At 43.2% G+C, this 144,179-nt stretch overlaps 2 long non-coding RNA genes across 3 annotated transcripts; one reads left to right on the top strand and one right to left on the bottom strand.

The window, feature by feature from the left end:
• The first annotated feature begins 37,096 nt into the window (after positions 1 to 37,096).
• On the top strand, positions 37,097 to 111,384 carry LOC309868619. Of its 2 annotated transcripts, none has more exons than XR_014313752.1 (4): positions 37,097 to 37,192; positions 57,018 to 57,072; positions 60,296 to 60,327; positions 110,752 to 111,384. It is a non-coding gene; the product is annotated as an uncharacterized lncRNA (long non-coding RNA). The 2 variants fall into 2 exon arrangements; XR_014313753.1 differs by lacking the exon at positions 110,752 to 111,384 and adding an exon at positions 62,326 to 62,862.
• Positions 43,200 to 55,379, bottom strand: LOC309868620. Its single transcript, XR_014313754.1, has 3 exons — positions 55,262 to 55,379; positions 47,208 to 47,340; positions 43,200 to 43,287 (listed from the first exon to the last, which is right to left on the bottom strand). It is a non-coding gene; the product is annotated as an uncharacterized lncRNA (long non-coding RNA).
• Positions 111,385 to 144,179: the final 32,795 nt, after the last annotated feature.

Here is a 144,179-nt window from a genome sequence, read left to right as displayed (position 1 = left end):
CACAAGAAGACACAGTGAAGGAGAAGGAGGAAAAGAGGAGGAAGAAGAAAGGGAGTCAATTGAATTTCCTCCCATATTCCCAAGATTAAGCATGATTTCTATGGAAAACCACCTTAGATAACAAAGGTGGCCTTGTCCAGGAGGTATGAATGGGGCTTATTGTGTCATTGTAATTTCTTTTCATCTTAACATCTGTGGCATTAAAATGCAGATAATGAATAAAGTAGTTACCAATAAATTTTTAGCACCAAGTCAAGTGTTGCACCTAATACATTGAAAATATTTATTACTTAATGAATTATATTTGTTTGTTTATTTGTTTATTTATTTATTTATTTTAAAGTAGACTCTACATCCAGCACTGAGCCCGATGTGGGGCTTGAACCATGACCCTGAGGTCAAAACCTGAGCTGAATTCAGGAGTTGAACACTTAACCCACTGAACCACCTAGGTTCCCCTAATGAATTATGTTTGTTAAATAGTTACATTTAATAAACAATAAGTCATTTTTATGTGAAAAGTTTGTAATACCTGCTTTTTCCTTGATTCTATCCAAAGTATGCTATCTGAAATGATTTCAAGTAGTGTAATTATGTTGGAGAAGTTTGCGGTCTCAGGGAAATATTGATAGACTGTTCCTTTAACAAAATGAAATACACAAATCCATACAGAAGCATGGGCAGAACTTATTTCACTAATAATTTAAAACAAGATGGCAGTTGTAACCAACTGGTTAGAACTTATTAATTGCCCATAATTTGTTTTAAAAAATCATCAGCCATCTCTTTACATATTTAAAGAGACGTGAAGGGCTTATTGGGAGGATATATTGGTACAAAGGTTTTCTGATTAGGTAGACTCCTTAATGCAATATTTTTGGTGTTGTGGTAATGAATTGGCAAATACACACTGTGCTTTAGTCGAATTATTTGAAATCCTCTAAACCAGACCTGAGAAGGATATAACCCTAAAGACATTTGACAACGTGGTTTAAAGGCCTAATGATGAAATTTTGTTCTCAGAGTGTTATTTGTCATATTTCCTGTTTGTTTTATGCATAGCTACTTTCTGATCTTCCTAATACCCTTGCAGTAAGACAACTGGTTACGCCTATCTGTAAGTATGATGTGCAATAGAATGTCACAAGCCATATGTAATGGCCAACTTCGTGTGAAGTGTGCTGATATTATTTGAAATTTGAAATCAGTGTTCCAGGTTGTTCTGTTATGATTAAAAAGAGCATTAGTTGCCATGGTCAGGAACAAACAGCCATGCATTTTACAAAACCATGGAGAGTAAGAATCAGTTTCTTAATATTCAACCGAAGAGTCAATTGCCCTAGGAAAGTTCAACCTTTCTCTTGGATGATTTCAAAGACAGACACTTCCACCCTATAATCCCAAATTGTGAGAGTATATTTTGTACTATATACTGTAGATTTAGTGTAGCTCAAATATCTTTGGGGAGGGATCAATAGAAGGAATATCTCTCTTGGTCTTTGTATATTTCCCTACCATTTTGCACGCAGTAGGTTCTCAATCATTGTTCATTTGTTGTGACTTAATCTGCCACATTAGTAAGATTCCTCTATGCTTTTTTACTACTCATCAAACTGATGAAATATAAAATCACAAAGAAAGAAAATAGACTTAAGAAATATTAGGGTGTGTCGACTAACACTGAAAAACTTAACTAGAATGTATATATCAGTGGTTCTCAAACATTTTGGTGTCAAGACTCATTGACCCTCTTAAAAATTACGAAGGATCCCCAAATCCTTTTTTTTTTCTTTAATGTGTTGTATCTGTGATATTTATTTGACTAGAAACTAAGAATGGAGTATTAAAAATGAATCAATGATATGTTAAAAAATGTTTTATGAAAAATAATTATTTTCCAAGGCAAAATTAGTGAGAAGAGAGATCTTTTTTTATATTTTTACATACCTCTTTAAGGAAACTATGTAGCTTCTCATGTTTGCTTCTGAGTTCAGCACACACATGTGGTGGGCGAAAGGGAAAATCTCTGATCTCCCCAAAAGGATCTTGGGGACTCTGGAGTTCATCAGACCCCACTTGGACAACTGCAGGCATACATAATGACAGAATTAGAAGTGTGAACTCTGTATTGAGAAATTATTCAAAACTTGCTCTACCTGTCCACAGAAGTGTTACTGGCTTCATAGGACAATAGACTTTTGTACAATTAGTTATATGATTTTGATTCTCCTGGTTAGCTCCTGGAAGTTTTGTCTTTACCTAGAGTTGCATTCCAAAAACATAGGTTCATTTGCCAATCACCTGTCTTCCAGCTAAGGAAACAGAGTGACCCTTACAGGATACTGAGATCTCTACTTACCGTTGGGTTAATTATCGCCCTGCAATCTCCAGAAATGTTTGTTGGTTTATCATTCAAGCAAATAACACAACTATGTTGTCTCCACAGCTAGGGATTTCCTCCTCACTAAGACTGACATCTCTGCCCTGATGAACTGGAGAAGATTTGTCTCACTCTTCACCTAACTGTTGGGATCGACCGTGATGAGTGGGTTGATACATAGATGAGTCTGGTTACATGTGATGGAGATAGTGAAATCCCAGCGATAACTATCTAGTGTATAGACAGTTTTATGAAGATACTCTTCAGACTCCTGTCTATTGCCTTGAAATGGAAGCATCAAAAAATGTCAGCAGTGCATGTGGATTAAAAGTCCCAGGGCTTGCCACAGATGCATAGGTTGCCAATCTTATAATGATTTTGCCAACATTTACTGATGCAAATTATTCTCTTTAATTTGCCTACTTCTCAGCTTCCTATAATGCAAAAGTCCCTAGAGAACAGATATACATACATACAGTTTTTGGTATTGGAGATTCTAAAAAGGATTTGGAAAGCCTTAAAGTGTGAAAGAAAGAAGAGAAATGCTAGATCGTATATATCACATTTGGTCAACCGAATTTCTTTTATCCAGTAGAATTCAGAACTAAACTCAATTTTGAGTGGCAATCTGCTTTTTGAGATAAGGAGTTGAATCTTAGGTACTCAGTACATACTTCTTGAACAAATGAATGTATTAGTTAATTAGCTACAAAGTGAAATTTCCTTGTGCTCTGGAGTCCATAAAGGTGGAAATCAGACCCTAACTTGTGTAGTTCCCCGGGGAGATGTTTGTGTTTAGCCTACCATTTTTAAATCAGAAGATATTTAGTGGAGATTCTATGAAGAGCTATTGCTTTCTCTGAATATTTCATAATGGCAGTTGCATTATCTGTCAGACCTCTGCTGAATATCTACTCTACCTTTCATGTACCAGCCATGCCTTGGAGCTAGCAAAGCAAAGATGAGGGACAGTCCAGTCCCACGTTTTCTAGATTCCAGAGGCTCATGGGTCTATGAGAGAGGTCAGGAATGGGAGAAGAGCTGTGAAAGAGGCAGGCATAAAACAGATTGGGAAAATAAAGAAGAATATGCTTGTCTTCCCAGGAAGGTCAAGGAAGGCTTTCTAGAGGGAGAAACATGATAACTGAATCCTGGCCAGGAGAAGCCAGGCAATAAAACCCTAGATATATATAACCCTATACAAGGTTCACTCTTGGATCCATCTGTCAGAATAAACAATGGGCTTAGGGTGAAGAAATGTCCTCGGAGCATCAGTCAGAACTCAGCTGTAAATGGCATGAACCCAACACCACCTCGCTCATGCAAAAAGAGAATGTATTGGCTCATAGAGTGGGAAGTCTGGTTCCAGGGAAACTTCATTCAAAGACTTAAAGGTCTTCGGTGGGCTCTTCTTTCTCCTTTTGGCTCTCCTTTTGCTTTTTATTTTTTTCTACTTCAGATAGATTTTCTGCTCATAATAGAGGAGATAACCACCAACAGTCTCTAATTCACATATATCTACCTCTTGATCAGAAGGCTTCAGTTCAAACAATCTCAGAGATAGACCCCTACTGTCATCGGCCCATTCTCATGGTGGGGAGCTCTGAGCATTTGATTAGCAGTTTGAGCAAAGTTATATTAGAGCAGGGGAGGAGCAGTTCCCTGAGGAAAAGGCTGGGGTACATGTAGGGGTGCAGGAGGTGGGGGAGCTAACCACACAGACAGCAACTGTCCACAACGCTAAACAAATCTGACTCCATTGCCTTGAATTTGACAAGGCTCTTTCTTTGCATTAGGCCTGATTTTTCCCAAGGTTCATTTACACATCTACCTAAGTGGTTTTATACTTCTCCAGATTTTTTAGAAGCTTTTGTTTTATTTTGGGGAGTGTAGCCTTCTCAAGGAAAGTAAAAGCAAGGAAAGGACTTACACAGATCATGACTTAACTCAAAGATTTTCCTGCAGCTAAGGTCTGGTCGAGCAAACAAGAGGAAAAGAAAGGCCAGCAGGCAGGATATGTGTGAAAGAGAGAGCCAGTGGTTCTTCTCACTCCCTCTTCTGCCGTGGTGATGATGGCAAGGGCCATTCTTGTGGATATTTGATGATCAGATGTTGCGATCTCTTTACCCTTCGTCAGTAACTGTCCTGTCTCACACAAAGCCTGGTTGTGGGTCATTACCCAAGTGGTGGAATGTTCAGAGAGAGAGAGAGAGAGAGATCAAGGAACAGGCTGAGCTGGGAACCCAGGGTCTAACTAAAGAGGAAGTCGACAATCACTGGAAATGTGATCAGCTGGAGATGACTGGAGACGATAGAATTCTTCTCACGGAGAATGCGCTATTGGTTAGACGCTGCTTGAGGTGAGGGCAAGGCTTAGGTAGTGGCTCAACAAGGATCTGGTTAGCTGTAGAGCTTTGCACTTGCTGAATGGGGACGCAAGTTTGTCACAGTACTCCACTCTCACTTAAATAAGTACTGACTAAACGGGGGTGCCTGGGTGGCTCATTTGGTTAAGTGTTTGTCTTCCCCTCAGGTTATGATCCCAGGGTCCTGGGTTCGAGCCCTACACTGGGCTCCTTGTTCAGCGTGGAGCCTACTTCTCCCCCTCCCTCTCCCTTTGCCAGCCACTCCCCCTGCTTGTGCTCTCTCTCTCTCTGTCAAATAAATAAATAAAATCTTGAAAAAAAAATACCAACCAAATGTTTACAGAATATTGGTTTGAGACACCAGGTCATTACTCTTTCTGAAGCACTCACATGGCTCAGGTAAACCACGTAATTTGGATCAAGGGCCTCTTCCAGTTTGGGTGCCATTTGTAAAATTATCAGGACCACTGCTGGTCATGGAGCCCTTGTTTACTGGGCATTCATTCCCACAGTAAACTCCAGAAAACAAACCAAGCCTACCATTACCTGGCATTTGCATTAAAAGTTACTGACAATGTTCTTTAACTTGTGACTTTAGAAAACAACAAAAGTAATTACCTGCAAATAATAAAAACAACAGAGGGTTGGGACTGTTAATTTAGACCTATAAACACAACTAATTACATGTGACTTTTGCAAGCACAATCTTGTTTCACTGCTGATGCTTTCTCCCTAACGTGGCACCTTTCATCCATGGTTGGTCACAATCAGTCTTACTGCTTTATCTGAAGTCCTTTCAGATTGGTATCTTTCCCTTCTTGGGTGCCATCTGGTCTTTGTCCCTTGTTCCCAAGTGCAATGTCTTTTCTAACTCATCACAAGCTAAAATAACTGTAACAGGATAAAGATTTGCCACCCTTGGGGTGCCTGGGTGGCTAAGTGGATTAAGCTTCTGCCTTCAGCTCAGGTCATGACATGATCTCAGGGTGTTGGGATCGAGCCCCACACTGGGCTCTCTACTCAGGGGGAATCTGCTTCCCCCCTCTCTCTCTGCCTGCCTCTCTGCCAACTTGTGATCTCTCTCTCTGTGTCAAATAAAATCTTAAAAAAAAAAAAGGATTTGCTACTTTTTTTTTTTTTTTACAGATGCCCCCGTCACCCCCCCATCATTGCCATTCCTGCAGGTTTCTTTTAATGCATTCCACAGGTCTGGAGGTGGCATTACTCTACATTTGACTTTAATTTTCTTAGGTGCATTTCTTGTTTTGAGTTCTCGCGCTGTTTTTAAGGCTGTATTTTCTTTTTGGTGATCTGTTAATGGAGGCTCTTAGGTGTTCTGAAACTGCTAAGATAGTGGCTTTTCAAACTTGTTTGACCACAACCCACAGAAATTCGTTTTACATTGTGCCCAGTACACACATTCACATATGACTGAACCAGAAGTTTCTTGGAACAATACCACCCTTATTGCAAATGATGTAGTCTTCTATTATTCTGTTCTGTTCTGTTCTGTTCTATTCTATTCTATTCTACTCTATTTCATCCCATCTCTAAGGACACATCTCATAAAGCCCCAAGTTGAGTGACTGGATGGGTGATGTCATTTCCTCTTGGTAGGCTGACAATATTAGTGATCTCTCAGTGATTCAACAGACTCCTTTCTACTCTCCATACTGGAAGGGATTTTTTATATATTCCTTGGGAGAAGGTGGTTAATCAGTTAGAGATTCCATTTGGAAGACAGTTTTGCAGAAAAGTGGGACTCAAATAGGTTATTTCTCCTTACTCTTGTTTTCAAATTGTTTTCTTCACGGCTAAGCTCATAGGTGACCTTTTAGAGTCGAAGGCGCTATTTGCTCAGTATTATTCTGATAGCCATCGGGAGCAGCCCATTATTATTCAAATATAGTTGTACCAATGTACCTACTGTTTACAAAAACATCATTATAATAAACAAAAATTGGTTTCAAGTGGTTAGTCAACAAATAGTTCTCAGTCCTATTTGCCTCTGGTCAGATTTATAAACCTGATAGCTTCTTGAAAGTTTGTATGCTTTTCTTCAGCTTTTTCATGCTTGTCAAAGGTCAATGTTATCAGTTGTTTGAGTTTCATTATGTCTAAGGTGATGAGAGAAACTCCAGATCCCTCCGTGGCAGGGACTGCTAAATGCCCACCCAAAGCGCATCCCCCTTTTCCTTAGTAAAAGAATTTTGATTTTGTCCAGAATAGCAACGAGTCCAGCCAAAAACACTCACTTCCTCAGCCTCCCTTGCAACTGGGTTGGTCACGAGACCTACTTTTGTCCAATGAGACAAGACTGAGGGTTTCTGGGAAGGGTTTTTGCTTTCCTGAGACAGGAACTGCTGCCTCATGCTCTTCCTGTCCGGAAGAGCACGGAAATTCCCGGATGTTTAGCAGCCATCTTGCAACCACAAGGGAACAAATAGAAGGATGAGGATCTGAAGGCTAAATGTCATTGAGCAGATCTATAGATTGAGCAGTCTGGATCCCTAATGGCAGCACTGAGCTGTGATTTTATCTGTGAGTGGTCCTCTTGCAGATTTCTGGTTATGTGAGGAAAAGATTAAGGCCCTAATTTTTTATGAATGTAAAAAAGTTTCTTGGCTTTATTTTGTAGAGCAATTTTAAGTTCACAGCAGTTTCCCATATGCTGCCTACCCCTGCACATATACAGCCCCCGACACTATCAGCAGCCCCCACCAGGTGGTACATTTGTTGTAGCTGATGAACCTACCCTGATACAGTCGTCATCACCCAGTTTACATTAGGGTCACTCTCAGTGTCTGTCCTACGTTCTGCGGGTTTGCGCAGATTTACAATAACATGTATCCACCATTACAGTTTCCTACAAAGTGGTTTCACTGCCCTAAACTCCCAATCTTTTTGTGCCAGATTTTTCTGTGGCCTGTAATCAAGTGAATGCATAACCAGTTCTTTTTCTGAGTTTTAGATTTGATGGAAATTTGATAACTACAAATGACTATGATGACCATTTCAAATGTCACTAATTAGAGCCAAAGCTATTTTACAGATTTTCCAGAATAATTACTAGTGAAAGTGCATTGATGTCTTTCTCCATAACATTAAAGAGAGAGAAACTCCCTTTCCAAACTATTCCAAAAGGGTTAAAAGTGCTTTGAGAGTTATTAGTCTGTCATTTATTTGATGTACCTCCAAAGATTGAATAGCAATGACGACACAGAGAATAGCACTAAACTAAGTGATTCCCAGATCTAGAAATAGCATTTTCAATCTTTAGTGAGTCATTTTGGATAGACAGCCCAATGTCAAGTTCAGATAGTTGTTGGAATGTCCTGGATCTGAACAGGTAAGCTAATAATTCTCTAAGGGTTGAGGTTATCTCAAGATTTGGGGTTTTTATTCAGGGCAAGAGAAGCCATTTTGACAACAGCTTTCCTTAGAACACTCAAGAGGCTATTTCCCTTTGGGAGGAAAAATAAAAAAAAAGAATGGGTGAGTGCCAGTGAAAGAAACCTTAGTCAAACCTTTGTTTCTGCTGTTTGCCCTTTGGGACCTCTCAGTCAAGATAGAACTTTCCAGAGAAATGTGTCTTATTTTTTCTACTGCTCAGATGCATTAGCTTTGTTTTTAAGATGGGTAAGGATAAGCCAAGTTAAGTAGTCTGTAACAGTGATGTCCAAAAGAATTATAATGTGAGCCACACATGCAATTTAAATTTTCTAATAGTCACATTAAAAAGGCAACATAAAACAGGTGAAATTAATTTGAATAATATATTTTATTTAACAACATAACCAACATATCATTTTAACATGTAATACAATCACCATAAAAATTATTGATAGATACTTACATTTGTTTGGATATTGAACCCTGCATATATTTTATAGTTCCAGCACATCTTGTTTTGGACTAACCACATTCTGAAAACTCTGATCCATGTGGCTAGTGGCCACCATATTGGATGATGCAATCATCCAATTTTGCCCACCCTTCCACAAGGGCAGTCACCGTTCTCCTTTCAGCCTGGTCCTATCTGCTTTCCCCACCCTTCCAGAACTGTAGCTACCATCAGAAGAACAGTGCTCTTGGTAACTAGCTCCTCTGGGTGGATCTATATCTGTTCCCATGGCGGGAGATATTTCAACACAGTATCAAGATATCCTGAAGGTCTATTTGGATAGCCCTTTCCCTGCTCTGTCTCCATTCTTTTGTTTTGTTTGTATCAGAAAGATTGCAGTGAAAACAGGAGATGCTATGAATCAGATGTTGAAAGTCCTCGTGGCCAGAATCAGAAAGGGCACAAAAGTGTGAAGTGTACGTTCCACAATTACAAGTATAAGAGAAACTAGAGGCTATAAGCATGCCTTTAGAATGACCACACAATTGATAAGCAGGTCATTTTTTTTTTTCCCCCAAAAGGAATTCCCATTTAAGCTATAGGAAAGCTTATGCATTTGGGAGCCCCTGACTTGGGAAGGTAATTGTTCCCTCTTGAAAGTTCCTGTTTCTTAATGCATTCTTGTGACAGAGTAGCTTATAGGACATGGGGGTTCCCTTCCTGTTCCTGTAACCCTATCTCTATTTTCTTTGCAGTACAATTAAGATTGAGCCTATTAGTCTTACTCAAATTAATGAGATGTTCGCTTCACCTCTTGATTAGATATGAATCTTTTCTTGGACAATCATTTTGTGGCCAGATGAAAGAGCAAGTTGCTTCCTCCTCTCTCTCCACCACCTTAAAAATAAATATTTTGGGGCATATGACAATGGCTATCATACTTACCCTTGTGAGTAAATATTTGAAAGTCACATAAGGAATCAACGTCTGCAAGTAAGATAATGTCCACTGCCTATTAAAATCTACACAATTAAGGCGGAAACATGATTTTATTACATTTTCCTCCACATTCATGGTGGACCAAATCTTGAAAGAACTTTAAAACCTTTTACACTTAGCACACAGCTTACAGTGCCTTGAGCCTTACTGAAATTTGGAGCATAAACATGACAAACATTTTTTTTGTGGAAGAAACTTCCATTTTGCCAAATCTCTATTAAGTTACCACCTTTTTTAAAATAAAGATTTTATTTATTTATTTGTTTTTATTTATTTATTTATTTATGGGAAAGGGGAGAGAGAATCTCAAGCAGTCTCTGCGTGGAGTGTGGAACCAGAGGTCGGGTTCGATCTCATGACCCCGAGATCATGACCTGAGCCAAAATCAAGGATTGGGCACACAACTGACTGCAGCATGCAGGCACATCAGGTTCCTATCATTGTTTAGTCTAGATGCAAAAGGTCTCCATCAGAGAGAGGCAGAGAGAGTCCCTCCACTAAGGCAGTGTTCTAGAAGATAACATGGTACTGCTGAAGAAGTACCATGGACTGTTGCTTTCTAGCTCTGTGACTTCAGGCAAGGCCCTTCACCTCCTTGTGTAAAACAATGGATAGGATAACAATAGGCTATGTGCCACAAAGGTGAACTGTAAACACTTTGAAGACAGACACCACCTTTCTTTTTGGAATCCCCAGCGTCTGCACATATGTGAAAGTCACATAAGGAATCAATGTCTGCAAGTAAGATAATGTCCACTGCCTATTAAAATCTACACAATTAAGGCGGAAACATGATTTTATTACATTTTCCTCCAATGCAATGGTTGAGTAGATACTTTGTGCATGAACATGCCAAGTGACCTGTTCTGTGAAATGATAGTTGACTTTCAACAACACTAGTTTCAACTGTAGGGGCCTATTTATACAAGGATTTTTTGTTTTTGTTTTTTGATAACTAAAGTACATTACTGTAAATGCATTTTCTCTTCCTTATGATTGTTTTAACTGACGTTTTATTTTCTGTAGCTTACTCTATTGTGAGAATCTAGTGTGTAATACATATCACATTCCAGTTATGTGTCAATCAACTGTTTTTGTCATCAGTCATGCTTCTGGTGACCAGTAGGTTATTAATAGTTAAGCTTGGGGGAGTCAAAAGTTACTGGCAGATTTTTGACCGTGTGTGGGTGGATGGTGCCCCCAACCCCCACTTTGTTCAAGAATCAACTGTACCTGTAAACTTCAAAATGTTATACTATCCTAAAATATTTTCCTTTGTTTCTCTCTGACATTACACCAGTGAGGCAAGTTGAAAACAACAAATAGGGTTTTTTTCTTTTTCTCTTAAGAGAGAACAAAACTTCAAGGGAGGAACACAGAAAAAGAAAATGGGTTTGAAATTGGGGTTATTTTATTACCTAAGCCTTTGATAGTGATAGTGTGGAGAGAAATCTGGGGGAAGGAATATGGCTTACGGTCATATTTCATAGAGTGTGGCAAAATGGTTTGCTTCTTGCAGTATGTATGCTTTCATTTAAAACTATATGAAAAAGAGACTTATTGGAGTAAATGCCTTTTTATAACATTCATATAACAACTGAATTAGTAACCCAACCTAAGTTGGCAATATGGACTCTTAGAAATCCTTGGGGGACCCACATTAATGAGTAGATAAGAGTGATTTGTTGTTAGCACATTCATTGTTTCCATTCTACACTGGACATCAGTCATTTGGCCCATTTTTCAAAGACCCATTTGAATTGTCTGAACCTATGAACTTCCTGAAAGTCTAGCCACCCAACTCCATTAGGAGAGTCAATGACTGCTCAGCTAAACGGTATTTATTTTATTCCTTCCCTCAGTGCAAGTCTCCTCCAACCAAGACTAACAGATGTATTTCCTTTCAAGAGAACACGAACAAGAAAGTTTCATGCCACTTGTGAGATAATTATTCTAATTGGTGAAAATCACTTTGGAATTTGCTTGTCTTCTTCTTAGTACAGAGACCAGACTAGAGCTTCATTAAGAAAAATTGTGTTAAAATTCAGACAGGCATCAGGATGGACTGTGTCTTTGAAGAGCAAACTCCTTGCAGATAATGCAAATAATAGTGCACATGAGAAAACAGACTTGTTTCAAGAACCTGAAGTATTATGCAAGGGGACCCATACAGAGATGCAATGACAGATTAACTACACATCTCTCCCTTTATTGATCAAAAGGGGTTCCCTAAGAACTTGCAACAGAAATTATCCCAGCTTAGTTTGATTGCCTTGTGAACTTGAAATGAATAAAATGGCACTTCAAAAAAAAAAGTCACCCTTGGGGACATCCATAACTAATGACTTATTTCCCGACGTACTACAGAATTTATCCAGAGTAAGCCTTTATTGTGATGTTTTAGTGTAAAGTGCCAGGGATATAGGTCAGAGACAAAGAGCTCATCTTAACTTAATTGTATATATGGACCTTTTCTAGAAAGAAAGGTTGCCAACATAGGCTTCTCATTGTGTAAGCAGGAGTGCAACAGCTGCTGGCTAGGGTCTATTTTTGGCATGCTTGACAGTTTACTTGTCACTTTCAGTATGTGATGACGATGTAGATGAGGTAGTTATTGATTGACTATATTCCAGGTATCAGTATTTTACTAAAAACTACAGGAGCCATTTAAGGTAGGGATTATTATTCCCCTTTTACATATGAGGAGAGAGACTTAAAGAAAAATTCTCTGCTCGAGGTCAAAATCTAACGAATGATAGAACTGAAATTTGTATCAAAGTGAACCATCACACTGCAGAGATATCACACTAGGTCCATTTCTGTCCCCGAATTCATATTCCGTGTATATTACTTAAGTATAACTCCAATCCCTCATCTCCTTGTTCTCATTTTGAGATGAACTTGACTTTAACTTGGAAATGACACTGTATTTACAATGATAACTGGCTGCCTAAACGATGTTTGACCCACAGTAGATGCACAAGAAGTATTTGTGAAGTGAATATTTGGCCCCTTTTTGGGGAAGTGGCCAGCCATTGGTGGGAAAAATGTGGACTGAAGACTGTCAGGAACAAGTATCACAATTAAAAGTTAACTTTTTCCATTATTTTGAGTAATCCATTGCATTTCCTGGGGAAGGCCTGCTTAAGCAAGGGGCAAATTGCAAATATCATTAGGAAATTATTCATAGTAAGCAAAGGAATATACTTAAGGAATGAGACACTCTGTGTTTTTTCATTCGGTGATAGACAAAAATCAGTATTTACGCTTCTCATTTAGAATTCACTGAAATGAAAACATAATCCCAGTTAATTACTGTTCCCTAAGGTATCTGGTTCCACAATGTTTTATAAAATTAAAACCTGTTAAGCACACAAGAAAAAAACCCAAAACTTACTTTTGATGCAAAACATTAAAAAAAAATGAAAAGAAAATAACGAAGAAAAAAGAAAAAACCCAAACCAGTTAGTACCTTTCATTCTCATCGTGTATGCCTCAGTGATCTGGGATGACAGAGTGTAGGAGAGTTTTGGGCTATTGGAAGGTTTCTTTGGTCTGATTTCCACTTAAAAGACTGCATTGGACAGGAAGACCCCAAGAAGTGACTCTGAGGGTGAGTTTGCCCTTTTGACCTGTGAACTTTCCCTTTTTCAGGCTGATTCTGAAATTAGGAAGAGATACCCCACGGAGGCACAATCGAGTTTCACTCAGAACAGGTCGACCCTTGTAGGGCTTCTTATTTCATGGTTATTTCTCTGAGAAAGGAATGTATGTATTTTGGATTCATTAAGAGGTGGGTTAACGATCCTAACAGGAAGGACCTTCGAATCCTTAGGAAGTCAAACATTCAGTTCATCTTTTCAGGATGTGTATGTCCGCACACCAGTCTTTCTTATTTGTGTTCAGTCTATTTCAGGATGGAGTCCTAGGGGGATGAACACGGATTTGGGATGGGGATGTCTGATCCAAGTCTTGTCTGAGTAGTTCAGAAGCCGGCCAATTTGATTCATCTAGTCAAGAAGCAACTCAGTCCAGGGGAAGAAAATCAATGGAACAGAACAGGACTGGATTTTTTCTACATCTCTGTTGGACGTAGGTGACATTTTGAAGGTATCGCTCTAGGTTTGGTCTAGTTTATGCTCATCCTAAGAGGTGGCAGAGAGTTGTGGAGTCCCAGAGCCTAGATTTGTGCTACAGTTGTGCTATTGGCACAACTTTGCTGAAGCAAACTTTGGTTTGGTGCAACGTCACACAAAGCATGGGCTTTGTCACCTTGGGTGAGTCACTTGGCCTGTCTTAGCCAGTTTTCCCTTTTGTAGAGCATGTGGAGCTGGCTGAGCTCCAGGATCACTTCCCCCTTCCTGTGTGTAATGGCTCTGGGTGGCTGGAATTCTGTGGAAAGAAACTGAAAACTTGATAGGATCCCTGAGGTTCATGAAATGCCATGGTTCACTCGTGAGAAGTGAAGACAGAAGAGCTACCATTTATCTAAATTACCTCATTTGGGAGTATTTTGCTGTATATTTTCACTCATAGAACTGGGATCTGAAGAGGAACCGTATGTTGATGGAAGGAAACAGTTTCGGACATACGTGAAAACATACGTTTTCACCCAGAATTTGTGATGATTGGGAATTTTAACTCATTTAGCGTTTATACATGTGTGAATTTGGTAAGACTAAAACTCCACAGCTTCCTTGAGTTCATTCTGGAATGTGAAGACTCATACTAGGTGTTCCTCTTTCCACGGGCTGTAGAGCAAAGGCTCAAGGCTTTGTGGCCATGAACATTTGCTGGATTCCTGACTCCATCTTTTGTTAATGTTTGTTCTCATCTAAAATATGCATATGGCTAGGCCTCGCGGATTCAGTAGGAGGATCAAGTGAAATAAAGTATGTAAGCCCCCTATCAAGTGGAAGAGAGTGAACGCATTTCAGTTCTTGCCTTCATCTCCTCCCCAAGAAATCTTCCTTTTGGATTTTTCCAGTCTCCATGAGTTTTCAAGAGACAGTCTCGATCCCAGTTGAACAAATCTGTTTTCTCACCTCTGGATACCACGTACTATGCCCTCCCCAACGCTGTCCCATTCCCAGATGTTTTCCACACTTTTCTCTGTGAATCTCATAGAGTATATTTGATCACAAGTCTTTTGTTAAGAAGATTTCTGTGGTTTGAATCCTTTGGTAACCCCTTGGCCCAATATTTATAGCTATTACCATATCAATTGGCATTTGACTGTGTATCACTTTGCAATGCTTTCAGAGTAGTTTTTACCTACGTGTGTTCTGTATTCCTGATGATTTTGCAAGAAAATGCTCTGTGCTCTTATAGCCAGACTGAATAGGGAATGTTGAATTAGGTCAGGGCACTTTCACGGAGAAGAATATATATAGTGAGGTGCATTAGAAAGAGACCTGTTAAGATCATGAGGGACCTTGATATGATTTCCACATAGAAAATGTTGAAGAGCTGGAGCCACCTCTCCCGGAAAAGACAAAGTTTGATGGGAGGATGGGAGAAACTGTCTGTCTACAAAGAGTTAAACAATTACCACATAGAAGAGGTATTAAAATTTTTCCAAATTAAGGCCAATGATATCAAGTTATAAGAAAGAACTTTCTGGCAGGTGCAGCTATCCAAAGATGCATCCTCTGCCTTGGCAAGTATTCAGATATGGGCTGAGAAGTCATTTGTTTGGAATATTGTATAGAACACTGAAGCATCAGATGGGTGACAGGACTGGAGGGACGCGTTGGGGAATGTCAAAGTGCCCCCCAAGTCTGGTTTTGTTTTTCATTTCAGACAGAAAGTGCTTCTCAGCCACGTTGTCATGGTTGAGAAGATGTACCAATATTCCTCTCACTGTGAATGAGCACTTGGCAAATGTTCTCCATCTGACATGTCCTGGGAACCTTCAAGAAACATTCAATATTGCTGAAAATATTTTAAACAAATACGAATCCTTTTCATATATATGTAAAAAGCTATGCTGAACTGCTTGGTAAACAGGACCCTCGAGGACTACTTCTTATATACTCGAGAGACACTACCGGCATTCCTGAATGTGTCCTGGGGAAAAAAATTATACTCAACCCTAACCTCAACTTTCTTAGCAAGGTAAAAAACAGAAACTAGATTATATGGAAATCAAAGAAGCATACGAAGAGATGGGTTGAACTGGAATGCCAATTTCCTCTTAACATTCGTGTGACCCTCAGGGACATACTTATCCACATGAACTCCAGTTTCTTCGTTTGTGAACACAGAGATAGTAATAACAGCACCCTTGAAAGGTCATTCAGGGGCAGACCCATCAGAAATGATTTCTGACCAATTGTACTGGATACCAACCAGTATATTGTGTTGGGGGAGACCAGATGAATGTCAGCTCTGGTTGTGGGGATGAAGAACAAGTTAAAATGCCTGTACAGTGTTTAGGACATGTAAGATTCTGAATAAATGTTCATTTCCTCCCACCACTGAAGCCGTGATTGCTGGGATGTGTGATAGAATTATCCACAACTTCCCGTGGGATTCAGAATCAGTTTGAATAGCTATGAAAATATTATTCCTAGTCCCATTAGTTTAGGTTCAATTGGCCTTAAATTGTTATTCTGAAAACATATTTATTTTCCTACGGTATTCACTTGGCTTTGGGTGTGTAGGACAACAGAAGGCGGCACAGGTCTGAGATTCTCCTTCTGGTGAAAATAGGCCAATGTTTCCCTTTGCTCCCCTGATTTTCCAGATTAATCTGTTGAGTCAGATGAAGTTGAAATAGTTCAATTTAGAGGTGAGAATTTCACTAATCTGTAGGGGTAAAAAACACTGAGGAAGGATTACTTTAGGATGACTATTTTCTGGATACGATCTTTATGTTGAATGTGGCTATTGAGCACGACCTCTCTGACTCACATCCAGTTAGTGCGGTGATATAGCTCCTTCCACACCACATGCCTAGTGGGAATCCATGCCTGTCTTAGAACTAATTTGGGGGTCTATCCCGGGATTCTATCGCATGTAATTCAATTATCTAAGTAGCTTTGTTTCTTCAAAGAAAGGCAATCAATTTAAAGTAAGCAGTTCTGTAACACTATTAATCACCCAGGTTATGATTTCCTTTTTTTCTTTTAAAGATTTAATTTATTTGTTTGTCAGAAGGGGAAAGAGAGAGAACACAAGCAGGGTGAACATTGGGCAGAGGGAGAAGACTCCCTGCTGAACAGGGAGCTGATGTGGGGCTTGATCCCAGGACCCTGGGATCATGACCTGAGCCCAAAGCAGTTGCTTAACCAACTGAGCCACCCAGGCATCCTCAGGTTATGATTTCTTGAGGAATCACGTCCATGCTTGACTTCTGGGGGTGGGGGGAAGGCAGCAAGACCATGCAATTCAGCATGTCATGGTCAAGAACTTCACTCTTTTCTGCTTGAGAAGAGCTGCTATTTCTGCTTCTCATCAGCCCCACTGAAACGCTGGCATTCCCTAATGTTCTCTCTAAGTTGTCCCTCCTCAACTAAAAACAAAAACAGAAACAAGTTTTAACCTGTTGAGCTTGTAAGAAGTGAGATACTGAGACCTTTTCTCAAGAAATGCAAGAGTATTGAAGCCAGAGGGGGGAGTCCCACCGAAACCAGAATGTAGCCTCACAAATTAATAAAGTCTATTCCTAACTAGGTCTGTTGTGGCTTGCCAAAAATATGACCCAGGTGCTAGGATGAACACAGTCATCATTATTTTCTCTGAGCTGGTATACATTGGGCTTCTCCAAATGAGTGGGAGAGACATGATTTCTGATGCTCTTTTAATCTTTAGCGATAAGACACATCAGAGGTGCTCCCCAATCATCCAGGGGCCGGGCAACCAGCCCTGGAGAACTCTTCTCTGCTCCTGCAATTCTTGAGGAATGCGTCTTCAAGGACGTGCAAAGGCCATCTTTTAAATGTTTGCAAAACTCTGATGGAACCCCTGAGAGATAAGAGTCAGTTACCTCTTCTCGTGACCCTAAAATTCATGTGATTGGTTACTGTAATTTTTGTAAGTCCATTGCTCCATTCCTTGTGTGTGTGTCATCAGGAGTCCCGGCAGAACAACCACTGGGAAAGTTACCTCTGCTTCAGAGTTGTTAGTGGAGAATTCGCCTTTGGGAGAAGGGTTGGTGCTGACACTTTCACCAAAGCGACACACGCATGCACACAGACACACACACGCCTGCTCCCACAGGCGCGCACACTCCTTCCTTCCAGCCTTCGGTGCACTGCTTGGAGAGAACCTTTAATAAATCAACGTTTTAGGGCCGAATTCCTCAAAGGACTTCGGAAGAGCTTTGACCCTGCGTGTTGTGATAGTGTGTGAATGGCCTGGATTGAATCAATGGTATCTAGCCCACAAATCATGCCATCCTGCGAGTGTTTGGGGGCTTAAGCCAAAGGAATTGGTTTTTTATCATCTCACTAATTGCCATTCACAGAGAAAGCTGCAGGATTGTAAACGGGTTAGCAGATCTTCTGACCGAGGGTCTGTAAAGGGATTTCTGTAAGAAGAGTTAAGGTACAATAAGGGAACATAGGCTTAGCGTGTATCAAGCAGGCAGCCCGCAGACCAGGACACAACCCTTTCTTTGGCTGGTTCGATAGTGGGGCGAGGAAGAAAGAGGGCCCTGGAGGCCTTCGCTCTGCATTAAGGATACCCTGACCAAGCACACCTCGGGGAGGCCGACTCATCTGCCATCCCCAACCCAGGCAGGGAGCTGCTCGGGCCTTTCTAGCCCCGGCATTCGGTTGTTTACACTCCTCAGCTCCTGTCGGGGGTAGCAGCTGCTGAGCTCCAGGGTGCAGGCAGCAACGTGTAGTCAGTCACCCCGGGGCAGGGACAGAGGTCAGATCTGGTGGCCGGCAAGCCCCAAGCTGTTGTTTTCCAGTCCTCAGTGAGATGGTTCAGGCAGACGTGGGCTGGGGTCCTTCCCGCGGCTAGACCTCGGCTAAAGCAGAGCCCGTGGTTGACCTCTTAGGGTTCGCTCGCGCCCACTCCCTTGGGGTTCCCCTGCTCTGCTCACGGGGCCGTTCCGATTCCCTTTCAAAGGAATCCGCGGGTTGGTGTGAGTCCCCGCAGGGGCTGATGAATCACATAGGCCGAAACGAGGTGTCTACTCCCTTCAAAGGGTTTTGTCTGATGAAACGCGATGACAAACTGTTTACTGTATGCTGTTTTCCATCACCGTGAGTTCCTTGCAAGATCACTTACCTATTAATATGATGTATCTGTTTATCATTTATCCATCAGGCTATCTATCTGTTCCCAAAGGCCTCATCAGATAGGACCCGTGCGCTCTGAACTTGGGCCCACAGGCGTGCTGGAACTTGCCCTGGGCTCTGAGACTCGTTCTTGATCAAGTTTTATGGGGAGCAATTAGCATAGAGGGAACAGGTTTATAGGTAGCTCTCAAACTTTAAAATGTTTCATATGTATCATAATCAAGCTCTTAAATAAAACCCAAACAATTCTGGAGGAAGCTGTTAAATCTCTCTTCTTTTCTCAGCCTGCCCCTGTGTGAAGTAGGGGAGACCCTTTCTCCAGGAAAACGAAGACCTTCCCCCAATGGTGTACACACGACTGTCCCGTCGAATTGTGCCTCTCCCTGTCCCCCAGTCCCCCACGCCGCGGGTGTGTGCCAAGCGGCACGGGTGGTGTGATCTTAAACCACGGCCGGAACATGGTCGCAGGAAGCATTTTCCTGAAGCCAGTCCAACTCTACACATTGTGTTTCTCCCGTCTGCTGAAGCCAGTGAGCTGCAGAAAAGGGGCCGGGCGTGGAAGCCAGTCTGGGACAGAACAAACAGAGAGGCGAGGGCCAGCTTTCCCAAGCAGGGGAGAGTGCGTTTGTTGCTAAAAGCAAAGAACTGAATTTCCCTCATTTTCACATATGCTGAGCTCTCTGGGAAAATACTCATCTCCGAATCAGGAAGGAGCCCATCAAGAATGGTGCATGGGAACGAGGCACTTGGAAAAGTTGGCTCCATGGGATTTGGAGGCTTCTCTGCAGCATGAAATCCAGTCAGATGGGGTTCAGAACAATGTCCCCGGTTTGCTTGGCTTGGCTTTAGGAAAAGGCCAACATCTGGCATTCTCCTGCTGGACCCTTGCTCTGGGTCACCCAGACACACACTCACCTTTCTGCTTCACTGCCTCTTTGTCCCCATCAGCTGCTCCTTTGGCCGTGGCCCCTTGGAGGACCTGTCCCCTCCAGGAATTCCTCAGGGAGACCTTTCCTCGCTCTGAATTCCCTTGGTAATGACATGGATGTATGGAATAATTTTTCCAGTCTTGTGTTCATTCAACTATGTGTAACTTTCTTACCTATGGCTTTCAGAATGGTCTCACGTTTGTTCATAAAAACTTTTGTCATGGGTCCCTCCCACCTGGTGATAAGTTTGAGTTCCTGGTCTTCACGGCTTGATCACTGTCACTGTCACTGTTTCCAGCAGGGACGAATAATCCGGTCGGACAACGAATGACACCCCAAACTATGTTTTGCATCTCTGGTTGTCCCTCTTGAAATTCTCAATGTCCTTGGGACGTTATCAAACAAGGACGCCCCCAGAGTTTGTTGGAGAGGAGAAACGTGCCTTGCTATCGTGGAGGAATCTATTTTGTGGTGGGAAAGCAAGAGACTAAGGTGATGCCATTTCCTTTTCTTGGTATCTCTGGCTGGGGAGAATCAGAAGCCAGGGCTGCTTCCTGTAAGTTTCCTGCTTCTCCTTCTGCTTCAACTTTTCTCATTCTAAATCAGACTTTAAAATCACTTTTGAACTCTCTTTCCCTCTTGATGGGGTATTTTGGATCATTCGTCAAAGACCCAAATACAAAATCCTGCAGTGTTTAAACCCTTTCACATGAAATTGACATGACACCTACCTATCTTGTTATAACGCTTTGGTAACAGACCCTAGTGTTACAGTAATTGAGTTATAATAACTAAGGGAAATTGAGGCAAGGCTGGGAGATGTTGTTTTATGACACAGTAAATCACCGGTTAGGCCTGGTCATATTGGTTGAACTTCTCCCATTGAATAAAATTATTACTTTACTTTAGGAAATTGCTGTTGTACTTCTGGCAGAGCAATGAACAAGACGGCACAGGCTGGTAGTAATTTTTGACAGAGAGGTTAATTTTATTACGTGCTTTATATATTTTCAATAAAATATATAGGTAATTAAACATAGAACTGTGGTGCTTTTTTTGGATTTATAATAATTAGCACATACATCGCACTTTATATTTTCAAAAGCTTTACACATCGTTAATTAACTGTTCCATGCTACATGAGTGAGGTAGCATGATTATACCCATTTTACAGATGAACAAGCTGAACTATGGGGTGCTTAAGTTAATTGCCGCCGGGCTCCCAGCAAATCAGGGCAGGAGGATGGGTGGTTGAATTGGAGAGCCCATGAGACCAGCGTTGTCTGTCCCATAGCCACAAACAGGGTGTTGTGCCTTTACTCAGGGGTTGAAGACAGGTGTAGTAATGAAGTCTGATCTTCTTTTTTCCCTCTTGGGGGATTTTTTTGTTGTTGTTGTTACATTTTGTTTTAATGCCAAAACTTCATTGTTCTTAATTATATTGGGTTGTCACATCCCTTGGAGGAAGGGGAAGTATGTGTTATTTCATATCTTGCATAAGTGGGTGAATAGAAACAGAGAGACCGCTTAAGATGTCAGTGAATCAGTTGTATTCTACAGCCGGTAGATATTGAAAGAACCACAGACTGAAATCCCTGTCCTCTGAGCCCATCCCTCCTCTAATAGGAGGAGAAATTTAATTCTTGTTTTCTTCCTTGATTTTTTAATTTTTTAAGGTTTTATTTTTATTTATTTGAGAGAGAGAAAGAGAATGAGAGAGAGCGAGCATGACAAGGAGAAGGTCAGAAGGAGAAGCAGAACCGGGGCCCCGACACAGGACTCGATCCCAGGACTCCAGGATCATGACCCGAGCTGAAGGCAGACGTCCAACCAACTGAGCCACCCAGGCACCTGCTTCCTTGATTTTTGAGAGCACATGCATCTAGATTTCAGCATCCTCCATCCAGATCACCGTTGTGAAGGCTTCCAACATTGGAAGATAACCACAGTCCTACCCATTGTTCTTCCTTTGGCAAGAAGAATTAAGAAATATTATTTTCAGGCGCCTGGGTGGCTCAGTGGGTTAAGCCGCTGCCTTTGGCTCAGGTCATGATCTCAGGGTCCTGGGATCGAGTCCCGCATTGGGCTCTCTGCTCAACAGTGAGCCTGTTTCCTCCTCTCTCTCTGCTTGCCTCTCTGCCTACTTGTGATCTCTCTGTGACAGATACATAAATAAAATCTTAAAAAAAATAGAAATATTATTTTCTCTCCATGATAAATTCCCCTCACTACACTCTTCCCCCTTCCCTGCCTACATAGGAACACTGAATATATTAGTTTTATTCTCCTTTTAAGCACAACATGTGTCCACCAAGTTTTTACTCCTTCCTTTTGCTTTGAGTGTTCAACAGAGACCAAGAGCTCACTTTCATAGAATTCACATTTTTCTTTTTTTAAATTTAAATTCAATCAGCCAACATATAGTATATCAGTAGTTCCAGATGTAGTGTTCAATAATTTATCAGTTGCATATAATAGAAATCACATTTTTCTTTTTCTTTTTTTTTTTTTTTAAAGATTTTATTTATTTATTTGACAGAGATCACAAGTAGGCATAGAGGCAGGCAGAGAGAGAGAGGAGGAAGCAGGCTCCCCGCCAAGCAGAGAGCCCGATGCGGGACTCGATCCCAGGACCCTGAGATCATGACCTGAGTCAAAGGCAGCGGCCCAACCCACTGAGCCACCCAGGCGCCCAGAAATCACATTTTTCTATGCTTATTCCTCATGGAGGGGTACCAAGGAGTAGAAGTAAGTGGGAGACAACTAACAATTCCATAGGCCAATAGTCAACTTCTCCTGCTTCTAGGAAATGGGTTTAGTCACGGGCAGAATTCTAGAGAGAACCAAGTTATCAGCATGAACAACCCAACCTCGCTTGGTGTGTTTAGTCTTACCTATTCCTTGGATGATGGGGCCACCACCGTCTTTAGGGAATCTGAGACCACAGCCCAAGCCTGATGTGTTCACCAAGAGAATGCTTTCATTTTAATATTTAAAAATAGGAAAAGCAGCCCTTTCTGTGTCACTTTCTCGTTGAGGAGGCAGTCTTTGATTGGATTTAGGAAACACAATAACGTTTCAAGTGAAATTAAAAATGGCAATGAGCCCAGAACAAGGCTGTGTGGCCTCCGTTCTAACTGTGGGAATGTATCATGGAAGGTCAGCTCTTGGTACTTTGGAATAGCGAGGCAGTCACAATGGAAATAAGATGGTAATTCAGAGATTACATCATCAAGCCAAGGAAAGGACTTCTTGGCTGCCCCTTCTCTCTGGTATTTGGCAACAGGCATAAAGTAATCTGCCCACCAGCAGAAGTTTGAGCGTGAAAGGACCTGAAGAACCCACGGCTGGTAGGAGGGGTCCCTGCCATGGGCATGCACAGGGAGCTAAAGGAGTCACCTCGAGGAGTACCTGAGCTGAACTTGGGCTTGAGGAAGACAAGCCATTCCTTAGTCTTTCCTTTTGCTTCTCAGGAAAGCAGGAGGGCTTGTATGTATTTGACCAAAGGATTATTCTGTCTAACTCAGAAAGGTTCCTGGACAAAGAGCAAAACACTACCTGGGGCTAGTGAAGGAGGGAGACAACCTCTCCGTAGCCCAGCCAAGAAGCTGCACTCTCCCTGGTGATCCATAAGATGACAATTACACTCTTGAAGTTTCAATTTTTCAGGTAAAAAAGATCATACTTGCTGGAAAGATACTGTGCTCTCAGTGTTAATTTACTTCGTAAGCATAAGCCAGAAACAGCTACAAACAATAAAATCAAAAGTAAATGGCACTTAGACACCTTGTTCTTTCTACACATTGGTCCCCTTCATCCTGACACAATCTCTGTGAGGCATCCGCCATGATTATCTCTGCTTTTTGTGATGAGGTTGGTTACCCAACATCACACAACCGCTGAGTGAGGGAACCTCACCTGGATCCCCTGGTCCATTTGATTCTGATTCTTTTATTACCAAGCTTACAAAGTTTTGAGGGGGTGGATGATATCAGACAACGCACATCCACACATACTGCGGTGTCCGACACTGTATAAATGCTCAGTCACTGTGAGTTGTTACGGGTAGTCATTGTTGACTATTATGCTATAGTAGCTAGGATCTGGTGAGTTTGTTGCATTGATTAAGGCCAATTATATCATAAAAGCGGGTGATCCCAACTTTCTCTACACTCAGGATAAGCCACCCTGAGCATGATCTATCCATGCCATGATGACTTACCATTCCCTGATGATTTCTGTCGTGCGGGGAAGTTGTGACTTCCGTACACACTCACCCTTCTTTAACCAACCCCCCTGCCCACCCTCGATCTTGAGTCCACGACACAGGAAAGAACTCGGAGGTTCTGCCTCAGGCCAACGTTTCCAACCTCTTCACCGTGTTTTCCTCTGGCTTTTCTTCGGAGGGTTTAGCTGGGGCAGGTGACACAAGCAACATTTGTCACTAACCGGCCTGTGTTTTTTGTGCCCGAAGGCAGACTGTACCAAATGACATAAGCAAGGCAATTCTAAATTACTCATTTTGGAAATGCATATGCAAACAAACACAGATTTTAGGACTCCTCTGGGAGACAAGAACACCGAGATTCACATTCTCTTTGATTTTATCAGTAATTTATCAGATTGAGAAAATTAGTGAGGCTTATTTAGCAATGGATGAGAGAAGGTGAAGCTGGAGGTTCTTTAGGCTGAATAAATCATTTTACATCTTTCTGCCTAATTTTTCATATCTGTAAAGCCAGCCTGCCTTAGGACATGGTTTGTAAGGCTTGTCTTTGCCTGCTTCGCCTGCACGGTACCGGGTGATAAAGAGATCCCCGTCCTTCGCGTAAGTGAAAGGTGAGCTGTTAAACTTTGGATCAGTCTTTGGACTAGGTCCTTGACTAGCTGGTAGTGATGTCTCTGCTGCTTTCTAGTTTATAGGGTCTTGAGGCAGTGGATGGGAAGCTTTGGAAGGAACAACCCATATGTATCTGTCAAATAGCTTTTGCGTGCCCACAATTTCTCCACCAACAGCCACGCTCTACAACTCCCATTAGAGCAAGAAAGACAGGAAAGGAAGAAGAACCAATAATAGTAGGTCTGTAGAGTCTCATTATTTCAAAAAATGCATAACTCAGATTCTAGCCTGTGTGGTGCGCCTGGGGGGCTCAGTTGGTTAAACATTTGCCTTCTGCTCAGGTCATGATCCCAGGGTCCTGGGACTGAGTCCCACATCAGGTTCCTTGCTCAGCGGAGACCCTGCTTCTCCCTCTGCTGGCTGCTCCCCTGGCTTGTGATCTCTCTCTCTCTCTCTGACAAATATATGAATAAAATCTTAAAAAAAATATTCTAACCTGTGCACTTGCACCAATTTTGCTTCTGGAATTCAACTCCATGGACTGGGAATTACCTATCAAGACAAGTTTCAAATGAGGCTACAAGTATTTTCTTCCTATTAGTGCTCAAAATCAAAGGAGCTTCAAGGGCTGTGTTATCTGTGCATGAAGGGAGAGAGATTTGCTTCTTGGGGGTGGTGGTTTTTCTTGGGGGTGATAGATACGCATTTATGTACCGAAAGATCGTTATAAAAGCAAGATGATGCTTATTACACTGTAATGTGGGTTCTGTTATTTGATGGGAAGATATATAATGATCTGGGTTTAAAATCCCTGCCTGGCTCCAAAATCTAGGTCCCAAAGTGCTATTTGGAAACTGGCCAACCACTAACTGCACTGACTCCTAACTCTTGAGATCGAAATTGGGACGAAATCCAATGAAAAAGGCAAGAATGCTAAAAGAAAATCAAGGATGATAATAATGGACTTTCCCAAGCTAGAACAGGTGTTTCACTTCTTTGTGGTATAAAGTCTCAACTTGGGGTGTGATTTTTGAGTAAACAAGTCATCAGCCCATGGACCTTGTTTTGTTGGGCATCGTGGTCCGCTTCGTCATGGGGCATTTAATCAGCAGTGGCAAAGGATGTCTCACAGGAATAATGCATAAACAAAACTTTCTTGAGACTTGTACTCATTTCTCTTGATAACTTGGAATTGGACTCCAAGTCAAGCAAACTGTTCTAGAAGCCTAAGCACCATTGGAGAAAGAGAGCTGAGCACTGCGGGTCATGAAGTAAACCGGCAACAACACAGACTCAGAATTGAGAAAGTCAGGACGCACCCCCCCTCCCCCACCCGCAGCTTTTGGCCGAGCTTCTGGACTCTATTTTGAGCCAGACGTTGCAACACTTAGCATGGGAGAGCTTGTTTTTTTGCTGCATTGGAAGATCCCAGAGCAACCGGGAAGCTGTTGCCAGTCGTACGGGTAAACGCCTCTCCACTGCCTTGGTTGGAGGCTACCATAAAAAAAAAAAAAAAGAAGTGAAAAGTTAATTGTACCCGTTGAAGAGATTGTGCTGCGTCAGCAGCATTCAGAGCAGGTTTTGGCCAGGTTCCTGCGAACCATTAATTAATATCATGAGTTAGCTGTCAGTGGGTCAACATGGGTGCTTGATTTCCCCATTGCTCCCTAACGTTAACCCGTGGATTTAAAAGTATGTTCCCAATGAAGATCATTACGATGTGTCTTTCCTTTGGGGACGCGTAGCTGTCTGAGTGACACTGATGTCTAAGGCTATTTCTGGAACTTGGAAAGAATCTAAGTCCCTATCCAGGGGGGTCCTGAAGAGGTTGACTTGCTGGGCATCGGACTGAGGTGCTGCAAGGCTCATGTCTTTTAGTTTCTGGACCTAACCTCACTGTCTCCTGCCTTTGAGGGCTGCTTTAATGCTTGCTGGGATCTGCGTCAGGTGCATTGGGAAATCAGTAATTTCTTTTCATAAAGTCCCTATGACTTGCTTGAAATCCTCTGCTGGTGGAGAGTGTAAAAAAACTGTCAAAAACATGCAAAAAGCATTATTTTTTCCCCCTCCTAGGGAATTTCAAAGTCAAAGTTTCAAGACTACTCTCAAATCTAAATTCACATCCTAAATTCTTTCACTGATGCCTTTCCCTGCCTGGTGCATAAAACAGAGATGATTTTAGATTGGGGGGGAAATCAGGGTCCCCCCCCCCATTAAACTTTAGCACTGAAACCTCTATTGTTTCCTCTACGTCTCCCGTTTATGGGGCTGACATCACCCAGAGATGAGAGAGAAGCTTTCATGGCACCATTTCAAAAAGCCAAACACCTCTCAGTTAGTCACTAAGTTAATAACAACACGGGAACTGTTGATGCACCAGGCTCTCTGGAACTGGAATTACAACAGAGCAACTCTGGCTGTGCCCAGGGGGAAAAGCAGAACAAACAAGCACTTCCAGCCGGGTCAGAACTGGGGAGAGACACCACCTGCCGCAGCTGGAAACCGGCTTCGGGAGACCCGGACCCAAGGGCGCCCGCAGAAAGGATAGGACAGCCAACGTCTTTTGTGCTAACAAACCTGTCCCAGCTCAGCACCGCTCTGGGGGGCAGGGGCCTGCGTCTTACACCTGGCTTTGGAAGAACCCAGAATGTTCCACCTACTTCCAGCCCCATACCCTACCTCGCCACCAGCCCTCATCACGAGCTCCTCCCCCCTCCCTCCCCTCCTGGGGGGTTTGTAGTGTTCATCTGCGCCCCCGACGACGTCGGCTTGGCACCCAGAAAAGAAATACCCACGGTACCAAGTTGAAAACACTCTCATTTTTACCAGCAACACTTCAAAAAAGTCATTGTATTTAGACTCACTAACTGGTCTTTTTCTGAAGCCGGTGCCCGACAAACCCGAGATATATTTTATGTTTTTGCAGCTGTATGGCTTTAATATGGGCTCAAAATCATTTATTGGCATTTCTGACCCAACTTTTTGTTTTTATAGGTGTGTAAATATGTTATCGAAGATATTTTGGCATTTGCCAAAGACCCGAGTTTGTAGCTTCAGTTAAAGAGACCCGCTGCACTTTTTTTTTTTTTCCCCCTTTTGCTTTCTTGAAAGAAAAGAAACGGTTTATTTGACAGGTGCTCTGGATTTGGGGCTAAGTCTTTGACTGAATTTATTTTGCTTGAGGTTATTTGTACTAAAACTCTAAAATTCCATTGTTCATGAAAAAAAAATTTTTTTTCTTTTTCCCTCTTTTCCCTCTGCGAGGGCATGGCTTGTCCCATGTTTTACATGGATGTGACGATTTCATGTCCGTGTCTCCTGCAGCATCATTTTGACATCATGGCCGATTTCTCAGACCAGATTTTAGCGGTGATCCCAAACCCTGGAGGACATAACTGAGTTATGTGGAGGAACATTTCTGGGATCTCCGTGAGACGGTGCAGGAACCTCAGCAGGGGATCCAGGTGGTCATTTGCTGGACGTAGAGAGCCGGTGGGTATGGAAGACAGTGGTGGGGACAAGGCCGGGGGGGGGGGTGGTGCCCTGGTCACTCCCCTCTTGACACAAGGCAGTGTCTAACCAATCAGTTGTTCAGTTTTGCTGAGGTTAAACAAACATTTACCAAATACCTACTATGTGTGGGGGCGACGCCAGGTGTCAGAGGCCAAGATGAATAAGACCCCGCTCTACCCTCAATGAGCTCATAGTCTGGTGAAGGGGACAGATACGCCAAGAGACACTTCCCATGTAATGGGGTTAGCCACAGTGTGCGGGGGGACCCGTGGCTGAGTTGAGGGTTAAGAGAAGATTTCCAGAAGAACAGCCCACTGCAGATGGATGGGGAGAGGCAGCAGGGGTCCGTCGGTGGGAGCAGGTGTGGTGTGGGAGGGCAGGTGGCCAGGAGTGAGGCTGCCTGTGCGGGCTCCTGAGGGGCGCTGGTCCTCCAAACCGGCCGCGGGAATTCGGGGCTCCCCGTAATGTGTCCTATTGGGACTGAGGTTCTCCCTACCCCCCTCCCCGCCCCCCACCCCCATCCCAAGACTTGGAGCCCTCGACAACTTCAGCAGAAGAGAAGAAACGAAGCTTTACTCTTTCCATCTATTACCGGGCACATTTCAAAGACCAATTCACCCAGAGAAAGCTTCAAAACTTGTTACCTTTTCTTGGGGGGAACTCTAAGAGAGACTTTTGGATTTAATGAGGGGAAATAGAAATAATTTTATTAAATCCAAAGTACAGTAGAACCCACCAGTGCTCTTGGGGCATTGCCCATATGCCCTGAATGAGGTCCATGTAGTGGCACAGAGTTTTTTAGAACTTAAAAAAAGCTATAAATTAGAGCAGAACTGGAGAAAACTGCAGAAGCCCATATTACATAGTGATTAATGAATGGTAATGAGAACACTCGTGTAACCACACCCCCCGTTAAGAGAGAAGCCTTTGCTGGGCACCCCAGAGGCCGTGGCCATGCTCCTTACTCACACCCCTTCCACACCCTAAGAAGTAACCAGTATTCTGTTTCATATGGTAATCATTTCTGGGCTTCTCTTTATGGTTTTATCACCCAAATGGGTGTCCCTAATCACTAAAGTCTGACATTGCAGTTTTCCCCCCCCCCTCAAATTTGCAGATGTCTTTTACACCGTGTGGGGGATTTAACAGCTCCTAGAGATGACTTTCACATGAACCCACAAGACAGAAAATCACCAGTGGACACGCTTACAAATGGTGATGTGGTTCACACAGCAAGACGAGGTGAAGCTGGCCGGGCAGAATCAAGGGCGGGGTGGGGGGACCCGGGGTGCAGGGTGGGGGGGTCTCCACCAGGCCAGGAGCGGAGCCGAACTGCTTTCAGTCCCGCCCACCCCAGACTCCCCCCTGCACACTGTGGGCGCTCAACCAAGGGGGGAAAGGCTCCTACCGCAAGGACCCAGCAGGAAGGGGCCCCTGGAAGCCCCGGGCTCAGAAGGAACCTGTCACACGGTGACACGGGGCACTTTTAGTCTGAGACCTTTCCTGAACAACCGCGGAAGCTGTAGACTGTGGGCAGAGACAGAGAGTGCCAGCGCTCAGACCCAAGCCGTCGCCTTTCTTGCAAAAGAGAGGATTTGGAAGCAGGAGGGCCAGGGAGCGAACAGGAGACCAAAGAGAAGGAAAACACCAACCAGGCGGGCGCCCATGGTGGGCCGCCGGCTCTGACCTAAGTCCCGGGGATGGAAGGGAGGAGAAAGTTTGGTAAAAGGGCAATTAGGAGCAAGTTCCGCTCTTTGGGAGCCTGGGAAGTCTCGATGCACGTTTTCTTTCCCTTAAAAAACAAAGTTCCTGGCTGCAGCTGAGCGACAGGGCCCAGAAACGGGGCTGCTGCAGAAGGAGAGAGAGAAAGCGGGAGGCCCGGCACCGGGCCTGTAGTCTCTCTGTGTGGGCAGGAGGGTTTCTCTTTTTTTAAAATTTCATACATCATTAAAAAGCTTTGGCATTTCCCCCCGAGTCAGTATGGCTTTATAAAGTTAATGAGGAAGGAAAACACTCAAGAAAAATAAGATTCTGATTATTTGTAGCAAGGTGCCATGCAGAGCCAGGGTGCAGTGGCTTTCTCCATCCATCCCTTTTTTGGGGGGGGGGAGGCATGGTTCCTTCTAGAAGCTTCTTTTTCCCCAGAAGTGAGACCTTCCCAGGGTCTGATAAAAAAAAAGTCAGAGAAGTCCCATGACTCTGAGAGCACATCCGACCCTTTCTGTGGCCCTGGGCGAGGGGCTTCCCTGCGGGTGCCTCAGTTTCCCTCTCTGTAAAATGGGATAATAATACTTAATTACTTCACCATGCTGAGGTAAGGATTAATTAGTTGATGTTTATAAATGGCTTTGAAGACAGAAAATGCTACAACAGAGCTAAGCATTATTATTAATAATACATTTCGACTGAGTTAATAATCGCATTTGCCATCTCAAATTTCCCTGACAGTTTCAACTGGTGAACTTATTTTTCAGCTTCGCTCATTAAAAAGAAATAAAACGTAGTGCCGCTGGCAGAAATCACCCTGGTCTTCTTTGCAAAGAGGAACATGTATCTGACATGGACGAAAGAATCTGGGCTCCACCCGGACTCTGTAGGACATTCTGAAAACCTCAGATGCATTCTCAGGGGCCATGCGTGGTAAGCAGCTTTAAAAATGAAGGAAATGCCAGTTAAAAATGTGCCAGATCTGGGGCGGGGGGCGGCGGGGAGGGGGGTTTGACCACTTTCCAGAGTTGATTCAATTCCTAGGCTTTGGACCTGACCACAGACGAGTTTATCTGCTGTCTGCCTTGGGTTGTTTTTTTTCTCTCTGGTCCCTTTTGCTGGCCTCCACCCCTTCCTGTGCAAGGTCACTTCAGGGTGTGTGTGTGGGTGTGGTGTATGTGTGTGTGTGTGTGTGTGTGTGTGTGTGGTTGAAATCTCTTGTTAGATCCCTGGTCTGTCTATCTCCTTTTCTTTACGGTAACTCACAGAAGCATTTTTGCATCAGTTAACTCTGATCCCCCAAACCGGGACGAAAAATGTCAGTGAGATGATGTCATTGCAAAGACCCTGGTCCATGGCAGGGGTTCAAGAAATGTTTGTTGAACGGAGCCAGGCCTTTGAGCCTTCCTGAGTTCTTGATGTTGGACCTCCGATAAAATGACGTCATCCCGGCACAGGCCGTGATGGACAGCTTCCCCAAAGAGGTCTTGTATTTGCTCGAAGGGGTCCACACTCCCCTTCAACCGTTTTCCAAATAAAGCTCCGAGCAGCCACGGCAGCATGGCCTGGGGCCTCAGGTCCCAGCCCTAGTCAGAAGCTCTTGGTGGGGGCCCCAGGAGCCGTGTCGCACCAAGCCCTCTAGCTGATAGGATGCAGGTTCCAGTGTGAGAACCCCAGGTCTGCTTCGGTCCCCTCTCAATCGGGGAAAGCTCTAGTGTATGGCCGAGTCACCAAGCAATGGAACATCCAACTCAGCCAGACCAAGGGCTTTTACATTGGAGGTAAAATTTTTCCTGGAACAATCAGAGCGATTACTTTGCAGTGGGCAGGGGAGTGAGAAGAACCAAGCAGGCAGGCTGCCTTTTTTTTTTAAGCACTGCCTTCCGGAGCTCCTACTTTGCTTTCAGGCCCTCTTAAATCCCCCAGATCCAAGAAGCCCACCCAGGCCTCTCCGGGAGGGTCTTTCCCTCTGCATTTTCCTCGAGCCCTTATAAATCATGCTACTCACTCGAACCAGTCTGCATGCCTGGCAGGGTGAGCTGGCTGTAATTCGACGCTGCTTTGACTTCTCAGGTCAGCTGGACATTCCACGATGACAGACACACGCCCTCCTCTTTTCAGAGTCTCAGGGCGGCTCTCACGGGGCTGATTTATGCAGCGTGTGCCCCGTGGAGGTTCGCAGGTTCATTCCCCCCGGCTCTCTGAATGTGAGGGCCGCCGTCATGTCTGCACAGGGATGCTCAGGATCCGGGAGCGGGGCCCCGAGGAAAAGAGGCTCAGAGGATCGTCCTCGCTCGGGCCAAGGGGTTTGGGTGCTGAACCCCATCAGGTGACCGGCTGCATGGCCGCAACTTTGTGAGGGACTGAGGACACTTCGGTCCTCCAGCGGACTTTGAAGTATAAACTTTTTTAAAGGGCGGTGCTTAATATACGTGAGGCATTGGAATAGTTTTAACAAATGGTGTATGGGGGTGCGCCTGCGTGGCTCAGTCGGTGAAGCGTCTGCCTGCGGCTCAGTTCATGATCCGGGGGTCCTGGGATCGAACCCCCCCTCATTGAGATCCCTGCTCAGTGGGGAGTCTGCTTCTCCCTCTTCCTCCTGCTCGTTTTCTCTCTCTCTCTCTCCCCCTCGCATAAATAAATAAAATCTTAAAAAAAAAAAAATAAAGATAATGTGTGTGATCCTCATGGGTTCAGATCCTCAGAAGTTTACGTGTTAATATCTCCAATTTGGTTCTACATTTGATGTGAATTGTGCCTCAAGCTAGCAATCAACCAAGATCTATTGAGTCCTTGCCACATGCGAAGACTTTCTGAATCTTGCTTGCTGGCAAGTAGAAGTCCTTGACTTTGGGAAAGGCTGTGATTTAATTGTGAGAACCCTTGGTTTCTTTCAGTAGATTCTAAAGTTGATTTGAGTAATTCGGCTTTGAGTAATTCAAGCCTAAGGGCTTGATACTGCCCTCCGAGAGGGATATGCGGGAACAGCAGCGACAGGACGAGCTCTTTTGCTCAGTATCCCATCTGCAGGACTCCCAGGAGCTGTACAGCCTTGAACTGATAACCGGGGATAACAGTAATTAAAATCTTCAAAGTACTCGGCACACCTTCATTAGCCGCTCTCAGGGAGGAAGACAGAGGGAAGGGGAATCTTTGACATCGGAGCGTTCCCATTTCGCACACCTGCAAAACCGAGGCAGAAAAGTCAGAGGCTTTGCCTAACACCAGACTCTGGAAAACCGAATTTTAAATGGGGGTGGCTTGCTTTTCCATAAATTCAACGAGTCCCCAGAGAGATACAACTTTTCATTGTGTGTCCCGGTTTCTTAACCTCCATTCCACCGACATTTTCGGGGAGATAATTTTTGATGTGTGTGTGTGTGTGTGTGTGTGTGTGGCTGAGGGAGGCTCTCCTCAGGACTGTGGGGGGCTTAGTAGCATCGTGGTCTCTACCTACCAGAGGCCATTAGCTCCCCCCACTTCCAGGGCTGACAGTCCAAAATGTCCCCAGACATTGGGAAAATCTCTCCAGTTGTGAGCTATGCTTTTTTAAAAAAATATTTTATTTATTTATTTGACAGACAGAGATCACAAGTAGGCAGAGAAGCAGGCAGAGAGAGAGGAGGAAGCAGGCTCCCTGCTGAGCAGAGAGCCCAATGCGGGGCTCAATCCCAGGACCCTAGGATCATGACCTGAGCTGAAGGCAGAGGCTTTAACCCACTGAGCCACCCAGGTGCCCCGTGAGCTATGCTTTTATACTAAATATAGAAACTTAGCATTTTGTAAGAAACCGCTCATGGTCATTATATTCTAGTGGACATCGGTGCACAAACAGTGCAATCTCAGAGGTGTTAAAGGTTTTAAACAGAAAAGTCTATGGAATCTCCAGTAGTTGTGCTCTGATTTAGGACTGACCGGAAATGACATGCCCGCGACTCCCCTTTAGAAATTAGCTTCAGAGTCCTCGAGACACAGGAGACATCATGAATGTTTGCCCTATGGGCATCACATGCCCTTCCTCCACCCCTGCCCCGCCCACCCCCAAACACCAGCTCAGTTTGGAACCTTGTGGTCCAAGAAGGGTATGCATCCTGGAGGGGCGCCCGCAGCTCGTTCCCTTCATCTCGGATAGGACCCGTATCCAAGACTCATCTCATGATAGTGGACATGCAGAAATAAGCAGCTGGGTTTGTGGGGGGTGACCTGGGTGGGGGCCATTAAGAGCAACAGGGGCAGAGTAAGAGGTTATCGCCGCAACACCTGATGGGCGGCTAGGGGAGTCATCTAGCTCTCGGATGGGGACCCTGTGAGGAGGCTTGGTGCTTGTTGTTGCTGGTGAACGACTTTAGTTGAGTGTGTAAACTGAGGGAAGGCAGCTAACTGCAACCTGCAGCTTTGCACGGCGTGGCATCTTCCTGGTCAGCATCCGTTTGCGGGTGCGAGGCTGCTTGGAGAAGCAGGGGGCTTTCCTCTGAGGTCAGGAAGGACAAAGGGTCTCCCCTGAGGTCAGGGCCCTGCGGGAAATGTTTCTACCCAGGTGATTTTCCCCTCTCTCACTTTTCTGTGTTTTCCGAGATCAGATCTAGACTCAGCCCACTCAAAAGGCCCCTATCCCCAGGTCAAGGTAAATTGCTGCCGGTGGCTGGTTTCTGTGGCGTGCATGGGGTCCCGGGCATCCGGCGACTTGACCTCTCACCTTGGGTTTGTCCCCTTCTTTGATTTCACGGAAAGGAAAGGAAGAGTGGCCCTTGTCATCTCTTTCCTGTCCCGGAGAGAAGACATCAGAGAAGTCTATGACCGTGGAATCACAGACGGTGTGTTCTTCTGGGGCACAGCTGGGTTTGGGGTGGGGATGGGGGGAGTCCAGAGTGAGGAGGACTACATTTCTCAGCAGAAAGCCTGTTGCTGTTGCTAAAAGTGATCCCTGATCTGACTTCTCCAAGCACTTAGCGAAGGGACCGTACATACCCAGTTTGCATCGTATCTGGGCTCTGCAGTGAAAAGAAGGTAGGAATCCAACCAGGAAAAAAACAAAAAAAAAACCCCAAAATCAGAGTGATGCAGCTACACTTGACACGCAGTGGGCTGTTCCTGTGTCAAGTGTATAGCCCGGTGCGTTTTGACATGTGTGTGAAGCCATGAAACGGTCTCCACACTCCAACTAGTGAATGTACCCCCTCGACTTTCCTAATGTTCCTTTGAAGTCTTCCCTCCTCCCGCCCCCATCCTTAGGCAACCACGATCGACTTCCTGTCGCTGTCAATTAGCTTGAAATTTCTGCAGTTTGATGTAAATGGAATCACACAGCGTTCTTTCCCTTAGCACAATGATGCTGAGAGCCCAAAGAAGACAGAATTCTTCTGGGGCGCCTGGGTGGCTCAGTGGTTTAAAGCCTCTGCCTTCAGCTCAGATCATGATCCCAGGGTCCTGGGATCGAGCCCCACATCCGGCTCTCTGCTCAGCGAGGAGCCTGCTTCCTCCTCTCTCTCTCTCTCTGCCTGCCTCTCTGCATACTTGTAATCTGTCTCTCTGTCAAATAAATAAATAAATAAAATCTTAAAAAAAAAGAAGACAGAATTCTTCTACCTTGAACCAACAGTTCAGCTTAGATTAGAGGCAGATTTGAAAAAGAGTCTAATAATTTGATACACGTTTCCTTGTTCGAGACTTGGAAATTGATCAAACTGGATTATGTGTGCCCTGGGCCACATATTGGCTAATCAACAGCCCCCTCCCCCACTCCCCGGTTCCATACAGAGCATTAGAGCCCTGACACCAGAAGGAAAAAGTCAAATAGCAGGTAAAAGAGAAGCAGGTTTCCTCAAGTGGTACCCTTTGGAGCCGTTCACATTCCCAAGGAAACAGATGATCCCAAAACCTTGATTTGTCTTCCTAATCATATCCATCTGGCCTCAAAGTGAACTGATAGGGCGGTTGGATCTTATTGGTTTCGAGCTAGGTTTGAAGAAAACCCAGCATCGTTGAAGGTTCCTTGAGGGCACCAGGACCGAGTCTGAACGCAAAACCCTGGTTCACCGCTCCCTGGTCTGCCCTCGCAGCAGACATACCTGCCGAACACACAGAAGGGTCAGCTTGGATGGGTGAGTGGAGCAGGAGTGGGGCCGAGGGCTTCACGGGGGGTGAATGGAAAATGATTCTTTCTCCTCTTTCATGCATAGAGACAAGATAGGGGACTCCACTCTAGTTCTGTGTTTTTCAAGGAAAAGAAGAAACAGAATTCTTCTGCCAACCCTGAACCAACATTTTGGCTTAGATCTTGATTCTGAGTGGCACAGGGACCAGATTATAGATAAAGAGGAGACGTTTCTGTTACCTCGCAGGGCAGGAAATGGGTTTTTGGTCCTGGGATTCCTCTTCTGAGTGTGTGGGCGTCATCATTTCCTGTCTCTCTCTCTCTCTTTTTTTTTTCTTTAAGCCCTTACCTTTAGAAAATAGATTTAATGCCCTGAATTTGTGTTGTTACTTTGGTCAGTTTGAATATCTAAGTCAAAATTAGACTTTATGGACTGGGTCTGGGAAGGAGCATTTTTGAACCTGCTTTTGTTTTAGCATATGGCAAGTATAGGACGCAAAACAGTCTCTCCTTGGAGGAGGTTAGCACTGTCAGGGCGTACAATGCAGAGGACATTTCTAACTGACAGCTAAAGTCAACACACATTTTGACAGCTGTGGGTTTGTTTGTTTTTTTTCTAATTCCACAAAGGGAGATAAATGATAGCGATCAAGAAATCATATTATGAAAAAAAAAAAGGAATCATATTATGAGTACCTATTATCACCTTCATTTCTCGTTCTAATCAAGGAACATTGGATCACATCCTTGGAAAATACCCCCCTTTTTGTAGGCATCATTTTGATCTGCCTTCTTCTTTTTTTTTTTTTTAAAGAGTAAAACTATTTTTACCACGTTTTCAATGCAAGGATGTGAGCTGGGAGAATGATGTCGTGCTATGGTTCCCATCCGTGATGGGGACAGCTTGTTAAAACACAGATTGTCCACCCCAATAACTTCTGATTCAGGGGGTCTGGGGTGAGGCCTGGTAATGTGCATTCTAGCCAGTTTCTGGGTGGTGCTGATGTTGCTGATGCTAGGCCTGGGACCATCCTTTGAGATGCCGACTGTATAGATCGTCATCCTGGTGTCAGGGGTTCCGGGTTCTAGAAGCCTACATTGCGCAATCTGAATACTTGATTCCTTGGAGACTGTTGAGTCCAGGGGTCAGCAAGCAACCTTTTTCTCATATAGAGCCAGAGAGTAAATATTAGAAGCTCTGTGGGCCATATGGCTTCTGTCACAGCCACTCGACTCCAGCCTTGCGGTGGGGATATAGGGGAAGACGTAAGTAAACATATGAGCATGGCCGTGTTCGAATGAATCTTTGTTACACAGACAGGCAGCAAGGCCAGGTTTGGCCCATGCCTTTTGCCATCCGTGGGCTAGTCTACGTGCCACCTGTTAAGAAAAAGAAAGTGTGCTAATTATCTATATTGGTTTGGTAGGGCTGACAGAAAATTACCAAAGACCAAGAGCTTAAACCACAGGGATTTATTCCTCATAGTTCCAGAGGGGGAAAGACCACGATGATAGTGTCAGCGGGTGTGGTTTTCCCTGAGGCCTATCTCGGTGACTGGAAGATGGCTGCCTTCTCCCTGTGTCCTCACATGCAGTCTTTCTCTGTGTGTGTGCCTCTCTGGCCTCTCTTTCTCTTCTTGCAAGGACACCAAACCACAATAGAACTCATCCTTATGGCCTCATTCTAACTCAGTGACCTCTTTCAAGGTCCTGTCCCCAAATACAGTCACACTCTGGGGTCCTGGGGGTTGAGAGCATGAGGATACGAGTTTTGAGGGACATGGTTCCCTCCGTAACATTATCTATTTCTATAAAACAAATTATCCCCAAACAATAAACCTGTGGAACCTCACTGTCTCTGTGGGGCGTCAATCCAGGAACAACAAGGCAGAGGGCTTTCCTCTCAAGAGTTTATTACAGTGAAGCCAACATCGGGGAATGACCTCACCGAAAGGCTCCATCAGGGAAGGAGCCAAGTTTCTTCACTTGGTTCTTGGAAGAGTTCTGTTCCTTGTGCAAGACTGGACTGAGAAGCCCGGTTCCCTGTTGGTTGTGGAAGCCTCCCTCATTTCCCAACATCCTGGGCCTCTTCACAGAGCAGTTCAGAACATGGCGGCTGCTTCCCACAGGAAAAGCAAGAGAGGACACAGAACCTAATTTTGGGAGTGGCATTCCATCATTTTTGCCCTATCCTACTGGGTAGAAGCAGCTACCAAATGTCCGGATCTCCCACTCAAGGGGAGGGGATTGCCCAGGGAACACCTTTAGGTGTCCTATATGAACACCTTTAGGGAACACAGGGTTCACCCTGGAGGTTGCTTTCCAAAGAAAGCTGGGCATGTGATCTCTGATGTTACCCTGGTCTTAAAATTTCAAAAGGTATCCCTTTTCAGGTTCTTTCCAGCCCTTTGCTATCTTTTTTTGTCATTATTGTTCTTTTTTGGACGATTCTGTTTAAGTTTAGAGAACTTAATGGTATTTGCAGTATCTGAAGAGCCCGTGGGAAAGGGCGGATATTTTGGGTAGTTCTGAAGAGTTGGCGTTTAATGGATTTGTGGCTCTCACCAGTGTGGATATGAATTTGAAGAAACTTTAATATTTACATTGCTCTGTAAGTAAGATCATTAGCTAGATCAACTATTTTTAAGAGAAGGCATTATTTACATGTAAATAATGTATTTGCTAATAACGTATATATAGCTTATTAAAGTCGGTTCCTTGATTTCTAGTTGGCAAACCTGCTCAACTTTGCAGCAAACCCAGGATGTCTTTTAAAGAAAAAAAAAGTTTATTTCTTTAAAAGTTCTGGAAGTCAGTCTTCTTGTAAACATGGTAGAACTTTTTGTTATTTAGACTGGATAGGCATGATCTGATGAGAGGTTTTTATTATTTATTTATTTTTAAAAAGATTTTATTTATTTGAGAGAGAGAGAGAGAGAGAGAGAGCATGAGTCAGGTGAGGGGCAGAGGAAGAAGGACCCTCCCCAGTGAATAGGGAGCCTGATGTGGGGCTTGATCCTGGGACACTGGGATCATGACCTGAGCTGAAGGCAGATGCTTAACTGACTGAGCCACCGAGGCACATCATAACTGTAGGTTTTTAAAAATGAGAACTATAGAGCACCTGGGCAACTCAGTCAGTTGTGTCTGACTCTTGGTTTAGCCTCAGGTTGTGATCTCATGGGTCATGAGATCAAGCCCAGCATTGGACTCTGTGCTCAGTGAGGAGTCTGCTTGGGATTCTCTCTCTCCCTCTGCTCCCCCTATCACCCCACTCATGCTCGCTTGCTTTCTTTCTTTCTTTTTTTTTTTTTTTAAGATTTTATTTATTTATTTGACAGACAGAGATCACAAGCAGGCAGAGAGGCAGGCAGAGAGAGAGCGGAAGGGAAGCAGGCTCCCTGCAGAGCAGAGAGTCCAATGCGGGGCTTGAACCCAGGACGCTGGGATCATGACCTGAGCCGAAGGCAGAGGCTTCAGACACCCCACTCATGCTCTCTTTCTAAAACAAATCAATACAATCTTTTAAAAAAATGAGAACTATAGAAGCAAATATTTTTGGTTTTGCTCTTGCTACTTGCTTAGTGGAAGGGGTCTCTGGTCAGTGAGTGTGCTTGATTTTGGAGGTGACTCCCACCTGTGTACTTAGTCACCTCATCCACAGCAACCTTCCGCGGATTTCTTGAATTATCTGGGCAAGCCTCATTCTTTCTTCCTTTCATCTTTCCTTTCTCTCCCTCCCTCTCCTTCCTTTCTTTCTTCATAATTGGCAAGCAAATAACCAATTTTGCTCATTAATTTGAAGAACTAGTTCTCAACCAGGGGTGATTTTGTGCTCTGGGGTCATTTGGAAATGTCTGGAGATTTTTTTTTTACGCGTTTGGGAGAGGAGTGGGTGTTGGAACTGGCATCTAGTGGGAGGAATTCTAGCAGAGCAATTCTCTACCACAAAAAACTATCCAGCCCATAATGTCAATGAGGCTGAGGTTGAGAAATCCTGGTTTAGGGAAGGAGACCCTCCAAGTGTCTTGAACTGCACAAACATTGGGTTCAAATGCTGGGTAAGCGGGATTAATAATGTCTTTGTAGCAGACTAGTCCAGAGCCTTTAAAATGTTCCCATGCATGTTATCTCCCTCAGGGGTAAGATCTAGGAGGGAAAGGTTTTCAATCATATGGAACATTTTTTTCTGTTTGTTTGTTTTGTTTTTCTGAGCACCAAGCATTCCTTACATCAGAACCTTCTCTGGGAAGGTTAGCTTAGCGCATACATAATGAATGAGTTAAACTCTTGGATAAGGGGATCTCAGAATCTAAACTTTGCTAGTAATAAAGGCTTCTTATGGAAAAAGTGATTACATTCCCATTGCTGCCCCTCACTCCCACCAAATATATGATAGAGCAATGATTATGAGAGGAAAGCATGCCAATTGTTAAGATTTGGAAAAACAGATAGAAAAAAGTAGATAAGCCATTATCAGGACACTGAAGAAAAATCAGAACATTTTGGTATATCTACTCTCAGTGTTTTTTCCTCTGTGTGGTGGAGTGTATTCTAGAAATGGTCACCTCAAAGCATACCCCATCCTACATGCTCTTTTTGCAAGGTAACATTGATACTCTTCTATTGTGAAATCTTGGGAGTGAGGCTGTGTGGTTTCAAAGGTGAGGGTAGAGAATGCAATTCAGCTACTTCCTGGCTGACTCGCTCTTGCTGGTGGGATGCTCGCTCTTGAATCCAGCCACCATTCTGTGAGGGAGTCCAAACTATCCTTTATAGGAAGACTGAAAGGAGAGACCCACAAGGCTGTAATCAACAGCCACCATCAACCACGACTTATGTGACTGGACAAAACTTTGGATGACTCTGGGTCCAGGCTTCAGGTTGTCCCAATCAACACTGAGTGGAGGAGAAAGGAGCTGTCTCCACCGACCTCGGACCCCATTACAGATTCATGGACAAACTAAATGCCCTGTTGGGTTAAGCTACTAAGTTTTAGAGAAGTTTGTTACGCAGTGTTAGATAACGCATTGCAAACACATTTTAGAGTTTTTGTACAGCTGGGATCATATAGCTCTTTTCCATGTCCCAATTTATTTCGAAGAGTTTTTCATGATATTAACTGTCTTTTAAATCTTGGTTTTTAATCAGAATGTCACTTTTCTTTTCATTTATATCAGCTCTTGTTGCCAAATACCTAATGAGCGTTTATGATGTGATGGCAGGTGTAATCTTGAATCTTAATGCAATTAATACTGGCAGTATTTTTCTCTTTATTTGCTTCCAGGTGTCTCTTGAAAACTTGGACAGTTGTGTGCCCTGTACAACTGGTAGTCCAGGAGCTGGTCGACTTCTCCTTGTTTTATTAAGTTTGGCCAAACTCCTATGGTTCTTTGAGCCTTAGGATGTTACTCTTAGAAATGGAAATCAAGTTCATTGTTTTATTTGGAGTTTGTTGATTGACACAGGCACTCGCTCTCGTTCTCTCTCTCTCTCTCCAGTGGTCATTTAAGGGAGGACTTGTTTCAAGCCAGAAAGTGAAAATCATATGCATTCATGAAACTCATGACAAGAGATAATAGTAGTGTTAGTGGTCAGCAAAGGTGCATTTTAAAGCAGATCTGAAGGAAAGAGAGACATTCTATTTCCGGTTTGAGACATTCTATTTCTTTCTTAATAAGGCCATCAACTTTCAAATCAATGAGGTGTGGTCTGTTGTTATCACTCAACAGAGGGAATGCCAACAACTCCCCTTCGTTTCTGTAAATAGTGCAACCTTCAGGGAGGTGCTGTGCTCCATATCGATAACCCATTCACATGAGCATTCCCCTTATTTGTGTCATTGTGAAGATCCGTGCAGAGCCACTCATTGGGCATACAAGGCTTTGTTGATCGTCCATTGCCAGGTGTTGCTATGCACTGTGGAGAAAAATGAATCCACACAACACTTGTCTTCACAGAGTCCAAGCTTTGTAGAAGACCATGTTTCTCTTAGGGTTCTTGCGTATTTCCCACAGTATGACCATTGCCTGATCTCTACAGATTGTTCCAGTGTCCCCAATTTCTTTCAGGGAACTTTGGTTTTCCACGTGCAATGTATTTGTTGATAAAAGAACAACCCAGTTATTAACTGATCCTGAATTCCAGATCATTCAAGTGGCAGTTACTAATGTTGCCTTCAGGATGGCATTTTTATCGAATAGTCCCTTCAGAGTTTGACAGAATAAGAATAAAGAATAAGAAACTCTAGACTATAGTTCTAGCTTCATCATTTTCTAACTGTGCCATTTTGGGTAAGTTACTTTGGCCTGTGATTCTTTACTTGCATAATGAGGCTGCTTGAAGGAACATTTATAGCTCAAGATTTTGTTTCCAGGTCTGATATCTGAAAAGCAAATCCACAGGATTGGATCAAGGAGTGCTAGGATAGTAGACAAATAGGGTATATGTAATACCTCCTGCTGCAAAACTCAACCGGTTACCAAGAATGGTCTCTAGTCATTTGATACGTCACCTATTGTCTCACACGAGGACCATTTTCTGCTGGGCCTTACCGCCCTTCAACTGGAAATTTGAACTGTGTGAAAGTTGGCACCATATGTGGCAGGGGAAGGATTTATTGACCACAGACTACAAAGTGATTAGTCAGAGAGAGATGTAACGTAGCTCTTAAGTAGGTTGCAGTGTACTAGGGAAAGCGTGTGTGATCGCCAATTCTGATATAAATTATTCTTAGTTCAAAGTTGTTGAGATGAAAAAATAATTTATTGTTATCCGACTGTAGATACCAGGCGTAAGAGTAATCAGTGATTACTGCAGTATCAGTACTCCGTATCTTTACTAGTTCTCTCATGTCTCTTCACTGATATATCATGGCTTTGACTTTGGAATACAACCCCTAGCTATCCTTTGTGAGAATACTTTAGGTATGATCTACACAGTGATGACTCAAAGAAGGCAGTTTAGGGAAAGTCATTCCTCTTTGCTTTGATAGTCCTTAGTAGATACCCCTGTGTGTCATCTTTCACCTTGTTCTTTTAGTTCTCTGTTGACTCGTCTATCTTGTGTACCAGGCTCTGGACTTCTCTGGCTAGGAATAAGGGCTTACTCATTTTTATGTTCTCAAAGGAGCTTAGTCTACAAAAAGTACTCAACCATGTATATTGGTTAAATGAATTAACAAACATCAGTATTGCAATGACTCATTTCAAACTACATTTTGTTGAAAAACAAAATGTAACTTTAACAAGCATTTGTTGTATACCTACTGTATTTATGGCCCTGCTGCCAATCTGTAACTTGTAGTTAATGATTATGGTGTGTAATTTTATCTGAAGTCGTTGTCACAACATCATCTGTACCTGCAAAGCAAATGAAAATCATGATTATTTGCTGCCTACTTCAAAAGAGGTCAAATGCTCTTGCAGATTAAATGTATGTGATGCAACTTCCTTGCAGTGAGGTGCTCCTTTCTTCCAAAGCCAGCTTCCTTTTTTGAAAGCAGGGAGTGCCCGTGATTTATGCTCTGCTCCCTTCCCCAGTCTATGTGGGACATCAAGTAATGAAGTAGGTCAGTAGCTCTTTGAGGCATTGGCATTTTCTTGATTTCAAAAGAGAAGATTGGGTGGAACTTGAGGGGGGGAGGGCAATCTGTTATTTTTCAGTTATTTAAGAAATCCATCTATTTTTTTAAAATTGTAGCACTAAGGTATTATAATAGATTTTGGAAACATATGTTTGGAGCTAGCATCTTTTGCATTTAAGAAATATACTTAAATGGTATGACAATTCATCAAGAATGGTAGCAGATAGAATAAGACTGAACCTAGAATATTTAATTTGTTCACTAGTCATGTGTTTGCTATCTTCTTCGTAACATTATAAAATGGAGAGGGATAGTTATAAATACTCTGATAGGGAAAGATACTACAAGAAGTAAAAAAATAATCTGAGGGTTTTGAAGGGGCGGGGGGAGGGTGGGAGGTTGGGGGAACCAGTGGTGGGTATCGGAGAGGGCACGGATTGCATAGAGCATTGGGTGTGGTGCAAAAACAATGAATACTGTTACACTGAAAATAAATTAAAAAAAAAAAGTTGATCATAGAAAAAAATTAATAAATTGGACTTCATCAAAATCAAGAAGTTTTGTACTTTTAAGGGAATGAAAAGACAAACCACAGATGGGGGAAATATTTGCAAATCACATACTTAATTTTTAATTAAAAATTTTAAAACTATCTACGTATATATGTATATACTCTCAGAACCTAATTAGAAAACAAACAACTCATTAAAAAATAAGCAAAAGATATGAATAAACACTTCACATAAGATATAAAGAAAAAAAAGAAGTAAAAAAATTGTGTTGGTATAGGGCTTTTTACCTATGATATTAATTTTATGTGTCAGTTTGCCTAGGGTACAAGGTGCCTAGATATTTGATTAAGCATTAGTCTGGGTGTTTCAGTGAGAGTGTTTTTAAAGAGATGAACATTTAAATTGGTGAACTTTGGGGCACCTGGGTGGTTCAGTGGGTTAAAGCCTCTGCTTTGGCTCTAGTCATGGTCCCAGGGTCCTGGGATCGAGCCCCGCATCGGGCTCTCTGCTCAGCGGGGAGCCTGCTTCTCTCTCTCTCTCTGCCTGCCTGTCTGCTTACTTGTGATCTGTCTGTCAAATAAATAAATAAAATCTTAAAAAAAAATAAAGAAAAAAAATGGAGAACTTTGAGTAAAGCAGATTTTGCTCCATAATGTGAGTCGGCCTTATCTAATCAGCTGAAGAACAAAAAGGCTGACCTTCACAAAATAAGAGCAGACAGCCAACTTTACCTATAATACCGGCTTGTCCTGGTTCTATAGCAGACAGCCTTTGGACTCAAACTGGCAGACTGGCTTTGCTGGGTGTCCAGCTTACCAGCCCACCCTGAAAATTTGGACTTGCTAGCCTCCATATATATATAAACATATATACATATATATAAACATATATATATGCCATATATACAGCCAATCAGAAACATATATACATATGTACACATATACATATGTTTATATGTATATATACATATATATGTATACATGTATATATGTTTCTGATTGGCTGTGGTTCCCTGGAGAACCCTGACTGATACATTACTTTAGCTTGTCTGTTTTCAACACTCAAAAGATTGTTATTGGTGAGTTCCAATACACATTACATGAAAAATAGAAAGCCAATAAGAATATAGGAAATAACAGGGAGGAGAATGAGGAGATTTTGTCGATAAGGTGACCTGGAGGTTAGTGTAGTGTAAAAAGGGATCCTAATGTATCCAGAAAGGAAGGATACCTTACAAAAAACAGACAGCACCAACCAAACCTAATGACATTCAGCCGTTTTCTCCCTTTTGTTTCTTTGTTGAGTTTAAAAAATCCCTGGCCGAGACCATCTCCATCATATAAGACTTAATAACTACATTCCTATCTATCCTGCTGTGTAAGTGGTTTAGGAACCCATTTTCAGCTAGTCCAATACACCAACGATCTGTCTGCTTTGTCTTCGCGTCCCCATGTGCTCTGAAACAGGGTGCTCATCACTCCAAGGGAACCCCATAAATATGTGTTAAATAGATGAATGAACAAATGTAGGTTTGACTTTACCCAGCCATCTTCCCTGAAGGAAAATCCTGCAGTCTTGTTATGCTCACAGCAAAGATGGTACTGTTGTCCATTGACATGAGATGAAGGCCAGTTGGAGGGCTTAAAATTAATTAATTGACTCTTAAAATTAATTAATTGCCATTAATTGACTCTTCATGAAGTAACTCATGGGAAGATGGTCAGGATTGGTAAAGGTTTTGAATGATTCTTTTTTTATTTTTTTTAAAGAATTTATTTATTTATTTGACAGACAGAGATCACAAGTAGGCAGAGAGGCAGGCAGAGAGAGAGGGGGAAGCAGGCTCCCCGCCAAGCAGAGAGCCCAACGTGGGGCTCCATCCCAGGACCCTGAGATCATGACCTGAGTGTAAGGCAGAGGCTTTAACCCACTGAGCCACCCAGGCGCCCCTGAACGATTCTTTTGAGAAGTTAGTGTAAAGGATTATCTTCCTGACCTCGGAAGCCTCATCGCATCCATGTTGCACTGATTTTCAGCATGGCTCTGACCCTGGGGAGACCCACTGATGGGGCATGGAGAGGAGAGATGGATGAAGAAGCCGACATAGTAGAGTGAAGGTGTGTTTGCGAAGCGAATTTGTCCTCTCCTAAAGCTGTTCATTACATCACGCTTTTTGGTGTTTTACTCTCACTTTTCGTTTTCTGTTGGTTATACTGCTTCCTCTTGTAGCATGGTCATTTGCTCACAAGTTAAAAAGACAGAGAAAGAGAGAGGAAAAGGAGAGAGAGAGAGAGAGAAAGCATCAGTCACAGAGGAAGCCTATTCTCATCAACTTGACATTTCTCATGCCCTAGAGGAGGAGTTTGCCAAGTATTCTGACAAGGAGTCACATTTAATAGTAATAATTTCCACCTGCTGTCATGCAGTCTCAGTTCTGCATACAGGTGGTGGTTTTATTTTTTTCCATCCAAGAGTCTCTGGGCACCCTAGAGACATTAATTAGGCCCTGGACCTCTTTGAAGTTGATCTTATACCCATACACGCATGATGAAATGCAGAAGAGGAGAGGTTAATTGAGTAAGACCAAGACCACACAGAAATTCCATGAAACAGCCAGGAAGGCCATGGCTTCCCGGTCTGGGGCAAAAACAAGGAAACACCGAGAAAAGATGCCTGCTTGCCAGGGGCTTTCAGTTCACCTGAAATTTCCATCGCCCATAAAAAGTCAGCTACCCTCTTCCCTCCTTCCCTCAACATCCTACACAAAGGAAGCCTCAAAAAACTACAGAGTAATTACCATCCATTTCAGGGTGTGTTACCCTGAAGCTTACAGAGCCCAAAGTTTCTCTGGGAATGTTTGTAATGGGGGAACCTGACTCTGTCCTCTGTGTTCAGGTCCTTCCTTGTTCAGATTGCTGTTTCTCCTTCTTTCCTTCCCCCCCACCCCGCTCCCTTTTTGAGTGGTGATCTTCCAGTTACCTTCCCATGATGAAATCCAGGTAGGAGAATATAAAGTTTACTAAAATTACTCAAGGCAAAGGTTTCACTTTCCTCCCACTGAAATTGTGCAGAGATTAGTCACTCCGAGGAAGCAAAAACAGTAGGTCTCTGGGTGAAGAAAAGGAAGAACCGGAGGGTTGAGTCAATGAACATGGGGGAAGAGACTTTCAATAAAAGTAAATACCTTTTGTATCTTCGAGTTTCTATCACACTCTGCAGCTGTGTCTCTTCTCTCCAAACCATCCTGGCAGGGTCACTGAGGAAGGGTCTTGGGAAGGAGCCCCATACCTTGGCCTGCTGGCCCCCCCATGCAGCTCCTGATGGGAGAAAGGATTTTTTTGTTTTTGGACCCTTAACCAGAAAGCAAGCAAGTGAGGCTGCTTCCAGGATGCCCCAGACAGGGAGGGTTGCCCACGAAAGACAGGAACCTCGACGAGCATTTGTTGGAAGAGTCGCCATTCAAAGCCACAGTTTTGGGCACACTCACAAGGGAGTGGTATGGTTCTGAAGGCAGGGGAGCGTCAGACTCTAGGTCGTTCTGGGACCGTGGCAGGGGAGGGCAGATGGAGCCCCATGGTGGGGCAATGAAAAAATCCAAGCAGAAGCAAATCCCTTTTAGAGCGAGGGAAGGTTTCCATGAATAAATAGCACGAAGGAGAAATGGAAGAAAGCAGACCAGACTGAGCACAAAGACACAAAAGAACTAATTCTTTTTTTAATGGAGCCGGAGCAAAAAAACGTGCCATCCACAGATGAAAAGCTCTCCTTCTCAGAGAAAAGCCCTCAGTGATCCAGGTACCAGCTTTCCTGGCAAGGGCACAGCTAATATTTATTTGAAGACTGATGTTGAGGAGAGCAGACAACAGAGACCCTAAAATACACCACGTCTCGAGCTGGTGGATCGTGTGGCGCTCCTCGGCCCCACGCCGCCCCATCCCTCCTCCTGGGAGTTGGGAGCTGCCCCCAGCCTCCCGGGTGCCCCATGCCTTGCATCCTTCTGTGCACACAAAGAAAGGCAAGAGCTGCCGCCCGCAGCCACACAGCTGCTTTAGGGAGGACAGAATGCCATTTTGGCTGGAGCCGGGGGAAGTTGCTGCCAATTTCCTCAAAGTTTGCCCTCTCTTTCAAAATTCAGAATAACAGCACACAAACAATCTCAGGTCCTCCTGGCTGCGTTCCCTTTCTGGAGTAATTAGTTGAAATGCACATTATGTTCTCACCTCAGCCCGAGTTTCCATGGTGTTGCTGCTGCTTCCCTGGAGCAGAACCTGCCATGGGCTTCTTGCAAGGGACTGGGGGCCTTGTTCCCTCGGGTGGGCGATGGGCATTCTCAGGAAGCTTGTGGAGAAGGGGAATGGTCATTGGTTTCCAGCTGGGATCTGTCAAAGGCTTGGACCTGGCCAGCTTTTCTCTGGACGTGCTCCTAGTCCCCTGGGTTATAAAATAAGAGAGATGGCTGGTTGGGGGTAGGTAAGGAGAGAGGGCAGGGGATTGTGAGTCTGAAAAGTCCCACAGAGGGATTTGGAGTTAATCGAATAAAGAGTAGGAAGCTATCAGGGTTTTGAAACAGTAAGAAGATGTGGGGAAGCGAAATTAGGTTGCGGGGGATGGGGAGGTCCATAAGCTGGGACCCCAGGGACAAGGTGGCCAACTATATGGCATTCCAGGTACGTGGTCACGAGGGCTGGATTTTGGCTCTGGGTCTGGCCATGGAAGAGGAAGAGGAGTTAGCCGAGTTTGGTCCAGCGGTAGCGTATTCTCAAAGTTTGGTCCCTTGGCCCTACCCCAGGCTGCTGAGTCAGAAACTCTAGGGTGGGGCCCAGCCATTTGTGTTTTAACAAGCCTTCCTGATGGTTCCAATGCAAGCTAAAGTTTGAGAATCACTGCTGTGCAGGCTGGGCAAATCATAAACACGGGGGTTGGGAGAGCTTGGGCTCTTCTCATTCTGAATATTGGTTTAATGGCATTAAATAAAACATCTCTCAATCTTCAGGGATTTCTCTCTCTTTTTCTCTCTCTCTTTTTAGAGAGGCAGAGATAGAAGGGAAGGGCAGAGAGAAAGGAGGAGAGAGCATCTTAAGCGGGCACGGGGCTCAGTCTCACAACCCTGAGATCATGACCTGAGCCGAAATCAAGAGTTAGACACTTAAATGACTGAGCCACCCAGATGCCCCAGGGATCTGAATCAGTAGTGCATCAGCCAGGAGTTGTTTTTGGCTACATATAAAAGAAAGCCCCAAATAACTGTGGGTTAAACACAAAAGGCATTACTCTTTCACATAAAAGGAGCCTGGAGTTAGGTCACCCAGGGCTGGGATGACCACTCTCCAGAGTCATGTGGACACAGGGCCATCTCTCTTTTGCTCTCCTGTCCTCAGTACTAGTGTATGAGTTTCTGGTAGCTGCTATAACAAATGACTGCCAACCCAGGAGCTTAAAACAGCACAGATTTATTGACCTTGCAGTTCTGGAGGTCAAGATTTCAAAATCTTCCTGGACTATGAGCAGGTGGTCGGCGTTCCTTTGGGATGCACTAAAGGGAATTCTGTTTCCTTGCCTTTTGCAAGGAAAGGCTGCTTGCATTCCTTGGCTCATGGTCCCCTGCTCTATCCATCAAAGCCAGCAGCATCATCCTTACTCAGCCATCTCTCAGCTTTTCTTCTGTTTCCCACGTCTCCTATTAAGGATTCTTGTGATTACTTGGGACTGGCCTGGGTAATTCATGATAATCTCTCTACTTGGAGGTCAGTTGATCAGTAATGTTTATCCCATTTATCTGCAACCCTGATTCCCCTTTGCCATGACACATCACTTATTTATAGTTCCAAGGATTTAGACATAGACAGCTTTGTTGAAGGCATTATTTTGCCTTTCATCCTTGAGTTCTGCTCATGGTCCTAAATCACTACTATAGTTTCTACTGCTGGGTCAAATTTCCAGGCAAAAGGAAAGAGGAAGCAGTGGGAAGGATAGAAGAGATGCTTGCCAACTGACCTAGCTCCTGCAGAACTTCACTGCCAGCTTCTTCTTAGCCAGAACTTAGTCATATGGCCACACCTACCTTCAAGGTAGGCTGGAAACGTGGTCTTGTTTTCCTAGTGGCAAAGTGCCCCACTAAAATTAAGATTCTGTTTCTATGGAAGAAGGGGGAATAGCTACTGAGTAGGTAACTAGCAGCTTCTAAGATATAGAAGCAGAGGGAGGGAGGGTCTTGATTTTATCCTAAGTTTCTTCCTCCTCTCATGATTACAGGACCCTACAGAACTAAGGAATGACAGTTTTTTTAAAAAAGACTTTTTTATTATTTATTTATTTATTTATTTGAGAGAGTGAGAGAGAAAGAGAGGGCGTGCACAATTGGAGGGAGGGACAGAGGGGCAGGGAGAGGGAGAAGCAGACTCCTTGTCAAGCTCAGAGCCCAGTGAGGGACCCAATCTCAGGACCCTGAGATCATGACTTGAGTCGAAGGCAGATGCTTCACTGACTGAGCCACCCAGGCACCCCAGGAATGACCTTTTTAAGTTGAGAAATGAGACACTACAGTAGAAGAGAAAAGGACGTTCTTCTTCGACATCTTTTTCTTTTTTTCAGGGACAATTGCATTTATTTATATATTATCGGGCATCTTTAAGGAATCAGACACATTACATACATTTGTCCTTACACATGTGCCATGCAAAAAGGAATTTTATGGAGTCTCATTCCTCTTTTAGCCCTGCAGAAAAATGTTTTCTTTGTTGAGCAAGTAAATTGCCATTTTTGATTGCAACTAAAGATGGGGACCGGAGATTTACCCTAGGGAATGTGTCACCTTTCCTTTCCAGAGGTATAGCTGCTGCTTTTGAAACAGTGCTCTACTCTCCCGACCAGATCACGTTCAGGTGACTCATATGATACCTTTCAACAACCATCTTCTTAAGGATAGAGACCCTGTCTTGTTCAACAGTGTTCAGGATAGGCCTATGTGTAGGGAACAAACAGGTTTGCAATGCTTTTCTTTAAGAAAATGAATAAACAAGTGTTATATGACAATCTATTGATTGATTACCTTTATGTGCTTTTGGTTTTGAGCAAGCTATTCTATGAGCCTCGTTTAAACATTTTAAAGAATTCTCTGCTGATTTGGTGAGTAATCCACAGGATTTGTCTTCAGACTCTCGATTTTAGAAGATATTTACACTGTCAGTATATTTCTCATCTGGGCCATGAAACTACTCACTACTTTCCTTATGGTTTAGTTAAGAGTATGGAATGAAGTCTAGCAGGCAAGAGGGACCCAGGCAGCGGCCGGCAATGATCTTGCTTGCCATTTCTTTCTTGAAATGGGGCCTTCTTGCCTGATGTGACTGCTCCTGGAGCCGGGGGGGCTGTTAGTAGAGAAGCGGTTGTGCTTTATGATGGGAACGTATGGACGACAGGGAAGGAAAGCCTTCCACAGGAATGGTCTAATATAAACAACAATAACCATAATAATAATCTGGGCTTTTATGGGAGCTTTCATCGAGGAACCAAAAACACATTACGAGCATTAACTCATTAATCTTCACAGCGCCCCTGTGAGGGAGAATTAAGTGTAAGTAATCATAATTATTACTGTCATTATCCTTCAAACAATTCCCAGATGTGCTGTGGCTGAACAGGCGTACTTCGGGCATTTTTTTTTTTTTTTTAATAGAGACCTTAGACTTGGCAGGAATTCATCTCTCTCTCTCTCTCTCTCTTTCTCCCCCCCCCCCATTCTTCTCTCTCTCTTTTTCTCACTCACTCTGACTTACCAAATAAATACAGAATTTTTAAATTGGTGGGACCCCTGGAAGAAATGGCTGGAAAATAATTTCCAGTCCATGGCAGTCCCCTTGGCTTGCCAATGGCCCATTGGAAACTTCTAGGGTTGCAGAGGATCCAGAGCTGATCCCAGATTTCATTTCTGAACTCTGTCTGATGTTTATGACTTCAGCCTTATCTCGTCAGGTAAAGGCTTGAGAAGTTTCATTTTACATGTCGCGTCCTGTTTCCTCTTAACCATTTAAATGAGGATGGTATCCCGAGCACCAAGCAGGAGCAGCTTCAGCTCAGTTGGCAGCATGTGACCGCAGGCCCCGTGTCTGCCCCACAGGTGCAGTCCTACCTGTGCACCCAGGCAACCGCTCAGTTCCTGGGGAAACAACTCACCCCGGTGTTCCAAGATAATTGTAAAGGACGAAGGAGACTTCAGAGAAAGAGCACGCGATTACTTTCAGGATGAAAAAACGGATGAACCCGCTGATGAGAAATAACAAATGCCAAGAGGCAAAGAGGCAAAGATGTTTCGTAGCTTCTGTTTATTTTCAAATCGTGCGTTGGCTTTGTGATTACATAAGTAGCGCGCATGACAGAAGAGTTGGAAAATGACAGAAAGGCTGAAGAAAAGTGTCCGGTAGTGAGAGTTAAGTATTGTAACATTTGGGTGTATTTCCTTAGATTCTTTTGATGTCGATGTGAAAGTGGGAAGACACTGATGTCTGGCCTTGTTCTTTGGTCTCTGGGATTGGATAAAATGTGGAATGTGTTTGTAGAAATTTGGGTACTCGGTTATGGAACCTGGAAGACGCCATGTTTAGTGCCGGGAGGGCTGAAGTCGATGGACATAGGCCACAGTGGTGATACAGTCCAAGCCTGTACGTGGTATGCAGCTGGCAATGTCTACCTGGGCAGTCTTCTCCTGCTCCCCCAGGGGCTCACGAAGCTCCCACACTTCCCCTTTTCCTTTTGTTCCTTGAATAACTCAAGCTTGTTCCCAACCACCAGGATTTGGAGTTTTCCATGCCTACTTTCTGGAATATTCTTCCTCCAGGTCCTTTATGGCTTTGTGGTCACATGGTTGACTTCTTCCCATTACTCATTGTTGACTTATATATCAGTTCTTCAGATAAGTCTCCCCTGCACATGGCATCTAAAGTATGGCTCTTCTCTTCTCTGGTCACTCTCTATGGCATTACCCACTTTGATTTTCTTCTCTGAATGTGTAATATTCTTTATTTTTTATGATTACTATTTTCCCTTATATAGTTTTTATTGTCAGCCTCTTTCTACTTGCAAGCTCCATGAGGATGGGGATCTTGACTATGTTGCTATTCTCTCTAGCCTTTGGGTCTAGAACAGTGTCTGACACACAGCGGGTACTTAATAAAAACTATTGCATTTGCAAAAGGAGAAGTCTTGAGAAGACGTGGGAGAGATGTCTAAAGAGATCTCTGAAGGTAGAGGTGAACATTTGCATCAGAATACAAAAACTACATGGCAGGAAAAGAAAGGAAGATGTAAAAGACCTAGTTAGCAGTTGCTAAAAACAGCCTCAAAAGGGAGAGACTAGGTCCCATTTTAATGGAGAAAAATAAAAGTAATGAAGGTCCAATATATTTGTAGGAGTTTGTAGGGGAAGCTAAAAGAAAGAGATGAAGTGTTGGAAACAAATGTACCTTGGAGCTTTCACTCTAATTCAATTTAGGAAATGCTGACAGTTTAGGAAACATGTATGTTGGGCAGCTGGGAATAGGAACAGAACAACAGCAAAATACCGATGAGCATGGGAGAAAAAAGAGGTGAAATTACTGAGCAGCCTTGATGGGGACGAAATGACGCAGTTAGTGCTTTAGATGTCTAGAACTTTGAGGGAGATAAGGAGCAGTGAAGAGAAGGATTTGGGTGAGGAGAAAAGTAAGGGAGGGGTGAGAACTATTGCCTTAAAAAGCCAGTTTTCCCTTTGAAGATAGTGACAAGATCTCGGGTAAAGATGGAGAAGAAGAAAGATGGATAAGGACGATATGAAAGGTCTCAAGCAGAAAGAGTCGTCTTGGGCTGTAGGCGTAGGATTCCATCAGAGAGATTATTTAGCAAGGAGAAAGGCAGAATTAAAGAGAGAAGTTCATGGAGGTTAGTAATTATAGGACAAACTGGAGGAGATAAATATCTTCTCCGTATATTACATCATTGTAAAATCTCAATAATTTAAAATATAATTAACCCTTAATAACGCCTTAGATTTAATAATAGAGTTATTGCATGGGAATTGTCTACAAATCATTATACATCCATTTGTTTAGGTTTACCGTCCAGGTAATAAAGGCTAGGCAGTGTGGTATGGAGTCTAGAGTGTGCCTGTTAAGTGTCTCATGCAATGTAATTGATTGTAAAATCCACTTTGAATCACACCAAATAAAGAACATTATACAACAAATTAATTAATATGAAAGTTTCCCTTTGAGTTGTCATTTCTTTTTTTTTTTTTAAAGATTTTATTTATTTATTTGACAGACAGAGATCACAAGTAGGCAGAGAGGCAGGCAGAGAGGGAGAAAGAGAGAGAGAGAGGGAAGCAGGCTCCCTGCTGAGCAGAGAGCCCGATACGGGGCTCGATCCCAGGACCCTGAGATCATGACCTGAGCTGAAGGCAGCGGCTTAACCCACTGAGCCACCCAGGTGCCCCTGAGTTGTCATTTCTTGATTTTTCTCCTTCTTCTCTCCAAATGTCCAGTAGGGGAAAGCTGAAGTTTCACTACTTCAGGAATTATAAAATGGGATCTGTTGTAGTCATCCTGTTCTGTCTCCGGAACCCAGAATACTGGGTTACAATTTATCCAGAGGACAAAAAAATGTTCACCCTAAGGGGAGACGCTCATTTTCTTGGCATCTAGATTTTGGGGGGACTCGACAAGGGCTTCCCAGTTATCAAAGTAATGCCCCTTCCCAAATATATTTTTGACCCAATACCGGCGAACATGAAGGTATATTTAGGTGACAATACCAGCAGATCTATACTCTTCTTCTCTGCTGCCATTGTTTGATTGATTGATTGATTCTAGAGAGAAAGTGAGCAGGAGGAGGATCAGACGGAGAGAGACAAGCCGAGTCCGCGCTGAGCCTGGAACCAGATGTGGAGATGGATCCCACAACCCTGAGATCATGCCCTGAGCTGAAATCAAGAGTCAGAAGCTTAACCGACTGAGCCACCCTGGTGCCCCCTCCCCCCCAGTTATTGTATTTTTTAAAATTGCACAGCTTTGCCTCCACTTATGATGGGTTAAAATATTTCTATATTCACTGCACAAACAAAATGGCCAAGCAGAGAGAACGTTAAAGACTGGGAAAGAAGGAAGTGCATGTTTAAGTGATGGTGTGCTAATTATTTTGTCTTCAGAAGACTTTGGTATGTTATTGCAAGCATGGAAGTCAGAACTGAAGCAAATAATCTCAACTTACCTAGGACCTGGATAGAAGGGCAGAAATCACATTCTTACTTCGTATATCAGGGAAATTCTGGAACAAAGTAGATCTTAGCATGTGCAGCTCACATAAGAATACGAGCCCCACTGGTCAAATGACTCCATGCGTATTCAGTCTTAAATTCCCAAAGCCTGGTGCCTTGGTATATGGTGGGTGTTCTATAATGACTTCACAAATAAATGAATACATAACAACAGCCTTACAATTTTGCTTTGTGACCCATAGAAGCAAAGTGTAATAATCTGGTTGAGATGTATTTTTTTTTTTTTAAGATTTTATTTATTTACTTGAGAGAGAGAGAGCACAGAGGGAGAGGGAGAAGCGGACTCCCCACTGAGTTGGAAGCCTGACGCAGGACTTGATCCCAGGACATTGGGACCCCGATATGAGCCAAAGGCAGGGACTTAACCAACTGAGCCTCCCAGGCCCCCAGGTCAGGTTGAGGCACATTCTTGTCACCAACATATATGTATTGAACACAAGTTTGGGTGGATGTGTCTTTCTCTGTCTCTCTTAATTACATATGCACAAACACATCACGATACGCCACCACCAAAAACTGAAACAACTAAACCCAGCAACACAACATTCCCTCCTACCTCTTGTAGTCATCCCAGTACTCACTCCTGTTCTAGATTACTTTCCCATTTCTCCTTTTTTCCAGCCCCCAGTTCTCTTCCCAGCCCCCACCCTCGCTCTCGTGATGGCTGTGTTCACTCCTGGGAACAGGGGATGTTCACAGACGGTCACCTCCTCATCACCCCCCTGGATCCTCAATCCTGTGCTTTCCTTTCATGGTTGCTAGTGGTTTCAACAGGAGGCCTGGATCCCATGGGACCTCAGGAGGTCCACGAGGTGAGAATTATTTTCATAAAAGTCTTCAAACATTTTCACCTCTCATGCAGAGTGGAGGCTCCCGGAAGCTATACAGTGTGTGATGGCGTCATCACTCCAGTGGCTAAAGCAACATGAGCTTGTGCACTTTTGTGTTCTAATCATTCCTCACTTCAGATTTCTAATAGAGGAGTGTCGATAAGTGTAGCCCATACACTGGGATCCCCAAGAATGGTTAGGAGTGTAAAGGGGTCCCGAGACCAGAAAGCTTGAGAATTGTTGCTCTAGAGGAACTAATTACCTTTGCTTTTGTCTAACCAGACCCACTGTGTCCCTTTCTTTGCTTCTGCCTTTCTGTAATGGCTGCTCTTATCAAGATGCCCCATGACCTCCATGCCTGCCCCTCAGGCCTTCCCACTCCCCAGAAGACTTCACTCTGTCACTTAGCTTTCAGAACACCACATTGGTTTCCCTTCTGTCTCATTATTGCTCCTTCCTGCTCTCCTTGGATGGCTTCCCTTCTTCACCCCAAAATTTCAACTGTGGTGTGTCCCAGAGATCATTCCTTAGTCCCCTTTCTTCTGTCTCGACACTCCCTTCACATGAATCCCATACAGTCCCATGGTTTTAAATATGATGTAAATGCTGATGACACCCATATCTATATGTTCCACACAGACCTCTCTTCTGAACTTTAGATTCAAGTTCAACTACCAATTTGACTTCTGCCTGTGGATGTGTGTAGAGATATATCAAGTGTAGCATTTCTTTAATTAAACTTCTAGTCATTTCCCTAACCCCCACCCAAACTGAATCTTCTCAACACAAAAAGCTGCTGATCCTTTCCATTGCTCAAGTCAAAAATGCGTATTCATTCTTGGCTCTCCTCTCTCTTCAGACTCAACGGTTGGTATGTGAGATCATCCTGCCATGAAAACATATTCGGAATCCAGGTACTTCTCACTCCCCCAGTGTAACATCCTGGTGCAAGTCCTTTCTACTTCTTGCTTGGTTTACTGTAATAGTCTTCTAAGTGGTCTTCCTGCTTCAAGTTTCGCTCCCTAGAGTCTACTCTCCAACACAGTAATTAAATGACCTTTGCAACGTTATCATCTAGGTCATGTCATTTTCTGTTCCACAGCTCCCCATTTCACTCAGAGTGGAATGTAGAAATCCCAGTGGTGTTCTTTAAGACTCCACAAGATCCACCCCAACCCTCCTTACCAGCTTGGCTTCATCTCCTCCTCAGTGTCTCACACTCTGCTATAGCCAATCAAGTGTTCCTGGGATTCTTCAAACATGCCAGGCATGTTTCTATCTCTGGGCCTTTGCACTAGCTGTTCTGTTTGCTTAGGACATTTAAAACATTCTCCCTTAGGTATCTACATGGTCAACTTTAACACCTCCATATTATGTCATCTTCTCAATGAGGTCCGTCCTGAATCCCCTGTTTAAACTTCCAACTCTCTTTCCCCAACACACACATCCTCTGACTGTCTCAATCCCCTGAACTCCAGAGCACTCGTCATCTTCTAAAACACCATATTCTTTTTTTTTCTAAATATTTTATTTATTTATTTGACAGAGATCACAAGTAGGCAGAGAGGCAGGCAGAGAGAGAGAGGAGGAAGCAGGCTCCCTGCTGAGCAAGGAGCCCGATGCGGGACTCCATCCCAGGACCCTGGGATCATGACCTGAGCCGAAGGCAGAGGCTTTAACCCACTGAACCACCCAGGCACCCCCATATTCTTATTTATTTACCAGTTTTATCATTTGTCACTAGAATATACATTCTTTGAAGACACATATTTTTGTATCTGTAGTTGGGTGCTCTATCCCATTTGCCTAGAATGGTCCCTGACACCTACTAAGTACTTAGTAAATATTTTTTTGAACAAATGGGTGATAAACCATCTCTTGAGGGTAAATAAACAAATTCATTTATGAAACTGTGTGAATGTTGAGAATGGTTAATTTTTTCTTGAACTATGGGCAAGTGAGAAACACAATGGGCACTTAAGGTCAATGAAGACACGTGTAAACTTACCTTGAGAGGATAAGCATAAAATGTTCAAACTGATAGGATTATCTCCACATGGCTGAATCTTTCCTTTTAAGATGAAAATAAAAATAGACAACTTAATAATGTGAGAATGCATGGGTGTAGACCAATAATGAAATGAATATTTTGGCTTGTTGACCATGACTTTAGAGCAGGACCGGGACTTTGTACAACAAACTCCTCCTCCTCCTCCCCCTCCTCTTCCTCCTTCCCCTCCTCTTCCTCCTCCCCCTCCTCCTCCTCCTCCTCCTTCTCTTTAAGATTTTATTTATTTATTTGACAGACAGAGATCACAAGTAGGCAGAGAGGCAGGCAGAGAGAGGAGGAACAGGCTCCCTGCTGAGCAGAGAGCCTGATGTGGGACTCAATCCCAGGACCCTGGGATCATGACCTGAGCCGAAGGCAGAGGCTTTAACCCACTGAGGCACCCAGGTGCCCCTACAACCTGCTTCTTAATGTTCTGCTGGCTCTTCTATTTCCTGTCCTCAAACCATTTGATCTAAAAAAGACTAGATTCATGGACACAAAGAGTAGACTGTTGGTTGCCAGGGATGGGAGAAGTGGGGGAAATAAGTATATCTTTTTCAAAGGGTACAAATTTGTAGTTGGAAGATGAATAAACTCTGGAGACCCAATGTTCAGCATGGTGACTACAGTTAACAATGTAACATATACTGGAAAGTTGTTAAGAGAGAGATCTTTAATGTTCCTACTACACACACACAAATGGTAATTATGTGAGGTAATCGTAGTGTTAGTTTACCCTATTGTCATGATCTTTTCAGAATAAATATATGTATCAAATCATCATGTTGGAACCTTATATGTACACAATGGCATATGTCAAGTATCTCTCAATAAAAGCAGAAACAAAGAGAAAATATTGCACTTGAGAAAATATGAGAATCTGTGTTTTGATTTTTAATGCTTGGGAGAAATGATTAGCCTTTAGTAATTAGCCTTAAAGTAAAGCTATTTTTAAAGAAGCCAGGTATTTTAGAAAATTGAAAAGGCCTCCTTCTATATAAAAGGAAACGTTTGACACAATTTCACCAAATATGAAGTCTGTACTAAAAACGATAAATAAAAAAGATTTATTTATTTGTTTGAGACAGAAAGAGAGAGAAATATGTGAGTTTTTGGAGGGGGCGAAGGAGAGGGAGAGAAGCCCAAGCAGACTCCCAGTTAAGTGCAGAGCCCCTTGAGGGGCTCAATCTTACAACCCTGAAATCATGACCTGAGGCCAAACCAAGAGTCGGCTACTCAGCGGACAGAGCCACCCAGGCATCCCAAAGTCTGCACTTTTAGGTTAGTTTGACAGTGTTATTTGACATTTTTATTAATCTGGAATAACCTTTATGTTCAATAGTTTACTAAATCATTAGTGTGGATTATATTTGTCAAAAAGAATTTTAGGTGCCACACTCTTACTGAATCTTTTCCTTCAGGGCACTTGGATACATAGTAAATTCAATGAGTGAGACTAAGAAGTTTATATAGTAATTCTTACTGTGATTTAAGATCTGGTGAGGCACCTTCCCTTGGGTTCCCCATTGATACTTGTCCCTGGGATGCAGGTGGTGATTTGGAAGCTTACATATCACCAATTTTGTCTGTCCATCAGCTAGACTTTATCCCTGTTGAATTGCACAAGGTAGTTTTATGCCAGAAAACCACTGACTTCCTTATTTATTGAGGCATGCCCATTGACTTTCAAACCCGTGAAAGTTTCATTGAATCTCTTCTTCAATGTCACTTACCAGTTTCTACCTGCTGGTGAGTTTATGTAAAACAAATCTGTTCTTTGAGCCAAATACGAACAGAAAATAAAAACTAGAAAAATGTCATGGCAGGGTAGATGTCATCTTTTTTGCTGAGTGGTTTAAAAAAAAGTATTTATTACTTTTAAATAAAGTCATACATTGAGAAAACCATAAAGCTAATTATATGATCTGTGCACTAACCCTCTTCAGGCAACTGAGTGCAACTAATTGTGGTCATGTGGTCAACTTGGTGTTGTTCTCACCAAAGATTTGCTGTGTGAAAATCTATTTTAAAACCCTGGTTGGCATCATCACTTGCTCACCACTATCTCCATACTCTTTCCCCCATAGGTAGCCTCCAATGCCAGGAAGAGCTATAAAAGGTAAAATCTTTTTTTTTTTTCTTTTTAATAGTTGTGTACCTTTACTTGACAAACAATTGTGGGCTTTTTGTTTGTTTGTTTGTTTGTTTGTCTGTTTTTTGTTTTTGGGGGGTAGTATAGACATTTTTTTTTAATGAAAAAAATTTTTTATTAACGTACAATGTATTATTAGCCCCAGGGGTACAGGTCTGTGAATTGCCAGGTTTACACACTTCACAGCACTCACCATAGCACACACCCTCCCCAATGTCCATAACCCAACCACCCTCTCCCTCTTCCCCACCCCCTCCCCAGCAATCCTCAGTTTGTTTTGTGAGAGTCTTTTATGGTGTGTAAAAGGTAACATTGTTTAAATCCCAACAAATAATCACCATCCTGGTCCCTGGAGAAGAAAATTCAAAGAAGCATAACTAGCAATTTTTGTATGAGGGTGAAAAAGCGAACGAAACCACAAGATACAATGGAAACCCCCCTGGGTTGAACACTGCGCACCCTCTTTTCAGATAGCCACGAGGTCTTGGGCGAGGCGTCGTATTTCTTTGGGCCCTGTTTTCATAATATTTGGGTTAGACAAGCTGATTTCTTTTTTCTCTTGCATCTGTGTGATTTCTTTTCTCATACCTGCTTCTCAGGTGTCCCCTTTTCCCTTGTGTCAATGGTTCCCTCTCAGGTCCACTGGCTGGCCCGGTTTTGGAGTTGGGGTCTCTACTGACTTCACTCCGTTCTCTCCTGACTGTCCTCTTTATACCTCATTACCTATTCTCTCTGTCCTGCTTCGTGGAAGGACAGGGAATTGGATGTTTGTTCTGGGCCATAGCCCAGCTTCCTTAAGCGACTCCCTTCCCTTCTTCAGAGATAAGGGAAAGCCGGCTGTGTGAATCAGTTCTGCCACTGGTGATGGATTCCTTAGTCAGTTTTAGAAGTTGTAGAATCAAAATCAGGCGAGAGATGTCAACACGTCGAACCACTCATCCTATGTGTGAATCACTTCTGTAATCGCTCTATCTCTGGAGGCTTGGTTATCCTGTGACCAGCCTGGTGTGTCCCTCCCACTTCAGCCTCTCACTAACTCATTCTCTGGGATTCAGGTCAGGCCCCATCTCCCCAGGAAGCCTTCTGTCTCATTTCCCCGCTGTTCCCCTCATCCTTTAACTTTGAGCTGCAGTCTTGACCATTCTTTGTGTTCTCTGAATGCCTCGTCTAGGTCCCTATTATCTCAACATACCACAACAAATTCTTCAATTCTCACTGTACGCTCATTTGTATCTAGTTCATCCTATTACCAGCGCTTGGCAAAGTCCTTAAGCACTTAATTTATCTTTGTTGAGTAATTATTATTTAATACAATTCAGCATCAGTGTGGATACCTCTAGTGACTTGAGCTCTCTTCTTGGGGCCATACAACACAAAGAGGATCCCTTTGGCACATGGAAGTTGAAAAGACATTTTAAGACACGGTCAGATCTTCCTGGAGTCGGGCCAAACATCCTCATTTTCTTTTAACCATACTTTGTCAGAGTTTAATCTCTCTGTACCTCTTAGGAACTCAAGCACACTGGCATACGGGCCCCGAGCTATTTAGGATAGGGGTGGACGGGCATTTCCTGTATTGTAGGATGTGAATGAAGGACTTTGGTTCTGTTAACTCATCAGCTTTGCAGAATAGTCATTGTACTGCGAAGATTAAATGCAATTGTGCAGGTGCATAGTATGCTGACTAGCACTAAATCTGTAGCCCTTAAATGTTAACCATGATCATATCATAGTCCACAAGACCTGAGCAGACATCAACTTTCAAGTCGGTAGGCACTTGAAAAGTCTTCTGGTCGTTTGCTTTCCAGCTTTTGAATCAGCAAGAGCTTTGGATCGACTCACAGTAATTAGAGATACAATGTTCTGATGCAGTTTATTCTCCAAAGTAACTTACACATATAAACTTCTACAAGTGAAGGAGCACACAGAGGGATGTGTTCTGAAATAAGTTTTTCCCTCCTCTAGCTGTGATGGGTGCAAGGCTTCCGATGATCTTCTCATTCACCTTCTGCTTATAACCAAAGGACACACAGTTTTGCAATGTTTGCTGGGATTGTGGATTCAGTTTGTGGGTGCCAAACAAAAGACCTTTCCCTCTACAAAGTTTCCCGCATTCTGATCAGTCTTCTTGACTCTGCTATCACCCCGTGGAGACAACTGGCTTAGTCGGAAACTCTTTTGGGTATGGATTAATTTTGCTCCCTAACAATGCAATTCTGTATTCAACTTTAAACTATTGTTTCTTGTTCTCACCTCCCAACCTCTATAAGAAAACCTTAGAAGGTGAATGAGTTTGGAAGGGACCCTCAAATAAAATGTTAATGCATTGGAAATGATAATTGCATGAAAGCAAACAACCACGAGAACGTGAAAGCCTAGGAAGGAAAGGCCTTTCCCTGGAGGAAATGACGATCAATGTCTTTGAGACACTGTGAAGGTCTGGACCAAGTCTGAGGAGAAGCCAAAGCTCTGTGGTTAAGAGAAGTTACATGTGAACATCTTACAGGAAACTAGAGAGAAAGGCAAGGTAAGTTAATGTACTTGATGGCAGGAGGGAAGTAGACAGAGTTAACCTTGATGCTTGACCTTTTATTTTTATTTATTTTATTTTATTTTATTTTTTTTGATGCTTGACCTTTTAAAGGAAGAGGCCACACGGCAAAGCCATGATGCTCCAGCTTGCCCCTGAGCCTATGGGTGGCCTAGAATCACAAAGGAAAAGATGAAGGGATAGAAGAGTAGAAAAAAGAGAAAAACTGAACTTGGGCTGAGTAGCTTATAGTGAAAATTCATTTATAAGTTTTAAAAAGTTCTCACTGAGAAGCTGTCAGCACTGCCCTCAATTTTCTGCAAGGATTTGTGGCATTGCTGTAGGTAAGTGGGGAGAAGTGTTTACCGAAATGTTCAAAGCTGTGGAAGTTTGAATCTCGCATTATTCAATTAAAATGTGTATTTTAGTGATAACCGAATCAGGGGAAAAAAAATACAGAGAAAATGCAAGGAAGGGTGTGGGGAATTAAGGACTTCATGCCCACGGTGAGTGGATTTGTTAGGTAATAAGCAGGGTGTTGATGCCAGTGCACTGTTCCTGGTGGGTCTCTTCTGGGCGGTTCCTGGTGGATCTTTTCTGGGTGCCTTTAACCTTGTATCATTATGAAGAACTGAAGAACGGATGACCTATGGAAGGGTAAATGTGACGCCATCTCACCTCACTGGGCAAAGCAAATAGTCTATGTCAGGAAATGCTTTGGTTCTAGTAATGGCTGGTGAGGAGTAAGTTTTGGTGGCTAACTTCAGGCAGCCCCTATTGTGGTTCCTGGGGATTAGCAATTTCTCTCTCTAGCTTGTAGCATTCTCGATCATTCCCGTTTTCCTACTGTTGGGCTCTTTCAATGTAGCTCTAACTTAAAAGCTTTTTTCTTGTTTCCAGTCATAAACTGTCACCCCTAGTAGGGTAACACTGAGACCCTGGGATCTGAAGAATCAGATTTGAAGAACAGGGTTTCCTACCATCTGGATTGTTTTTCCCAGAAAGTAATTGATTACATGGTAAAGCAATGTTTACCAAAGCTCTTGGGTTTCATTTGGCAACTAAAACCCCAGGAGAATGTGAACCTCGTGAACAATTGTGGGGTCCAGCAGCTTCCCACGATGGGCAACATTTAGTGTCAAGTCCAATCACATTGACCCCTCCCCCTTCTTATCCATCTTTAAATTGGATTTATAATGGTATGGGTCTTAAGAAGTGCTGGGAGTATTTGAAAAGCTCTTTGAAGATAAGAAAATTCTTTTAATTAAAATGAAGATATCATCATCTCCAATTATGTCCCTTTGATCTGTGTGGACCAGTGCATGCTGGGACTTGTAGTTTCTGGCAGTGGCTTCTGCCTCTTTCACAAGCCAACAAGAGTCCTCTAGTGTCTGGCAAAGACCAAGGCAGATGACAATCTGTTCTAGTATGTGATGGTCAACCAATGAACCATTTGGCAGATTTAAAAAAATTTTTCTTTTAGTCATTACTTATCTTGTTTTTGTACTATGTTGAGTGGGTGGATGATGAAGGAACCTGAAAATTAAGACTGTCGTCAAAGAAACTGTTTACACTGGCATAGGTGACAATTAGTTAGTGAACCTAAAGTTCTTCTCTACCCTTCTGCCAACGTGCAACTTCTCAAAAACAATTATACTCTGCATTCATGGGAATGTGTGAAGAAACTGTCTCTTAATGGGGAGAAGAATGAAAAGAAGAATATTTTTTATGAAAAAGAGCACGGTTAAAAAAAAAATAACCCAGTGATTTCCTCTGTCTACAATTTAAGGAGGTGAAGGAAAGGGAAAAACGTATTAGATAAAGTAGAATAAGTTCAGGGAATAAGATTTTGGAGAAAGGCACTCATCTTCTTGAGCAATTTTTCCTAACTACTTGGGATGGTATTCATAATCTTTTTAGCTAAAGAATTTGGTTTGGTTCTTACTTTATAAAAGCGATGTCTTTTATTTCTCAGCTGTTTACTACTTAATGCATAATAAAAGATTTAAGTGAGGGTTCTGGGATGTGTATATAGGGGCCACTGGCCCACCAAAGAAGTGGGGGTGTTCTGCCCATGATGGAGCCATGAGAGGGCTTCGAACAAGAGTGGAGAGTGGGAACCTCCTTCCTAGGTGTTGATGCCATGTGGTGTTTGGATTTTGTGCTTTAATGGATTTGTCTTTCCATTCACCCAAAATTCTCCACCAAAAAGAGCAGCAATTTGAGATCCTGTGTAACTTGAATCTTGCCATGGAAACAATAGCTTGCCTGAGGGGCTCGAGAGATTATCTAGTTTCATTCCTTTACTTTTCAGAGAAAAGAACAACGTACTCTAGGTCAGAATGTTTGTGGCTGAGCCTGAGTTCGAGATGCAGGTCTTCCCAGGCTGCCCTCTGCCCACAGTTCACTCACTTATGCAGAGTGTGGACACTCCAGTGTCACTGTGGGTGTGGGCTCTGGGGCTGTCCACATTGTGCAGTTGGGACTATGGAGGGACACCTTCTAGGAACTCAGGAAGCCGGGAGCAGGGCTCCTGCTTGGCCAGATTCTCAATGAGAGGTTAGCTGAACTGCTTGGTAGGCAGAGAATATGGTTCCGAAGTGAGTGGACATTTAGAATAGACACCATGTAAGTCCATGGTTTCAGTGTGGGCGGGAGGTAGAAGAGTTTGTAGAAGTATCTAGCAAGAGTCCATACCTCAAAACTCTTGGAAATATTAGTGGACCAGAACATTTGTAATATCATGTAATATCATACCCCTTGAATGCATTTCACTGGAGAGAGGGCATTCCTGAGAAGAATGCCAAAAATGGATTGACCTTCTATTTTAAGATTTATTTCTCCCATGTATCATATAATGTTTTTGAGGTAAGTTCTAGAACTTGCCTGAGCAAAAAGCTGATCATAGGTTTTCAGTCATCGGGTAGATAATTAGATATGATTATGTGTGAGCTCTCTGCCCTCAGTCCTATATCTGCAAATTATAAATAACTTAAAGGCCCAAACCAGGATTTTTAAGATTCTGCATAGGGAGTCGATGGAAAGTAGGAGGGGTTGAAGAAGGACAAGGAATGAGAAAGACTTTCCTCTATAGGAAAAATTCTCAGATAGTCTCTGCATGAAGACAGAGTAGTGTTTTGACAGAAAACACTGGGCCTTTTCATTCTGAAAGGAACAAGGGTCATTTTTTTTACTCTAAAGGTCAATATTAAAACAATACCTGACACTTCCTGGGTGCTTACTAGCTCCTGGGCATTGAGTATTATCTCATGGGGAGTATTATCTCATTTAACCCCAGAAGGTCAGTAGAAGCCATGTATGATGACCATTTCTAGTTCGCTAAGGGGTGAACACACTTAGAGCACTTAGGTGATAAAATACCAAGATAGCTAAGCTGGTGGTGGTATTTGTGCTTGAACTCAGGCAGCCTGACTTTAGAGCTTGTCTCTCCCCCAAAACAAAAGCAAAAAGAACTTTCTGAGGGAAACTTCTTAAACCTTCAAACTGGCAGCCATGTGTCAGTGTTCAACAGAACTCTGTCATGACGAAATCATTCTCCATCTCCATTGTCCAACATGGTAGCAAGTGGCCAGTTGTGTCTTTTTAATATAGGCACTCAAGGTGTGGCTAGTACACCGAGGAACTCGATTTAACATTCTAAGCTAATTTTCATTAGTTTAAATATAAATATAAATGCCCATGTGTGGCCAGGGGCTACCATATTGAATAACATCACAGACAGTGAGAGTCTCATGTTGGTTCTGGGTGATTTTATCTCTGATCTTTTGCCTGTATGAGCTTATGGACTTAAATACACCAATGTTAAGGCAAAAAAACGGGGTGAGGGGAGGAGGAAAAAAGGAAAGAGAGAGGGAGGAAGGAAGGAAGGCAGGGGAGAATATTTACCTTGAACATTAGCACTTTGCTCTCTTGGGGTTGTTAACCCGAAGGCCTGGTTGGGTTCTGTATTTGGGGCCCTTCAAACTTTCACTCCAAAGTTATATTTACTGACATGATATTACAAATGTTGTGGTCCACATAAAATTCACCAAACTCAGTTCCTCAGCCTAGTTTGGATTTTATGAAAAAGAACCTTGTCCCAGTGTATATGATCTGGGGACTTGGAGTTTAAAAAACCCATTTAAAAATTGTTTGATATTGCAGCTGAAACTTTTCCTAATTGCCTAGAGGGAACTAAAATCTCTCTGAAATGAATTACTCATGTCTCATTTATGAATATCTTGTTCTCTGGAAGCTTTATTCATAACAGTCTCTTTTCGAGCCAGAAAAGATCTCAATGATTATCGTCTTTAGGGCTGTTATCAGGAAGATTAAGTAAAGCCAATGGAAATCGAGTGACAAGCCCATGGTGGCTCAGCTCTTGATGGCAGAGTCAGGCTCTCCTTGACTCTCCAGTGGAGATTTGCTAGGTTTCTTGGAACAATCTTTGAATACTGATGCCGATACGTCCACTCTTAGGGTTCCATAATGTCTACGCGGTGGTTCTCAGGTGAAGCTTACCTAGAAATCTTCTTGTTGGTGATCTTCACAAACAGTTGATGCCCTTTCTCCTTTGTCTCAGTGCCCCGTCGCTCACCTGAGCTATGATAAGCCACAGACAGAAAAGGAGGAGAGGTTGTCCGATGTAATCTCCAGGACAATGTAATGTTTTCTGCCATCTGCGTGCACAGATTTGGTGATAACCCTTGTAGGTTTCAGTTCAGGATTGGAAAACAACAAAAACAAACTTGTTTGGAAAGCCGACCTGGTAGCTGGTCACTAACACTGACTGTCACTGAGACCCCATGAAAGCAGGAAAGCAATATATTTTCTAGGAACTTGTTTTTAAGGGAGAGGGAAGAAAAATCCTCCAAGCGTTCACATAAATGAGAGCCCACTGTGACCTTTAAATGAAAAACACCATTGCTACCGGGATGATTTCGAAGACCTACCATTAGAAGTTCTGGGTAATACAATCCACTGAGGAAAAACGTAAAATTAGAGTAATTTAAGGAGATTAAAGGAAAAGTAACCAGGGATTATATAATTTAAGGATTTTTGAATTGCTTTAACAACATTACCTAATTAGTCTGCAAATGTCTCTGTGAGGAAGAAGCTTTCCAAGCTGGATGCACGCTGAAATGAGCCTCGTTTTAGGTTTCGGATACGTCAGTGCAGAAAGAAGCAAAGAATCAAGCAAAATGTTTGGTGATCGTTGGGACAAGGTTGGGTAGGGGTTGGAGACTGCAGTTGGGCCAGTGGGGGAATGTTCAGGATTTTTCTTGGGTGTTTAATGTTAGGTTAAATGGGGTTTAATTGAAAGGAGTAAGTAAGAAGCAATTATACTATGAATGTGGCTATTGAGGGACAATAAGCTCAGAGGCATTTTTCTCCTAAAATTCCAGAGTTACTTTTTATGTTTTATCTCCCTACCTAAATTCCTTAGGGCACCGCTCTCCCCCCTCCCCTTGTCTTACACTCTGTTATTTTCCCTAGAGCCCAATATTCAGAATTACACAAGGAGCATTGCTGAGCAGCTGAGTTGTTTAGAAATTGGAATTACAGGACAATTTTCAGCTGTGACTTACCAGGAAGGAAATAGGGACTTGGAGACGAGGGAGAGACATTTCAAGGGAAAGAAAGAGGGAAGAAGGGAAGAGGGAAAGTAGGGTCTGGGGGGAATGGTTGCCTGAAGGGGGTGTGGAGAATATTGTCAGGGGTTAAGAGCATTCCAAATTCAAAACGAGTGCTGTCCAGGTACGTCACACTAATCATAAGCCAACCCTAAATCCAGAAACAAACTGAAATTGGGGCCATGTTTTTTCAGAAACAGTAACATCTGACCTGGGGCACCATGTCCAGGGGTTTGACCGGCTTGCATGGAGGGTCCAGTTGGCAGAAGCATTAAGAGGAGCAAGCAAACTTCAGGACGTCTCAAGCTGAGGAAGAAAATGCTCTTGTCTCCTAGCCTCTGTGTGGGCATCTTTGTGCCGTCATCCCGTGAGGCGCTGGGAGCTCGGGCTCCCTGTGGTACCACCTCCACGCCAACCCCCCTCACAATTCCTGTCTCTGTTTTTGCTTCGGAGCTCTTTTCAGCTCCCCTTCCTCTTCCTCCTCACTTCATACCCTTCTCTTCTGTCTCTGCCTTTGGATGAAAATCAAATTTGCTCCCCACCCCACCCTGCCCTACCACAGCTTTCCGGTGTATTTTTCGTCTAGAGGCTGCCATTTTGTTGGGGTCATTTTTCTCTAGAGAATGAGAGGATGAGTGAAAAGCTGTTCTGTTTTGTTTTGTTTTTTTAACCCATCACTTGAACCAAATTGTGTCGGCCTATTATATTTTTAAGTAAATGCTTGTGTAATACACGAGTGAAAGTACTGGGTGCGGGAACAAGGCAGCTTAACAACAATGGTGTTGCCCACATTTTCTGGCTTCAACCCCCTGAGCGTCAGCCAAGGAACCTCATGATGGTGTTGCCTTCCTGTGGTCCTTGTGATGATCCAAGGAGCTACTTTATACAAGAACTTAGCCCCAGTGCCTGCTGTGTTATTACTCTTGTCATTATCATTACGTTAGGTCAGAGCTTTGGGCTCAGAGAGTGAGAGGGTGACCAACGGCCAAGTTTTGAGTCTAATTTTTCTATCTCTACAGTAGAAATAAAACACCCATTTCTTCTCCACTTTGTAGAGATGCGGTGAAGATACCTGCTAATACATTTGTTAGGACTCTAAATCTTTAGAAGTTATCCTGCAACTCATTGTGGAGTCAAATGTCCTTACTATTTTAGGATCTGAACCATTTTTATGTGAAGTAGACTATCCTTCCCACTAGCAACATCATTGAAAGGGGGCAAGATGGAACCCTTTGAAGTAATAGGCCTGCAGGGATTGTCCACAAAGGAATGAGCCTCAGGCCAGGGCTTCCTTTGCCATGAGTCACTCTAGATAGCAGACTTTGTTTACCTTTGTTTGTCTGCCTGACCAGGTACATTAGGACATGAAGTTTTGAGCTACAAGGAATGGTAGGAGGAAAGATCGTTTTCAGCCAAAAAAGACCATTGCTAGAAGTTTCTATTCATGGAGAGTAAGAAAAGTTAAAGGTAACTAGGGAAGAGCAATGCTGTCATTAATAGGAATAACTCAGATATCACCAAAGATGAGACTCCTACTTCAACTACTTCAAATATCCTGATTCCTGACCTTTCCTGTGGTCAGTACGGCAAAGCCGCCGCCGCCATGATGGAGAACGAGCTGGGTCTCTGGACGCCATGCGATTGCGGGCGTTACCTCACGGATGGAGACAGGCACTATGGGAATTCGCAGAGCCGTGCCTGGTTTTCGGCTTGGGCTTCCTGTTCCCTACCCCATAGTTTCTGTTTTCTAGCACAGAGAGGAAATGGACTCCTTCCTCACCAGCAGAAGGCTCCTGGGGTGCCTTTTGGAAAGAATACAATTTTCTTTTCCTCTCTTCCCCTCAAACCTGTTTTTGTTTGTTTATTTGTTTTTAAAGAAGCCTCTTTTATGACCACCCTCTTTTTTCTCTCTGGTGTCCCTCCATCACAACAGGCTTAGTCAGCCCATTTTAGGTACTTGAGTTCAGGGAAACAAATGTCTGTGTGCCAACGCTAAGGGGTTGATTTGTTCCCATGTTGGGTCCCCCCCACCCCCGCCCCTTTGCCGTGGTCCTGGCATTCCAGATCATTCCTTGCTTGCCTCTCCCCCACCCTCCTCACCAGTTGGTTGCAGATGGAAACAGTCACCTGAGCCAAGAATGAGAGGCTGCCTCTTCCCCGGGATTCTTGCCCAACTCCTCTTTATCAAATCTTTCCTCTGCAGGTTCTGGAAAAATTCTCCCTAAGGTGCCGTTTGTTCTTTCTTTTCTAACCGACTCCTTCTGGTCAGCTGGCATTCCTCTCGGCTACTCCTGCAATTCCACAAACGCTATCGCCTCATCTGTTGTCTGCTCCTGTTTTGGGATCGCTTCACATCAGGCACTTCCCCTTCCCCGCATTCAGTTCTTTTGAAGGAACCATGAACCCGTGGGAATCTGGGACCAGTGTGCGTGCCACACTGGACCAAAACCTCTATGGAGGGAGGCACTGGCTTTCCTGGGGGTCTCCATCATTTGCCATCCGGGCATGTCTGAGGGCAGTGGTTTCTGGGTGTTGTGTTTCCTCCTCTTTTCCCGGGGATGGAATCAGTATTGAGCGTCTAGAAGGGACTCATGTGTTTGTCAAACAATACATGTATAACCTGTCTCTGAAACCAGGTGCCAGACCTCAGCGACTGGCCCGCAGGGGTCACGTTCATTTTCATCAGTGGGAATATTAGCCTATGTAAGACCACATTCACACTTCAGCCCTTTTATCTACTCTCAACACACTTGGGTGTGTTGCCTGTACCCCCCCATTCCCACTCCTGCCTCCCCTGTTCAAGCGTGTCTTAAGGTCTGTGAAGGGAACACTCGAGATTTCCCTGGCTAGTGCGCACGGTTGGCATCTCAGGTTCTGCGGAAGCCAGCCGGCCACACGCTCCTGAGTGAGGACGAGGCAGTGCCTCCCCCGTGATGGATGGCCCGTCAGAGGCTGGCGACGCAGACGGGCGGTGATGAATTTGCTTTAGTGGTTGGAAGGCAAGAAATCACAGTCTTGCCACGGTATCCTGGGATCACCCTTCTCGTCCCTGAAAAGGGGGTTCAGGGTTCACATGTAAATCCTTTATGCAACTCGCTGTACCTCTCTCCTGGAGGGAGCAGAGGTAGGAGAACCAGATTGCGGTAATCCCCAGAACGCTCCGTTCTGCTGGCTGCATTGCTCTCCCCGTTCCAGTTAAGTGAGAGACTTTCAAAATGTTTCTTAAACGCTGCCACCTGAGTCCGTCACCACCCTCACCTTCACAACTGGATGTCATAGTTGCTGGGGTGAGTGGTTCTGACCTATAATTAGTAAAGGAGCGTAGGAAATTTGTAATAGCACTTTGGTACCCTTCAGGATGAAAGGTGCTCCGCACATGTAAGCCATGATTATTTTTGACAGCTAAATATAAAATTTCCACTAAATACCACTTAGCTTTGTTGCTCTAAAGATATTAATTGGGGCTTTTAACCATACAATGCAATTATAAGTCTAATTGAAAATAATTGGTCAACACGGAGGAGGAAAAATACCTACAACAACCGGTAAGCAAGACAGTAAGATTGTTAAGGCTTCACTGGTTAAAAGTTTACTTTAGTCGAAAAAAAGCCAATCAGCCAGCCCCGTCCTGGTGGGTAAACATTCTCGTGCAGTGTGAGATTCCAGCAAACCTATAATTAATCCGGAACACAATGGTGGGGAAGGGCGAGAAACTTTGTGAGTTAGCTTACACCTCCCTACCGGAGCTCTCCGTCAAAAATCTTTACTCTGCCTTTGCAAAAGCTATTTTGACATGATTTCTGAGGAATAAATCAAATGCTTCAACCGGCCGGCCCCCTTGTTGTGTGTGTGTGGGAGAGGCTAGAGCTTTGTAAATACTTGGTGGTGGTGTTGTCATTGTAGGCTCTCGGGCTCACAAAGCTTAGGGGAAAAAAAAATTATTATTTTTTTTTAAAGAAAAAGAACAAAAAGTGGGGGGGGGGAACGTGAGCTGGAGATTGTGGTACGCTTTACAAATTGGCACAGCCTTATCAACAGCATTTCATGCTTTTCTGGAATCCATTCAAAGGAGAGTTTCCTTTGTAAGAGACGGTTTAAGCGTTTGATTCTTTAGAGCTATATTTGCGAGGTGATGAAAATTGCTTTTCGGTGTTCCAGACTCTCAGAGCAGCGACACTGACGGCTCACTTCTCGAGAACGGATCTCCTTGCGAGCGGGACCTGCTCTGGGTTGCGGCGGTGCCTCTTCCCTTTCCTCTTCCCTCTGTTCTTCCTCCCCCGTCCTTCCGGACGCATTTAGGGAACATTAGGTGTGTCACTCAAGGCTCCTAACAATCTCCCCTGGCCATCAGGGAGGGACCGAATGCCAATCCCTCATGGTCAGGGGCAGACTTTGGTCGGGTAAGGTGACTGTCGATTTCACCCAGAGGACACCAAGGATGGAGATAGGCTTGTTGATTTCCATGCTCAAGACTCCTGCTCTTTCCTGTAAGCCCTTTGAGGGCAAAGACCACATCTCTCACATATTGTTTTCTGCCCTGGGCACACTGGGACACCTGCTATTATTTTAGCACCCACATGACAAATGCTGTGAAAGAATATAATTAAAGGGAACATTCTTTCTAATTAAAAAAAAAAAACAAAACCCAAACAATATCCAGCTCCAGCCAGTGACTCACTTATTAAAACAGTATTTGGCAATGCAGAATTCCCTCCGCAAGGAATTTGGAAACCGTCGGCGTTCTTACTATAGGACCTGACCTGTTGAGTCATGCTTCTGTCCCTAAAGATAGAAAGTGGGGATGAGGAACGCTAACATTGCAAACATGTGTTTGCTGTTAAGGCTCACCATGATACTAAATGGGTTTAGAAGTCTTTGAAAGAACAGCATCTGTGGCAGAAAATGTGCTAGTTTGGGTTCTTGCTCTGCTTTCAGCAAGTTGAGAGATCTTGGGTAAATCGATTAATTTTGATACAATTTCCTTTTCCTGAGTCTGTGAACTCTCATCCCTGAAGCTCTGGTGAGCGTGGCTATTGTACAACTTCTTGCACCAGAGTCCCAAGCTGTATGTGTAGATATATAAAATATATATGTATCGCAGGGCGCCTGGGTGGCTCAGTGGGTTAAGCCTCTGGCTTCGGCTCAGGTCATGATCTCAGGGTCCTGGGATCAAGCCCCGCATCGGGCTCTCTGCTCAGCAGGGAGCCTGCTTCCTTCTCTCTCTCTCTGCCTACTTGTGATCTCTGTCAAATAAATAAATAAAATCTTAAAAAAAAATCATCTCAGTGACATGTCTGAGGGACCTGTGCAATAACCCACCCTAGCTACGAAAGAAGAATGAGTGAAAGGGGCAATGTTTTAAGAGGGACCGAAAAGCAGTGACTCAAAGACAGGACAGAAGGTTGAGGGAAGAACCAAAGGGAAGTGAGTGTTCTATAAACTGCAGCAATGCCTTTTTTTTTTTTTTTTAATTTTTAAGATTTTTATTTATTTGGGGGGGTAGATGGGGGAGAGGGACAAGCAGACATCCCACTCAGCGGGAAGCCTGAAGGAGGACTCGATCCCAGGACACTGAGATCGTGATCTAAGCCAAAGTCCGAGGCTTAACCAACGGCACCCCCCAGGCACCCCCCAGGCCTCCCCCCCCCCAGCAATGCCTTTCTTGATAGGAGAGGGTATGGTGCACGAGAGGCGATATTTTTTAAAAAATGAAAGTATTTGCTAAATATGGCATTAAGATAGATGTGTGTGCCAATGAACAAACTTTTTTAATTATGAGAGAAATTAGTTACTGCTTTAATTACTCAGTGAGTGATTATACTGAAGCTTCGCGCGACCCCCCTCCCCTTTTGGGTTGCTTGAGCAGCTTACTGTGATCAAGAACGGATTCCTAGAGAAGGGGGTGTTTAAACACAGAACTCAGGTTCAGTAACACGAAATTCCTGCTCCCGCCTTGCGTGGCCGGTTCTTATTTCAGTCCTTGGAAGGCTCGCCTGGACCTCGCCTGAACTGTTGTGATGAAAAAGGGATTTCGATATTCTCGTGAAGTTCCGGGGAAGGCCGAGGGCCTAATCAATACTAACCAGGATTTGCTTCTGCTATTGTTTAAGTTTTTCAGCAGGGACATTTGAGACATCTACGGACTTAATTGAAATCCGACGTGCTAAAAAAAACTTGTTAGAAATCATGGAAATATAGAACGTGAATTATGAAGCGATGCTCCCATGACTTCCAAAGAAGGACAGAGGAATCCGTCCTTAGGCATAGATGCATGGACCATAGAGGAAAATCTTGTCAGTCATGGGGTCATGTCAACCATATTGTCTTCAATGCCATGAACGGTTGCTCCTGTGTCTCTGGGCTTCTGAATTGTTTTTCTTTCCTATAGATTCCTCCCATAAAGGGTCCTATGGATAGGCTTCTAAAGTCATCCTGAAAATTCCAGCCCACCCACTGCCCCTGATGTTGCCTGGTGTGTGTGTGTGTGTGTGTGTGTGTGTGTGTGTGTGTGTGTGTGTGTGTTGGGGGGGGCGAAGGGCCTTTATTGCAAGACAATGAGACTATAAAGGAACAGAGGTAATTCCTTGCAAATTCCAAGCAACACCCCTCCCCAGGAGTGTAGGAGCCCAACATGTAAATCAGAAATCACTCAATTAGCTCATTAAATATTTTGGGACTAAAGCCTGACCCCTTGAGAGGCACCAACCACAATGGGAAGTGTTCTGGCCATTTGATATTCAGGAGGCTGGGAGGGTTTAAGACTCAATACGAGGGGGTTGGCTTTCTAATGTAAACACCATTATCATTTGGAAATCAATTAGCTCCTTGCACGGAGGGAGCTGGAAGACCAGGCTGGCCTTCTGAACTACCATTGTGACCTGGGACTATTTGCTTTAATTAAGAGGCGACTGAGTGGATTATTGTCTCAAACCAAGGAGTTAGGAAGAGTCAGAAAAGGACACTTTACCTTGGCTAACAACAAAGCCCAAGGAGGGGATAGGCTCCTCGTGGCTGGTCTAAAGCAAATTAGCTGTTAATCTGGAAACTTTCTGAATAAGGGAGCAGCCCCAAACAATGGGGCGAAAATGCAAAGCAGAGGCTATGCTAAAGTGTTTGCGCTCTCCGATCAGGAAGATCTGTGTGATAAGTATTTTCCTTTGCTGTCTTCTTGTCCGAGATTCAGAATTCATTGCAAAAAATAACTTCAATTTGGAACTTTAGGAAAATGTTAGTAGCGTTTAACGTTCAATCATTGCCCTAAACCCTGAATCAAATATGTAGCCCATTCCTGGACTGATTGGGGGGCAAAATGTTTGGTGACTTGTAATCTTCTCTGTCATCTGCCTGGGTGCCTACAATCTTTTCTTTTGCGAGGATTCATGTCAAATCAAGCCCCTGAAGAGAGCTGCAATGATCTTTCTCATCCATTCGTCCCATGAGTAAATGTTCAGGGCCAGCCACGTGTCACAGTCCTCGGTCCGGGGAGACGCATAGGAATAAGGTGTACTGTTTCTTTGGGGAGAGAGGGAAGGAGACCCTACTTGCTAGGAGCATGTAGGAGTGCCTTGTCTTTGAGGGTTGGAGAAGATTCTGAAGCCTGAAGGGGAGGCGGACATGGCTGGCCTAGAAGCCAACACAAATGAAGGCAAAAGGTGAGGGAGGTTCAGGCTCTGGGGGGCCGACAGTGGAGAGTGGGGTGTGACGTGTGAGGCATGTGAGGGGCAAGCGGGAGCCAGACCCGGGAAGATTTCTGCCGGCAAGCTAACCCATTATCCTAAGGGCAAAGGGAACCATCAAACAAGGGAGTGTGCTGATTAGGTAAATGTACATGTTTTTAGAAAGATCATTCTGATAGCAAGGTAGAAACTGGTTTGGAGAGGGCCAGGTTGGACCTACACGGATTCCAGGCTTGTTCTGATCCTCCCTGTGAGAGAGGCTGGAGGCCAGGACCAGGGTGTAAACAGTGGGGACAAAGGAAAGACCTGTATTGAGAAGGAGGAATCTACAACTTCATGAGATGGGTGCGGGTGAAGAGGATGGAGAGACAGAGACTGTTCTGAGTGTCTGAAGAGGGCATGGAGGTGTCCCCCATGCACTGAGAGCTCGGCTAGGGTCCCGCACTCAGGGAGACGCATTCTTAGTGTTCTGGAGGTAGCGTGAGTTTGTGTTGCAAACAGTCTTACAAGCGGATAGAATGGGAGCAACTTCAAGGGACTATAAGAAGCTCAATTATTTTTTTTTAAGACTTTATTTGTTTATTTGACAGAGATTACAAGTAGGTAGAGAGGCAGGCGGAGGGAGGGTGTGGGAAGCAGGCTCCCCGCTGAGCAGAGAGCCCCATGCGGGACTCGATCCCAGGACCCTGAGATCCTGACCTGAGCTGAAATCAGAGGCTTAACCCACTGAGCCACCCAGGCGCCCAAGAAGCTCAATTATTATCCTAATGTCACTATAACCTCGGTCAGTCCTTGATTTTTGAGTGGGTGAGATTTTTACACGTCTGTATTACCATTTGGTATTAAATGTGTGAATAAGGGTATCTCTGAAGGACTTTCTAGAGTCTAGGAAGCACTGTTAGATAGATGATATTCCCCAAACACGAACAAACATGATTCCACAAGGGGTCATTTGCTTTAAAAATAGCTCCTCTTCCTCTAGCTGCCCTCACATACTGAGGTTCTCCGTGCCTTACGTATTCACATATGAGGTTCTCAGTGCCTTACATATTACATTTTATAATTTTATACATATATAACAATAGCTAATATTTGTTGGACGTTGTGTAAATGTTTTACAAATATTAATTCACGTAATCCCTCTAACAGCCGAATGAGGTTATCTTATATTATTATTATCCCCTTGCGACCGATAAGGATACCTCAGCACTGGGAGTACTGGAAGCACGCCCAAGATCCTACGGCTCGTCAGGGAAATGGTGGGATTCGAACTCAGTCTGGCTTCAAAGCCCACACGCTTTCCTGACGTGTTAACCGAGCTCTCACGTGACAGCACTGTTAATGGAAACTCTACAGAGAATCATCCTTCCGCATCCCACCCCCCAGGGCATCAGATCATTTTGCTTTTCCACGACCTTTGACATGTACTTACCCACTCTGTGGGGTTACCACTTTTCATCAGTAGGTTTTTAAACGTGTGTCTCATGTTTCTAACTCCAGTTACTCTACATCCTACTACAGAGTGGAGTGTGTTTCACTTATACTATACGATGATTATGCCTCCTGACGATGTTATAAATAATTAGGTCTCCTGATTTCCTAGAATTCCCCAAGTACTCTTATTCTCAGAGAAAGTCCTGGCAGGAAACAATCGAGCCTCGATTGATGGGAAGCGTAAGCAGGTTGGCTCTAAGGAGAGGTGTAAATATTAAAACACTGGAATGTCCATGAGCTGGGCAGTGAGCTGTTTTATTTAATTTATTTAATTTAATTTAAATACATCCCCCAAGGTCGCCCAATCAATGAACAGAGTAGTTGGAATTTTAACCCAAGTGGGTGAGACCTCAAAACTGAGTGTGTGTTCCTGGGCATCTGCTCGGAGCCAGAGCAGAGGGGCCGGTGCTCTCGGTGTGGAAGACCCCACTAGAACTAGCGGCCACACAGGATCTGGAATAAATGTTCCCATCCCCCAGCTGTGGCTGCGTTGCCACTGCCCTCAGCAGTGCTGGTACAGGACAAAAGCCAGGTAGGACAAACGTCAGAGCACCGTCTGGAGCGCTTTGTATCTGTCTGTTCTTTACTGCTAACTCAGTGCGTAACCTCACCTTGACCCAGATGAACCCCTGATGAATAGGGCGCCCTGACCGTGGGCTCCCGAGGCACCTGGCCACTCTGCGCTAAACTTTGCAGCTCTTGGCTCTAAGCAATTCCATCCAGCCCCTCGGCCAGATTGGGTATTTTGTCACAAAAACGGGAGACTTCTTCAATATGTACGTAACCCAAGTTACTGAGCAACAAACAGGATTAAATAAGGAGATTTTAGTCCCCCGTATATCACCCAATTCCTCAACGTACTTATGTCAGCTAAAGAGCATAACTTTCCCTAACTAATTAAGGCGAATCCTTCCATTGATACTTATGGTAATCTTGGAATGTGGAATAATCTGATAACAAGGGACTTCGCTGCCCATAGAATACTGAGTACTATAAACTAGGAGTCTGGGGTGCATTGTTCAGTCTTAGCTGCTTATTTTTTGTTTGCTTGTTTGTTTGTTTTGTTTTGAATTCTTGACGTATATTACATCACTCTGGCCAATGGCATGGGCAAATTTAAGATCCTTCTTCCGGATGTGTTTTGATAGCCCAACTATCCTTGGTGAAAGATTATTCCCCCCCACCCCCCCAATCCACTGTAGACAAATAGTTTGGTAAATACAATACAAGTTTGGTTGCAATGTCAAATTGCTTGCTTTTAATTTTCCTACTTTCCTGGCTGCCAACTGGATACAAGCCCATAAATGGGTCCCATGCTGAGAAGGACTAGACACATGACCTCTCAATGTCTTTTTAGGTTATGCACATGGGCCCTCGGTGATTTTCTGATTGTCTTATGAGAGACTGACAGAGATCTCATCATTGTACACTTTTGTTTTTTTCTTCTAAGGCATCCAAGTTCCATGACAGTCCGGAAGGGGACACCAACTTCTGGGAAGGAGTTCTTCATCTGATATTTGCTTCAGGCTCTCGGCTGTTTCCAAGAAGCAAGGATGAGCTTTCATTTTTGTTCAAGAAAAACACTAGACTAAATAATATTCTAGACATATCCAAGGGAAGTCATCCATCCTTTGCAAAGTTAATCAGAGCCCTCTTCAGCATCTGACAAGTCTCAGTTGATGTTTCGCCACAGCTGCTGCGATTTTTATAAAATCCGATAGATTATATAAAAGTGCTGGAATGTCTCCTTTCTCTTCAGAAAGACCAGTCCTTATGTGCCTGTACCTTTTTGCAGTCATTTTGTTTTGTTAGTAGGAAGCGCTGCGGAAAGCAGTAAGGTCAAAAGCAGATGCCCGAATACAGGTATCTGTCGACATAAGAATGTTGAAATATTTTTTCATCTGACCATCATAATCTTGGGGAATTTACTCCAAGAATATTTCTGGAAAGAAAAAAAAAAAAAAACCCTAAACAATGTAGGTCTTAATTTGAATTCTCCCTTCAAAAATAATAATAATAAAGAATTGGAAACGACCCAAAGATACCACTGTATGGAAATGACGCCATCCAGCAGCGTTGAGATAATTGTAGAACGATGCAGAGAAACTTAATAGGATGATAGAAACGATGTAGAATGCAGATTTTCCTACAAATGTTAAGTGAAGAAATAGAATTCGGCATCACGCTTTAGCCTGATGCATGTGTTGGTCCTTGGTCTTGCTGCCCTGGCCTCCCCACTCTGCTCTGAGTGACACGGGGTGCTGACTGCTGCTGGTTCCCCCATTGGTGACCTTCCGGCTGCATTCTGTCAGTGCAGGCATGGCAGGAACCTGGGGAGCAGGAGGAAGGAGATTTCTCCTCCCCTTTGTCTCTAGCTCTACCAGTAGCATCTCAGGGACTCCTGCTCCCACCCTCGCACACACCCACTATGGTTCTGCTTCTGCGGGAAATGGCCACTCCCTTTGGTAACATTGTTTCCGGTCTTGTGTGTCCAATCTGAGGATGGGAGTGGGTGCCTCCCAGGCCTCTGGCTTTTAATTTCTAATATCACTTGTGTAACCAATTCTCTATATTGTCTTCAGCACATTTTAAATATGTGTGAGAGTTTTCCTTCCTTCCTTCCTTCCTTCCTTCCTTCCTTCCTTCCTTCCTTCCTGTTTTGCTTGAATCTGAAAAAAAAAATACATGAGGTTTTTAGTCCAGCAGGGCTCTTTGGAAGGGCTTCCCAGAGGACAGGGCTGCACAGTGGAAGACTTTGTTTTGGGGAAGTGAGGAAGCCAGGGAATCAGGATTTTGTGATAGGGGGTGTGGAATTAGAAGACCACTTTAGGCTTTTTTTAAAAAAAAGATTTTATTTATTTATTTGGCAGACAGAGATTACAAGTAGACAGAGAGGCAGGCGTGGGGGCGGGGAGCAGCCTCCCCACTGAGCAGAGAGTCCGATGCGGGGTTTGATCTGAGGACCCTGAGATCATGAGCTGAGCTGAAGGCAGAGGCTTTAACCCACGGAGCCACCCAGGCACCTCAGGAGCAAAACATATTTAATGATATAGATCCCCTGTTCCTCCTCTGGATCAAAGAATATGTGTGAAAATGTGGTGGAGAATGAGAGCTGTAGTTGGGCTCTAACCGGGGAGGCTGGTAGATCTGTGTGATTGTATAATATATACGGGGGGGGGGCAGTCAGCCTCCAAGCGGGCGATTCCTGGAGTTTGTGTCTGTATGTGCTTCCCTTCCACTTTCCCTTCCTTAATTAGGGCTGACTGTGTAGCTGGGAGATCCTGTGGAAATGTCAGTGTGTGACTTCTGGAGCTAGGCACAAGAGACATTGTGGCTTCCATGCACTTTGATCCCCTTGGGTCACCTGCTCTGAGACACAGCCAGCTGCCATGTCATAAACCACTGTCTCCCTCTAAGGAGATCCACGCGGTGAGAAACAGACCTGCTGCTGGCCACCGATGAGAGGGGAAGGCACCGGGCAGTCAGTCGTCCAGCCTCAGTCCAGCCTTCAGATGACACCGTTCTGGCCGGCGGCCTGACCGCACCCTTATGAGAATCCTGAGCTGGAACTACCCAGTGTAGGGGCTCCTGAATTCCTGACCCACAGACGCTGTGGGAGATATCAAATGCCCAGGGCTGCCTTAAGTCACTATGATTTGGGGGTAATTTTTTGGCAAACTGCGATAGATAACAAATATGTATTCAGGATGCTTGGCACATTGCTACTTAGTAATTCAGATATTAAAACTCAGGTGTCACGTTACACCATGTTTTATACCCTTCCCCCATGTGACTTGTGATGCCTTAAAAAAAAAATCTGCCTTTTACTGGGTGGTTTAAAGGTACAGTGTCCTAGGGCAGTTCCTTTCTCATCCCCAAATTTCATCCTATAGAGCAAATCATAGGAGGACCAGGGATCCAAGACTAGTTGCTTAAATGAAAGTTCTATTTCAAACTTCTTGGCATGTAAATCGTTAATCTTCCCATAGCTACAGGTTAAACTAGTTTTTAGATTTTTCAGAGATATTACTGATTCATTTTGGCTGTTGCGCGCTTTAATTTCAATCAGAGCATCGTTAAGACTCGGTTGCAGCAGGACTGACTTTAAAGCAGGAATCAATTCCCAGCATTCACAAAAACCATTCTGAGGTATGAGAGAGACTGTTCAGGGCTGACAGGCAAGAGTTTTCTTATGCGCCATCAATGCAGGGTGGTTTTTTTTTTTTTTTTTTTTGATTAACTACTTCTGTGCTTCCTCCCCATCCCAACAACGGCTCCCTCTGCTCATCTGTCCTGTGGTCCCCATCGGAAAATCCATACCCACAACCTTTCCCACCCTTTAATCTGCCCCTGGAGAATCAGAGAAGCCAGGGGGAGCATTGTTTGCTTGGCAACTGTGCCTTCGTTCAGTGTCCAGAAGCGTGGTGGGTGTCGTTGACCGCAGGAGCGTGTGAGAAGGGAAGCCGTAGGTATTGTGCCTCGTGCCACAGGTTAGAGGCTGCGCCTCCCTCGGGAGGCTTGGCTTGGGATCCCTTCTGTTTTGCGGTACTGTGTGTAACCTTGGCATGCAATCAGCAGCGAAAATATTCATTATTGCCTGACTGTCTGCCGAAGACAATTTCAATTATTCTGGCAGTTCAATGGATGAAGAAGCCCTTTAGGCTGGCCCGGGAGATTAGACTTACAGGCTCCGTAAATTAGGAAAGTTACAATCAGTATATTATCTAGCGAGCAGCTGTGGGATACACCACAGCGGGCAAAGAGAGACAAATTGCTATATTCCGGTTGTGGTTTTGATATATCAATTTACAAGTTTAGCATCCACATTGGTGAAAGAGTGATTTTGCATTTCTTAAATCACTTTTAACTGCCTGCACTCGAAGTTTCTGGACCCGTAACTTGAACAGTCGGCTCGCATAGCTGACGTTTTGTTTTAAAGCTCAATTTCAGCTTGGAAAAAATATTGCAGAGGACAGAGCTTGGGAATTAATCTTTCCTAAAGTTATTCAAATAATATAATATATGGCAGTTAATCAGAATATTCCATTTGCAGAAAAGTGAATAATGTCCCATATAAAGGCTTTTTTCTTTAATGGGATGTTTTTCCTGTCTTTTTCCTCCCCTCGGTTCACTCTGTTGTGATAATTTTTTTTTTTAAGATTTTATTTATTTGTCAGAGAGAGAGAGAGAGAGTTAGCACATGAGCAAGGGGAGCGGCAGGTGGAGGGGGAAGCAGGCTCCCTGCTGAGCAGGGAGCCTAGATGCTGGACTCGATCCCAGGACCCTGGGATCATGACCTGAGCTGAAAGCAGAGGCTTTAACCCACTGAGCCACCCAGAGACCCCTGTTGTGATTATTACATCTATGTATTTAAGATATATTGTTTCACCATACCTGTCTGATGGGATACGTTTGAAAATAGAATTAGTTACTGTAATAATCCATCACAATGCTTTACAAACAGTTGCGTAAGTGAAGTCTATCGGTAAATAGGTTTCTCATGATTGATTAAGTTCTTTCTAAACATTTTGATATCTCAGTGCTCACTCAGCTATCATTTGAACAACTGACTTGTTTTTTACCTTTGTAAGAAATCCTTTAAAAAAATGCTTTTTGGTGCTGATGAATGCTTATAGCTACTCCTGAAGCAGAGTTAACATTTCCTGGCTGAGTTTAGGCTCTTTTTCATTCTCAGATTTTAAGAAAACTTGTTTGGCTTTCCTTTAATAAGAAAAAAATATATATCTATATGTAAAAATATATTTAAATATCTATATATACATATTTATTTATTTATTTATTTTTGAGCTAGAGGGTTATAGTGAAAACAGCGTTCATTTTTAAATGTGCCCAAGTCCCATATCAAACAAGTCAGGAGGCATAAATAATTATTAAAATATAGATTATTTTTAAGGAAGCCTTGTAAACAGCATGTGGCTCCATTAGCCCCCAAATGACTTCTATTTTCTAATACTCATCTCTGAAATTCAAAACAAGTACACAAAACCCCAGAGGAAGCTTCTTCGCTCTGGAAATATTTACACATCCTGGGAAAAGCAGATGGGCTGGTTTGGGTAGATCTTCAAACTCAGTTTTATTTTAAAAAGAGTTTTAGCAATTTAACTTTAAAAAAAAAATTATATCAGAGATCTGTGGGAAGGACGAGGGACACACGTCCAAACAGCATTTGACCGGGGCCCTCGCACAGTCCATGTCGCATTCAATCGTACCTTTGTGGGGCTGTCCCTCTGCACCTTGTAGGAAAGGGGCTTATCAATCAATAACATGGATTTCATTTTTTTCCCTCCTTGTTTACAGAACCGGATTCCCCACGAGGGACAGTTCTCGTCTTGTACAATACCCAGGAAGTACCCTTCATCGCAAACACTGCAGGCTGACTGTGGCCTTGCTCAGTACATTGTACGGGTGTATTTTCTCATGGGAACCGTTGGGCCAGTCCGGGCAAGCATCTGCAATTCTTAAACGGACAGTTTCAGGCTGGAGAATTTAAGAGACAACCGAATAGAGTTTTAATGCCCTGTTAGATAATAATGAAAGACATTTATGAAAAAAAAAAATTCCAGTTAGTTTGAAAGCCAGGGGCCCACACTCCGTATTTTGACAGCAGATGGATGGCTAGCTCGACTAATCCTGGTTTACTTTCTGACTTGGATTTGTCTCGCTGGTCCGGTGAGATTGTGAGGGCTTCTTCCAATCTGGTTAATGTTCAGAACCCGTGTTTGAGTTTTAGACTAATTAAGGGCCAACAACTGACATTTTTTCTATAATGTGAGGACTGGAGCCAGCAGTAACTCAGTGAGATTTAACATAAAAGCAAGATAAAACAATTAAAGTGGAAGAATATTTGATTAAGTGGATTGCTGATTTATAGTGGGGTAAATTGAAATTGAAAGGAGAGTGAACTTTTTATGGCAATCATATATTACGTTCATTATCGGAGACTCTGGGTCCTTTGTGCTTTTGTGATTTTAAAAAGAAATAAACCTGTTTCAGGAGAGTCACCCTGGCAGGCATCATTTTGGTCTTCTCTTGAGTTATAGATCCTTTTTGTTGCAGAAGTCAAGCAAATCATATTCAAGTGAACTTGTTGCAAACCATGGACTCAAGATTTAGATAGACCAAAAAGTGTAGTAACAAGGTCGCACACGGCCAAACACACACAAACACTTTTGTTTTGGTGACAGAGGTTGACATACACTTCAATCAATATTTATTTGGTATTTGCAAAAATTGTAGCCATGGCAACGTCCCTTAAGGGGTCCCGGGCCGGGTGTCGAGAGTAGCAGAATGCCACGAGATTCGGTATCAGCGCTGGGACATTGTGAAACAGCGATGGGCCACATGCCTCTTCTTGTCCCTTGACTGGCTCGGCTGCAAGGCTCTTCTTCACCTGGAATTAAATTATTTCTGAAGCTTGCGTTAGCAGGTGCTCGCGGCACGTTCTGGACATTCTGTTCACCGTATCTGGCCTTTTCCTACTGTAAACCAAAATTGCTTTTGTGGGGACGGTGGTGTGGGTGCCGCATCAGACAGGACGGTGTGACAGCGCACCAGCCGACAGACAGGGCCGGTCCGCAGAGGTGAGGCAAAGGAAGAAGGGCAGAGAGTGATGATTGTGGGGTGGGAATTCAAAGAGCTCTTGAAAGAGGAAAAGAAAAGAGCCAATAGTCCATTTTGTTTCAGTGATAGCCTTGATTCTCTTCTGACAGGTTTTGAATCGCAGTCATTTTTTTTTTTTTTTCCTGGCACCACAGTGTTATTTTATTGCTATTTAAAACTTGTTTGTCTGGGAAGAAGCCATTACAACAACTAAGGACTCAAAGAGAGAACTCTGACGTGAGTTCGGGTCCTGACACTGCGCCACTCCCCTTCCCCGCCCCCCCAAGGTGTGTGGCCCTGGGTGACCTTGCTCCTCTGGTCCCCAGCTTCCTTATGTGTCAAAGGTGGGGATGTTCCCGGTGATGGGTGAGGTTTTTCAGGCTGTGGCAGATTAAGACTCTGTGACGGCCATTTAAAGTGGAAGAAAGAACATTCATCCTGTCAGCTACAACTGGATTTTAAATTTCCAGCCCCCCCTCACCCCCAAGAAAATTAGTTGGGCAGTTAGTCTAAATTGGGGAAAATACTTTCCACTTTTCAAAGGAAGCAGTTGTTGAGATTCCTGGAGCCAAGGCATAAACAGATACACAATGGAGATCTTGGTTTTGTTGTCGTCGTCAAAGGAGGGAGCAGCAAAACCAGCTCCAATTTTGTCAGCGTACTTGTCGTTGCCAAGCGTCCTCACCATGGAGTTAAGGGACACTCGGTGCCATCTGTTCATCCTTTCAGAGATGCGCTTTTGTACGGCTGCTCTGTGACATTTCTTCCCCTTGGTACCTTTGCTCAGGACATCTGCTTTCAAGTCATTCTAAACCAGAGCATTGATTCAGGCATGAGAAATCAAAGAAAGCAGGACAGAAGTGGGGGGCTCTGACGACGGGGTGGGGGGCGGCGGGACAGGAAGATTGGCGTAGACTGTATCGTCATCGCTGATCATCCCATAATTTGCTCACAAAACTGCCTTTTCCTAAACACTTTTGCCTCAATGCTGTTGGACCATGAACATTTTTAAGCATATGAGACCAAATTTAATTCTATACACCATCACATTGCTGGTAAAGTCTTATAAAGAAATGTATAATGTACTGGTTAGCAGGTGCCTTCTTACCGAATTGATTAAATTCATGCACTCTGTTAGCATCCGCCGTGTGTTCCCCAAATTTGAGCTTCCTTTGGCTGTTCCCGGAGGTGTTGGCAGAGACAACTCCCCTCACAGATGAGCGATCGGGTCTGGGGAGTCGTTTTACCTCTCTCAGGGGGCAAAACGAAATGGGAAGATTGTGTGGAGCTACGTACGGTGAGGACGAAATGAAGTGATCGTCTGGAAGGGTCTTTCTCAGTGGTAAATTGGAATGTGCAAATATTACAGAGATATTTTCAGAGAGGCAGGTTCTCCAAAGTGTTACTCTCCACCCCCCATAGTGTTCCTGGAGCAGGTGTTCAGCAAACAAAGTGAGGATACCTCAAGAGACAAAGGCCTGGGAACCAGGAAAGGGGGACCAGCCCAAGAGGGGGAAGAAACCCCCAGGGGACTCATGAGTCAGTCAGCTGTGGGGAAGTCAGAAGAGTCTTCAGATAAGATCAGGAAGACTGTGTACCCCAAGAGGGATGTCTCCCCACCCCCAAAATGAAGTTCTTATGAGTTTGAAGATTATGAGAGAAATTTCGGTATTCTCTGGGACAGATCAGAGTTAGAGCAGGTTCACAGAAAACTAAGCACCTGAAATACAAGGCAACAATTAACTCTAGGAAAAAGAAAAACTTGAATAAGAAAAAAAAAAATGCAATTGTAGTGCATTCCTGTGGTTCAGCTTTGAACATTTTTGCATTAGAATGAGGTAAACACTTAAATTCTGATGGAACCAAAATTATAATGTGACTTCCTTGGAAGGAGGAGGGAGGGGGAAGAGGGTAAATTTGGAAGGAAAAATCTTTTCAGAATAGGATGCCAAAACAGGTGATGACTAAAAATGGAAAATCTAGAGATGACAATGTTTTATGAAATGAAGGTGAATGCTAGAACTAAGAGCAGAAGAATTGCACAATTTTAAGTGGTTGCCTCCAGGAAATGGAACTCAGCCTTGAAAGGATTGGGGCAAAGGGTAATGTTTCTTTTTCTAGGGTTTGTAGTTACATTTAACTTTTGAAACAATGGGTATATACCACTTTGGTAAGACCTTATAAATTTTTAAAACCTACTGCACAGAAGTGTAATACTTTAAAGAAATGATAATTTAGTTTTGGCAACTGTGAATTCATGGGAGGTGGCCCTAGGTTATGTTGTAATGCAGAGGAAAATCCAGAAGTTTGAGGACCATTCTCAATTTCATTGTTAAGGTAACGTGGCGCATCAGTGGCAAGTACCAGTGGATATGTGCCTGGAATCTTACTTCTCCTTTCCCTCTTTAAATCATGTAAAATCCTCCCTGTGCCTGCGACTTGGACTCCATGCAAGGGTTTTGGACCAGAGAACCCTACCCAACTCTTCCTTTTTCTGATCTAATAATTCTGTACATGCACTACTGGGGTAAATGGAATATTCTTTAAAGTTAAACTGCATCAGGTTGAACTTCTGCTTTTGTGCACAGGCCTAGTGCAATGTCTGGCACATAGTAAGTGCTCAATAAAAATACAGAGAATGAATAAGAGAATCAAGGGCACACGAAGCAGCAAAGAAACCACCATAACCTCTTAAGACCATTTATTACACCTAAGCTTCCTTCTGCTTTCTCTTTCTATCCTTTTCTACATTGGGGCCAGAACAATGTTCTCCAAACCTAACTCCAATCGGGGTACAACTGTGTGTGAAACTTTCAGTGGTTTTCCACTGGTCTTTACATAAAGGACAAACAGATGAGACCATCAGGCCCTACATGGTCTGCACTCACCCCTTCAACTTCATCTCCTATCACTTTCTCCTCTTCTCTTTCCCTCCTTCCCACTCTTGTTCCTGTCCTGGGGCCTTTGCTGCGCTCATGTTCCCATCTCCCTCATTTTACCCCTACTCGTCTTTCAGGCAAGAATCAAATCCTCAAGGGAGTCATCATCAACCTTCCTTAGCCAAAGCCTTCTTTTTAAGTTACCATAGCAACACCACACCTCTGCTTGGCTCTGTTACAATTGCAGTGCGATACCTACATGCCTGATCATTTGGTTAGTAACAGTCTGGTCCAATGGGACAAAAGCACCTGGAGGGGAGGAACCACGTTTGAAAGAGCATCCCCCATCCCTAGCCCACCCAGCACCCGACCTCAGGTAGTTGCTTGATGATAAAGAGATGAGTGAAGAAAAGGCCAGTGTGCATCCTTAGAAATGGGATCAAAGCTGGGGGCTGTCTTCAGTCACTGATAATGATGATAAGGATGCTTGTGGTGGTTTGTGGGCTGATGATATGTGCAGAATACTTAGATATTTTTAGAAGAAGCTGGTAAGTGGCCGTTTTCCCTCTTTGCCTCTCTGAGTCACTTTCCACTACAAGCATCTCTGAGTCTGTGCTTACACGTACAACACACACACACACACACACACCCATGTACATTCCGAAGCTCCCGGTGATGACTCAGCAGCCCACCACGTCAAGCATCCCTGTCAAAATTAGTTCTCTGTGACGACTGATTTGTAGAAATTTGCCAGGGTAGGGGGTTGGTGGGGGTTTAAGGTGTGTGGGGAGGGAGAGGAGAGGTGCCCAAGAGACCCAGGAGCAAATACTTTTAAAACCTCTGAAATGTTCCTGTATTTAAATGTGTGTTTCAAGCTTTTGAGTTAATTAGCTGTAAACTTACAAAGGTGATCAGTCTTGAAAGTTTGGGTACCCGGCTTTTGAGTTCCTAGCTGCTCCTTAAAAGCTGCCCACTGGTTTTGAAATGTGGCTATTGTGGGTGAAATACTGACTCATACTTTTAACATGACAAAAAACCATTCCATCTGAGCAGGCCTGAGAACAGCAACTGACTTCCTTATAAGAAGGAACACCAGTCTCTGAAAAACTGAGTTATTGAATAGGCTTGGCTATAAATACAGACTTTTCCTTTCCCTTGCCATTGGGCTGAAACATCTTCTTTTCAGAGGAAAACTGTTTTCTGCTGCTTTGCTTTTAGGGCTGGTCATGGTCAAGGTGCATGATTAAATGTTAACTTGCTCAGTGTGATTAATACGGAAACTAAGTAATTCATCCGTACCGAAAATGTGTGATTAGTTTTCTCAAAGTTATATTTAGAAATCCAGAGGCTCATGTAGGTGAGAGGTTTGGGTGTAGAACAAGAAGGAACCTGTCAAAACTCCACCTCCTCTTTTGCCCAACATCCAACGAATGGTGAGACCTTTATTTAAGGAGGACTCTCAAACCTTTTATTCTTTGGCTTTTATGCCAAGCCCGTACTGATGCAGGAGCTAACAGGTCTGTAACCTCCAGACCTCCAAGGTTTTTTTGGGTCAGTCCTCTGTGGTCAGACAGTCACATTAAAGAGATGACTCCTCTCCTTAGCAATAGCACATAGCTCAAGGGTACGCTGTAATGTCAAGTCTCTCCTTCTGGATCTTTCTAGGGTAATCACGCTAATAATAATATCATCCATGACAACAATAATAATATACATGCCAACAAATAGTGAGTTCTTGTCCTGCTTCAGACAGTGAAGCAAACCTATATGTATTATTAACATCCCATTTTACAGATGAGAAAACAAGGCTCAGGAAGACTGTGCCTCTTGGAAATAAGTGCAGAAGGTAAGACTTAGGTGTCTCACAGTTCACCATCGATTCAGAACTGTCCTGTCCATCATAATACTGCTCACCATGTTTCCAAGTCACTCACAGAGGGGCCTCTCCTAGTCCAGGGATGAGGGCCTTGAAGGCTGGAAGTCTGTTTGTATCTTTAGGGGACATCATCATGATGCAATCACTTGAGCTCTCTGACTCACGGACAAGCGATAGCAGAGGAAATCCTGAAACTATGGGAAAAACAAGCAAGCAAACCCCGTTTCATCACGATTGCTCTGCGGGCTAGGTCTCCCCTGGTCTGCACGGACAATCCATGAGCAGAGATGGAGACCGTTCACGGGTCGACAGGTTCCACATACACTTACATGCGGTCATCACATCCTGCCTTTATCCATTCCCAAAGTTTTGAATATTTGTCTCTGAAGCATTGATGTGTGTACTCAAAAGTAGCCTTAACGTTTAGAAAGAAGCGCAAAACCACGTATTTAGTTCTAACCCGGTTTAGCTCTCTTTTTGCCTTTTTAAAAAAATTTTTCTATTTTAGAGAGAGAAGGAGGGAGGAAGGGAGAGCGAGCAGCAGGGGAGGAGCAGAGGGAGAGGGAGAGAGAGAGAATCCCAAGCAGGCTCTGTACCCAGTGCAGAGCCTGACGTGGGGCTCGAACTCACGACTCTGAGATCACAACCTGAGCCAAAACCAATCATCAGATGCTCAACCTACTGAGCCACCCGGGCACTCCTAACCCAAGTTAGTACTAACAGAGGAGTCTCTGGTCTTGTAATTATTTTCCTTTAGAAATTATGGTAAAGCCCGTCACAGGAAGATGCATTAGGCTGTAGGGAATGTCCCCTTTCTTCGACCACACACATATGAAAATTTCTGAGCTTTGATATAAAGACGAAGGGATTGGTTCAAATCTTTTTCTGCTTTAAAAGAAGTTTTAACATATATGAGAAATAATTTCTTCCAGGTCGCTATGGTTTCTATTCTGCCTTGCTTGGGTCCTTTGAACTTTGTTGCTGCTGTCATTTGCACAGCAAGTCTGTGGGAAGGCCAAGGCCAGGACTCAGGTCAGACTCAAGTCCATAATTGTTTCACTGTTGAACCAACGTCACTAATGACTAAGTCTGCCTCTTTCCCATTTTCTTTACATTTGTATTTTCTTCCGATTATTCTAAACTCTCACTATCAAAGGAAGACTTTTGTTTGTACTTCAATTCTTAGCTGCAATAATCGGAAAATGAGAATATGCCACAGTGATGCAATGATATACACCCATGGTTTATATATTACTTTCTATATGTATACATTATTAATCATTTATATATATACATTATTTATCACCAAATTCTCCTGGCATTAACTTTGAAATAAACATACGTTTAATATTTTAAGAAAAAAGTTTTAGATATTAGCTCTTCACATATTCAATACTGGTGGCAGAGGTTGCTGTTGTCTTTTTAAAAAATGGTTTTATTTTTTATCTGCAAATCAGAATGCCCTGTTTTAGCCTTATATGTGGTCATCCACTATAAAGATGATGTTTCCCAGCTCCCCTTGCAACTTTGTGTGGCTATCTGTCCAAATCCTAGATAATGAGTCCTGAGAAGGAATCCAGGGTCCATTCTCCTAGTTCCTTGTGTCTTCTGGCTGGGATGCAGATGTAAGGGCTGGTGCTTGACAGCCACTTTAGGCCATTTGGCAAAATGCTAAAATTGGTAGAGAAGCAAAATAGAAGGAGCTTGGGACACTGACGGTTGTAGAGTACCAGCTTCTGTTCTGCTTACTTTTGGACCTTGTTCTAGGTGAGAGAAAAATAAATTGTGTCTCATTAAAAATCAGTATTATTTATGAATTAACTTGTTATATGCAGCCTAACTAAACCTAAGTAATACATTGAGCTCTATGACTTTAGAAATCACTGAGTTTGAATTAGAAAGTCCAGAGAATTCATTAATAAACCAATATACAAACGGGGAAAGTGAGAACCTGAACTCATCAGAGAAGGTGAGTATCTAGACTTTTCAAATTTCTAAAAACTCTCAGTCACATTATATAATGGCTTCAGTGCGTAAAATTTGAAATTTTTATTTTACATTTTAAACACGTATATGTATTTATACATGTATATACACATAAGCATTTATTTATCCGGAAGATTTGAAACCTATCTACAAGCCAAATTTTAAAATACATTATCTCCGGATTTCTAGATTTCTGAGTTATGGACAAGCTTTTAGTTTAAGTTTCTTATAAATTTTGTGCCATAAGAAATCATGGAGAGGAAGCATGTTTAAAAACTAAACTGTGTTGGGGCACCTGTGTGGCTCAGGAGGTTAAAGCCTCTGCCTTTGGCTCGGGTCATGATCCCAGGGTCCTGGGATCAAGCCCCGCATGGTGGAGCCTGCTTCCTCTCTCTCTCTCTGCCTGCCTCTCTCCGCCTACTTGTGATCTCTATCAAGTAAATAAATAAAATCTTAAAAAAAAAACCTACAGTTTTGTTTTTTTTAAACTCTAATTTTGGAATTTGATGCAGGAAAACACTTTGGTTGCATCCATGAAACCACCGTAACGGTGCTGCAGCAGGACCATGGAAATAGATGTTACGCAGTGGGGGTGTGTCTATTTCTGAGGTCTTGCCCAAGATGATGGACCCTTGCAGCCGCTTTATTTGTAAGACAGGACATGGGGCAATGAACGTCCCTGAAAAAAAGTGAGGAAGTGCAAAGCAATTCTACGGGTGTGATTATGGATTCCGGAAAGTCCCATGGGCTCCAGGCTGCCTCTTTGCTTCTAGAATGGGTGGGGTGGTTGAAGCATTGCTGTCATCTCCACTCATTTGATACCAGAACTTCCAAGCAAATTCTGTCTTGCTAGATTGGCCACTCAAGTTTCCAGGCCTGTTTTATAAATTCTTCAGAAGCCTGTGGACTCTAAATTGATTTGTCCAGATCACTAAAATCCTTCCTCTGAATGACCTTTTCCTAGATTCTTAGTGGAGTGTGTGTGTGTGTGTGTGTGTTGTTGGATGGGAACTATAAAATTTTCAGCTCCCCCCCTTTTTTAAGATTTTATTTATTTATTTGATAGAGATCTCAAGTAGGTGGAGGGGAAGGCAGAGAGAGAGAGAGAGAGAAGGAAGCAGGCTTCCCGCTGAGCGGGAACCTGATGTGGGGCTTGATCCCAGGACCCTGGGATCATGACCTGAGGGTAAGGCAGACTCTTTAACCCACTGAGCCACCCAGGGGCCCCTTTCCAGGCCTTTTAAAAGAACTAAAGTGATTTGCGAACTTTGGAACATTTGCTCATTACCTTTCCATGTTATTTATGCAAGCTTGGGGGTAACTCTCATTAGAAAGATACTAACCCAGGATTTGACATGAAAATTCACTTCCTCCCTTGGACAGATCTGAGTAGTTTTTGTTTAAATGACCTTAAGAATCAAGGTAAAAACCCCACCTCCCTTCCTGGCTTTATCAAAATGGAAAATGACACAGTTCTTTGGAAAATTTTCAAGAAATGTGTGGTGCATGCCTGCCATGTTCAAATATTTTTCGGAGGAATGAAGAAGCAAGTCTCCTCTTAATGCTTTATAGTTTCCTAATTTTGCAAAGCAGGGAGGAAACCGTAGTAAACACAGATCAGTTTGCTATTTTAACACTTGTCATGTTCCACTTTCGGAAGCTGTATGGTTAGTCATCACAGAGAAGCAATTCATGTATCAGGAGTAGTTGTTACCCAACAACCAAGTCTACATAACCAACCCACACCTGCCAGTCAACCGTTTAAAGCTGACGGACTAAAGCGTTTCACCTGCTGCAGCGAGACCCAGCCTGGCCCCGGGATGTTCTTCCGGGCTACCCGCAGGAATTCTTCCAAGTCATTTCTGGACTGTTTGCAACAGTTGAACTCTTTTTGTTAAAGGCTTATGAAGATGGACATCTATGGCATTCTTCTTTCTGCTGGGAGAGAATTTGCATGCGGCTCGCCTGGATTTACATGATTTAGCAATCAGATATGTTCAGTGGGGTTGCCGGCTGGAGGCTGGGGGTGGTAAAAGGTACCCCAGGAGGACAAGGTCCCATCCGATCAGTCCTGAACATCTGTGACTACGTGGTCACAATCTTGTTTATTCTCTTGGAGGCACAGTGAGGACTGTTTTTTGTTTTTTTGTGTTTTTTTTTGTGTTTGTTTGTTTTTGTTTTTGTTTTTTTTTACTCCTCTTGACTCAGCATCAAAGGGAGGGCTTGTCATGTGCTTGTGATCTGGCCATAATGGTCAGACCCGTCAACGCGGCCTCGTGTGGAGGTGCAGGACTTCCCTCAGCTGCTCTTACATAAAATGTGTCGCGAAGCTGGCAGCGAGGCATCCAGGCGGTCTCCATGCTGTTGCTATGGAGGCCACATTAAATATCCCAATGCTCTGTGCTCAGAACGAGGAAAAATTGACATTCTTGACTTCCCATACAAGAGTGGAATACGTGATTCACAGTCCTCCTGCAGCATTAATCAAGCCATGTTTACATGGAAAGAAGCCAGTAGAGCCGGAGCGAAAGAGGTGCTCTGGGGAAAGCCAAATGATGATGTCATCTGGGCAGAACAACTCCGGCAAGCCACTTAGCTGGCTTAGGTGCTTTGTGTTTAGCCATGGAGCAAATCCCAGTTAAGTGTTGGAGGAATACCATGGTGTTGGGCCCTGTTCTTGGGATTTACATGGTTTATTAGGGTTTGTTTATTAAATAGCATCACATCGTTTTTTGTTATTATCTCAAGTGAGAAAGTGCCCGGATCTATCAGTAACATGGCCACAAGAAAGTGCCAACCCTTTGGAGGGAGAAAGTGCACACACACGTACCTCCATACCCTCAAAACGTAAAGGAAAAGTGCCGTTGGTCCCAGCGAGATGGTGTGTGGTTAGTTATTCCAATCCCATTTCTTCCGAGATACGCATTCACATAGCCACAGGCTTGTCCTAAGATGGGCTGTCTTTACAGTTCCACCAAAGAATTTCAGAAGAGAACTTTGGTGTCAGGTGTCCAGGCCACAGGGTGGTGGTGAATGCGATCAACATGGTTCTTTTTTTTTTTTTTTGAGGAAGTTTGGTTATGTCAACCAGTCAGCATGGTGGCATTTCTCTGAGAAGCACAGTGGAATTTGGCCATTTTAGTGTAATGATGATTAATGCCTGACTCATAGCATTGCCTTTTTGTAGGAGATTCCTAAATTTGCTGTTCTGGCTTAGCATCAAATGCTTTCAAGTTAGAGTTTTTGCCCGTTTTTAAAGGATTCTTAAAATAACCCAAAAAGGTAAATACCACTACCACCACCACCAAAACCAAAAACAAAAAGCCCCAAAGGGTCAGCTTAATCTAGAAATTGACAAATAGCTTTTGAATAATTCACAGATTTTATTGTATACTGTATACAGAGACTAGTGATATTTTATTAAAATAAGCAAAGAATGGATTTGAAATTTTTAGTTAGCCCATAACTCAATCCAAAAGGAGAAATTGCACTGCTTTATCTAGAGTGGTGTGAAATGACTTTAACAGTTTCCTCATGGTGCTGGTGGGGTTGCACTAGGGTAGTCAATGGAGTAAGGACTTAAGTAAAATAATGAAATAGTCTGAAAAGAATAAGTACAAGAGTTCTCAAAAGATAATTCTTAGAGAAAAGTTTGCTTTCAGGGTTGGACACACAGCAAGGCAATGGCAGCAGGCTTGAAATAACCTGACTTCTTGGAAGTAGAGATTCTACTTTGCGATAGGAACTGACACAACGCTTAATCTTCCGAGGCAGGAAAAAATGGGGTTTCAGGCGATTTAGGAGACTTCCAGAACACTGCTTTAAAACGAAGGTGCTCTCTGCTTTGGCTTTGGATGTCAAGCTATGGTCGGTTTGGGCTGCATTTTGGTCTTTCCAGGCTAGGATTTGATCTTGACTTCTATGAGGATTAAAAAGTTGCGCAGCAGGATGCACTTCTCCCCTCCACTTCCTAGTTACACAGCATGGCAATTTAGCCTTATTTCTTTAAGAAGAAAAGCAGGCAGTTTTGTTATATCTTGAAAGCATGTTTGCTACCTACCAACCCGAAAGGTCTCTGGCATTTTGGTCGGGAAAGAGGTGATTGGTTGAAGAAGATTGACGGTAAACCTGTCTCGTAAAGGACCAGATCACTGTATGAAAATAGAGTCCTCCTTGCCTGGTTTTGTCAGAGAATATTAATTGTAAGCCAGTGTAGATTGAGAAAAGTCGTGAACTGTGGTTGCTAACCACTCAAGCCTCAAACACTTTTTTTTCCCCAAGTGTATATATTTCATTCTCCCCTTATCAACATTAAAAAAATGAGTCTACGTTTCCCAAACTGAAGTGGAGTTTGGTAATTAGCCACATAAATTACAACAAGAATAATAAAGCCATTCACAAATAGGAGGCAACGGGAAAGTGTTTGGAATCTGTGTAAAAATCGAGAGAATGCTGCTAAGTATCTTCCAGTTTGGGCCACTGTAGGCAATGCTGCAATGCTGCATAACATTCTTTTAGAGAAAATGCTTTCACTTTGGGAAAAACTGTAATAGGAACACGATCAGTAGTCAGAAATGCTGAATCCCACTGTATAGCTATAAATGGCAGAAAGAGGCTGTCTTTCTTAGACATAATGATGGAGTAGGCAGTTTATTTAACTTTGAAATCCTTTTCCTGTCACTAGGGAAGTGTTTGACTGACCATTATGGAGTCTTTCAAATTGGGCCATGGGACTTCTTCAAAGAGCTGGATGAACAGTGCCTACCGCACATCATATATCACGAAGGTGCTGGTTTCATAGAGTTGGAACATAACATTGGTTTTTGCGATGTCTTAGACATTGCTCAGCCTGGTGAACGATGGATGGATTCAAAATAACACTGAAGGGAGTTAGAATTTCCCCAACTACCCATCAGTCCTGCTGGGAACTGTTAGGTCTACCCTTTCCCATAAACAGAAATCCACGGCCCCTCCTATCGCTTGGGACACCGTACAGCAGAAGCAAAAGGTATCCGATGGGGGCGGGAGTAGGGCAGAAGAGGAGTCCTCATCCCGGACCATAAATTGCCATGAAATCTCAACCCAGATTCCTCTCCTCACCTCTACTTTCTTGAAGAGAGTCTTCCCCCAGATTCTTAGCAGCTCCCTTACAAGGGTTGGCTTACACATGCCAGTGTGGGAGAAGGTGACACTAGACAGGGTTTGAGGTCAACTCTTTGGCCCCGTTGTCCTGTGGAGTGAGGGTGACAATATTCTTAATTGGCTGAAAGCTTCATATTAGAAACAAAGCCAGAAAGAAAATAATTAGAAGGGCCATGTCTAGGCATAACAAATGGTTATGAAAAAGGAAAAGTCATCTGCCCTATAAGGTTTGGATCTGTTCAGAGACAGCTCATTCTACAGTAATAAGAAACTACTGGTAAAGCATGAAGTAGGCAGCCCAGCTCTTTCTCTTCTGGTGTGGGTGGCAGGAACAGACTGTGGCTAAGGTCTATAGTGGGTTGCGTCTCACTCTGTTTTGTAGACTTCCCCTGCTTTCCCTTTTTGTGTCCTTTTGTCTTTGGGGAGCTAGTCTTACCGCCATCATGCCTATTAAGGCATTTGAATCAAGTTGGCTGAGCCTTGACATCTCCAGCACAGGAAGATTCAGGCAGAGGAAGAAAGGGGGAGACGGCTTTTTAGAGGGCAGTGACTTTCTCAGACTCAAAATCACACCACAAATGCCACGGAAAGTGTGTGTGGGAGCCCTCCACTGGAGAGCCACTCATTTGGAAAGTATAGGTCAGAGGGTCAATTTCTTGGAGCTTATTTTTCTTTTGGGGCCCCCAAATGTGAGCTTAGGATACACGTTGGGATGATCTTTCACATCGGTTAGAGCCTCTCTTATTTTTTGTGGAATATATTAGGCCAATGTCCAAAGTGAATGGAAAAGACTGAATGGAATGGAAAGGAGGAATGCAAAACTCAAGGATGCTTCACAATGTTCATCTTTGCAGCATTTTTAAAAAAGATTTATTTATTTATTTGATGGACAGAGATCACAAGTAGGCAGAGAGGTAGGCAGAGAGAGAGGAGGAAGCAGAGCCCAGCAGAGAGCCCGATGTGGGGATTGATCCCAGGACCCTGGGATCGTGACCTGAGTTGAAGGCGGAGGCTTAACCCACTGAGCCACCCAGGTGCCCCTGCAGCATTTTCATAGAATTCATAAATCACATTATCAAGGTTGCAAAACATCTTGTAGGGCTTTTCAAATTGCTTTTATTTAGAATCCATGGATTCATTAATTTGAAGAGAAATAGCATTGCTACAGTACTGAGACTTCCAATTTTTGAGTGTAGTATATTCATCCATTATTTTAAGCCTCCAAAATTCTTTTTAATGATATCTTGCATATATATGCACATGTAAACACATTTCTGCATACATATATGCATATGTGTATTTGATTTATTTCTAGATATTTTATGTTTTCCTGCTGTTATAAGTAGTGTCTTCTGAAAATTTTTCAATTTCCTAGTTGTTTTTGGCATAAGGAAATACAATTGATTTTGTGTATTGATCTTTTACAGAATAATCTTGCTCTATTAATAATTCTAATAATTGATCAGCCAATTGTTCCTATTTTCTACAAATCGAATCCGATTGTAAACAATCGCAACTTAGTTTTTATCTTTCTGATAATCCGATTTTTATTAATTTTCCTTGCCCTATTGCATTGGTTAAAATATTCAGTGCAAGATGTAACAGAAGTAGTAATACTGGACACTTCTCTAGCTTGTGTGTGATTACAAGGAGAAAGATTTTGTCTTCCATTTTTTTTTTTTGTAGAATTGTTTTTTCAGTTTGAGAAAGTTTCCCTTTCTTCCCTTTTTACTGAGAGTTTTTCTTTATTTAAATTCAATTAATTAGCATACAGTGTATTATTAGTTCCAGAAATAGAGTTCAGTAATTCATCATTCTTACATAATACCCAATGCTCATTACATCCTGTGCTGTCCTTAATGCCCATCACCCAGTTACCCAACCCCCAACTCCAATCCCCTCCAGCAACCTTCAGTTTTTTTCCTATCATTTAGAATCTCTATGGTTTATCTCCATCTCTGATTTTATCTCGTTTGATTTTTTTTCCCTCACTTCCCCTATGATCCTCTGTTTTGTTTCTTAAATTTCCCATATGAGTGAAATCATATGATCATTGTCTTTCTCTGATTGACTTATTTCACTTGGCGTAATACCCTTTTGTTCCAGCTACGTCATGGCAAATGGTAAGGTTCCATTTTTTGATGGCTGCATAGTATTCCATTATATATATATATATAATATATATATATATGCATGTGTATATATGGACCACATCTTTATCCATTTGTCTGTTGATGGACATCTGGCCTTTTCCCATAGTTTGGCTACTGTAGACATTGCTGTTAAAAACATTGGGGTGCACGTGCCCCTTCGGATCTCTATGTTTGTATCCTTTGGGTGAATACCCCAGTAATGAAATTGCTGGGTCACAGCGTAGCTTTGTTTTCAACTTTGTGAGGAACCTCCATACTGTTTTCCAGAATTTACTAAGAGTTTAAAACTACAAATGGATATTGGCTTTTATGAAACACTTTCTTTTTTTTTTTTTTTTTTCTGTAAATGTGAAGAATTAACCATGGTTGACTTTTAATGTTAAACCAATTTTCCATTCTTAAAATAATCTCACTTGGTTGTGTTGTATTATTTTCTCAAAATAGCTCTGGAGTTTCTTCGCTAATCTTCTGTTTGAGATTTTTATATCTTGACCATGACTAGATTGGCTCTCAAATTTCCGTCTTGCAAATGTCCTTGATGTGCTTTGAAATCGACGTCATGTTAGGTTCAAGGGTGAGTTTGGGGATATTGCCTCTTCGACTGTCATGTAGCATTTAAATAGAGTGATAAGATCTCTTCCTTTCAAGTGGCACTCTCTGGGTCTGGGATTTTCCTTAAATTATGGATTCTTTTTTGTAATGGAATCATTCACATTTTCTCTTCCTTTTTGGTCAGTTTTGGAAAGTTGTGTTTCTCTAGGAATTTATTTTACCTAGATTTTAAGTTTTATTGTCATAACGCTGTTCATAATGTCTTATTATCCTTGCAATGTCTGCAGAATCTGTTATGGGCTCTCTTTTATATTTATGACATATTTTTGTCACTCCTCTCTCAATCTCTTCTGATCACTTTTGCCAGAATTTATTAGTCTTTTCAAAGGACTAAGTTTTGGCTTTGCTGGTCTTTTCTATTATACAATTGTTTCCATTTCACTATTCTCTTCTGTGATCTTTATTGTTTTATTTTATGTTCTTTGAATTTTACTTGCTTTTCTTAATCTAACTTTGACTTATCATTCTAATTCTCAAGCAGCTTTCAATGTAACTGTGGAGCTAAGACATGAAATCACACCTACATATGTAACATATGAGTGACCTTGACCTCAGCTGTCAATATGAAAGCCATCAGCTATCTGTTAATATTGAGCACTTGAAACTGGCTAGTCCAAATTGAGGTGGGCTGTAAATATAAAATCATACCAGATTTTGAAGATCTGACACGAAAATAATGTAAAATTAATATTTTTTATATTGATTACAGAGCTTTGCTATGAACTGAGAGACTACGAAGCAATGGCTCGAATAACTTGGCCTTGTGGGGTTGAGTTGGGATTGCTTAGATAAACTCTGCCATTTGAATGATGCTGTATTTCCCCCAAACACATCAACTCTCTCTGAACTCTCTTTCCTTGTACTTGTTGTTCCCTGTTCCCAAGATGTCTTTCTATGTATGCCTGGTGAGCCCTTTAAAATCAGTCACTTGGATCTCTTCTAGATAGGCTTCCCTCACACTTTTCCCTATTCTAGAGGAATAAGGCTTCCATGGCCTCCTGTGTTGGGGGCTTCTCACTCTGTATTCTAAGAATTTGCTTATTTTTCTGTCTTCACCATTGGACTATAAGCACAGTGACTTGTCTAGATATCTTTATATCTCTGGTATCTGGCATGTGTCTGGCATATTAAAGGCAGTTAATAAATTCCTGAATGAATGACTACTTTGTCATTCACAATGGGCCATAAACAAGCTCCATGAACTCATACTGTTAGTGCAAGAAGTAGAGCCAAGTGATCAGAAGTTTTGTCTGGTCTCACCACCGTAGCTGTGTAACTCTAGACCGTGTTTCACTCATCTCTGAAAGCGATTATTAATGACAACTCCCCCTAAGTTATCATAAAGATTAAGTAAAACAATTCAGATAAAGCAGTTAGCAGAGGGCCTAGCGCATGGTTAGCACTCAAAAATATTAACCATTATTTGTGATGAAGCAAGAACTCCAGCTTCCCATGAGGTTGTCCTAATATTTCTGTTTTTTGTTTTTTGCTTGTTTGTTTATATAAATAGTTGTCTAGAATGGAGTGGGATTATAGGATTATAGTAGATGTCACAAGTGTATTATTTTTTCTTTCTTCTCTTCAAACATGCAAAAGCTGCTCATCATTGTTCATGGTCCACATTAAACACTCGACAAAGCTTTCTGATCATCCTGACCCCTGGATTCCTCTTTCTTTCTTGAATTTCTACAGCACTTCTGGCCAACCTTGTCATTTGGTGCTTAGCATTCATTACCTTTGGCTCAAATAATGATCACTTCTTGGGCAGCTGTCTTACATTTTATATCAAAGACTCCTGTGGGCTGTAATTACATCTCACACATCATTGTATCCTCAGTTAACATAGCATTTTGCTTACAGTGAATTCAATACATATTTGCTGATTGATTATTTGTGAGGACTGGGGAGTAAACTGTAGTCTTATGAAGATCAACCATTTAATTGATCGCTAATAAGTACATGATAAGCACTAATGCTTTTATAGTTTTAGCTTAATGGATTGATCAATTTGCATTAATTGATATGGATCATGAAAGCTGTTTATGTATAAATATTCAAGGGAAAATGCACGTGTAATATGGTCTTTAAATCAGTCTTGTGTCTGTGTCTATAGGCAGTGACTACACCATGATCGTTCTGAATTAAAATAAGACCTTTATTTTTAAAGTCAAAATCAGATAAAGTTGATTCAATTTGAACTTGTAATGATCTCTACACAGTGTCTTTACCAAGCACGGCGTTCGTGTGCGAAGATGCCCGTGTATATGAAGTAATATGGGGTGTAAAGCTTTCATGCAGGTGGGACCAAAAAGCTCTGTGTAGTTCCCAGCTGCTGTTTTCACCCTATACCCGTGTGAGGATTTTTCCTCTGGTTTGTGGTTATAACCAAAGAGCATAGAGTGTGTGGTGTTTATCTTATGGACTGCACGTTGCATGAGCTCTAAATAGCTACTCGTCTTCATGGCGACCGGTTGTTTCGACTCTTTCCTAGTATCCTGTGGCTCAGCCATAGGCCTTGTAGTTATGAGGCAGTGTTCTTGGGCCCTCTTTCAAAAGATAATTAGTTTGAGTAATATTATGCAAATGCCTATGGGGTGTCAGGTCATTTTGTAAAATATATTTCGTTACTTCCCCATTCTACAGACAAGAACACTGAGGCTCAACCTGCCTAAATGTGTCATCAGAAGTAGCAAAGCTAAAAGGTAGAAGAGCCAGGACTCACACTCAAGCTCTCTGACTTCTGTGTTCTCGTTTCTCTCACAGGGCAGCACGGACTCTCACCGTCAGTGGCATTTCTGCCTCAGTTTTAGAAACAAAACAGTAAAAAATATCACATCATTTATCTGTGTACACATTACTTTCGTGTGGTGGCATCCGGTCAGTGAGCAGATCACAGTGTACTTCATTCCAGCCTCTCCTCTCCAGTCCCGCTGCTATAGCTGTATTTCAGAATTGTATTGTGTGTTTTCTGCACCTCAATGGGGTCAACCAGCACCATCCTCTCTCTACCCAGTGCTGGTGCAGGGTCGTTTACTAACAACTATCTGATCACTCTTGTTCCCCAACTTAAAACCCTTTCACGACTCTCTGTGGACTACTGGAAGAAGTCTAGATTTCCTAGCGGAACGTACCAGGCAGAGCCTTCGTAAGGCCTCTTTCCTACCCAAACCACCACCAGGACCCACCTTGCAGCTTCGTATCTCTGGGTTCTTCACCCCGTCTTCCACTCTGCTTGGTGATCCCGACTCAACCCTCAAGATCCTTTCGACCATTTGGAAATCATTTTCTAATACCGTTATGAAAAGTATTTGCTCCAGCTCTATGTCTCTTCTCCATTCTCTTTAGAATATCATGAAAGCACCCAGGACACGGGATATTTTATTTATTTACCATAAGTATCTCTCTCTGTCTTTTGGACTTTAACCTCCTTGAAAACACAAATGATGCCGTAAATGTCTTCCCGGGGTTGGTGCCCAGCAAGATACCTGCACCTTCCCTCTTAATAAAATTTTGCTGAAATATTTAATTAACTCTCTCAAAAGATTTTACAAAGGCAGGAAACACTTCTTCGCATCCCAGAGCACATGCTTGGGGCGAGATAAGACAAAGCAAAAGCAAATAGCGTTCTTGTGTATTTGGTATTTTGAAATTTAGTACTTTCAGGTTGCTGTGCGTTGAAAGAGGAGAAGGGGAAGAGAAATGGGAGCTGGGTGAAGGTTAACCAGCAGGCGACGAAAAGCTCGCAGGGGCTGAATTCAAGGCGGAGGAAGAGACGGTAAATGACGAGGTCTGCCTGGGGAGTGATGTTGAATGGAACACAAGGGTCGTGTAGTAAAACAGTAGTTCCTTTATTTTAATGTTGGTCACTTCTACTATATAAAGAGAGGATGCAACGCTGTGGGTATTAGTTCTGGTGCGGGAAACTTCAGGATGTGAGCGGAAGGAGAGGGGGATACATGCCCACCAGGGAAAGAGGAAGAGAAGCGTGCTAAAGGGAATTCATCTTCCAATGAACGCTGGGAAGTTTTAGAATATTAACACTGTCCAGGGGGATTTTTCTTCTGTGCAGGTAGGTGTTTAATCCTAAGAATGAGAGGCACGTGGATGGCTCCGTCATTTAAGCGTCTCCCTTCGGCTCAGATCATGATCCCGGGGTCCTGGGATCGAGCCCTCGTCAGGCTCCCTGCTCAGCGGGGAGTCTGCTTCTCCCTCTCCCTCTCGCCCGCCCCCTGTTCACGCTCCCTCTCTCTCTCTCAAATAAATAAATAAAATCTTAAAAAAAAAAAAAAAACCCACTAAGAATGAAACTACATCTCACAACCCTTCTCTTTCCCTTTTTTCTGATCTAATCAATGTTTTAGTGAATTTACTAATTATTTATTTCGTAGGAAATCCAGTAACATTTCTACCGCTCTCTGGACTTTCTTGTGCTGCATTTGGCTTTCATGAAATATTCTACACATTCACCACAATTAACTTAATTAATTGTATTTTATGACTTTGGGTCAGAATGCCAGAATTTCTGTGCCAGGTTCATTGTCCTCATTGAAACCTCAAGAGTATCTTCCAGATATTGGCTTTCAGACCTTCCTTTTTGAATACGTTGCTATTTACTTACTATGTGCCAAAGCCACCATGTCAATGTAATTGAAAACAAGCAAGAAAGAGACTGGATGGCTCGGATGAATGGAAATGTGATACAGACCCTTCCACCCACAGCCCACTGGCGGGCATCCAGGCCGGGTTGATGGGGACTAAAAGTAATTACCATCTGATGGCTGGACAATGGTCTGTGTGAAATGAGCTGGTTATCTCAAGTCTGGTTCCTCCTGGACAGGTGTTCACGCTGCAGTCCCCTCCTTCAGTGACAGCAGCCCAGGGACTGAATGAGTCACAGAGACCTGACCTATCTTCACTCACTTGAGACTAGATGCCTCCTTGGGACACAAGGAGACTTCTGACTCCTGCTGTAAACTTTTCAACAGACAGGCAGAGACTGTAAATGTGAATGTCTAATCGGGTTCTTTTTCTTACCTGCCCCCGCCCTGGGGCAGGTGTAAAAGTCACACGCAAAACAAGGACCAATGTTAGGCATTTTTCGTTTGTCTATTTCGTGAGCATTTAGGCTGTATTACCAAAAGAAAGAAGGCGATATTAGCCAAATGAGAACAATATGACTTTTTTTTTTTTTAGCACTATAATAATGTGCCATGAACCTTTAAAATTCCAGCCTTGCCTTACAAACCACTGAAGAATGATAATGAGGACGCACTCCCCACATCTGTTATGAAAGTCATAGGAAACAACCAAATTTAGTATCAATATTATTACCCATTCTGCCAAAGCCAAAGATCGTTTCCCCCATTCGTTGAAAGCAAAAGATTTTCCAAACTTTATAAATATTGTTATGTCTCTCAAATGCATTACCTCACAGGTCTCTTCTGAAAGGTATCCAAATTCTACATTAAGGCACTTGTGGGAAAAGTAGAAAAAATAAATGGTTTACTTTAAGTGGGGTTTGGAAAGAGTACGATTACGGTCTGAAATGTATCGCACTGACATCGTAAGGCTGAACTTCCTAATGGATTCTTAAATTTTGAGTAAGCATTAAATCCATTTATTGAACTCCTTTCTGTATGTCTAAAAGTTACAATAAATACATATATTTTCTCCCTGATGGGTTTCCCGCAGTGAAGGACGCCCTAGTTGGTTGGCAGGCTGCTCTAGGAGAAGGCGAAGGGCACGTAGCCGGATACACAACCTGAGTGTGAAAAGAGAGCCAGAATCTTTCCTGAGCGAACAATTAAGTATAACGGGGGGGAGAGAGAGAGAGAGAGAGAGACAGGCTTGTTTCACCACGTAAAGAAGGCTCGCGAAAAGAGGCAAAGCGAAATGTCCTTCGTTAGACTTACAAATGGACACCAGCTCTGTCCCCCGCCACCCTGCCCCCGTCCCCCCTGCCCCCGCCGCCCTGTGTTTTTTTACCATCAGGTAACCAGAGCTGAACAGTGTCCAGAAACACATTAGATCTTGCACTTTGGTGGTGCCAGGCAGACAAATACCCAGGAGGACACACAATGGCCAGATTCAAACATGAATAGAGAGCTGGACTGTCATTGTTCGCTCACAATACCTCTTGGGTGGAAGGAAGGAAATAGGCTGTGTTGCCTAATAACTTGAAATGCCCCAGAGAAGGCAAAGCAGACAGATTCCCATTTCGGTGGTACCCTCGCCCCCGCGGCCGGCAGTTCCCGGTGATCAAGTTTGTCGGGGGCTGTTTTGTAGATCCTGCTCCAAGTCGAAAGCCATAAACCATCCGTGTAGTCAACGGGTCTGCCCACCGCGAGGGATACGAGGGTAGGATTTACAGCTTCCGCCAGAGAAATCTATATGGGAACATTGGCTAAAACACCGCATGTGAAAGAGACCCACGGATGGACGGAGGGGGACAAGCGATCGCTTTCCCGCTTGATGAGTTTCATAGAAAAATGTTTTTGAGCTTGTAAAAGTTATGTTTGTACTCTTGGCACAAATTCTAAGACGAATAAATTTCCATTTTGGCATTTGGGTAATAAGAGCACTAAAACCAGAGCTGCAGGGTAAAGGATCGAGAGCAAGTCGTGGAACCCAAAAGCATGCAGACGTGCAGACAGAGGCCAACCAACAGCAAGAGGGCAAAACACTGCCTTAGGAGCCGTCCACCGCCTGGATTTGATGACAGACCCAAACGAGGCCCCACTTGAAGATCTTCTAGGAGTCGTCGTATGGGATTTTTCTAGGGTTCCACAGGGACCCGTAATATCGCCATCTGTACAGTCGAGTTCATTGCTGTTCAAACCATAACCCCAATTCGGATTTTTAGTTTTTACTCTGGATTCTCCCACTCGCCTCCGCGCAGAGTGATTCCATGCGACAGACAGAGGGATGGATGCAGGTCTAGTGTCGCTCTCCAGGTTTTTTCTGGGGGGGGGAGGGTAGGGCGAGCTGATAGGGGACACAGGAATGGGGGTGGTTAAGCTCCTCGGACCCAAAGTTAAATTAATCATCTGGAAATCAGCATTGTTTGCTAAGGTGACTTTTCTCCCCCTCATTGAAGCACAAAGGTTTTAAATGAAAAGGTCTGCTGAATAACGTGCCAGGTGAGACTACGCACATTAAAACGGAGGATACGTCTATGTATGTGAAACACGCCCAGAGCTTTCCTTGAATCCTCGTTCAATTTTAAAATGCTAACCTCCCAAGAGGTAAGGAAAGTACAGGAAATTGTTCACCACAAAGTCACAAATAAGAATATTTTTCATACTCTTTGGTAACGAGCTGTTTTTAAAATCCTAAATGTCATTTATACACGTTGTGTCCTAATTAAATCTTAAGCAACTGATTTTTAAAAAAAATATTCAAGGCCCTCTGTGGACTATTTATATCAGGGTTTTGAAATATGCATGTACGTGAGGTCCTGTGATACAGGTGACAGGCAAGCAATCTTTTGTAACTATGTACGTTTTGTGTAGGTATGTGTACACACGTCAGATATTGGTTTATGGGCACTAAAAGAAACACCAGGGACACCTGGATGCTTCACTCTGTGCGACTCCTCATCTCAGGGTCGTGAGTTCAAGCTCCACGTCAGGTGTAGAGTTTACTTAAAAAATAAACTAAGGGGACACCTGGGTGGCTCAGTTGGTTAAGTAGCTGCCTTCAGCTCAGGTCATGATCCCAGCGTCCTGGGATCGAGTCCCACATCGGGCTCCTTGCTCGGCAGGGAGCCTGCTTCTCCCTCTGCCTCTGCCTGCCATTCTGTCTGCCTGTGCTCGCTCTCTCTCCCTCTCTCTCTCTAATAAATAAGTAAAAAATCTTTAAAAAAAAATAAACTAAGTTTTTAAAAATTAGAAAGGGAAACCTAAAACGTGAAACAAAAAGCAGAGACAGTCTTTAAAAAAAAAAAGAAACACCATCCATTTGATGGTAGACTCCAGAAAAATCAGTTGGCTCCACCATTTCACCTACTAAAAGAAATCTTTTTCATTTGCTCATTTTCTTCCATCATTTCTGTCCTCATGAAAGTATCCTGCTTTCCTTCACTGCCTTGAGGGTGATACTTTGAACAGGAAAAATGAGTGAGTCATGGCGCCATCACTCTTAGGCAGAAGTCAAATGGAGCTCTTCTGAGGAAAGACATTGTATTATTCTCAAAATGAGTAAGTCTTGAATCCTTCATTTAAATTACTTCTTTTATATACACCTCCCCAAATACCTTCCCTTCCACGCCTCCCCTCTGCGCGTTTCGAGCTCGAATTGGATTTCTTCAGTTTATGAACATTTAGGAACATGGTAAGCTACCCTAAAATGGTTGAAACTATAAAGTTTCCCATCTCCCAGCAGAGGGGTATCCTTGCAAACCTTGGATGTTTCATGCTCTAAATCAGCTTTCGAACTTTTGCATAGTTGAGGTGGATTGCCTCTTTGACCATATTTTACTGCTTTGGGAGAAAGCATCAGCTGGATTCCGATTAAATAAAATGGGTCAAAGAAATTCGTAAACGATCTGAGAAAACCCCGGAAGTGTACTTGGCGACATTTCACACACTTTCAGACTTGGGTTGGAAAAACCTCTACTTGTATATATCTTGCCAAAGTGGCCTCTGTGGCCTTATAAATATTGTTAGATACGGCTCTTCCACGAAATCATAACACCTTTTTGATGTAATCAGGAAAGGAAGCATTAGAAATGTCTGCTAAAAACACTGACCTTTTCGTAACCTCACGAACATAGTGGGCTCTTTCTAGCTGGAAACCAGAGTTAGAAGGGCATCGTTTCCATATGCTTTAAAAGTTATTCCTCAAATTTTTCAGGTTTTCCTGGTGAATTAGATTCTTTCACTTCTTGACCTTCATTCACTTTCCACCTGACCCTGCACTGTTCCTAGAGTAGGAAAAGGAGGCTTAACCCCCCTGAATCTGCTTTTTGGAGGCGAGGGATCCCAGGGGTTTTTGGTGGATGATGGGGAAAAAGCAGAAAACCAGGTAAGTCCTAATGCCCCATCAAGGAAGGAATGGGGGAACGGGTAACACGGTTGCCTACAGGGCAAGTTTCCACGGTCATTTCAGGTACATAGAACAGTGTATGGCTAGAAGGGGTCCTAACTGCTTAAAAGCTGGGAGTGTGGCTTCCAGAGGTGCCAAGATCCTTCCTAGGTGTGGATAGTTATAAAAGGGACCACCACAGAGGAGCACTGGTGACAAGGTGTCTGTGGCCTACTTTCTTATAAGTCTGATCTCATGGCTGTTATCACCTGGTTCTCAATACGCCTTAGGACTGAACAATGGCTCATGATTCACGGTGCGTCCCCTCCTGAATCCTCCTGCCTCCTCTGTGGTTCACGGTCGCCTCCCTCCACCCCACTCCCCGTTAGAGAAAACCCATGTCGGATAAAAATCTAGCCTAGTGTTCATAAGCTCTTTTTCTATTGGTGCCAATCTTGAAAAACGAGAATCAGAAGCTGCTAGATGAGAACCCAATGCCTTAGGGAGAGAGATGAGGGAGGGGGGAGGGGCGAGAAGCCAGAAGAAACAGACACCGCTCAGGTGTCCCCCATTTTTCCATATTCAGGAGAGAGCCTGTGGTGTGGAGCTGGAAGGGGTGGTATTGTGATTAAGGGAAAAAACAACAGATAGTACCGGGTGTATGAAAGCAGCTTTGTGCTTAGGTGAAATTTAAAAAAACAAAAACAAAAAAAAACCCCAAAACAACAAAAAAACCCACAATCAAACAAATGAGTTTACAATGGAGTTTTCCCACCTTTCAAGTCATTGATCCAAGGAATGTAAAAGGCCCACAGGTTGAAGCGAGTAGCACTGAACTACAATTAGAGGTGGTGATCGTGTTAAATAAAAATATGATGCAGGCCAGAAAAAATAATAGGAAATGTAATCACTCACTTCATCAGAAGTTTGCATAATAAATAAACGAAACAGGAAGTGATTAAGGGCAATAGCTCCAAAGGATGTCCCTTGGATGCTGTGTCATAGAAAAAACACAGTCATCCTATGAAAGTTATAAAGTGTATCGTTATAATGATTTACTATAAAGTCATGACTATAGCTCTGTCTATGATTTTCTGTGTATCCACCACAAACTTGTCTCCAAGCCAAGAGTCCCCGGTCCATCCCCACTAACTTCCGGTCTTTCCAAAGGCAATGACTTATAGCCTCTCCATCCTTATTGCTTCCATCCCAAATGACCATGAAGGCAGATGCCCGCGACCCTCAGAGACTGAGGTTCTCAGATCCCAGTCCGGCCCTTCATAGGGGCTGTTGGCTACTCTGGCCTCATTTTCTCGTCATGACTCCGCATCATTCTCCAGGAGGTTCTTAGATTGAGAAAAACAGAACCAAGAACACAGAACTTCGCGTATTTGATCTGAGACATTAAGACAGCTTTGATATCCTAGCCAAGCCTTTTGAAAAACTCAAAAGTTTAACAAAAATGGTAACTTAGGGAAAAAAAAAAAGTCAGCTTCAAATTTTGTCTTGGATGAGACCTTTTGGGGTAACCCCATTGGACAGCAGTTAAAATTTTAATTTTTAGAATGCTTTCCTTTTCCGTCGAGTGAACTACACATAGTGAGGTTAGATTTGTGGCTGGTGCTAGGAGCTGGACAGATTCTGCTTTTTCGTACGTAGGAGATTGAAAGCTCTCCCCAGGCCCCATTTGCCTTGGGCTTCTCTGTTTCTTGCTGTTCATCCTAGCAGTCCTTACATTAAAAAAAAAATAATGTTTTATCTTCCAGCCCCGAAGAGATGACTATTCCAATGTGACTCTGTGGACAGGTAAGGGAAAAAAATGAAGAACTCACCTACGAATTCATAAAGGCTACCCAAAGCACAGCTCCCTACAAGGCAGGAAAATAATGCACTATCATCCCGGGGCCATTTTGCACTGTGTTTGTGTTGAGATGTCAGATCGCATTCTTATATTTGGCTCTGCATTTGGGAGGACATTTCAATGTCAGAGGATTTAAGTATAATGTCTCCGAGGGACGTTGCCTTCTTGTGGCTAAGCACATTCACAGATCACACATAATCGAACAATACGGCCTCTTACCAAACAGGAATCTTTCTAGATGCTGTGAAGCAATAATCTGTCCTGTCACCGTTCCCTCAGAGCAATGACTTCCTGTGGCAACTCGATCGTCCTGAAAGGTGTTTTGAACAGTCTGGACCGTGGCGTTCACGTAAGGAGTGCAAGCATTAGCACAATTTAGGAATAACGTGGAAAGAGACAGAGAATGGAATCCAAGCTACAGAAGGACAGGAAGCCATACATCACCACCAGAGTCACGTTGCGACGGTGACACAGTTGGTGGCCTGAACAGGGCCTTCTACAATGCCGTGAGCTGCTGCCAAAAATACTTCAGGAGCCCGAACTTGTCTTGAACAGCCCCCAGACACGTTGGCCTTTGTTTATAGAAGTCTTTGTTTTCCTCTGACAGCAGTACCAGGAACCTAACATTTTCCTAGTCCAGGATCGTTCTGCATTCATTGTCCCCGCAATGCTAGATTAAGTTGACAGCCTGGCAGCTTGGCTGGAGGAACGAAAGATCCTTTACTGACCATCTTCCGTGTCCTTATTCTCTGCCTATTAAGTTGAATCGAATTCTATTTTTCCTGGCCAGCCTGCTCCCAGGCTACTCCCTCTAGGAAGTCACAGAGAGCTGAACCTGGTCTAGGCAACCGGATTGAATTTTGTGGCGAGTCAGGAAGATTTCCTCTGGACGAGAGTTACGGGGGTTCTGCTGGAGGAGGAAGTCACCCGGTACCCATCCCGGCCCTTTTGTGAGCTTGCTGTGTGACTTTTGGTAAGTCATAACCTTTCTGTTTTTAGTTTCCTGCGAAGTGGAGATAAAGCCGTGGTGCTTTCATCCGTCCACCTCAGAGGAGTTTTGTGAAGGTTAGTTAATTAATTGTCAAGACGTCGGCACATGGGATGTGTTAAGGGAATGTCAAATAATGGGTCAAGCCAGGCAAGAGGGAGGAAAAGCGAGCAATTGTGGAATAATTGCTAATTTTTCAGCATCTTCCAGTTTCTGGGGCAGTTGTCAGGCAAAGTTCCCAGATGTGATCCCCGTAAAACACATTTAGACATCAGGAGAGTTATTTCTAGCTTCATGTCCTTCTAGAGGATTCTATGTGGGAGTCTGTTTGATTAATAATTGTCTTTGAACCCAGGTAAAGTAGAACAAATTTTAGAGTGGCTTTTACCTAGAAATGTGAGCTTCACTGGACCATATCTTTAAGGATATTTTCCAGTGATAACCCCGCAGAGGAAAAGATGAAGCACTTTCCTTGAGAATCTGATGGCCCTGATCAGGCTGGTGAAGGCTAGAGGAGTTGAAGGCTTAGGATAGTAAAAGCTACCACTTTCCAAGCACTTAATATACTCTAGGAACTTTCCATACATGGTCTTTTTTGTCCAACTGATGGCTTCTGGCCCCTAATTCCTCTCTCCCTGTATTTCCATGGCTGTCAACATATACCTCTCCAAGACCGTAGCCACGGGTAGTGACATGTGTGGTCATGGCCTTGAGAGGCAGGCACTGGCTTGTAGTGCTCAAACTTGTGAACCATCCTGACCACATCAGTGTCAGGCCCCGAGCAGCTGTGCTAACTGATAATGGAGTTGAAACAAAGAATCAAGCATGAAGTTCAACATGAATGGCCAAAATATCAGAGGCCAAGTGGTTCTAGAACCTCATGAGAAGAGAGCCATGGATAGGCCTATATACTTCAGTTTTGAGCATTTGACTCTTCTTCAAACTGGAGATGTATGGGGGAAAGGGGAGGAGAGGCGGTGGACAAAATTATAGGACAGCCAGAGCAATTGGTATTTCATTGGTAGATTTGGTGGAATCAGAAAAAAAGGTAAGAAAAAAAAAAGTGTGTGTGTGTGTGTATGTGTGTGCGTGTGCGCACGTGCGAGCATGTGTGTGTCTGTGTTGATGAGGGCATGTGATACCCAGACTGCCATCCACAACAAGAAAATAATTTTCTCCACCAAATGAGGAGAATAAAGGCAGTTTGGAGAAGAAGCATTAGGGCAGGTCCCATGCTGTCCAGTCCTATCCCGTGGGTTTGAAGAACACCAAGTGAATCGTTGCACAACATGAAAGTTGGTGTATTTTTGGACACGAGGAGAAGGAACACACCAGACCATGAGGTTTTCTTCCTTCAACAAACACTATCTCTTCGAGGCACCCAGGAGGAGGAGGAGGCCTGGCTCCCCGAGTTGGCCGTGTGGGTGGAAGACCTCTAGAACTCAAAGCTCAAACAAAAATAACAACAAAACGCACACTCGCCATGTCTTCTTGTCACACACGTGTTGTGGAAAATGTCCGGGCGGGGGCTGTGAGTCGAGATAGTCATGTGGGAGTTGGAGCCGCCTGGATTGTGAGGTTGGAGGCCAGTGTAGGTAACTTAGCCAGAAAGCGGCACACACGCCCGTCTATTTATAGCTCCCCGTGGTGAAAAGTAAAACCAAACTGCAGCTTTCTACCTGCTGTTCCCAACTGAAGCGAACGCGAAACGGATAAGACCTCCTTTTGGTCGCCTTTGTAGTTTCAACTGCCACACACACAAAAGTGATGACTTAGGTTGTCCTCTTCCCAACCCCCTCGAGCAGGTGAGGAAGTCAGGCGGCCCCTCCAACGCCCCGTCTCCCCCTGCCAGGTCCGGAGAGGAGGCGTCTGTTCCATGGCCAGCCCCGTGAAACGCTGGAGTTTTGTGTTTTAGGGCAAATTGTTCTCCCTCTTTCAGTGAATTTACTTTCTCCATTTCAGAGTCTTCTCTTTGAAATTCCTCCCAGTTAGGGCCAAAACACTAACTACGATGCATCTTCCAGAAGATCTTTTTTCCCCCTCCAGCTTGTGTGAGACACACACATGCAACACACGCACACACACTCACACACCAAAGTGTAATTCTTCACCAAGGAGCCACAGACAAATCTAGTGGAGAGGTCAGCACCACACCTTACACACCAGACCTCACTATTGGCCCGATGAAGCCAGCCCCTTCCTGAAGCTCACAGGCCTTTGGCCTTCCTGGATCCGGGCAGCCCGGCCTAAATGCCCTTGGCATGGGCACAAGGTCAAATGCTCTGCTTTCTTAAAGAGGGCTGCGCGCCCCCGGCCCCGTTAGAAACTGGTGACAAGGGGCTTCTGATGATCATTTTAAAAAGAAACAGCTCCCGGGAGTCAGGCCGCTGGGCGGTGGAGGTGGGGTGGGGTGGGGTGGGGTGGCATCGCCCCCTAACCGCGTGGTCCCCGCGGGGCGGGGGGGAGCGGGGGGGGGGCTGGCAGCGCCCCAGGAGCGCAGGGTAAGCAGGAAGCTGCGGCGAGGCCGAGTCGCTGAAAAGCTACTGGAGCTAATAGATTGTGGTCATGTGGAGAGCGGCAGCATCTCGGTAGTGATGGGAACACTCAAAAGCATCGTCAAAACAGTTGCAGAAACCTGCTGAGCTCTGCACTCCTGAGCCGCGGCCTGCTGCAGCCCGCTTGGAGCGCGCTGGAAGCCGCAGGCTGGGCTCCGCTGCAGCCCCGGGCCCGCGCTCCCAGCTCCGTCCTGCCCCGGCCCGGGGCGCCCCGAGCGCCGGGCCCCGCGGGGTGCCGCCCCCACGCGCCGCGCCCCGCTCCCGCCCCCCGCAGCCCCGCTGCACGGCCGCCGCCCCCGCGGACGCGGCCCGAAGGTGCCCCCGCAGAAGGACTCGCTTCTGCAGCTCTCGGCCTCGCGCCGGGCCGCAGGGGGACGTCTCTTTGCACCTCCGCACTGTGGGTGCGGGAATGGGGAGGGAAGCCTCAAGTCCGGAGGTGGTCTCCCTTTTTTCTGAAAAAAAAAAAAAAAAAAAAAAAAAAAGGGATAGAAGGCCGTCGGCCGAGTTCCAGTGTGTGAGTTCGAATTTCTGCGCCGAGATCTCTACCTACAGTAAAATCGCCTGCTTCTTAACAGCTGGAGAGGGCCTTAGCGACCCCCTGGTCCAGACTCGTTCGGGGTAGAGAGTACTGGCGGGGTCCCGGACAGGTGCACTAGCCAGGGGCCGGGGCTGGGCTCCCCACGGCTGCAGGGAATCTTCATCCTTTCTGCTCCTGTTTCTCCAGCACTTCCTGGATCGGCCATGCTCACGGCCATGGCCACGGAGCAGTGGGAAAACGGGCAGGGGGTGGGGGGTGGGGGTGCTGTCCTCCTCCCGTTTACCGAGGGCCAGACTCTGTTCTCCCGGCTTTGCCCAGTCCCGCAGCTCCCCTGCCAGCCTGTAAGGTGTGTGAGGTCATGATCCACACTTTGCAGGGAGGAGGCTGAGGCACAGGAAGGACGTAGCAAAGCTTGAATTCAAATTCTGACCGTCTGACTCAGGAGCTCATGCTCTTGGCCATGCCTCAACCTGGCGTTTCTGGGTCTCTGTAGGGTGTATCAGTGTGTGTGTTCATTCTTACAGCGACATTCCAATACAGGCCTCTTAAAACTGGGTCCAAACTCTTCACATAGTGGGATACCACCTCATGTGCCCTGAAGATGAAAATCAGTATGGAAAAGGGTAGACGTCTTCCGCTAGTTGCTTCTTTTTGGAAATGTATCCTCAAGGCCCCATCGTCACTGCACAGGTGTATGGTGGCCTTCAAGGGGGTGTTCCCGTCACCTGCCTCCTCGGAGCCCCAGCACAGCCCTGGGAGACGGCCGGCCCTGCCTCTTCTGTCACTCAGCAAAGCTGGGAGCCCTGCCGGCACCTTCTACCCCCAAGTCGGGAGGCTCATCTCCTGGTGGGAACACAGGTTGGTCAGTTCAGAGAGAAACAAACTGGTCCTTCACGGATGAGGGAAGAAGAGGACTGGCCAGGATGGAGGCTGTGAGATATTTAATGGGTGAGGACGGTGCATTGTTATCCCACAGTCAGTTCCCAGTGCTTTTCTTTAACCCCCGCTAAAATAATTTTTAAAATGTACCCCGTTGGAGATTTATGAAGATTCCTTGTTGTGGAAGGTGACCAAAAGGAAGGACTCTTCTCAGGCCATGTCAGACGGATGACTTCTTGCCTACACAGAACTGGAGAGTTTTGGAGAGAAGGGCCAGCGTGAGCCTGTTAGTGCTTTCCTACATTTAAACAGACTTACCGACGACATGTGGTAGGAAAATGATGAGATTGGTTCCCTCGTTCAAAAAACTCCGATGCCAAACTACAAGCAACCATCAGCTTCCTGGAAATGTATCTGTTAACTTCTGCACGGATGAGTTGTGAATGGCTCTGCCTGCCTTCCTCTCTCTCTACCTTCCTGCCCATTATCCTCTCTCACACATCTTAGGACCACGGCAGAAAAAACTGAAAACGTTTGATGGTCTTTCCTTTGTTTTTCCCCATCCAATGTAAAAAGAGCTTTATTAAATCTCATGGGGGTGAAAATGAGTTCTTAGGACTATTTTATTGAAAAAGGGAACATCAGTGAAAAATGTAAATGTCCTTTTAGCCACTGGAACTATTCCTGTCAGGCGTGGGCCAGAGATGGAGAAATAAAGTCAGAAACCTCTTGTCCTAAAAGGGAAGCGGGGAGCACACAGCTTATTCATCCCATGTATAAATGGCCCACAGGGGACGCGTCGCCTACAGACCAGATTCGGGCGTGATGGTCTTCCGGTAATGGTACATTGGACGCATGATGGAGAGATAATCTAGGTTCGGTCTCTGACCGACTAGGTCTGCATTCTCCGATTTCTGCTGGGCGTCCCCAGTGTTGACTTTTAGTTATAGTGCAAGTGTAGAAATAGCTCCACCTGTGACCTCACGGCAGAAAACCATACCTCTTAGAGAACCATCTAGAATACTTCAGAGCAACAAGAGCTATGGCCTTTGACATTAAGTAAACAGACTAAACAAGCTTTTCCTTGTGTGAATTTGACTTCAGATTTCTTTCTGAATGCTTCAAACTAACTGAGCCAAGTTCTCAAAACACGAATGCCCCCAAGTACCTTCAAATAGGTTTCCTTATTTTATTTACTGCACTTATCCCTGGTTCACGTAATTTCAGGTTTTTGTGTGTGATAAAAAAATACACAACATGAGATCTACCTTCCTAACGAATTTTTAAATGTACAATACAGTATTATTCACCATAAGCATGATTCCGTACAGCAGTTATCCGAAACTTTTTCATCTTTCGTAACTGAAACTTTATACCCACTGAATGGCAAGCACCCGTTTCCTCTTGCCCCCAGACCCTGGCAGCCACCATTTTTGTTTTTATGGATCTGATTACGTTAGATACCTCATGGCAAACAGTATGGAGATTTCTCAAGAAATTAGATACTGAACTGCCATCTGGTCCAACAATCCTCACTTCTTGGGCACAAGTGATTCAACATCTTTATTTTTTAACCCTCTGATAAAAAATTGTGTTCACTTTCAGTGTCTTTGGAGTGACCTATTGGGCCAAGCTGATGGGTCCATTCATAGGGAAGTAAATAGTTTCATGGCTTGGACTCTAGGATGTAAAACTCCCTTTAAATCCTTTTATGAGAGGTTTCTTTTAATGGGAAAGGAAAGTACTGTTTCATCATGAACACGTTACAACACAACACACGAGAGAGTGGGAAATAATGAGGGAATGTCTGTGGTCTGGCTCCTCACGGAGGAAAAACGAACCAGAAATCAAACGTTAAAACCTTATACTATTTTCAGCGTCATTCAACAATGATTTCAGTAGGTTTTTGATGGATTTGTAAGTGATGTCTCCGGGTAGCCCATCCGTATGTATTAAAAATCACGCACAACAGGTCTGTTTTGAGGAGGGAATGGCCCTCAGGTTCATCACCCTAGAGAATTTTTTAAACATTTATTTAAACAGAAAGACTCTCCCTCCTCCTCTTCCTTTGAAGAGGAAAAAAAAAAAAAAAGTATGAGTCCCATTTGTGGGAGTAAAGAAAAAGGCATTTTATTTTCCCCTTTCGGACCATTTTCCACAGATAAAAATGGAATATTTACCTTAGCCTAAACACCTGGCTTGCCACAATCATATTAACACTTATCACCTTTATATTTTTGTTTCTTATGGGTATCGTGTCAGGAAGAGAGACTTAACTTTTGCTGGTGCTTTCCATTTGTAAGTTTTCTCTTTAATTTCCTTAGAGTCATTTTCAGAGTCATAAATTACTCTTCGACCCTTTCCTGCTCATCTGCTACTCTCTGTTCAGAACATATGTCTCCTTCAATAGCACGTAACAGTTTCTGGTCTGGGTTCTTGTCCCTTGCAGCTGCTAACCAGCCGTGTGGCCGTGGACGCATCGTTGTCTCCTTCTGGGTCTCTGTTTTTTCATTTCTGATGGGTGTTAGGCTAGAAGGACAATGTCTAAGTTCCTTTGAAGTCTCAAAGTTGTTAGGATGTTGGTGGGGCCGGGCCTTCACTAGAGCTGCTTGACCATCTGCACCATGGTATCAAGGACACGGCATCATGGGATCTTTGCTTCAACAGCTGGAACTCCTGGGTAAGTTTGCTGGAGAAAATCTTAGAGAGGGACATGACTAATGGATTTCTGGAGAGAAGAATTCAATCTTAACTCTTCAAGCTAGAGACAGTCTCTTCACACCATCACTTAAAGCAAGTAGTTCTCACCTTCGATTTTCTCCAAGTTTGTAACAGTAGCAATCATGTTCCATTCTAGATGTGTCTAAGTCAAAACATGCTGAAGGGACAATCCCTTAGGCAGCGCTAGCATTTGAGAGTCCCCTCCTTAATTAAAAAGGTGCTCACAAACATGGTACATCACCATGATCCATCCAGGGACTCTCTTGTGTCATTTCTCAGTCCCCCAGAGGTCACTGTACCCTTGGATGGCCAGAATGGGGAGCACAAGTGAAAATGATTTTTGACCTGTATCAATGTAGTCACAGCTGTTTTCCTAAAAACCTCCCAGAAGGGCTATGGTTCCCCTTTGTTTGGGGAGGAGCGTGGGGGGTCGTGATGGGAGGGGGAGGAGAGGGGCAATTCACTGTTTTTATGAAGCTTTAGCTTATGAAGTTATCATAGCAATGAATTCTGTAGCACTCTGTGAAAGTGAATGGAAAGTTTTGCATCTCGGAGAGAGATCGGTTAGTATTTGGGAAACGATTGGACAGAATTCAGTTCAGAGACCCTTCTGGGGGAAAGAAGATAGTGTCAGGGATACAGTGAAGTTTGATTAATTCCTTAGTCTAAAGAAAAGCCTACCTGCTAGCATGCCATTAAGGTGGAAACTTAGATAACTTCCGGATGCAGCTGGTTTGACATTTCTTTGGGATTGGAGGTGTGATTAAATCCACACACGGTTTCACTTTGTTTTGAAACAGCATGGCAGTGTGGAAAAAGCGTGGGCTTTGGCTCTGAATTTGCACGGTTCTCTCCAAGACTCATCTTCTATCTTCTCTTGTAAAATGGATGTAGGACTTAACTGCACATGGTGGCTGTGAGAATTGGGCTGTTAGCAGATGTCCCTGCTCAAAATATGTCATTCTCCTCCACTCTGCCTTTAAGTGGGAAAGGAGCTTGGGCAAAATATCTAGGGACTGGACATCTGGCGATTCGATATTCTCATTTTGTCTCTGCTGGTCACTTTGTTTGGAACCTTGTTCTCCAGTGTTGCAGCAGAAAGGAAAGAATGAGCCAGACTGATGGCATGGTAAGTGACGGTCCCTAACCTCAGATGGACTGTCACCGTTCTGCCACCTGGTTATGTTTCCTGGGTCAGGTTGTTGTCCCACGTCTCGTAATAATTATTTCAAGTCTTCTTCCCTCTTAGAGGGGACACCCAGTGCTCATTACATCACGTGCCCTCTTGCTCTGTCAGCCTTGCTCTCCCCGCCCCATCTCTAGCTGCTCCTTCTCCTCAACTGGTAACCTTGATCCCTGCTTCATAGATACGGTGGAAGCTATCAAATGGCAATTTCTCCATTGTCCTGGTCCCCAAAGGTGAAAAGTTCCTCTACTTGCATTTATTTGTCTTCCTTCCCTCCAGTTCAACAGATTTTAGCCCATTTTCCAGCTAAAACGAACCTCCCCAACTTTGCTTTGTATCCCATCCCCTTGCATCTTCTTGGGAAACTTCTACTATTGATGATCCCTGCTTTCTCCTATATGTTCAACATCTTCCCCTCTAACAGGATCTGACGTTGAATTATACTCAGTTCTCCAAAAATTCACCATCACTTACAAAAATTATTTTATTTAAATTCAATTAATTAACATATAATGTATTATTAGTTTCAGAAGTTCAGTGATTCATTAGTTGCATAGAACATCTAGTGCCCATGACATCACATGCCCTCCTTAATGCCCATCACCTCACCCACCTCCTCTCAAGCAACCCTCAATTTGTTTCCTAGAGTTAAGGGTCTCTTATGGTTTGTCTCCATTTCTGATTTCCTCTTGTTTTATTTTTTTCCCTCCCATTCCTCTATGATCCTCCATTTTGTTTCTTAATTTCCACATATGAGTAAAATCATGATCATTGTCTTTCTTTAACTGATTTATTTTGCTTAGCATAATACCTTCTCATTCCATCCACGTCATTGCAAATGGTAAGATTTCATCTTTTTTTGGTGGCTGAGTAATATCCCATTATGTATATATGTACCACATCTTTGTTATCGATTCACCTGTTGATGGACCTCTTGGCTCTTTTCATAGTTTGGCAATTATGGATATTGCTGCTATAAACTTTGTGATGTAGGTGCCCCTTCGGATCACTACATTTGTATCCTTTGGGTAAATCCCCAGTAGTGCAATTGCTGAGTCCTGGGGTAGCTCTATTTTCAACTTTTTGAGGAACCTTCATACTGTATTCCAGAGTGGCTGCACCAGCTTGCATTCCCACCAACAGTGTAAGCATGTTCTCCTTTCTCTGCATTCTTGTCAACATTTGTTGTTTCCTTATTTGTTCATTTCAGCCATTCTGACTGGTGTGAGGTGGTATCTCATTGTGGTTTTGATTTGTGTTTCCCTAATGCTGAGGGGTGCTAAGCAGTTTTTCCTGTGTCTGTTGACCATTTGGATGTCTTCTTTGGAGAAATGTCTGTTCCTGTCTTCTGCCCATTTCTTGACTGGATTATTTGTTTTTTGGGTGTTGAGTTTGATAAGTTCTTTATAGATCTTTGATACTATCCCTTTATCTGATAAGACATTCTCAAATATCTTCTACCATTCTGTCAGTTGTCTTTTGGTTTTGCCAATTGTTTCCTTTGCTGGGCAAAAACTTTTTATCTTCATGAAGTCTCAATAGTTCATTTTTTCCTTTGTTTCGCTGGCCTTTAGAGATGTGTCAAGGAAGAAGTTGCTGAGGCCGAGGTTGAAAAGGTTGCTGCCTGTGTTCTCCTCTAGCATTTTGAAGGATTCCTGTCTCATATTTAGGTCTTTCATCCATTTGGAGTCTATTTTTGTGTATGGTGTAAGAAAGTGGTTGAGTTTCATTCTTCTACCCATAGCTCTCCAATCTTCCCAGCACAATTTGTTGAAGAGACTGTCTTTTTTCCATTGGATATTCTTTCCTGCTTTGTTGAAGATTAGTTAACCATAGAGTTGAGGGTCCAATTCTGGGCTCTCTGTTCTGTTCCATTGATCTATGTGTCTGTTTTTGTGCCAGTACCATACTGCCCTGATGATTATAGCTTTGTAATACAAAAATTCACCATCACTTCTTTCTCTTCCACCTACTTCTTTTAAAGTGTTCCTTATACTCAATGTCCATGGATCCTCACCTTCTCTCCATCTCCTCAAACAACTCATCATTTCACTGAGTAAGCTTTCCCTAAAACACTTTGCCAGTGATATTCATGTTGCTAAAGCCAACGGTCACTTTTCTGTCTCCTCTACCTGAATATCTCAAAGGTGCATCTAACACCACATGTCCAAAACTGAACCCTGGTCTTCTCCCCCAGACCTGCTTCTCTCCTGAACTTACTTGTTCTTAGCATATGGCACCAGTTTCCCTTAATTCTTCTCCTTCCCTCACTCTTGCATATGGAATGATCCATACTTTTGATCTCACCGTCCTAATATCTTTGGATCCATCCACTTTTTCCATCTCCACAGCCACCTTACTATCTCATCACCTCCACCAGAAACTTTTATAATGTCCCCTAACTGGACTCTGTGCAGTCTCCAAGCTATTTTCAACAGTGGAGCCAAAGTGGCTTTTCTGATATATGTTTCAACATGATACCCTCTTGTGTAATGCACAAAACCAAAACGAAAGTTGGTTACCACTGCTCTTAGCTTTGGTTGTTCATGTTGGTGTGATTATTGGATTTCTTTGGACAATATTATTCCCTAAGAGTGGGGTGTTCATGAGTTTTGGGCTCATCACTGAGTCTCCATGAAAGAATACATAAATGAATGAATAATATAGTTCACGAAAACTGTACACATTCTTAGAACAAAAAGAGAAGAGGGAATAGAAACATCCGCTTAGGACTGTTTTATTAAAATGGAGAAATTGCCCTCCTGTCATAAGACAACTAGCTCCTACCACAAATCCATGTTTCCCTGGTAATATGGTGTGATGGTTGAGGGGGGCTATTGCTTTGCAGAGGTTACATTTCCTAGACCCCTTGCATCAGCTGTGGCTCATACAGTGAATTCTTGGAAATGAGATACTAGTGGCAGTTTCATGTTTGATTTCCAGGGCAAAGATTTTTGGAAGCAGCTGCCTCTTTTTCCCTTGCCAACAGCAGGAAAAGAAGAACTTTAGATGCCAGGGAAAGGTAGAGCCACAGAACTGAAGCAACATGACTCTCCAAACTACCCCAAGGAGGAAAGATGCCCACTAAGCAATGACACTACACTGTACTGATGATGACATGAATAAGAACTGATCAACTCTTGTGAGGAAGTGGGATAGAAATCTGGCTCTCTACTTGTTTTCGTAAATAAAGTTCTATTGGAACACACAGTGTGCCCATTTGTTTATTGTCTATGGTTGATTTTGCACTATGACAGTAAAGTGTTTGCCACAGAGACCCTATCACCCTCAGTAACTACAATATTTACCATCTGGTCCTTTATCCAAAAAATTGGCCAGTACCTGGTGTGTTGTATTAGGTGATTGTAATTCGGGGCTTAATTGTTATAGCAAGAAGCCTTGCCCTAACTAATATATTTTCCTAAGCATAAATATTATCCCTTTAATTAATTGACACATTCTTTCAAAAGTATTTCTTGAGCACCTAATATGCTCTTGGTCTTGGAGATACAAATATAAATGAGGTATGCTTCCTGTTCTCAAGAAGCTGATGGTTTTGATAAGGAGACAGAGGGATCAATTTGCAGTTAAAATATGAGCACAGTGACTGGTAAACATAGGGAACTAATGACATGTAGGAGGGATACTTACTCCGGACTTTGAAAAGGCATGTGGAGTGATGTGAGGCATCAACTCTGAGATGGATATTAATGTGAAATTTACCATGGCGTGCTTTCGGGACCCACATTCATGATAGAGGGAGGACACAGGATTAGGCCAAGGGGGTGGGGAGGTGGGGAGGTGGGGACTGAGGTGGTGACTCAGCCACACCCACAGGGAGCTCAGAACCACAGAGCTGGGACACGATCGTGACCTTGCGGGGGAGGTCTTCTTCAGCAGTGTTATTCCCAAAGAGAAGGCCTGCAACTGTGCTCTTAGCAGCTGGGGGTACATTCTTCAGTCTTGAGGGGCTATCTGATGACAAACACAGAGGCCACCACAAGATCATTCTGTGACAATCCCTGAAGGGAGTGGGGCAGGGTATGTCTACACTGAAATCTAATCTTTGAACAGAGATTTTGACCTTGCAAAAGGAAGGGGCAGGCCTGGGTTGTGGAGACAGTACCCTAGGCAGAGATGGGGAAAAGTGTTCAAATCACTAAAAATGAAAGAGAACATGAGAGGATAAGAAACGTTTACTCCGCATTGACTGGCCAGCAGGTTTCCCACGAGGGGCGCTCCTCCCTTTGTGTCTCATGGAGGGAGGCAGGGAAGCTGTCAACTGGCATCACTTGCGCAGCGTTGGCATTGCAGAATAGCTGCGTTCCAAGAAGCCCTGGGTCCCAGTTAAATTTATCTTATGAGTTTTAGACTAAGAATCCTCCATATAGGTACGCTGTAAGCCTGGTACGTAGATCTGGGAGCAGCTCGACGCGACCTGTTTTAGGAATGTGATATCTTGATTTTCACATAGTTTGAGTTAATTATCTTGAGTCAGTGGTTTCTCATCCAAATCATGATTTCTCTATCTCCTGAAATTCTTCATTCTGCTCAGAAACTTATCTGCGCCCTGCCAAGCAGCCCTGATTGACTGGTGTGGATGTGAGTTGAATAAGTTGACTCCTCTACCCAAATGGAAAACAGTCACTGAATGTTCCATCAACACAAACACCGGGAGACTCTGAATGACTCTAAGGGTAAGGCGTAAAACGACTGGACCTTTAGTTCAAAACAACTAAATATTGTTTACTAACTCAGAGCAGAGGAAAAGCTAACCTCTACTGCAGAAATAGTTCATTAAAATGTGTCTGTTCTAAGCGTGCAGGAAGGAACCTTATATTCGACACCCCGCACTGAAAATTCTGTACTCCTAAGTATATCGCTTACAGATTCCTTGAGTTGCAAGACTGTGAATTTATTTCTAAGCTTCTGGCCATTATTTTCTATCTTTTCATTGAGTTATTGTATTATAAGAGCAAGTATTCAATGTAGATTAAAATTGCAATTTTAAAATCATGCACGTGTTAGTGCGTTTTAAGAATAGATGGTTTTTAAAAAAGAATAGGTTATTTAACACCATGTGATAAACACAGAGGTGCTTAAACAAGTGTTGATTATGTGTTACTTGCATGGATAGTAATGTAAGTATGAAGCACAAAAATTAAGAACAAATCTTAGAAGCAGAATACCCAAAATCTGAGCTAACCTATGCTTCTTCCTGATCACATACAGGTGTCTCCCTTCTCCCAAAAGCATTTCGCCATTTCTCTGTTAATAGTTTAAAAAAAACTTCACATATACTTAACCTAAATAATAATCTTGCTTTTGTATTGTATTATATTACATATATATATATATACACACACACATATATATGTATTTGTATAGTTATAGTTACACTAACTATACTGTATTGTACCACACTTAGTCTTTTACAGAATTTTGTTTTTTCCCTTCTGCTTCGTACGTACATCTACAATTCATCAATTATAGCTCCCCGTTTGCATGGAGCTATAATTTGCTCATTTTCACCACTGCAAAGTGTTCTCTGGTAGGAAGATATCACAGTTTACTCATTTTCTCATTGACTGACATTTCTTCCAGTTTTTACTTTTTTCTAGAACAAACCACGGTGCTTTGAATGGCTTTCAAATGTCCCCAGAAACACGAGGGTAAAAGCTCCGTTTGGATACCTGCCTAGAAGTTGTAAGGTCTGCAGATGTTCAATTTCACAAGGTAATAATGGGAATTGTTTTCCACGGAGGTGGCCCCCATGTCATTCCCACCAGCAAGGGTGAAGCCCCCAGATTGCTCCCAGACTCCCACCACCTGTGCTGTGGGCGTGGTTGTGTGGACTCTGGAAACGGAAGTCCAAATTGCCGTTGGCTTTTCCTAACTGTTTATCTTGGATGAGGTCTTAAAATTCTTTGTTTACCTCTCTTCTTTGTGTAAAATGGGGATGGTGGCAGAATTCTAAGGGTTCTATGAAAATTAAACTATGTTCATGTGCATAAGTACTTGGGACAGTATCAGGGTTCATATCAATGTTCTATATTTCCTATTATTTTCTTAATTTTTGCCAGCATGATAGATGTAAAAATAACATCTCATTGTGGTCCTGCTTACGGAACAGGTTGTCTGTTGGTCTTTCTTCTCTTGTGCCTATTTCTATCTTTCGACCATTTTTCCTCACTGGGCTGTTCATCTGTTTTTCCTGTGTTCTGGAGTTCTTTATATATTCTGGATTTCAAAACACCTGTTGATTCTTTTTGTGTGTGTGTGCAAAATATTCTTTTCTAAGTTCATATCTACTTTTCACTTTTACAATGGAGTATATACTTCTTTTATATGGTTAGTGGGTTTTTTCTTTGTTTGTTTTTGTTTTTTTGGAGCGAGGGATATATTTAAGGAAACTTCCCAATTTTGAATCATAAGAATATTTTTCCTAGATTTTCTTCTGATTGAAATTTTGCCTTTCTTAGTTAAGTTTGAAATCTACTAGGAATTTATTTTTATGGGCAAGAAGAAGCATGGAATATGTGTCACATTTTATATATGCATAAATACTTAGGCCAGTATCATTTATTGAATTATCCTTTTATTTTTCATCTTTTCTTCAATGAACTGCAATGCCACTTGACCCCTATAATGAGTTTTTATGTAAACATTTATCTGTTTCTAGGGTTTCTGTTCTCTTTCATTGACCAGTTTGTTATCTCCACACCAGGAGCACTCAGTCTTAATTGCTATTTTTCTTAATAATAATCTTGATATTTGATATCAAAAGTGCTTTTCCCTTTTCTGTGTGTTTTTTTTAAATAATGTTTTGGATATTCTCAAATTTTTCCTTTTTCTTATACATTTTACAAACAACTTGTCAAATTCCTTGAAAAATGATGTTTGAATTTTCTTTAAAAGTACATTGACTCTAATGATCAATTCAGGACTAATTAATATCTTGATATTTGTCTCCGTGGACCTCTCTCTCTCTCTTTTTTTTTTATGGCTTTTTAAATGCATTTCAGTCAAGTTTTTTTTTTTTTTTTTTTTTGTTGTTGGATTTATTCCTAGGTGTGAGCTTTTATATATAATGTTCCCTTTGATCAGAAATACAATTGACTTTTACAAATTGATCTTCCCTGCAACCTCTTTGTTAATTCTTTTATTAATTCTTCATCTGTCAATATTTTTGGTTTGGTCCCATCAGTTTTATGTTTTACAATTCTTCCCTTTTCATTCTTCCTCTTGGCGCAGTGCACCAGTATGACTTTTCAGTATTGATAATTCTAGAACTGCCTTGTCACACTCTCCTTGTCTTGCTTTTTATTGTTCAAAGATAGACTCATTTGGTAGAATTGTGGGAGGAGGCTGCTCACTTATTTCCTCTTCTCTGAAGAGTTTTGGTACGCATTCAATGTTCTCCTCCTTGAAAATTTGTTAGAACTCACCTATAAATCTGTCTGACCTGGTGGTTTTTGTTATGCTTTGTGTTCCTTTGTGGGACTCTTTCAAAGGACTGATTCAGCTTCTTTAACTGACAATTCTGGTTTCTCATTTCTTCTTGAGTCACTTTTGGAAAATTATATTTCTACCATCTTTATGCTTTCTACTTGTCCCTTCTTTTCTATTCTTTTTCTCTATGTGTTTTTTTTTCTTTTTACCGTTTGTTTTCCTTATTCATTTTTTTTAAAAGCAGAGATAAAATAGAAATTAAGAAATCAGAATGCACAATAGTTGCTTAATTAGATGAAGTCTTGTTTTGTAGATTTCTGTTTCAGTTGCTTGCACGTGGGTATGTCATTTTTCAGTCTAGAACGTCTAGAAGGCACAGTTTTAGTGAAAGTCTTTGCTGATAAACCATTTCAGTTCTTGTTTACTTAAAAATACCTTTATTTTGCTTTCATCCTTGAGAGATAGTTTTGCTGGATGTAAAACTCCAGGTGACTAGCTGGCCTCCCTTAGCAGTTTAGGATGTAGGCTCCACTGGGTTTCTGGTCCTCTGTTTTTGTGAAGTCTGTTGTCACGTTTTTTTTTTTTTTTAATTTATTTGTTTGACAGACAGAGATCACAAGCAGGCAGAGAGGCAGGCAGAGAGAGAGGAGGAAGCAGGCTCCCCGCTGAGCAGAGAGCCCGATGCGGGGCTCGATCCCAGGATGTTTGGGATCATGACCTGAGCTGAAGGCAGAGGCTTTATCCCACTGAGCCACCCAGGTGCCCCCATTGTCACTGTTTTAAAGGGCTGTTCTTTCTCTGTGCTGTTCCACAATTTTGTGACGATTCATCTCTGCCTTTTGTATTTGGCTGTTTAGCATTGAGTTTTGGGATTCATGTCTTTCATCTTCTGAAATAGCCTGAACCATTATCCCTTGGGATTTTGCCTCTCTTCCATTTTGCCTTTCCTTCTGGTGTTGAACTTCAGGTTTGCAGGAGACCTTCTCATTGCATCCTCCACTTTTCTGAGCTTCTCTTTTAAGATTTCTGCATTTTAGCTAATGTCTTCAATATGTCACCCTGTTTACTAAATTTACTCTTCAGGGGTGTCCTCTATGCTCGTTAACTCAACCAGCAATGTTGTAATTTTAACCACGTCTTTCACTTCTAAAATTCTGTTTGGCCTCTTATACACTTATCCAGTCATTTTATTTTGATAATCAATCTCTCTCTCTCTTTCACTTTTGCTAACTGAAAAAAATATTCAGCTTCTTTAAGCGTTTCATACATGGGTATTTCATATTTTGTCTTTTTGCTCCAATATCTGCAAACCTAAAACCCGATTCTACATTTAAACCGAAATCTAAGCCTAAATCTGATTTTGTTGTTTCTGCTATCATTTACGGTGGTTTGTTTTTCTGTGTGTTGATTGGGAACTCGTGTCTGCTTCCTCTTAGTCAGTGGAAATACCAATGGCCTCAATTAGGGGTGCTTTCTCCTTCATGGAGAATTTATGTTCACTTTTGTCAGGAGCCAGGGAGAAATTGGACTATGTCGGCTGTATTAGCTTCCTCGCAGAAATACGGCATCTCAGCTCAAGCTCTCCCAGCCCCCGAAAAGGGCCTCAGGCTTATTATCCAATTCCTGGAACTGGCATGAGAATTCTATTTCCACGTTTGGTTTCAGCTCATTATTGTTATTTTGTTTATTTGCTTGGAGAGTTTTGTGACCTTCCTTCAAGCCCAGCCATCCATCGCCAAGTATATTTCTCACAATCTACCCAGGACTGAGTGGCAGGGTAGTGGGGAAGACTTTCAGAATGCCTGGCCTCCCTTGCTATTAAGAACACCAGTTAGACAGCTATGTTCGATAATGTTCATAATAATTGTTCCACCAGCAATGGCAATAACAATCTTATACCCTTTGGATGGCACTGGCTCTTTTATGGTATCTCTGTTAAAGGCAGACGTTTATAGATACAGATGTGACTGCAGAAGACAGTAAGTGTCTTCCTAAATCACAGAAATGGTTACGGTCAGAACCCGGATAAAAGCCCAGATTTCTGATTCTTATTTTGTTGAGTTTTTCCTCCATTATTCTATGCTGGTATTTCCTTCTTTCTCACATCAGTCTTCTTATTAAACATGGTTTGTGGAGGCCAAAGAGCCGGACTTTATCTGGTGTCTGACGGCTGCAGAACTAGCAAATACTGTTTCGGGAGACTCCCAGAAAATAATATTTCACGAGTTTCTTTGGCAAGCTATTTAGGACCTCATAATTCTTCCCTAAGTCCTGCCTTTACTTCTCTTGGTTTCTTCCTGCTGAAATCTATGCTCATTTCCCTTTATTTTCTTCTCTCCCCAAAGGAGAGGTCATGTTCATCTCGTTCTAACTTTGCCTTTCCTTTTTTTTTTTTTTTTTCCATGACAATCACCTCTGAGCTCATTCTCAACTCATTCTTTGTATACCTTGATTCCATGGGAAATATTATGGTGGTCCTAATCTAGGCCTTAATTCTCTCTTCTCTGGACTAAAGATATTCTCAGTTGACCTGCCATTGAAGATATTATGCTCTAACTTTATGAGCTGTTTTTGTCATTCTGTTCTGGATATTCTCTAGTATTTCCACATTTTTCCTAAGTTAAGAAAAAGAAGACTTTTTTTTTCTTCTTGCTAGGAGATCAAGTCTTCCTTGGTCCTAACTTTTCTTATTCCAAGACTGAAAATGATTTGAAGATTACCCCATTCCTGAGCTAGCTGTCTTTTTCTACACTAAGTGTGTGATTGATGAGGCCAGTGGTGAATGGTGCCCTTTAAGTTTTTTCCCATTTGAGTGTACTCTTGAATGACTCTCTCTCTATATATCCTTTTAAAAAAGAATAGAATAGATATTTTAATTTGGGCCAATCGACCCAATGAAGAGAAAGTCAGTGATGTCAAGATCTCTAAAAAGGTACCACTTTAAAGAAACAGGATAAAGATATCCTCCTAGCAAATTAGGGCATATGTGCTAATATTTTGCTTTGTAAATATGATCCTTGGATTGGAATGCTATCATAGTAACAAAAGAGGCAACACAAAACCCTGGTAGACCAAACACCAGGACTATCTTGTCGAACGAATATGCTTAGAGTTGGGAAGAAAAAAAAAAAAACAGTCCAAAGCCATCTGCAATCTAACTTCTTACCACTTCTCCTCATAACTATGACTTTTTTTGATGTCCTTGTTAAATTCAGTTATTAATCTTTTATTTTATCCTAGCTGGGTACACGAGGTGATTTGCCCGAGTTGAGTTATACCTTGCTTTCTGCTTTAAATATCAGTTTTATGTAGTATTACTGGAATTAACCCAACAGTTCCTATTTTTTTTTTTTAAACAAACTGTTTGGAGTATTTCAAGCTTTGGTTACATCGCTTCCTGCATTTCTAGACAGATTTTCAAATTTCCTCCACCCCCTGCTGACTGCAATCACAATAGGTCTTATTGTCAAGAGTGTTGGGGTATCAGGCTACTAATGCGAGAAATGGAGACTGGAGATCTGGTTCTTAAGACATAGGTGTTCTCCTTGAATCTATCCTGCCTCCTTCACTGCCCGCCCCCAGACTTGTAGATACGGGTAAAGCAAGCACTGTGCAAATCTAATCAACCAGATCATTTGTCAGACGTCACTCTCTGTGCAACTGAACTGAAGATCATCGCATTTAGTAATACGGAACACCTCTTTTCACCGTTTTGGCACCCCCTGAGTGAAACAATAGAATGGTACTAAAATCTGGCCACTTGAAAGGGCGGTGGCAACCATTTGTTTGCAAACAACGCAGACACATAGGAAGCTGAAACAGGTAGCTCTGTCTACAGAAAGGGTTTCCTGTATTGCAGGAGATTATCTGAGGAAACGAGGAAGATGATCCGGGTTAATCTTATTTGAAGACCAGTGTTTTCCTCCATACGACTTCGCGGTTTAAACTTCCTTCAGTGTGCTGGGGCCGATTGGCAGATTATGTTCTTAAAACCTACGGCGTATGGAATGGAGAGAGATACAGCATCGGACAGGTGTCATCTGAGCAAGTCTTGGGGTGCAGGGGTGGGGGTGAGGGGTGTGAAGGGTAGGGGTGTGAAGGGAGGCGGCCGAGACATTCCAGCCACAGGGAATGGCTTGTGCAATGACGGGGGACCCAGATGTCACAGAGAGCAGGCCGGGGAAGTAGAGCAAACTTTGGAGTTTAGCTAGAAAGCAGAATACGTGTCGGAGACAAGGGCCAGGGACACAGGTTGGCTCATGGATGAGTAAGATTTGATCAGGGGTGAAATAGGAGTGATAGGACCAGAACCTGGTCTGAGGATGACAAAGGACCCTAGAGGTTTCAGCACACAGACTTATGAACTCTTGCAAAGACAAACCCCAAACTTTCCAAGACCATTAGAGAGTCAGCATTCCTCCTTCAAGCCCTGGACTTCAGAGATGATGTCCGGGCAGAGCCGATGAGACCCTGATGTCAGGTGGATGCCGGACCAGCAACTGGGGAAGAGTAGCCTTCAGGTCCCTCCTTACAGGACAGACGCTGTCCTGACCTCCAGGAGCAGGTCTTCTTCTGAGGCAACCGAGATCGGAGAACTTGACTCCCTTGTTACCTCTGAGTTCCATCTGACTTTTCTTCATGTGGTTCTTTAAAAAATTTTTGACTTCTGTTTTGATTCGAATCCTAGTCTGACTGGGTTTGTTATCTGTGATGTTTCCGAGTCACTCTGCTCGCCGCCTGCCTCTGCTGTCTCAGATCCTGAAAGCCGCTGCCCGCTTTCGGATCATCCGGAAGTCTGGGGTCTTTATCCCAGGTTCCATTTCATGCATTTATTCTATCTTTTGCGGGGGAGGAGCTCTGATCTCTGCCAAGGAAACGTCAACCATTCACTAGCATTCTCTATTCCTTTAAGAAAGCATTGACCGTTTTCTCCTGTGACTTTTTCACCGATACATTATTTATGTTACCCTCAAATTTATTCTACATCCATTAAAAATGCTTACTTTGACTTTTAGCATATAGCCAATTACCATCATATTATCCCGGGGGAGAATAATTATATACGTAAAAGAAATGTGAAAAGACCTTGTGTACTGAATTGTGCTTATTACCCGAGTCTCCTAGGAAGTAGTTAAAGGTTTATATATTCACTTGCTTCGTTTATGAGGCAGAAAACTGACAAATTACTTTTTACCCCCATGTACGGATTAGTCAAAAGGGAAAAGCACTTCAAAGAAAGGGTTCCCGGTTCTAGGGATGAATCCCCCATCCCTCTGCTGCCTCCTCTGGAAACCCAAGAATTTGGCATTTACCTTAGAGGTGGGTGATTAAAATCCCCCGACTGAGATACAATCACTTTCTTCAAGGTTTGTATGCTGACTCTCTTGTTCTTCGGGGGTTTTCCTCAACATTTCCAGTTAAGTTACAGATCTGTCCCTCCTCCTCTGACCTCTATACACTGAAAAGAAGTAAAACTTCCTGTATTAGCATAACTTCCAAACCTGACAGGTAGTATTTAGACATTGATTTATGGCCTTCAAGCCACATTAGTTACCGTCCCTGTCCACACATCACGGAGACCCCTGGGTGCTCCGTAGACGCACGATGTTTTTAATGGATGTGAACTTAACCATTACTGTAACGTCTCTGGTTTAATGCAGATACTTTTGTTAAATGACAATGTAATTACCAGCCATCGGCAGACCTCAAAAAGGTTGGGAGGTTCGGTTCAGTTAAACACCCGAGAGCTCAGATGCTTATCTGAAGTTTACCCCTAGAGTCTGGCAAGTCCAGGCTGGAAAAGGCTCGCAATCCATCTCACACGTGAAACTGTCGTCAGCCATACTGTGGTCCCGTGTCTCCATATCAGCACCCTTGTGTGTCAGCCCTGGCCTACTGAAGATGTAGAACCGAACATAGAAAGATTAAAAAAAAAAAAAAAATCATCCCCATCGAATCAAACTGGCTCAGATTTCCCCGGGACGATGAGAACAGTTCAGTACAAACCGTGTTGTACTGGAGGAGGACCATCCTTTTTACCGTGCTGGAAACACTTCCCCTCTCTCCCCTTCCCTGATCCTCGTTTAAAAATGTTTACTGCTGCAGAATTTTCTAGCAGGTTTCCCCTGAAAACAGATTGGGGGCGGGGAGGGGGAGGGGTGGCTGAAGATGACTCAGATCAATCCCATTTGAAAACCAGTCTTTTTTTTTTTCTAGAAAAAAAGCATTAATGTTCACACTTCTTCCAGTCTGCCAGGGCAAGGTCATTAACTTAAAAAAAAAAAAAATTTAAAATACTTTCAACACCATGCGTTTTGTGTTTAGTTTAGAAGATACATGGCGTCAGTGGTGGTTTTTCCAGTTTTACGTTCCTCTGAATGACCTTTTTGTCCTTCTCTTGTCTTCGGTTTCTTAAGAAGGTTTTGAAATGAGGAAGAACTGTAGTTTTGTGGGGACTTCTAGCATCGACTTAAGAGAAGCGCCTTTTGTCAGCTGCTGCAGTTCGGTGATTTTCGACTTCCTGTGTGAAAGCGAGACTCTGGAACTGATCTGTGGCGTAGCTGGAGCCACAGGAAGGAGCCAGGCATCGCCTGATGCTCTCTGCGCAAATCATGGCCTCGTCACGCAGACGTGACCCTTCGCAATGCCAGCATGGCGCATGGGGTAGACGTTAAAACCTTTATTTATTTATTTTTAAAATTAATCTAGGAATATTGCCACCATCTCCAGGCCGTTTGAGCGTATGCTGAACTCCGGGGTTGGTGAGTCTGAGACGTCTGTCTCCCTCTGAAATCTTGGGAGGCAAATTTTTGAGCTTCCGAGGGAATTAATTTCTCTTCTCCCATGTAGACAGAGGAAGATGGATGAGTTTAATCCCATTCAACAGGTTTACTTTTGAATAGCCTCCTGGGATGATACGTGCGGAGAGCGAAGGGGAAATAGGAGAGGTGCGCAGTGACTGACCCATCGGTGAGATAGATCAAATAATTCCAAATTTTCTTGACCAAATTTTCCTTATCACTAGAGCCAGTCACATAAGGCTATTCTGTCTCTCAACCTACTTTTAGCTCTGGGAAAATTCACACTGCTTTTCCTTTGATCCAGATTTTTGAAGTTTTTGTTTTTTGGAGAGGCGTATAAATGAAATGTTTCTTGAAGGCAATGGAGTACCATCAAAACCAACAGACCAGAATGAACATAGAGCCCAGGGATGATACTGATCTCAGTAGAAAAGTCTAGAAGAAAATCCTAGAGAAGCAGAGGTGTTAACCCTTAACATAGGGTCGAGTTCATAAAATGACTAAATGTCAAAACCCTATCACGTCTTCCCACCATCCAGTTGCTTGATTTCTAGCAGCCTGAGCCGCATTTTATTTCGATAGCTTTCACTGGGCTACGATACGGAGGCCTCTCTCTATCCTTAGAGATGGTTGATTACCCCTTGCATGCCATTAGGGCAACGCTGACTAGGGAGTCCGCCCTCTGCCTCTTTGCACTCAAAGTTCATAAAGTCATTGGCGATATCTTAATTGGTTATGCATTTCAAGAAGCGCCACACACAGTCTTTCCAGAGAGTTGGCTTGCATAATCCACTGGGTACATAAAATCTTTATTAACCAGAAGATAAACAACAGAATCCCTCAGACCTCGAACACTCACTCCCAGATTAGTTAATGGGGATTTGCTCCACCAAAGACAGGACCCACTGGAGACCGTCGGCCATGAAGGGGCTCGTTTGTCCAGTGAGGAAGATGCCTCAGCATCATTTTCTTGGGATCGTCAGTAAATTAGGGGAAGGTGAGCCTGGTTTCTTTTCTGGTTAAGCATCTTTGTTTTCTGTGGCAGGCTTTAAAAGGGTATTCAGTAATGCAACCGAGGAGGGTTTTTCCATCATTTAAAAAGCGCTCATTAGACTCTGCAAATTGATGGCCGTACAAACAACACCGAAGGGTCTGGGTTCCCACATAAATTAGCTCGGTTTGTGCAAGATGAAAAATGCTTTGGCCCCAACCGCCAGCACTACAAACACAGCCGAGCTTGGAAAAAACAAGGTGTGCCCACTGCGCCTCTTACATCACCAGCAGTCATAAAAGTGCTGTAATTAAACCTTAGCTGACAATTTGCCTAATGATGTGCGAGGCCGAGAATTCGAGGAGCCCCCACATGGGGTTGGCTGCAGTTTCTGCCATTCCAGCGGGAGCAGTGGGAGCGCTGGGAGCCACAAGGTGCTTCTTCACTTGAGAAAATGGTGACTAAGCCCAGGAACCGGTAGGGAGAGCGGTAAAGCCGGGCCAGCTGCTGCAAAGCGTCAAGGTCATTTTCACTGTAATGAGTTGGTATGAGTGAGAAGGTACTTAAGGTGTTTTGGAACCATCCATTTATAATTAGGCAGGCTGAATTTAAGAAAATTACACTATTCCCCCACAATATAACTTAGACCAATTAACAACTTAATTAGTTCACTAGAATAATATGAGGGAGGATTTCTAATTCAGGCTTCTGACTTCAGAATCACTATTATTATATAAGAAAAGAATCTTTTTAAAGTTTGGGAGACATGAAGCCTCAGTTGGAACTGACCCAACTCTGTGAGTGCAGGTTGCTGGATGATCTCGTTTGTCCAAATTCTGCCACAGATTCACCTTTGACCCACGACCGGATGCTTGACCTCATCTTTTCGCCATCCATAAAGTTAGGAACCCACTGTCCGTGGAGGAGATTTCAAGTTGGTTCCTGGTAAGCATGGCCTGTTTGAGAAATCTGAAAGCATTCCAGAAAGACACAGTCTGCAGTGAGATGCTTGACTGTTGGAATGAAGAGTGGTACGCAACATTTCTTGAGTTATTCTTTAATAATTTAAAAGCACATCTCCTTAAGTACTCTTATGCTTAAAAAAAAAAAATCATTAAGCAGTAAATATCATGAGACATTTTCCTAGCATAAGATGTTAAACATTTCAGCAAAAAAGTTCAGACTCATACCATTTCCAAAGATCAGCCTACCATTAATTCATATGAAAACACTCCATGTTTGCAAACTTTCAAGTCATAGAAGTAGTTCCAACTCAACTCTCCAGCTAAACTGCCCAGAAAGCAAGGAAGAAGGGGTCTTTAGTGCAAATAAGAACTCTTCTACCTGACAAAGGAAGGTTTCAAAGTTAATATTGAATGATAAATAAATACATAAATTACTGACAACAGGAGGCCATTTTCCTTCTCCCTATCCTCTCTAGAAAGTTCTGAGTTTTATGGTATCCATTTATCAAAGTAAACATCTTCTAGAGTCAAAGGATGGGAGTGCTGTTTTCATTTCATCTTGTGGATTCTTAGCAACATTCACTTGACACTGAAAGCTTGTGAATGTGGAAAGCTGCTTTGTTCAGGTGGCTCTTGAGATCATGCCTGATGTTGGGTTTCCATTGTCAAATCACGGCTGAGCATGATGTTAAGGCCATTAACCTGGTTCCCTCCCAGAAAACGAGGTCTGTAGTAAGTGGGGGAGATAAAATGGAGTTTTGTTCAACCAGAGAAATGGGATCCTATCTGCTGAGATTCAAAAGAGCTTACATATGAGGAACAAACAATCCCAAGAGTCGCTCTACACAACCATCATTGGGACTTTTTTCCACATCCTGAAAATAGTGAATAGGGCAAAACTAGACTTACTCTGAGAAGACTAGAAACAGTCCATGTGCTCATAGTTCCCGTATATAATACATTATTTAAATGGTATTTCATTTTCTTAATCTGCTTAATGTTTACCTTGGAGTTTTAAGTCTTTTATTTTCAACACTAGAGCAAGGAACTTATTAGAACAAAGAATTGCTTAGGAAAAATATGATTCTAGATGATGCTGGCTGGTTGAGAGGATAGCAAACTAAACACAAGGATACATTTTGGAGTCAAAACCCTGACTTTAAACTTAGCTCTGCTATGTATTAGCTCGATGACTTAGGTAAGTTATTTAACCTCTCTGAGATTTAGTTTTCTCATCTATCAAGTAGAAATAAGACACCTACCTCTCGAATTTGCAAGAATTAAATGACATCTGAGGGAGGTAACAGGCTTAATAAACAATCTGGTACATTCCGGTATATACTAGGTACTTGCCATATTGTGACACGTTACATTGTAAGCAACTTGTTGGCGTTTCCTATTCGACTTTGTATATCCAGTGGTTAGCTTCTTGCCTAGTGCATAGTAGGCGTTGATAAAAGGTTTAGTGAGGGGTGCCTAGGCGGTTCCCTCAGCTAATGCCTGCTTCGGCTCGGGTGATCCCACATCGAGCTCCCTGCTCAGAGGGGCGTGTGCTTTTCCCTCTGCCTCTCCCCACTACTTGTGCTCTCTCTCATATGCTCATTCTCTCGCTCTCAAATAAACAAAATCTTTAAAAAATATTTAGTGTATGATTAAATAATACTTTACTTTGGAATAGGTCTTAACTCTTCAGAGACTATTACAATATGCATAGTCTTAGGTAATGACAAGATATTGAAAGTCTAAGGGAATGACACTCAATTCCAAATAAATAAATGTGATTGAAGGAGATTAGCAGGTTCGATAGAGGAAGACTCTTGACTGTACTCCTGAAAGTTACCTGAGCCCGTTTTCTTATTCTCAGAGATTCTTCAAATTTAATACATGTCTTTAGACAACTTCACTTAAATAATAAAAGAAAATACTAATAAAAACAGTGTACATGTAGGGATTTCTAAGATATATCACCGGATTGATGAATGGGCACTTCTTGGGTAAATACAGCGACCTGTTTATATAGATAGACCTTAATTTCTCCATAGAGCCTCTAAGGATATTTTCTGGAAGGTCTGAAATCCCATTCAGTTTTTTGTGCTAACAAAAGAGGAAACCGAATTTGTTCTTGGTGAACATATGTCCTTTCCTAATGAACATCCTTTCCCTCACCCCCGACCCCAGACACACATCAACCATTTTCTGAGTAACACATCAATGCCTCAAATTGGATGCATGGACACGAGAAGCAGAGCTGGGCTGGATGACATTTTCTTCACCAGTGCTCTTCTGGGATTGCTATGATCTGGAGAACACCCTGAAACCATACTCCAACAATTTTGATGAATTTGGTGGAAACTACTAGTTTATCCGTTTTGCCACCAGTGAGGTGGTGAGGAGGGGAACAGAGATGAGGGAGAGAAGAGGCAGCAGAGAAACAAGGTGAAGGCTGGAAGGCACATGCCTCAGCTCTGCAGAGCCGGACAACTCACTGACCCCCTTCCTCTGTCACCTCCCTTCCCTCCCACATAGAAAGTCTGGAACACTTGACACTTCTTCAGCATTTTTATGTCTTAAATTCTATTTGGATCTTAAGAACTACTACATGGGAGTGGAGAAAGGAGGGGCTCCCACCGCTCTTTTCTGTCAGTGGGAACTTCGAGAACAGGCGTGTGGTCTACACGGCGTGTCTGCGGTGGGATGCCCAGAGGTACGCTCCGTTGGCCCCGTGTGACAGGCGAGACATCTTCAGGACACCAGACACATTTCTGCGGGATGTTCATTCTCAAACTGTGGGATCGTAATAAAATAGGCACTCAGGTGCTTTTATTTATTTATTTTCCTGCCTTATAGCCTAATAGTCTACTTAGTCAGTCACGTGATTTCCCAGCTGCACAGCTAAAAACAAATGGATGAAAAAGAAAACTTTTCTTGGCGAGGTACTCAATGTGATGCCTTCTTGAAGTCCCTCCCTGCTGTAGTTACTGAGAAATGGCATCAGCAGACCAGCCCCAGGATGAGACTGTCTCCCATAGGAGTGGCCCACCCCCGAGGTCCCTAATATTTAATTAAAGTCGATGGTCATAAAAGAATCACAAGCCATTGGCTTGACTTGGGCGGGGGGTGGCATTTAGTTTTGTTATGATTATTGGAAGGAGAGTAGCTAAAGAGTATATTGATTTTCTTTACTTTTTTTATTCTATAGTGAATACACGTGAAGCCATAGATTGGGTCTGGATTTAGTCATTGGTGGGGGATTTGTCGATGAAATAAAGAACCCCAGAGATGAACCATGTGCGGTTTCCACCTTCTTATTTCTTTAAGGGAGGGAAATCAGATTTATAAATCTAGGGTCTATTTTTACTCAACTGGAAACCAATCCCTTGCAGAACGTTCTCTCTCCAGCCCTCTCTCCCCTGCACCCCTGCTTTCCTGTCCTTCCTCCCTCTCTCCCTCTCTGCCTGCCTTCCTCACTTCCTCTCCCTCCTAATTCCTGCCTCTTCCCCTTCAACAGTCTTTCATTTCAACTTCAAGTATTAATTGTGTCCCCATCGCAACAAATACCAAATGTTGTGTTCTTGCCCCTTTCTCCTGGTGAAATATCCAGTCCCAGTTTCAGATGAGGCAAGTGTCCGCATTTGCCTAGGCACAAAACACAAAACCCCTCCCCCGTTTGGAAGATCAGAAAGAAATTATATCAGACAGGGAAACCTCCTATCCTATTTATGTGTTGTTTTGTATGGAATTCCTTTTTTTTTTTTTTAAGATATTATTTATTTATTTGACAGACAGAGATCACAAGTAGGCAGAGAGGCAGGCAGAGAGAGAGAGAGAGGGAAGCAGGCTCCCTGCTGAGCAGAGAGTCCGATGTGGGACTCGATCCCAGGACCCTGAGATCATGACCTGAGCTGAGGACAGAGGCTTAGCCCACTGAGCCACCCAGACACCCCTTGTATGAAATTTCTTAAAGGGGAGGAGAACCCCTGCCTTTGCGAGTCTCATATCATTTTCTATGTTCTTTGCTCCTCTCAGAGGGCGTCCAGAGAAGCTCCCATGGGACTATAGTCTATATTTCTTTGGGGGGGGGGTGGTTTGCTGGTGATGTCTCAGACCAGGAAGGAATTGTTTCTGCAGATGTGCATTGAGCCTTCCTTCGTGTAGTTCCTTAGAAACATTAACCAACGCATCAAGTCAGAAACATCAGACCTCGGACGCAGGGAATGAGTCAGAGTGAAAAATGACTTTGAACGCCAAATAAGAGGTGGGGTTGAAAGCCTTGGGTTCTCTCGGGATAAAGGGCTAATAGGTCAAAGGCCACCCAAGCGGTTTCCGAATCAGGTCTAAAGCAGAAAGGGTGTTGGGGGGGTCTCTGCATTAGAGAGACCCCCCCATTTGAAAATTCTAGGTCAGGACATTAATTTCTTGAGGTTTCTTTTTATTTGAGCACCCCCCACATTTAAATATAGAGTTCCACTTGGGAAGATACTTCTGGATCAGAAAGAATGTATTTTCCAAACAAGTAAGTAAGTTTCCGGAGGGGTGGAAAATGACCGTTGTCTAACCCAGAAATGTGACCTAACACATCAGTTCTGCTAGTCTTTTCTAGATGCACTTTTTATGTTGGTGTGTGTGTGTGTGTGTGTGTGTGTGCGTGTTTAAGATTTTATTTATTTATCTGGAAGAGAGAGAGAGCACAAAAGGGAGGAAGGTCAGAGGGAGAAGCAGACTTTCTGCCAAGCAGGAGACCGGATATGGGACTCGATCCTGGGACTCCAGGATCATGACCTGAGCCAAAGGCAGTCGCTTAAACAACTAAGCCACCCAGGCGCCCCTTGATGAGTTTTTTAAAATAAGAATATGGGTGTTTGTGATAGAGAAATTTATTTGTGGGTTTTTCTTTCTTTTTTTTTTTTTTGTAATTATGTGTAATTGATTAATTATATTAGTGTTAGGCACTATCTGAGAAGTTTTTACTCATTAAAGATAAATGATAAATTGGGCACCTTAGTGGGTTAAAGCCTAAGTGGCTCAGTGGGTTAAAGCCTCTGCCTTCGGCTCAGGTCATGATCTCAGAGTCCTGGGATCGAGTCCCACATCGGGCTCTCTGCTCAGCAGGGAGCCCTCCCAAACCCTGTGCCTGCCTCTCTGCCTACTTGTGATCTCTGTCTGTCAAATAAATAAACAAAATCTTAAAAAAAATGATAAATGATAAATTAGAGTGTCTGTCTTTCTGTGTTTCACTTAGATGTTCAAAGTACACAGGTTGTCTTAGACATAATGATAGAACTAGGCTTTATCTCAGGAGCTCTCCAGGAATACCCTGTCAACACTCCCAAGAAGAAAACGTACATGACTCCTTATGGAATTTCTAAATGGAGGAGAATGTTCCACAGTTAAAAGCTGTGGGGAAATTTGCTATAGAAAAGATAGATTTGACTGCTTAGCATTGAAATAAATAAATAAGATTCTAATGATCAAAATCTCTCCGGAGAACCAAAATCACAGGATAAACAAGAAGTTGTAAAGACATTGACACAGCCACAGCCTGTACCGTAGTCGAATAATGAGTCCTAACATGTAACATTCCATCCACAAATTGATCTAGACAACAGTGAGATCACAATAGATAAATGGGTACATGATAGGAATTTAAAAATTATGAAAAGAGTTAAGAAGCACGAAGGTCTTCATAAGAAATGCAAATTAAAGTTAGTGTTGAATGCTTTTTCTCTGCCACCCCCTTCTCTCCTTTGATTCTCCTTCTTCCCTTCTCTTCTTCCTCCTCCTTCTCCCTCTCTTTCTCCCCCACCCCTCCTCCTTTTTCCTACATAGCTGTCAGTAATTAAACAAATATGCCCAGTTGTAGTGATCGGTAGAATTTTTCTAGATGAAATCTCGAAGACTTACCTCGGGTTGGAAAGTCAACTCCGATTATTTACTCTGTTGATGCTGAACCTGCAGATTACCCAGATAAGAAGAAAAGACATTTTTGTGATAAGCGATAGGGCTGAACCAGAGAGACCAGGGCTGAGAGACACTCCCAGAGGAAAGCGTCTGTTTTCTCTTTAGTTGTTAGAGTAAGTGTCCTTCGAAGGCAGGGGTCTAATTTTTTTTTTTTAACGTTTAATATGTATGTGTTTTAAAATCATTGGTTATATTTTTTCAACAAGCAACCAAATCATAAGACTTTTTTCCTTTTTTTTTAGACTATTACATGCTTCTTTCTTCCCAGGATCAGTCTCACGTAGATGGTTTTTGGGTGAGTCACATTGGTAGTTTTGGATTTCATCAAATGTTGAACATTTGCTTCTCTTACCTTTTTATTGACTCTAAGCTGATTGATTTCATTTGTGAACCTGTCACTGAATATTTCTTCTTGAATTCCATGGGAACACGCATCAACCACTCTACCCCAATGGCGGTAGTGTCCCTTTTGTGACCCATGTCCCACCCCACACCTTTTAGGTTTCAGGGTTCGAATCTAAAAAATAAGAATCACCATATCCACTGCAAAAGGACATTATTAAAAATAATCCGATGAGTTATTGCATGGAGCTCAGAAAAAAAAAAAAGTACTCTAAACTATTTAATCACAAAGGACTGAAGGAATAAAGAGTGTCCCTCCAGGAATAACCCAGCACCTTTCAAGCACTAAATTTATTTAAGCTAAATAAAAATAGCACATGACAGATTGTATTTGTGTGGGAAATCACAACGAAAACAGCAAAGACATTGGAAAATTGCATTTTTTTTCAGGTAATTAAAGGTCATACTATTTAGCCAAACCATAATCCATCACAACGAGCAAGGCATTGATTACTGGCTCTGGACCACCTTCATTTTTAATTCCATTAGTGCAATAAATGACAGCCTTTGAATTCTCTACTTTCTTGATATACAGCAATGAGAGAGCGAATTACTCTAGAATCCAGAATAGTTGAATAGATAAGCTTCTTTCTTACTCTTTGGCATCCCGAACTACAAAGTTTAAAGTAGCTGTAAACGTAACAACAATCTTCTCCAGTGTGTCATCAGAGCCACTCTCGGGTGTTCTGAAAAGGTTCAAAGCAAACCGGGTGGCATGATTTACCCCCCAGGGAGCTGCAGATACCCCGGCTGCCATCCCCATTCCCAGGTGGCACACATTAGTTTCCTCCAGGGCCCCGAAGCTAAGGGTTCTAATTCAGACAACGATGCCAGCGTCCTGAAAACAGACAGAATTCTGTTTCTAGGGCCATCTGTTGTAGAGGCTGTCGGAGAGACACACACTGCAGCAGATTATCTGGGTTCCCCATCTTCTTCCCCTGTAATGCAGTCATTCCGTTTGTTAACTCTCCCTTTGTATTGAGACGCCGAAGAGACCACAAAGTGCAAAATACACGAGTCTATTTTTGCTTTCTGTTTGTCTGTTTGTGGGAGTGACTGTTTCACACTCAGGGAACCACAAATGAGCTTGTGTTTGTATAAGAACCTTTAAGAGGACAGAGGGGCGGTATTCGTCCTCGGATGTCAGGGGAGGAGGGTTCCCTCTGTGTGTGGGGGGAGATGCATGTATGGACTTGGCAATGTTGGCGGGGTGCTTCATAAATACATCACTCTAGTTCTTGAGGGGTAGCGGAGACAGGGCTCGTTTTCCTGCTGTTGGTCTATTGCCTCGGTGGGGCAAAACCAGTCTTGTAGAAGGAGTTCAGCTCAACCCGTGCCCCTTCCCAACTCGGCTGTTCTGTAGACGGACCCTCTTTGCATTTCAACTACCCTCTCCCATCATAGGCTGTGGGGCCTCTGGCCACCTTCTCATATCACCTTTGATCATCTTATCCAAGGTCAGGTGTTGACCCTCCTGAAGCAACGGGAGGAAAGTCTCGCCTGGAATCCACGGAGGCGTCTGGGACATTGAACAACCATGGCAAGACGCTTCAAATGAAAACACTCGAGTTCTGATTCCACATCCACTGGTGTGAAGTTTAAAAAGCGTGGATCTTTGTTTCCACATGAACACAAGGGGAGCAAAGCATTCTGAGAGGCAGGCACTCAGGGAAAAAAGTAACAAGTAAAACAGAAGTCTGCAAATTTTTTCTGTAAAGGTTCAGTTAATAAACATCTTCAGCTTTGTGGTCCGTAGGATGATGATCTCTTGGCACGACTCATCTCAGCTGCTGTAGCAGGAAAGCAGCCGCTAATAGTAGGTCCCAGAATGAATGGGTGTGGCCGTGTTCTAATAAAACTTTATTTATAAAGTCAGGCTGCCGGTGGCTGTGCCCCGA

This window comes from Mustela nivalis, assembly GCF_964662115.1.
Source record: "Mustela nivalis genome assembly, chromosome: 7".
NCBI classification, from domain to species: domain Eukaryota; kingdom Metazoa; phylum Chordata; class Mammalia; order Carnivora; family Mustelidae; genus Mustela; species Mustela nivalis.
The sequence above is the reverse complement of the archived record's forward strand: the minus strand, read 5'-3'. Positions and strand labels throughout refer to the sequence as shown.